This window comes from Brachyistius frenatus, unplaced genomic scaffold (genome assembly GCF_029030835.1).
Source record: "Brachyistius frenatus isolate BFR_SWC_R1_liver_20210118 unplaced genomic scaffold, ASM2903083v1 Contig_12, whole genome shotgun sequence".
NCBI lineage: Eukaryota > Metazoa > Chordata > Actinopteri > Embiotocidae > Brachyistius > Brachyistius frenatus.
The window spans coordinates 5,782,788-5,926,966 of NW_027210611.1; the positions used below are offsets into that span (position 1 = coordinate 5,782,788).

Below are 144,179 nucleotides of genomic sequence, written 5' to 3' on the forward strand. Positions count from 1 at the left end.
ATGGCAAGAAAAACATCCCAAAAACCCACTAGTTTTAGCCTCAAATGTGATTTATTTTGTTACTCCTCTATGATGATAAATTCAAAGTTTTTGAACTGACAGTTGGAAAAAAAAAGACATCTGAAGTCATCATTGTGGACTCTGGGAAACTGGGAAGGCATTTCTGACTATTTGCTGATAATCTAATGATGAAAAGATTAAGTTAAAGATTAAGAAAATAATTGTTTGTTGCAGCTCTGCTTCTGTTTTCACCTGTACAGTAGGAAGGAAGGAATATTCATAATATACAGATGTTAAATGTACCCATCTCTATAACTATCATTATTATTATTTTATTTTGTTTTAATTAAGTGCAGATTTTAATCACTTTGGACTGAAACTGAGAAATTTCAGCAACTTTATTTCACCCTTTTCTTTCGGTTTAAAAATCACCACTTGAGGGCGACATCCTCCAGATATTTGCTTAATCTCGTCCTCCCTTCACAGTTTCCCAGTAAATCCAGACTGTAAAAAACACTGCCGACACGTTTGACAGGTCATTTAGGTTTTTTGATATCTGACATCCAGAAATACAGTGAATAGTCGCTTTTTATTTCAAAACATTTCCAGAATTTCCCTAAATAAGGATTTTTAAGTGAAAGATCACTGAATATTTGTCACTTGGTTAGAAAGGATGCCATTTAAAATCATCCTCTGATTTTAAACTGGAGATTGGAGTTCGTAAATTTAGACATGCATCTGACTGCAGATCAGTTCTGTGTAAACTGATCACTCACACTGACTTCCTGTAGAAACCAGACATGCAGCCTTTTTAAAAAATCCCGCTAATTTCATCGCCCATTGATGAACTGTCTGACACCGTCTCCCCTGGTTAGTATGAATCAGAGGTCAGACTATAGCTGGCAGTGCAGATGGGGGCCGCGCCTAGAGAGCTGTTGAAGATTGTTGTTGAGGGTAAAGGCCTTCATGGTAAATGGCGTTGATCGCTGGAGTTCTCAACTTCCCCCCCGGGGAGAAACTGTGTGCCCAAGGCCAAAAGGAAAGAAAGGGAAGTGGGGCGGCTGAAATGAAGTGATAGAGGAATACGGCTCCGTGGGGAAGGAGCATTATAGCCTCCATGACACAGACACTTCGAAGGGTAGTTAATCTCTTTATTTTATAATGTTATTAGAGAGGTAATCACACCGTAAGTGATTCCACCCTCCTTTAGTATTAAACACAAATAGTATACATATTGCTATGATTATGATTACATCTTGATGGTGTCATTTTTGTACTATACATACACAGCAAATAAAGTATTGGCAGAATGTGTTATTAACAAGCAGCATCTGTCAGCCAGAACAAAAGATGAAGCACAGCAATCGGAAATTTAAGTTTTACGTTACAATATGTAATGATATTTGCTGTGGAAACATTTCAGTGTGGACTAGTATGAGGTCATTTGTTTCATGTCTTCTTTATTGTTTAAAAACTAGAGTTTTGATGGTAATTCAATTAAAGTCTTCCATAGGAGATTCTGGGCCGGTTTCATCCAGAGATCGTTTCCTCTGTGCAGTTTGCATTACCGTCAATAAACTTCCATGTGTTGATTAAAGTTGTAGACGTGCATGTGGGTGTTGGCAAGACGGTGTGAACAGAATATTATTTCTGTCTCTATAATGATATTTGCAGTATTTGTAGAATCTCACCTGTACAGCTTTTTAATTTTTTTTTTATTCATACATGTTTTGTTGATTGGGCTGGATTCCTAGTTATTTAGGTATTTGGTTTATTAAATATGAATGCTTGTATTATTAACTGGAACACAAGCCTCGCCTTAAACTTTTTCTGCCCTCAAATGGAATAAAAATGACATTGTCGTACTTAGTGGTAGAAGAAGTATTCAGATCTTTTACTGGAGTAGATGTTGCAATATTACAAGTCAGAGTATGGCATCAAAGACATTACTCAAGTATAAGTATGCAATGCATTTTAGGTATTCATAATGTAGAAAATGAACTTCATTAATTGTTCCAAAATTGTATTTAAGTTAAAGCACTTTGTTAAAGTCCATCACTGCTCGTTGCTATGTAGCTTCATTATATTGTGTATAGGTCTGCAACTAAAGATTATTTTCTCAATCAATTCATCTGTTGATTTGTTTTTGAAAATAGTCAGTGATTAGGTTTCTGTTGATGGACTAATCTATTCATTGACTAATCATTGCAGCTCTAATTGTACATGAAACAAATAAGAAGAGAAAATGATTTCTTTTTGTATCTGTTCATTTAGCTGTATTTTCAGTGTATTATAATATAATTTGTACGGTATTATCTGAAGCTATTCCTTTTACTGCTCACATCAGCGGAAACTAAAAGAAAATCTAAAGGGCTTTTGTCCGAAAAGGACAGAAGCTGCCTTTTCAGACTAATTTGATCAAATCAATAATCCAACCATTGATCCTCCATGTGCAGTTGTATCGATTTGTGTTAGAGGATGTGGTCTGCCATTTATTTTGTGTCCTTCTCCAACAGGAGCTGGTCAAACACACTCACGATGCTGCTGACAAGAGCAACTTGAAGATCGCTCTCGATGCCATGAAAGTAAGTGCAGTGCTTTACGGTAAATGGTGTGTAAATCATTGTGATTTTAGATTGTTTCCAAAAGCAGTCTGATTTAGCAGATAATTTGAAATGGTCTCTGCCACTCAACCGTGGCGTTTTTATTTGATGAAAAGAAAAAAACATACAAAGTCATATATCATTCATGCTTCAAATGAAGGTGAATTGATAAAGCTTTGCATTTAACACTACGTTAGTTAAAGCTGAGTGCCCTCCTCACTAACCCTGAAGGTATCCTGAGCAGCTAGCCTGAGCACCTCGCATCCAAAAGGCAGGAAGTACATCATTTAAGACAACTCGAAGGCTTGATTTATACTTTAGGATTTCAGTTTGTTTATTAATATCTATGTGCCGATAATGCGGCGCTCACAAAAAAAAGCACAAAAAACAGCATAAATGCACACGTATAAAATGAAAGGAATAGTGTGGGGGTATATGTAACATTGTGGGGCTCATTTGTTTTGAAGACAACAGAAAATATATACCACTCATAATTGTTTGTTAAAAATGAAACAATATTGCGCCATAAATTAGCATAGCTTTAGCATAATGAGGGGGAAACGGCTTTCTCAGTTATGTCCAAAGGTAAGAAAATCTTTATTACATCTCGATTTAACTGGTACTAAGACTGAATTTTATGGAGATATGATGTGCTCGATTATCCTGCATAAAACCAACTAGACTTCTAGTCATATTTACACTACAATAGAAATCCTCTCATCCTAAACCTCATCATGAGACCAAATACGCGTTTTGAAAAGGCGTGTTTTCCAAAACGTACAAACTATTCCTTTAAATGTACACTACTAAATATCATCCTTACAGACTGATTTTTTATTTATTTGTTTGACATATTTCACTTCCTTTAAACCAAACTAACCCAACACAAATATGTGTGTTTGTGTGTCTGTGTGGGTTCGTGTTGCCCAGGACCTGGCTCAGTACGTCAACGAGGTGAAGAGAGATAATGAGACTCTGAGGGAGATTGACCAGTACCAGAGGTCCATCGAAAACCTGGTAAACCAAAAACTTTTTCCTACAACTACCAGCTGCTGTTAGTGTGCACTTTGTGAAAGTGCAAAACATCAGGAAGACGTGTTGTTTCCTTTTCGCTGATGGTAAGCTTTTGCAGGTACTGTATTTTCATTTGGTAAAATCTGAGGAAATCAGACAGAAACAGAGGAAACAACTCAAACACCTACATGAACTCACAAGACACCAATATACTGCATACTTGTAATACAGGTATAAGTAAACATACTTCTCTCATTTTTTTTTTAAACTAATCAGTGATAGAGTTACTCTTATTATAACTTAATTGTTTCAGTCCTTTTTCTTTTTTTTTTTTAAACAAAAGTGCTAAATGTGAAGAATTGTTACTTATCTTAGTCATAATTGATGAAAAACTGTTGTCCTTTAGGTTTTAGACTTTCGGTTTGACAAAACACATTCAACTGGGATTATTAATACATTATTCTGGGACATTTTATCTTTTTAAATCAATAATTTAGAAAATAATCAGCAAATATTTCGATAATGAAAATGAAAATGACTAGTAAAACCAGTTAAAAATGTTGTTTACAGTAGCTGCAAGTCATTATTGGCTTTTATTAAGATATGAATACAATAATAACATAAAATAGGTTGATATTTATATCTGTATAGTACACAGAACACTACAAGAATGTTACATGTAATTTATAAGGCAGGAGATGTCATCACAAGTGTGCAAACAAGATGAGGTAAAGTGGTCAAGGAAAAAAAACAACATCTGAATGAAAGACCACGAGAGCTTCTCAGACTAGAAACACCTTTTTCTTGATTGAACACGATTGGTGACTTAAATGAATGTCATTGGTGATTACAGGAGTCAACTGACATCAGCTGACAATGTTTTACTGGCAGTTTGGAGGTGAGACCGAACCAGGAATATTTTCTGATGGGTCAGTCGGCGGAACTGCCGGTTTTTGGTTTGGGTTACATTTCAGGAGGCTGAAAGATCTCCAAAGAGACTATAGCCAGCATTCCCAAAAGTGCAGTGACAAATGCACCACAGCTTTCCAGACGCTAGTCCCAGAAATTATTGATAAATAAAACATCTTCTTTTATCTTAATCTTCTTTTCAACTATTTAAATGGGAGGAGTTTTGATAGATCTCAGTTCTCCATGAAAAGGTTGACATGATCAGATATGACAACAATTTTCAAGGCTTGAGACGGATGAGACATTGACATTGTAAAAGAAGTTTGCTTTAAAAAAAAAAAAACATCCTGAGTGTTCCTCATATTTTACTTGCAGAATCAGCAACTTAACACCTACGGTCGGCCAAAAGGAGACGGAGAGGTGCGCATGGTCTCCAGCATTGACAAGCGGAAACAAGACAGGTTGTACTACTTCAGTTTCATTGTCCTAAAGAGAAATTAGGATTGTCAGAATTAGTGGTGGCCAATAAATATCATGATATTTCAGTGTATTTCCACAATAACTATTCTCTTGACAATGTGACAAAATACTAAAAAAAACATTTTCTTATTAATATCAATAACATACATTTATAACAAAGTGTTATGATACATATCATATTGCCAGATTTCTTTCCAATACACACCGCTAACCATTGTGCTGTGTAACAGTATTCCATTATCACAATATGAATTTTGTTTGATCATATTAAGAATTATATTGAAATTATTCTGAACAATACAATACTCTACTCACAATAAATTTACAGTAGTGTAATAATAAAGTAATATAACACTCTGTCTTCTCATTTCACAGACACATCTTTTTATTTGATGTGGCTGTCATTGTTTGCAAGAGACGAGGAGACAACTATGAGATGAAAGACATACTTGACCTCAACTTCTTCAAGATCACCAACAACCCCATGTCTGACAGAGAGGGTAAAAAGGTCAGTCAGTTGAGAAAACACAATATACTATATTAGTATTTGGTCACTTTGTTTTCTTGCATTGCAAAGTTGATTTGTATTTACCTCCGATTTTGAGGAGGGTCTCTTAATGCATACTGTACATATATACCGGTACACGTTTTCATGTGTTTGGCTGTGATTTTATTGCTAATATAAATACCAAATACTCTTTTCTCATAATCTCTCAGTGGATTTTTCTCCTTCTTAAGGAAACCCCTGATATAAAAACCTGTATGTAGACATTTTGTGACCCCGTACGGTTTCCACAGTATTGCTGTCTTTCGCCTGATAGGAACGTATTGTTGTGGAGAGGACTTGTTGATGTATGCTCGCAGATGGCGTCTTCTCACTCTAGTGCTGATTGCTAATGTGAAACTGACAGCTTGCCAGAATTAGATGGTTCTGTGTTTTACTTTTTTTTTAACTTTTTTTTTTTTTTATCAAAGGGATTATTGTCCTCATTTGTGCACTCATGATATGAGTGCGTGTGTTTGTGTGGGATATGTGCATGACAGTAATTGGTATTTAACATGTATGGTCATTGTCTCAATGTGCTTTGTGGGATTATGCCTGCGTTTGTGTGTTTGTTGTGAATGGATTGTGTTGAGCAAATAATGAGTCAGACAGTATAATTTTACTAAACATGCTCGGAAATGTCTTTATCTTTTTTATTTTTTAGCCGTCTTCCTACATAATGCTCACTCAGTCATACATAACCTTTATTTAAAGATGCACATAAGAACACACAATAATTCATTTGTAGTAAGGCTTTTACACAGGCAGACAAATAGTCACAGACATAGAGATACAGTGTACCTACACCCACAAACACACACCGCAGACGGAGATGCTAATATCAGGTGATGAATGTGTGCAGTCCTCCAAGGCTACTTAAAGCTATATATCATTTCCTGCTAAATGAAACTTCAGAGTTTGAGCATGGTGCCGCTGAGCACCCACACAGCCATCAATGATTTAACACTCAGCGGAGCTCTAAAACACTCAGGACTCTGCAGGGCTGGCCAATCACTGACAGGTAAACCCCACCACTTTCCCCGTTATTAGATATGGCACAACAAGCCGGAGCAGTTTAGAGTGGCAAAAAGCAGAGAGCTTTGGGAATTGATTGAAAAATGACCCTTAATGTACCCATGGGCAAGGCATTTAACCTGAAAGTGCTGCGGGGGAGCTATTTGGAGGCCAGCGATTGAAAACCATTTTCTGAATAGCTGCTAACCTGTATGTGGTGCTGAAGAGAGAACTTTCTAGCAATAGTCATATTTTTATCCTGAATTTTTCAATAATAGATTTAACTCCTATAAGACATGGTCAAGATCTTTGGCAGGTTTTTGGCTTAAACGTAATGTTCCTAAATTTAGGACTTTCTAAAGCTGTCTGGTTTTTCTGCGGCAGATTAGCAGACTCTGATTCAGTGTTGTCACTGCTTAAGGTCTTCAGTCCTCTTTGTGCAGAACTTTGGTTAAACTCCCATAGCTGCTGCTGCTCTCTGTGACGCTGACAAAAATCCAGCAGCCAACACTGTTTGGTTGGTCTGTGAGGCTGGTGGCACCAAGTTTGGCCCCAGGGTACATGGACTAAAACCAGTGAGGATTGATGACAGTATTACATGCACAGCTGTAAGTCAGGAGAGGGCTGTCTGATGCATCCTTTTTGTCCTGTCATTGTTAAACCTGAAAACAGAGGGTGATAGGAATGGTTGCAGCTTCATGGTTGGCTTAATATTATGTGTATTTATACCAGAATTAAACCAGAATCAAACTTTTACAAGTAACTTTTTTTCAATCTTTTCAAAAGAAATTTCAATCAGACTAGCAACAATTAGGGCAGAATGGGGGGGGGGGGGGTTAGAGGAGATAAAAAGAATGAGGGAATTTGATTGTCTTTGTATTTAGCTATGTTTCCTTTCTATTGGATAAATGCAGTAGAGACAGACAGGAAATGATTGAAATGAAAGATTGCAGGAGAATGACGTGGAAAGGGTCCAGTGCGAGTTGAACTAGTGATGCGTTCTAATTACTCTGCAATTAGGTGGACCGAAACACGAGGGAATTTAAAATTGAAAGGAAATAAATAAAACAACGTTCACCATTCTTGCAGGTTGGCCAATGTGTGTTAAAGTAATGAGGCAATAATTTGACATTTTGGGAAATCGGCTCATTCCTTTTCTTAGATGAAGGATTGATTGCATTCGTGTGTGTATAGTATATATGAAGCGATGCAGCTGGTTGGCTAAACACACTGTGGAGAGACAGCCAGACTGGCTTTGTCTTAAAGTAACAAAACCTCCCTAGCGGCAACTTTTAAAGATAATTAACACATTTTATACTTATTTAATCTGAGTCAACGAACAGAGTGTTTATGTAGAGATCAGGTGACTGTCTCCTGGCTGTAGCTTCATATTAAGAAATGTAAGAGTGGTTACGATTTTCTCACCAAGAAAGTGAATAAACATGCCATCCCAAACTATTCATTTAATATTATGTGTCATGGGAACAGAGTAATATTCTCCATCTGACAAATTACCTTTCTGGTTTCCATATTTTGACTGAAATAACATAAACTGCAATATCAGCCTTTCAGGGTATTTACATTTACTCGTAAAACCACAGCATCTTGGGTGTCATTTATTTTCTCTCCAGTTACTTCTGTATTTTCTTTTTATATATATATATATACATATATAAATGGTTGTTTTAACAGTAACACCACAAGGCATTTCAAACTGTACATCTATTCATGTAACTCCCAATGACATCATCACACACTGCATGTTTATACTCTTTAATCTACAAATACACGACAGAAACCTGAACTGTTACTCGAGATTTATGACACAAATGAGAAGAAAAACATGCATTCGTTTAAACTCGGCTTACACTCCCTGTGAGGCAACATTTACACAAACTGAAACGTCTGGGAGATAATTATTACAGTGTAAATGTATCCATGCTCGTCTCTCCACACATAAATATGTAAATGTTCATGCACATGCATCAGAAAAAGATAAACCTGGAGTTTGATTATAGTTTTCTTCCCCAACTCCACAGTGGTGCTACGGGTTCTACGTGACACACCAGCAGGGCCACACGGGCTTTGAACTCTTCTTCAAGACCAGAGAGCTGAAGAAGAAGTGGCTGGATCAGTTCGAAATGGCCATGTAAGTACAAGGAGGCACAAAACGCCAGTCGTGACAGTGTGCGAGCCGTGCGGGAGACCGGCGATCACACTGCGCGCTTGTGTGTGTGGTGTTTATTTTCTCTTTGTTTGCATGCGTGTTATTCCAAGGCCGAGAGAGGTGTTGACTCTTTCATGTGCACTGTTTGATCAGGTCTTAGCTGTAATCAAGCACACACCGCTGACAAAAGTACGATAACACACACGCGCACAAACTGTTCCAAAGAGCTGCAAACATACAAAAAAGTCACTCTCGCCTCGATGGTTCTTCAAATCAACGCTTTATTGAGATATGTCTTTTGTATTATTTTGTAACTGTGGGAGGTTTTTGCAAGCAGATATCCTGTCTGCATCCTTTTATGTTGATTCGGGAGACTACTGTGTTGTTTTGACATTACAATGCGATTGACTGAAGAAATGCTTTTGTGTTTGAGGTACGTTTGTATGGAAACAATGTCCCTGATATGCGTTCTGACTATCTGCTGTGGCCTTGCTGAATACATTTTCTCTTCTGAATTGTTAATAATATTTTTACTGTAACAACAACAACAACAGCAACAACAACAACAAAGAGCGTGGGGCGGTTGCATTAAACAATGTGTGATTTTAGTGCTTCTCTTTCTCTAACATGGACTGAATGTTGAGGTACAGTAGTAACATACGAGTTTCTCACCTGCGCAAAGCTTAATGTGCACTTTCCCAAATTAAAAAAATAACAATAATCACTGTCATCCCATGCTTGAAACCGCTCTGCCACACATAGAGTTTGTCTGAAAACAGCTACGTGTGCATTGGTTAATGACACCAGAAGGAGCCAATTGCTGAAAGTGAAAATTGTACCTACCAAAGAGGATGTGCGCTCCTGATGAAAGACTCACTTATGGGAGCACTCAGTTTAAGTGGCTTCCGGAGAATGTTAAATACAAAAAAAAAGAAGAAGAAGTTTTTGTGTCAGTCGTGTTTGTTCACGTTCCAGGAAGTCTGCCTATTTCTGCCATGCATGTTTCCCTCTCTCATGTTCCAACATCATGCAGATCAAAAAAGGATTTGTCTGGGCTGATTCCAGTCTTCCTCATCTACTCGTACACATGCACTGGGGGTAGAATTGCTTTTTATTTCAGTCATTTGAAGGAATAAACAGCATATTATTTTTGCAATAACAAAGGCCTTCACTCCTTCATTGAGCTGATAAAAGAAATTATGAAAATTGATTTGTATTTTCAGTCAATTGAAAGAAAATTGTTCCCACTACTGAGACACTCAAATTCAGTCATCCCGTTTTTAGCCGTGCCAGCAGCCCGACTCCAGGAATGACAATTATTGATTGATCAGCCCACAACTTTTCTCCAAATATCTAACTATTGGACAGACAGATTACCACAAAATTTGGTTCAGACATTTGTGGTTCCTGTAGGATGAACCATACAGGCTTTGGTGATCCCCTGACTTCTTTTTTTGTTGTTGTTGCACCATGACGTGCTTTTAGGTGAAGATTCAACCAACAATTATTGGTTAGCTCAATTTCAGACTGAGTTTTATTTGCCATTAAATTATGAAGACGCGTTCATGTTTCCTTAGATTGTCTATACTTTGGTGATCCCCTGACTTTTTTTTTTTAAATATATATTTTCACCGTGAGGCCAAGCTATCTTTGCGCACTAAAGTGTAATACCACTCCCATCGGCCTCTGCTGTACTTTGTATTTAGCGCTAAAACATTTAGCAAATGTCAGAACACCAACATGTTAAACCAAGATGGTGGCCATGATACCCGCTAAACGTGCAGCACGGGAGCCTTGTGATTCTGCGCATATCAGCGTGCTGTTGTTAGCATTTAGCCCAAAGCACTGCTGAGCCTAAATACAGCCCTGCAGAGCTGCTGGCTGGTCTTAGCCTTGTTTTCATGTGACTCCTTCTTCCTGTCTTAGATCAAATATTCGACCAGAGAAGGCCAACCACAACTCCCACCAGTTCAAGATGCACACGTTTGAGAGGATCACTTCCTGTAGCTTCTGTCACCTCTTGCTCAGGTAAGATTCGGGCATCATGATAAAGTCCTAGGAGAGTAAAAAAAAAAAAAAAGTTATGTTTAGGACTCTGTAACTGAGTCTGTAACTGCACACATTGTTGGTATGAAAAACCATCATGTGTTATTGCACTGATAGTTTTCTTAGAAAAATACACTTTTAATTGTCCTTTTATATTGAAGGCATGAAAGAACACAATGACATTGTATTATAGTTTTCAGTCACATTTCCTCATTTTCTTTTTATTTAGCTCTTAATCTTATTGAAAATAGCTAACTGGTTACTAAGTGAAATACTATATATTATACTATAATATAAAACATATCTAAGTGTTGAGCCATTTTATGGTTTTTGAAAGCTGAAGGACATTTCCTGGTAATTTGTCTTATCTTGAGAGTGTGACAGGAGACAGAACATTCCAAATGTCAAGGTATTTCTCTTAAGGACGTCGTTGTACATGGAATATATATCCTGTGTTTTACTGTCTCCAGGGGCATCTTTAACCAGGGTTATCTCTGTCTGAAATGTGGCCTGGGGGCTCATAAGGAGTGTCTGGGTCGACTGGGAGTCTGTGGCAGGACAGGTGAGACCTCTCAAACCAGCTGTTTCACAAAAATCCTCAAATGTTTTTGGTGACCTTTCCTTCGGTCTGAATTTCACTTATACACACAAAATATCAAAATCTAAAAGGCAGATTTCCATGAAATTTACTGAGCACATTCATGCCCCTTAGAGGAGGACCTCTTTACATTTTGGTCACTCTGTGAGCTTCCCTCTAGTGCCACACACTTGTGTCAGATAGACAACCTTACACCAGCTGGTATTCTATGAAATTTGTTGTAAATACATGTGATCCTCAAATTAATATCCGTAGATGTTGTCACCCTTTGACTGCCCCATATGTTGCCACCCTCATGTTGAAATTTACTTTATTTCCCCCTGAAAAATAATCACAATTCAGTGTTGGAAAACTGGTATTATACGTGATATGTTTAGACTTTGTACATTTTGAATAGGCAAGCTGTTATATACATATGTAGTAGTTGTTGAATCGTACTCCAGCCTTTAGTCTTTAGCTCCTCTCCGGTGCTGTAGTTCAGGTACACTACTGTCTCCTAAATGCACAGACTCAAGCTTTTGACAAACCCTCCTAGCAGAAGTGCCTTGGTCTTTATGCATTCAGAGGCGTGATGAGGGCCAGCAGAGGTTGACAGTTGAGGTTGTATGTCAGGAAGCCACCACACACTCTCATATTGTATTCTCCTCACTGTCTCACTGTATCTGTTTCTCACCTGACTGCAGATCCTGTCAAGCCGAGGCCCAAGGTAAGACCCGGACCGTTTCTCTTCTCTGACTTAGACACCTAAGATAACATAATTAGTGAGGCATAACATAGCAGATGTACTTCCATACATGTGCAAACGGGGCACACATGCACTCCACCTATGGACAAGGGCATTAACAGATACTGTATTGGTATTTAAATGACTTGGTCATGGAGATGCTGGTATTGTTTTGTTTTTACAAATGTCATTGCATTTTAAACTTTCCTTTGAATGATATTCTCATCATAGAAACACTGGACTCTTGTGGAACATTTAAACTTCAGCTATCAGTGTGTGTAACCTGGAGTGTACCAGGGATAAACAGTTTTTTAATTATAATTTATTACTGAATTTATGAATAAAAGAAATCTTGATGTGATTAATTCAATTTGAGTAATATACACTACACAATATATAATGAAAGAAAATACAGTGGCGCAATGGTTAGCACTGTCGCCTCACAGTAAGAGGGTTCTGGGTCCGAATTCTGGTCTGGAGCCTTTCTGTGTGGAGTTTGCATGTTCTCCCTGTACCTGGGTGGGTTCTCTCCGGGACACTCCGGCTTCCTCCCAGCGTCCAAAAGACATGTGTGTCAGGTTAATTCTGCAAAAATTGCCCTTAGGTGTGAATGGTATTTGTTGTGATACACTGGCAATCTGTCCAAGGCCTTTGCCCAAAGTGAGCTGGGATAGGCTCCACCCCCCCCCCCCCCCCCCGTCCCGCACACACACACACCCATTACCCTGTTAAGGATACACTGGTCTAGATGATGGATGGATGGAACACTCAATAATTGAATCTGAAAACTGATTTTCAAAAGGCTTTTTAAATTGAACTTTTTCATAATGTGCCTTTTGAGCATGCCTATTGTAGTCTCTCTCAATTAATTTGTCCCCCGCTGCAACATTAAGAGTAATTTTTGTAATTGCTTTAATTTGAAGATGGCTCTCCTGATTCAAAGACTCGTACTGAATGTTCCGCCTACAAATTCAATAAAGTCCAAGCCGGAGAAGCAGCAGGAGCTCCTGTTTGGCCAGGCTCCTGTCAACACGTAACAGCTGCCCAATCATAGCTCCCGGTGTTTCTCTGTGGTTTTGGCTTTATCCAAAATTTTGGTGGCACGCTCCTTATGAGTCACAAGTTGAAGCAGAACTAGAATTAAACACAATCAGAGTCCATAATTAATTCTGCGATACACTCCAGGCTTCCTATCTGCAATCCGTTTATGCAGGAAAATCAAATGGACTTTTAAATTCTCTACTCTGAATGACCAAAACAATTCCCAGACATTTGTGTCTTTGCAATCTGTGACTCTACAACACGATTTAAACGCACGGTTGTTGTAGTCAGGAGAAGAATACAAGGATCCAGTATTTACGTTTATCATGTATTCATTCGTTTGACTCTTTTCCCCAAAAAATGTAAAAGCTCTTCCTCACATCTGGCACAAAATAGCAGCACGTGTCTTTGCTAATTTCTGACCTGATGCAGTTCACATTTTCCCATTCAGCACCCTCACTTTTTAAGTCACTTGTGCCCATTTGAGCATCTTAAAATAAGGTGTGGTCAGGCACAATGTTGGTGATTACATAACTGTCCAACAAAAACCTGGTCTGAATTCAATGGGAGGTGACACTCATTTGTGTTACACCCAAAATACACCTATGATTAATTAGCAGACCAAGTAAAACCCCTTTGAACCATGCACCTTACTTTGCACTCAAATTATTCGCTGTTCAGCCAGATCAAGTTGATTTGGACATGCTTTAAAAGCACTTGGCTCATGTGCTTTTGGCTGTGTGCTAAGATCATTAAAATATAGCCCACAGTGTTCAAAAACAAAACTTTTAAGTTTTACTCTTGATTTCTGAAAAATTATTGTATTAAGAGTATGATTCATTCTTCAGGTCAGCCCAAAGCTGCACCGGTAGTACCAACCTCAACCTCCATATTTATCCAACTATTCCTTTCTTCCTTCCCTTTTTCCTCTCTGGCTTCTTACTTTCTCTCTCCATTCACAGGACAACACAACACCACCAGACCCAGGTCAGTATGTCTTGTCCCCTTTTGTAAACCTGCTAAGGGCTTTACATGGTACCTCTTAAGCTTCTTTCATCTTGGTTCTGTAGCAAAACAGAAACATAGACAGGATGAAAAGGAGATGGTTGGTTAGAGGCCAGACTTGGATGAGATGGATGGTGGTTTAAAGCTAACCCTCAGATGTTCGCATACTTTTTGATCACATATTACTCAACTTTTTTTCGGTCTTTTTTTTCGCCACAAAAAACCCCGGCAAGACATGCATCTCTCCTGCTGACACACAGGGTTCAAAGGAGGAAATGAACCGCAACACTTTATTCTTGACAAACATATTTGAGTAAGAATAACCAATGAATAATAGGATGCAGAAGGAATACTTAACCAGAGCACAAAGAAAAAAAGCTCCTTTTCTCGCCGCATGCTGTGATGCCTAAACCCTAGACAGCATTGAGATGAATCGGAGTGCGTGGAATCATTATAAGAACCGTGGCAGGAGGAATACTGGCAGAAAAGCACTTCCAGCAGTCTATATGCCTCGGCCCCAACTGCTGAGCTGTGCCTTTGTGATAAATCAATTTCCATAAGGGGCTTTACGAGAAAGACAGCCGTGCTTATTGTTCTTATTAAAAACATGAATATGAGATATTCCATTCATCTGGGGTCACAGTCAGCTAATAGTTTCCTTGGGCTGGTTTGCAGGGGAGCCGTGGCTGGAGGGGAGATGTGTCTGAGGGGAGCTAGATGTGCGAGTTGGGCGAGAGTAAGTGGCTGTGTCTTTTAAGTTGGCAGGGGTGTTTCGTCTTAGCCTTAGCCGCATGCTCGTGGCTGTATTTGTCTGGCATGCTGCGGAAAGATTGGTGCTGTGCCGTTCAGGAATCAAAGAGATGAATTTCCGGAGATGGTAAATGGCTGCTTTTTTAGAATAGTGCCATTTTAGTTTGTGTAGACCTCAATCAAAAGGACTGTCAGCAAGTCCAAGTTTGTGTTAGAGATCAAATGTGCTGAAACCTTCAGGATAATAAGGCTCTCTGCTTTGTGCATGAGTAGTGTGAAAAATAGAAATAATGACTGAATGGCTGGCTCATTTGAGTCACCAAAAGGCATATTTCCTCTTACATCTGCTGCTATCTGGCCGAGGTGTTTTTTTTTTTCTGCACAGGTTTTGCGATAGTAGCATCTGAGATGTTGACAGTCAGAACAATACAAAGTAGGTGTGCTGGAGAATTTTGTTTGTGGTGCTCAGTTACAGTCATAAATAACATTTGAAGATGCCATACCCAAAGAATTGTAGGGAAAAAGTAACTAAAACTTTACTATCAGGGTTTGGAGGTTTGGCAAATAGAACAAGAAGATGGGGAGTGTTTGGGCCAGACACACAATGTGGTGTAAGACTTCTTAACCAAGACAGATAAAAACCAAACTAAACTAACACACAAAGAAACTGGAAAGCACGGCCTCCAGGCCTCCATGCTCAAATGAAAGAAAAGCACATATGAAAGCAAATCGTCATATCAGAGAGAGCTCCATCTCCCCAAAAAAACCTCCTTTAGTCTTTAACTAGCTACACCTGAAGCTCATTAGCACTTGCTGCACTTTGCACTACTGCGCCTTTAAAATGTGTTTTGCTTTATTTTATATTTTAACTGTATTCTTATTTTATCAACGTGTTGTCTTGTGTCTCATTGTGTGTTTTCTTATGCATTTATTTCTTTTTCAGATTTTTAAATGACATTTGAACATCTTTTTATGTTCCTTTATATCTGCCTGAATGTGAAACACTGCATGGGGTTTTCTAGCTGTAAAGCACTTTCAGCTGCATTTCTTGTATGAAAGGTGCTAGAGGGGGGGGTGTAACATGCTCTCAGCAGTGAAGAACTAAATTTAAACAGCAACTTAACGACAGCCAAACATCCTGTTTTTGCTGTCCTTCAGTGGTTTAACCTCTCACCTTGCAGCAGTGATGTAACAGTGTACTCCAGGGTGTGTCCGTACACAGTGTGACATTACTGTTTCCAGCTCCAACATTCATTTATTCACCAGCAATGAAACGCATGTCCAACTATTCAAGCAGACTAAAAAGACTTTGTCATAGTGTCCATGTCATATTTCACCCTGTGATTTAATGAAAAGTAAAAAAAAAAAAAAATCCCCCTTGGGGATTAGTAAAGTAACTATCTATCTATCTATCTATCTATCTATCTATCTATCTATCTATCTATCTATCTATCTATCTATCTATCTATCTATCTATCTATCTATCTATCTATCTATCTATCTATCTATCTATCTATCTATCTATCTATCTATCTATCTATCTATCTATCTATCTATCTATCTATCTATCTATCTATCTATCTATCTATCCATCCATCCATCCATCCATCCATCCATCCATCCATCCATCCATCCATCCATCCATCCATCCATCCATCCATCCATCCATCCATCCATCCATCCATCCATCCATCCATCCATCCATCCATCCATCCATCTCTACAACTTTAGAAAAGTACTCAAAATATTGAGCTTTTTTCCTTTTAGTCATAGTCCGATTGTACAGTAGTCTGTGATTCACCTTTACCTTATTTTCTTCATTATTTATACATCTTATCAGTAGTGTTCTCCTGTAATAACTGTCTCAGTCATGAATAGTTGCACTATATTTCTCCCAGAAGTGATGATCAGGCTACACGAGGCATAAATGTTTCTTTTTTTGAAATGAATACAATTTTTTAGTATAAATGTGTTCGTGTTCCCGGTCTCCCAGGTTTACCCCGGATGATTGTGATCAGAGACTACAGTGGCATCCCCTGTCCCCAGTGCGGGCCTCCGCTAAGCATTCATGCGGGGGATATCATTGAACTGATGTTTGCCGACCTGCACAGCTCCTGGTGGCAGGTGCGTGTCACTCGGCTCATCCTCGTTTTACCTCTGACTCTATGAAAAAATAACATGTTACGGCTCACTGGGTTGGTGCGGCGCACGCGATATCCCTTCAGTGTTATGGGTTTGAATTTGTTGCAGCGTTATACCTCACATCTATAATCCTGGCTGTCCCACGATGTGGAAAAAAAGCTTTCAAAAAGTATTAATGTGGTGACGTCAACAATTTATCAACCTTTGACCAGCATTTCTTATAAATCTCCTAATGTATTATGGTTGTTTTATCACATACTGTGTCCTGTCAGGTGAGCCACAAATATGACAGCGCGATGAGGTCAGCAACAATAAGAAATATCAGTCGAAGCTCTGTATGAACTCCACTGGACCCCTATTACATTACAGATGGGGTATCTGTCTGTTCTTTCACTCTTTAGATTGAATCAGAGGCTACATCGCATGATCTAACCAATTAGCGGCTTCAGTTGATTAATTGAGTGCCACAGTGGAACAATAAAACAGCAGACGCTTCGGCCTCTGGAGGCTGTTTTAATGGTGGTGCACAACCTCGTGTGCTGGCACATTTAGCAAGCATCTCACGAGGTCAGACAGCGGTTGAGCGTGTTTGACCTTATCTATTTTTGAAAGGATGGCGATTTATCTGGGGTCTTCCGGCAGCCTCCCTCGCTGTTTCTCACTCTGCTTTACGGCGGCATTAAAGCCTCATCCTCCTTCTGGTACTGCTCCAGTTGGACTGCAGTCTTTGCCAGCGGCACGGCTGGAAGTAGGCAGCAAGCCCGATTTCCTGTGCTCCATGTTTCTCTCTGTTGTGACATAGCACAAGGTGGAGGGTGAGGACATGAATGCCAGGAGACTTCTTGTAATCTGGTAGAACCGCAACCAGAATGTCATGCCACAGACCTGATGGCACTGCATTGTTTGCTACCATGGCAACCATGCATGCTGCAAAGGGATAATCAAAGGGATTATGTGATAACACTCAGTGTTCCTGTCCTACGCGTAATGATACAGTTTATTTTATAACCATTTTGTGACACTGCAGAGCAGTGTTTCGATGCACAAATTCCCATATTGTTTATATTATATGTTCTAACAATGCACATACTGTATGACAATGTGTATGCGCTCATGGGTTGACAAAATGCAGGTTTCTGAAGTGACTTATGAAAGCAGAGAGCAGTAGCTGCAGAAGCAGCAAAGCTGAGAAAATAATAATAATAACAGCATATTGAATCTAAAACATAAGAAAAAAAAAAACGAACAAAAATACCAACAATAATTTAGACAAACTTAAATACGTTTGTTTTAAAATGTAGCTTAAAGCACACCACATCACACACAGTAAACTCCGCTGGAGTCAAAAGCTAAGATGGCAGTGAAGCTAGATATTTTTTCGCAGGGCAAGTTAAGCTGTTCTATTTCTCTTATTACTTTACGTGGAATAACAAACTCACTACTAAGAAGTTGGTTCATCTATTGTAATATTTAACATAATAACAGCCCGTTATTGCAATGGAAAAGAAAGTTAACTTTTAGTTTTAGCAGCCAGCTAATTTAGCTACCTCTAGCAGATGGCAGTGCAGTCACATCGCAGGCGCAGAGCTATTCGACAAGTGTTAATGAAAATGTAACACCTGTACATTTACTGGAAGACACTCATTTATTTAAAGAACACCGTATCAATCACCATCCAAGCATTGTTCACATAGCCTCAAAATGTTCATGTTTATTCATGGCTTGGAGTTTGTTACTTCTTACAGTAGAGCAACAATTCTGCAGAAGGTCGGTGATGCCTATCAACATCTGGCAGCAGTAATGAACTGTAAAATGTAGAATTCTATTGTTAAAGAAAAAGACTCCAATGTGACATAAACAAAGTTTCAAAGCATGCGGTAAAAGGTTTGGTTTTCAACAAATTTGTTATCGTGGGTCTTGCGGTTGCACACAATGTGTTTTTGGTGAGAAACACTGAATCTTAAGAAAACCGTGTTTGTTTACAATGAAAACACCACAGGGTACCTTTAATCTTCAGCGTCCCCAGTGGCGCCAGAGGATGGAATTACAGAACACTGAGAATTCATATCCCCTGTTACCCAGAAGGCAATTATCCCCCATCCCACTGGCAGAACAATACAATCAATCACTGTAATTTCATTTGATCCTTTGGCTGCTGCCTGTTTATGCCGACAGAGTAATAAGTTTAATCTTTATCATACGCTTATCAAAGGCATAACAAATAGAGAAGGGCTCTCAAAAAAACCTTTGATGAAATGTTATTACACAGAATGAATCATAGAGATGGGTAAAGATTCGCTTTCCAATCTAGTTACTGCCAGGGCTTGCATGGTCCCAAAAAGCATTTCATACTCTAATAAAGAGGAGTGAGGAGGAAAGCATAAACAGAGAGCTGAATGAAGAGCTCCACATGCCCTCACCACTCCTTGTCTTCTCAGATTGACTCGATGGACTCTGAATTGACCTCGAAACTCATTATCTTGAGCTTAATGCTGATACATATGCGTATTACTGTCTACAAGATAATATACATGATAGAGAATTAAGTCTATGAAATAAACTAAGCTATGTAGGGGCAAATCTTGATAAAAATTATGTAATTTATTTTAAATATGTTTATTTAGCCGGAGGAAGAAAAAAAAGTATCTATTATTTGTTTGTTAAAGGAATTAGTGATTCTCATATTAAGCCTGTGGTTGCTTCAGGCGGGCTAGCTAAAATGTAATTGTTTGTCTTTAGTGCAAACCAGGGAGCTCATGCTGTTTGGATATTCAAAGACCAGAATAAGATCCATTATTTAGTGTTAAACGAGGTTCTTGTTTTGATGCAGTACAAATCTAACTGCCGGCAGAGTTTGAACCATAATTAACTTGGGCTAGAAATTAGATGCACTGCTTGTTGTGTGCTAATTGCTGAGGATTTATTGAAGCGAGTGTGGGAGGGGAAGAGAAAAAGGAAGAGAAGGAGAGAGAGAGAGAGAGAGAGAGAGAGAGAGAGAGAGAGAGAGAGAGAAGTGCAGTTGCTCCCAGACAAATATAATGCGATTAACAAGCGGTTGCCATTGCAGGGCAAAATCCTGGCGACAAGCAAGATTGGCTTCTTTCCAAGTGATGCTGTGAGGCCTTGCCCGTGTGTAAGTGTGCATATTTTTCGTGATCAATAAGACAAATTTAGTGTGATTACAATGCTTTCAGTGGATAATGGCTACTATTGATGTCTTGGCAAAGGAATGTAGTGCTTTCAATTGCTCTTTTTTCACTGTAGAAGACAGATTTTAGTCATTAGATGTGGCTTGAATATCACATTACCACTAATAACCTCCACCCTCTGTATCGACGATATTAAAAACACAAAATAACCCAAATTTTTTTCCATGCCAGCTTCCAAAACCTGTCGATTACTCCGCACACCTCTGGTAAGTGGTGAAAACAAACGACTGGAGATTGCTAACAATAACCACCAGTCATCCTTTCTCCATGTTATTGATTGTATTGACCGTTCTCATCCTCATGTTCAGAATGATTGATCGCAGTGTAAGTGTAGTAGTTGTTCATGGATGGTTCAGGTTTGCAGGGCCTATGGAGCGATACCAGGCCGAGGTGGAGCTCCTGGACCGAGGAAACGGCACCTATCTGGTTCGACACAGGAGTAAAGAGTACAATGAATATGCCATCAGTATAAAGTAAGTGACAATGACGGCTCAGCTTGTCATTTATTTCCAAACCATGTCTCTTACTATTTTCACTCCCAACCATTTACCAAAAGAATAGTGGAATAAACAAGACCCACGCAGGCAGCAGAAGTCTTGTGGGCAAAAAAAAAACAAAAAAACACCTTCTTGTGCGAGGCGAAAGACGAGTGTGGAGAATAATTCAAGCAAACAAAATGCCCACATGCAAATAACAGCTCAGTGCAATAATGGTTTCTGAGAACAAACAGCTCATCAATTGTTGAAGTGGATGGCCTGCAGCAGGAGATCGTGCTGTGCTGCACTCATGTCAATGAAGAACAAGAAGTTATAGGAGCTATATAAAAAAACAAACAGACCGTAACCGAAGGATGAAAAAAGTCGGCCTGGTCTGATGAGTCACAGCTGATACTGATATGCACATGGTAAGGGAGAGAATGTAGTTTAAAGGATTGATTCACAAAAACGTGATTTACAAAAACAAACAAACAAAAATGAAATTCTCTTTTTTTTTTCTAGTTTCTAAAAAAAATGACATTCTGGTGGGCAGAAAACATGTAATTATTAGTTCTGCTGACTCCTTGAAAATCTTATCAAAGAAAATGTCCACTATTTCAGAACACAAACTTCCTACAAATTCAAAATTAGATCCCTCACACAAGAACAACAACAAAGAACAGCCTTTATACCTCATCTACAAACATGAAGTCATAATATTGGGTTTATTAAACAGTGTTGTCGCTTTAGTTGGAATCCAGTGAGCAATAGTTGGACAGAGTCGGGCTACTTTTTCAGTACTCTGAGCATCAAACATTAAATACAGGTAGAACAGATAAATATGCCTTAAACTGGGCAAAGAAAACCAAAACTGTTTGTCTAAATCAGGTGAAGGTGACCTCATCTGCCCTTTGTAAAAAGTATGCTGGTTGGTTCAGTCCACACATCTCAGCTGAATGTAGCATGAGAATGGGTTGGAATTGAAAGGCCTATTTTACCATCTATAGTTTGTGCCTCAGACATATGTTCAAGGAGTGCTGGATAGCTTTGCATCGTACCATTTGATGCTCTTTGGTTATCAGTTTTAGAGATGTATTTCAAAAGAAGACTAGCAACGCACTTGAATTGTAGATAAAACATGCATCTGCTGAAGCCCAGAGAAATGACGGCTTTATCTGCAAGTTGAGAGCCTCCGTATCCTTCTTTTCAAACACAACCCTGTCCATTTAACTAGTGAATATGTCTTACGCCACATCAAAGCTCGTTCACTCTTTAAAAAAAATAAAAAAATAAAAAAATGAAAAGGGCTATTGAGTCCTACTGACCTGCCATGACAGAGCCGAGAGATTATAACGATTGAGGTTGCACTCTGAAATGGTGTTTGGATGTTAAGACGCTTTAGCCAGTGACACACCATTCCAGCCTATTTGGTTTTGGTGTACTCATACCGTTCCCCATTCAAAGCTTTGATGTACAGGGCCAGTTTCTCAACACTCCAATCCTAATTGCCTGTCTCAGTGCTTAAGATCATTATCAGGATGGCCGTTTGAGATAATGGAGGTTTATACGGAGAGCTCCTACTAATCAACTAGAACTGTCTAATGCCAAACACAACAAGTGGCCATATTGTGTGTGTGTGTGTGTGTGTGTGTGTGTGTGTGTGTGTGTGTGTGTGTGTGTGTGTGTGTGTGTGTGTGTGTGTGTGTGTGTGTGTGTGTGTGTGTGTGTGTGTGTGTGTGTGTGTGTGTTGAATGATGTTTGTGTGTGTGTATGCGTGGCCATGGGAACCTAATAGAAGAAAGACTCTGAGCTTTATCCAAACAGGGCTCATCTGCCTCCATGTGTTAGGCACCTTATAACTCAGCACTCATTAATAATGTATTGCTAACTATATATTCATAATGTATCAGTGAATTTGCAACATGACTATGTGCTACTCATGCGTTATACACTGCACTGGGAGACTACAGCACATCCTCCACACACACACACACACACACACACACACACACACACACACACACACACACACACACACACACACACACACACACACACACACACACACACACACACACACACACACACACACACACACACACACACGCGCCTACATAATGCATGCACTGAACAGTGTGTATGTTTTTTTTCAAGAATAGTCCCCATTACTTTTCACAGTACTTAGCCTGAGCTAAGATTCTCACATGACAGATGATTATTTGATCAATAACGTGACCCCAAGCACTGTACGATATGATCCACAGTTAGTTTTGGTGCTTTCTTCTACTTTTGGTTCTGTGAACACACTAAAACATTTGAATTAGATTAAAAATAAAATACAGAAACGGTAAGCAATAAGTATGTAAAACATATTCCAACTAAAAAACACGAGTTTCCCATGTTTACCACATGTTGCAGCACATGATAACATACATGGTAATCTACATGGGCTTCACACATGGAACTATTCCCAAACCACATTTATCTCGTGCCAAATTTTCTGTGATCACATGTGAAACATCTATTTTGCCCATGTGAAATTCACGTTTTTTTGGGGGGTTGGGAGGAGAGACCGCACTTATTAATGAAGTGTTTGTGTGTGTTGAAAGCTTGATTAATATAGACACACGCGCTCATAACTAGTAATTAGAAACCAGTGTGGAGCACAACGTCTGAACAAAAAACCATAGCTATCATCCAGCCTCGAGCCCGGTTATGATGGTGTTGTGTCAGCTATTACATGTAATGATTGATATTAAAAAGAGTCAGATTTAATTCTAACATCATTTTGAATACACAGTGTTTTGACACTTAAAATGAGACAAAATTCTGTTTTATCAGAATTGTCAGTGTACATAATATGTCTACTTAATTTTTGAGTGTGATGATGTGAGAGTGATGGACACTGCCCCGCACCACCCACATTTTGATGTGACAGCAGGAAAGCCACATTAATTGATAATAATATAAGCCTGTGCTCCATTTAGCTGCTGGCACGGTGTATGCCAGTGTGCTTCCAAGGTCTACGGATTGTTAACGCTAGTCCAAATGTCTGCTGTGAAGAAGACCTATTGTTCATTGTGGTGACAACTCCAGAGACTTCAGAAAACAGAAAAAGAAATGAATTCAATGTTGAAAAACATTTTGTTTCCTTTATTAAATTGAGCTGACAGAAGTGTCCCTCATCCCACATCTATAATGTTGTCTAACTATGACAACAATTTTTAAAACAATGACGTAAATGAGTGGATTTTGCCACATGAAAAATTCGCTGTATTTACAGAGTTTACATTGGTACAAACAGATCTAATATCTTTGATGAACAGTCACAAGGAAACACTTATTTTGTATTGCTCGTGCTCATAAACAGGGTGAAGATGGGGATGCCTATGGTGCTTTTTATTATTAACCATAATAAGTGAATTGAATCTGATTTCCACAGCAGGGAAAACCCAAAGTTGCTCTTGTCACCCAAAATTGCTGGGCTCAGCATGGCAACCGCCTGTCTGATCAGACGGACCTTCGTGATGCTTCACCGTAGAGACTTAATTGATGTGAGAGCATGTATAGTTGATTAGCAGGCCCATGTCTTATTCATCCTCCACAGGTTCAACGATAAAATCAAGCACATTAAGATTCTGACCAAGGACGGAGGCTTTTACATCGCTGAGACTCGCGTGTTCAAGACTGTGCTGGTAAAGACTTTAACTTTGGATGGATTTTTCTGCCTCACAAGCTGCTGTAGCTTTAATGAGTATAATCGTTTTGACATTGCGCTGCTTTTTCAGCACTCTCTTGAGATATATTCCAATTTCCTACACATAAACCTGTTACTCTCGTTTTTTACAATGATTAAAAATGCCTAACAGCGGTTTATTTTGACATTTTTGCACAAGTTGTAAGCAGCTGCCTTTGGTTTTGTATAGCATCAGCTAATATTACTTGAAATGGGCAGAAACATATATTTTTCCTCGTTTTCCTGCTTATTAACACTTCTTGTGTTGTTCTTCCTAGCTAATTTTCCCATATGTCTTTGGACTCATCTCTATACATTTGTACACCATCTAGATTCACCAATGTTAAGGGTATGTTTTGTCTTCTCGCCCTTGTTTTACACAGGGCTTGGTGGAGTACTACAAGCAGTACTCTCTGAAGGAAGGTTTCAGCAGTCTTGACACCACTCTGCAGGTCCCCTATAAGGAACTGTCCAATGGTAACATGCCCAGGGCCATTAAGGTTGGCAGTGGTGAGTCTGCTTCACAAACATCCAGGTTCCCTCCCTGACACAATCTGTCTGACAGGTGGAAATGCTACGAGTTCAGATTGGATCTCGATCCGGTTATAGTTAAAAGTCATTCTGAGCATTTGTTTTGACCTGTGTGGAGGAGCAGAGATTTGGGCTTTTGCTACAACAGACCAGGTCAGGCAAAGTAACACGAGTTCCCTGGGGAACTTAGAGCAGCTTGACAGGAATAGTCAGTGGTCTGTATTTCCCATGTCATCACAGAGAAACGACAAAACAAACTGGAGCCAAAACCAGTTTGCTGGGATCAATATCTCAAATACTGTCCAGGACTTTTTTTTTTTGTATTACGGTGTATTATGAGCCCTCACTTTGAAAAACTGTCGCAGCTACATTACAAACTCATGTTGACAGAGCATTTGCTTGGTTATTTGACACGAGTTAAAACTGGGTCTCTACCTAAGGCAGTCATATCTTAGACGTGGGAGACATGCTAGAAATATTTAGCACAACATAATGAGCTTAGATGATTCCCCACGGAAAAGCAGAAGGTGGAAGACAGCAGCCTTTTTCCTTCAGTGTTTTTGTTTTTGGTGTGTCCTTTTGTCATTTAAGTCGGTTAAACATTCACATCATGATGACATGTGACCTCGAGCTGGTTCGGACTGTGTGTGGATATGAAACGTTTGCTATTGTTTTCACTTACTAGCAAGTACAGCAGCAGTTTAGTAAAACTTAAAAAAAACTTTAAAAAAAAAAGTGATATATTGTGCCAGTTCATGAGATAATTTTTTGCTAAATGTGCACTTAAATGGACATTCTACAAAAACGACTTAACTGCACAGCACTGAACCTTTGTGGTTATTTTATGTCATCTGATGGAAGTAAGGTGTATAAATCTGCAAACCTTATTCATCTGATTAAAGCAAACATTAGATGTTATTTTGAAATTCAGTTAGACTCACATGTCAGAATCTACCACAGGGTCAGAATGACACATTGACATTGTGCTGTTGAAGTACCACCGGTATGAAGCAGCATCTTTGAACTCTACCTGATGGCATTGACAGGCATAAATAAATGCATTGTCGGGCTTAAGTTCAACAAGTCCAGTCACTGCGTCATTACTGACCCTTAGAGACGGAGGCAGATGTTCATTCAAGCGTGTGAGAAAGAAAAGGGCAAAGGGGTCTTGAGAAAGGAGGAGATTAGAGGAAGTTGGGAATGAAGAGTGTGAGAGGGAAAAATGTGGATGACATTAAATGGAAAGATCGGGGAGGGAAGCAGACGGAAAATGTGGGAAGCAGGAGGGGGAGGCGAGGCGGGAAGATGGTACCTTGTATTAACAGGTAATGTGCATCTGGATATGTTACGTGGGAAATTATAATATTCGCTGTAATATTAGAAAGTGTTGTTGTTACCTTGATTTTATCCTCATTGTGTCTGGATGTCATGATAGAAATAAGGCCAAAATCTGAGATGCAATACAAATACAAGAGCCGAAGACAAAAGAGAGAATAAGAAAGACAGTAAGAGAAATATAAAAGGAGCCTCTGCAGCGCACCGGGCTCGGCAGAGAGGTCCCAGTTAGGGCCCGGTGCCCCAGGCAAGCACCAGGAGCCCTGCTACTCCAAACGTCACACTCCGCACTCTGCTCAGTTCCGAGATGGCTTCACAATTTTCCTGACAGGACATGACATTTCACTTGGGCTGACTGCGGAAAAAGAACATGTGACAGCCGCCTGCTGACACACACCTGGGGGATACCCTGTGTCCAACCGAGGGACCGCGAGTGTTTCCACAAAACTGGGGGAAAAAGTTTGCAAATATGATCTGATCTAAAAGAGCAGGAAGCAGCTGGAGGTAAACTGTCTTAACTTAAAGAGAGGTGTACTTGTAAACAGCCGCAGCCGCTGCAGCAGCAGCAGCAGCAGCAGCAGCAGCCGAGGCAAGCAGCCGAAGCAAGCAGCCGAATGCTGGAACAAAGTTAAAGTTAGCCCTTTGTGTCTGTTCGGATGTAAAATTCTGCTACATCCTTGTCCCTTTGGCAGCGTCGGTCTCCCAGCGCATCAGGCTTCAAAGCAGCTCTGCAAGAGGTGTGTTTGTGCATCGCTGCCATTCACAGCGCTGCCTTCTCTGAGAAAGCCTTGACAGACCTGCTGTTGCCTCAGTGCATTCTGGGATAGATTATTATTGCCTTAAGTCGTCCACCCCCATACACAGACTTAGTGTGGGCACCGCGTCCTCTGTCTGGTTAACAGCCTCTGTGGAAAGACAGATGTCATGCCAAAGCAACAACAAAAAAGGTTTTGAATCTCCAAACAGACACCTCATTGCAAAGAAAATACAGTGCAAGGCTGAGCAAACAATCACAAGGTGCGCAACTACTGAAAAGCCATCAAAACTCTGGAGTAATTTGCTTGAAAAAACCCCAGCAAACTTCTTTTTTTTTTTTTTTATGAAGTGACTGAGTGCTTTTCAGCGTGTATGTGTGTAAATGCTAGAGCTGGGAAATAATGCGCAATGCAATGATCCTTCATTGTCTGTCAGGATAATCATTTTGTCATCAAGTATTGATGTCGTTGGGATGCGCAGTTCTGTTATCTTATCAACATTATTATTATTATATTATTATTATTATTATTCTTATAAGTGGGATCTCTATAAATCTCTTCAAATGGGATCTGAAGAATTGTTTTTTTTAATTGAAAACATTCTCGGATACTCGGCTTGATCCTATTAAACTACACTCACATAGATAGTACGGTCAGAGTAGTAGAAACTCCTGTCAGTATGCACGCGTGTACATCTGTCCTGCAGGTGTGTGTATAGCTGTTTAAGTGTTCTGACACTTGACACACATTGGCCTCTACCTGTAGGGGAGAGGAAGAAGGTATGGGAGCATGTTGTTGTTATTGACACGAGGTGTTTTCTCAGCGTGAGGGTCTGCTGGCTCAGATGGGATTTCATATGGGAGCAGAAGTCGTGGGCTCCTCGGTGTGGGATCCCAGACGTTTCCTTGTCAGGGCACCGTGCTGTTCTCATACGTATATGCTTACCCACATGCTGCTGCTTTGGCTCACCTGGTCTGAGGCTGACGAGGTTGTTATGGCTGATTGTTTTGCAATATGACCCAGGGAAAACTGTAGAAGCCAACAAAAAGTATACGGACATCTTAACTTTACACTTATTTGTGATGACTAAATATCTTATTCTGAAACTGAGGGCATTAATATATACATATACAACAACTTGCTCCATCTCTATGCTTAAACAAGCTTTAGTTATGGAGTATTCGACCCAGTGGTTGTGTGCATATCATCCTCCTCCTTCCACTTTTTTCATTTTTTGTTTTCTGGAAACTCTTGATGAGATCCTTCGACGTCAAAAAGCCATTTCTATCATGATGCGCTAGTGTACCAAAGCAAACTGAATAATGATTCATTTAAAATAAAGACACCTTACGCTTGTGAGCATTGTTAACTCACCCAAGTAATTAGTGGTCAAGGATTTTCCCTTTAGTTTAGGCCAGATTCTCGAGGGAATCGGAGAAACAGCGATTAAGAATAAAGCTGTTCTTAGTGGGACTATAGACCACTCTAGCCACACTGTAGTGCCACCTGTCTTATTCTGTAATGTTGGAAGTTCACAACTGCCTAAAATATCGATGCAGGGTGTAGTAATGCGATCCAGCTGACACAAAGCTGCTTAGCTCAAAGCATGAAGAAAATAAGAGCTCACAAGTACACAAAAATAACACCAGTACAGACTTTCAGTCTTCCATGTCTGCCAGTAAGTTATTAGCTACTAAATGAGCCGGCCTCTGTGTGTAAAAACGTGTGCAGGCGAAGTGACAATTTGTCTGACGGTTTCACTGTTTTGCCCTCTCTCCCTCCGCTCTCCCACCTGTATTTGCTTTTTGCTTGTTCTTTGACTTTGACAACTTTTCCTCTTTCTCTCTCCTTTACCCTCTCACACGCTCTTTCTGTCAAACTTGTATTTACTTTGCTTGTGTTCTGTCTTTGCTCCCACTACGGCCTGAACCTCCCATCACTCGCTTCGTTTCTCTGTAGTTCCTCCTGGCGGCTGCGGCTTTGTTCCTCCCTCCTCCTCGCCTTTCTGGTCAGGTACAGGTACAGCTTTTCTCTACTCTCTTTGTCTTCCCCTCACTTTATGCCCACGTTTTCAGGGTTCCAAAGAGGAAACTGTCTTTTTTCCCCCCTCCCTTGTCTCTGTTAAGTAATGTAGTCTAATGATACCGCTTTTATGTTATAATACAGAAACTGCGTGAGTTGCCATGTGAGAAAAAAGCATTCACACCAGCCTCCTGTAATTTAAAAATCTGAAAAAGTTATGAATTTCTGCCAGCTATGTTATCTCCCATTTGGTTAGATAACTGTGGAAATAACAAACCAGTAGCAGAGAGCTGCAAAGCAACAATTGCTGGCATTTACATTTGACTAAATCCATCACCAACACTATTAATTCAGATAATTACAAAGGGGGCATCCACTTTTGTTTGTATGGTTTCACTTAATGAACTGTGACAAATATATTGCACAATACAAAAACATTCTATTAATGCTCAGTGTCCATTACAATTTGTGACTGTTCGGCCAGCAATGGGTGGTTTAACACGTGAGTATAAGAGGTTTTTCCTATTTTTCATTCTGCTGGCATTGCGTGAAAGCAAGATAATATGCTATCTCGATTACTTCATTCATGTCTGTCTCAGTGCACTTTTGTGCATGCTGCATATATACATGCGTGTACATGTGGACCTGCACATCTCTCTTGGTATGGTGTGCCTCAGTGTGCATGAGAGAGTAGATGTATTCCTTTCATCCGGCGTTTCTTCACAGTTGCGTTGTCCGTATTTTCACAGATAAGGTAAACAAACTTTGCACACCTGCGTTCTCGTGTGATACCAGGCCTGACTTGCATGTGTAGGCCTAACCTTGTATAGCCTGATAAGTAAGGATGCTTTGAGTGACCTGTGTTCAACATTAACTTTTAATAAGATCAACACATGACCACGATAACCCATGACCTCCCATCTTGACTGGGCTCTCGGATATATTCCTCTTCCCTCAGCAGTCCATCTGATTTATTCTCTCATTTCTGTCTCTGTGGTTTTGCTGTTTTATACTTATAGTCACTTTACTGTGGTTTATGCCTGTGGCAAATGTATTTGGGTCCATTGTAAACCGTCCAGAAACAACAAAAACTCAGAAATATAATAATACTACACCCTTGTATAGTAAAGTTAGTTTAGTTGAGTTTAAGTCGCCCCAATCGTCTTTGTTTATTAGTATTTATTTCTTAAGACATGAAACCATGAAAGTATGTCTCAACCTTGGAAACAACAATGCATCTGTACACCACCTTTTATATTGGATTCAGATTAAATGGTTGTATTGTGATATTTCGTGCTGGACCAGTACTGGCAAAAATACCATAGTACCTCAGAGCAGTACTTCAAGGCCATTTGTTGCCCAAGAATTGTTCTGAATACTTTACTGCATCATTCCAAATCTATGAAAGAATATTTGTGAGATTTTGTAAATGGCTCCAAATAATAAGACCAAATCTTTCTGTCTGTCTCAGTCTTTTCTCCGAGGGTGGTGGGTATCGCAGTGGCACGTTACAACTTCTGTTCCAGAGACACGCGGGAGCTGTCCCTGCTGCAGGGAGACATTATCAAGATCTACACCAAGATGTCCAATGGGTGGTGGAAGGGAGAGATCGATGGCAGGGTAGGTCTTTGAAGAATTCCCATGCTGCTCTTTGCAATGGACTTTTTTTTTTTTTTTTTTTTTTAATTTTTAGTTGTTTATAAGAACTAACAACTAATTAATATTGCACTAATATTTTTAGGGTTCAAAATAATTAAGGGTTGATAATTTACTGCCTTGTTGGTACAGATGTAAAATTATTGTTGAACATAATAGGGAGTGTTTGGTGGAGGGAAGCTGGTGAGTCATCTTTACACCTCCAAGGAATGGGCTGGGATCTCTGGTTTTTACACCAGGTTTTTTTTTATAAAAGTCGTCCTCTCCATCCTCAATGTAAATGTCTGGTTGCAGGCATGTTCCTGCCTCAACTAGACCATGTTCATACCATTTACAGATTTCGTTTGTCCCTCTACTTTGACCTTACTTGACCCACTTTTATCATTCTTGCTTTGAGGTACATTTCAAACTTAGGCTGCAGGATTCATCCATGCACATCGTACTTTGCTCAGATGGTCTGCAGTTGCTATGTGAAGGCTGCATCACTGGTATGGCAAATTACCCATGTATATATTTCTAAATTTAAATATGTAGAAATTACCTCGGCTAGGCTTAAAGGTACCACCTGTTCAGACTGAAACTGGAAAAAGGAGTCTATTTTATCGGAATACTCTCGATATTCAAATGGTCTCACTCATTTCTCCAACCAGTTTTTAACAGCATTTGGTATTTATTAGTACAAAATGTTTTTGCTCCAACGTATAATTAATTTTGTCACACATTTTCGGTGTACATTAAATCTCCTCTGATATGCACAGACATAAGTTAAATCTCTGCACCACCAGTAATGTCTTGTTTTGTATTTTATTGTATGTATGTAACTGACGTGCACTTGACGAGTAACATTGCTGTCTTCTTTGCACAGTGCACCAATGACAATTATATATTTATCTTGACTGTTTTTTTTTTTTACCTGGTTAACTAAAAGTTAAATAAAATAAAGGTAAAACAGTGTGGGATCTCTTTGTTCACTATATGCCACCTTGGGGAAGCCCCTAACTACTGTTTGAAAGTAGCAAGTAAAATGGGTGTAATGGGTGTCAAGTGCAGCAGTGCAAGGATAAGTTAGCTTTGAAAATCAGGAAAAAGAGGAAAGAGGTATTGTACATCGTATACATATACATTGTGTGTACACAGCATGTCTGATATTGGTGTGTCTCAGAGCTGCTACCTACTAATACTCTGTTTTGCTGCTTTTCAGGCGGGCTGGTTTCCCTCTACCTACGTTGACGAGGAGGACTGACTTTGCTTGCTGAATAATGTCTATTCAGCGTATATTTAAAGGCGACCACCTCCAGTGAGTGCCATGCTGCTCTGCCATTCTCTGGGCTTTTATCAAAGAGATCTGACTGAGGGCACAGAGGCTCGGAAATAGGAGGAGGCAGCGGTGCCCTCAAAAAGCATCTCCTGCCCTCTGACAGACTCTCACACACAGATGTCAAATCACAGATTCCAGGAGTGTCACGCCATATCTTGCCTCTCTGCGGCCCCGTCTGCCCCCGCGGCCCACTGGGAAGTACACGTGCTTTCCCAGATAACCCTTCCCCCTCTCTTCCCACTCACCTTCTCTTATTATTGATGACTCCATTGGCTTGCGTGAGACTTGCCTTCAATGTCATCATGTTTTGATACCAGGAAGGCTCAGTCACCCAACTGGAACACAGATCCTGCTGACAGTGCGGCACACAGGTACGCCACCACATTGAAATGCAGGTGCTGAGGTGCTTTGACTGTAACTGAAACACTACAGCACCTCTTGGCTGTTCAGACATTTCCTTCATTTTATTTTCAGACATATAAAATTTCTGATGTTTGCTGAAACTTGATTTGACGCAAAAAAAAAATGTTTTCAGTATCAGGAAGTGAAGTGTCATTTGCACACGTGTATGCAGTCTATCTGAAAGTTGGACTTCTGGGCCGGGAAGTAGTTCCTTAAAGTTGTGGAATGAATACACGAGATAAGTTGTAGTCGTGGAAGGAGTTGTAATCCACAACTGATAAAACTTGTGTGTCCAAACTTTGATTCCTGCTGTTTTATCATTTCATTGAAACCATTGTTTATTTGAATAATCATCTCAACTTGAAGTATGGCCTTCATCAATCAAACCAAGAAATTTGGTTCACCTGGTGAAGCAGTAGTTTGACATTTTAGTAAGTACACTTTTTGCTCACTTGCCAAAGTTAAGGAAGGTTGACACCACTCTGATATCGTCGTGCGTTCAGGCAGCTGGGAATTGGTCAATTTCCCGTTTGAGAAAGTCCCTCTTTCTTTCTTGAGAGCTTTCACAAACAGGCAACATGGCAACCCCCAGAAAATGTGCTAAATTTTCTACCGTCAGAATACAGAAAAGTGACCGACAACCTCGTCATCATCCATATAAACCAACACAGGGATGAAATGAGCTCAAGAGGTCAATATTTTTTACACTATATTTCTACACATTTTGATGTACTGCCATTTAGCTCGGTCAATTTCTTCCTTTCACCACAAGCACTGCCGTGTCAAGTGAAGCCAATCCTACTTGTAGGAACTTTTCCACTTCCCAGTTACTCATGAACGCACCATCAGTCAGGAGCTCAGTAGCTTAGCTTAGCATAACGACTGGAAGCAGGGGGAACAGCTGCAGTTGTGTCGCTCTGCTCAAACAATCACCTTTAAGCAACTTGAAAGCCCACAAATTAACAAGTTATAATTTAATTGTTTAACTTGTACAAAAGCTGAAGTGTAAAAGAAAGAATTTGTACTTTTACAGGGGTTCTGAACTATTTTATGCAACTAGTGACTTCTTGGAGTCTGCTGGTTCATCTTCAATCTCATAGCAATGACAAAAAATGGTGAACTTTAGAGGGGCTGGAAGGTGTTTCTTTCTTATACCTTAACAGAAAGTGGGGCCAGTACAACTCCTTGTTTTCTGTCTTTACGCTAAGCTAAGCTAACCATTTCCTGGCTGTAGCTTCATATTTAGTGGGAAGACATGAGTGATATCAACCTCATCTAACTCTCACCAAGAAAGCAAATAAACTAATCTCCTGCCACAAAAAAAAAAAAAAAAAAAAACCTATTCATTTAAACCACAACCATCCACAGTTATAGCTGGCCTAACAAGACTTAAATTAATATCAAAAGGAGGAGCTCAGGATCGCTTTTTGATCATGTTTCGCGAAGCTCCTGTTTAACAGCAGTAGAGAAAATATAATGCCTGATTCTCATGTTTGCTTTTAGACATGTGGAGTCATCAAAGAGACAATATATGCACAAAAGGAATTACAAAGCCAAATACATTTTGAAAGTGCATGTGTGATTTGGATTGTGTAATCGGAGGTATAGGTCTGCATTTCGCTGTAAGCCCCTTGATCTTTTGATCATTCATTGTGGAAACGAGAGAGCGCTTTTACATTTCACAGATTTTGTGTTTACCTCAACTCTTTTTGGTTTCAGAATGAATGATTCAAGGGTGATGTAACAGCTGTTCACTGTAAAGCAAGGTAGCACAAGGGCGTTAAGTGATGCTGTTTTCCTTCAAACGTTAACACCCCGCTAACCATGTGTGTGACATCAATATTTAATAAAAGCGTACTCTTTGAATTGTACTTTTGAAATTTGATAGGCTTTCCCCCTCCCCCCCCCTCTTCAGACAAATGTTACATTGCAGGAACAAAGACTTTTGCTGTTGCATCACAAATCACAGCCGTGTCTGAGACAGTGGTGGAGGTGCAGCGGAGAACTGGCAGTGCTCAAATAATGGCTAAACAAACAGAACAGAAAAGACAAGACAACTGAAAGCAGTTTTGGTGCGAGAACCTGCGAGCACTGCCAAGCCTTTGTTTTCATTCTAAATTCGCCTTCCTAAAATAGGAAACAATGTTGGCCCCCTTTCCGAAAATTAGCACTGTACAAGCTGTGATTTGAAACAAGATATAAATTCCTCTCTCCCAACCTATTTGGGACCCACGCACAAATTTATGAGGACGCCAAATTCTATCTGTATTTTTCAGGAGACCGTGACACTACTGCATGTAAGCACTGTTTGAAAATCAGCTCAGCTCATTCTTTGATTCAAACCGCGATATTAGATATAACAGTGTCAGATATGTTATGTCTTGTTTGATTCAGATGACGGCGGAGCTAGCTTTGTACCGGGATATTCAATTTTCTTCACTGGACAATCTATATCAGGCCATTGGTGGTGCCGTTAAAACTCAAGACGTCTGAACGTATGGAGGTTTAATTAATACCCACTAACAAGCCAATGCATTTGTTTGGTTAGAAAAATGGTCTGTCCATAAAAGTGGACGTAGCTTTCATGTATGAAAAATGAGGCCAATGCTCAAGTGCCATAAAGTGCAATACCACCAAGGGCCAATAGGTGTTTGCTCCGAAAACGCTCTGCCTCTACCGACTCCCATTCAACTTCTATAATTAAATACAAAGTCCTTAAAAGTTCTTATGGTGTCATTCACTAAAGTCACTCCTTCTTATTAGTGTTCTGGTGGTCCATCGAAAAATATTCCCATCGTTAATCAGAAAATAGGCCTTAAAAAGCTGCGTTTTTGGGGGCGTGTCTATTTGATTGACATGCCTGTGGTGCACTATCGGTGGGCGGGACTTATTGTCGTCCAAATGGAGCTATCTACTGTAATAATATCATTGTGTTCTTCAAACCAATGTACAAGACAAGATGTGTGTCTGTGATCTCTGAAGGAGACATTACAGCAAACACGCTTAGCTGCTGTGTACACGCTATACTCCAAACTTCTGTGTCATGTCAGTAAGTGATTGTTACAACTTGATGTAAATTGCTGTTGAAGAGAATTTTTTTTTTGACAGTAACAACATAAGGTCTCCATAGATGCAAATCTGTAATCCAAATTTGTTTCTAGATTATATCTTTTGAGCAAACAGATTAAAAAAAATAATGCTCCAGTTGCGATGAAGATGAATTGTATGCAGCAAGTTACTATTCTTAGGTCCCTGTTTATACCGTTTTTTTATGCATATTTTCATGCAGTAATCTGTTGCTCAGAGCCTCTTCATTACAGTGTTTCTCACTCTAGGTGCTTTTTCTCCTATTTTACACACTCAGTTTATTACCGTATTATCATATTCCGCTGAAATTCACTGCCAAATGTAAGAATGCATCTATACACTGGAGCCTCACAGTGTCACTACTCTTGTAATGTAAACACTCCCTCAGGCTTACTTTTCCCTCACTGCTAGGCAGCCTCTCTAATGACCAAACTCAGCAGAGGGAGGGCTCGGCTGCGCTAACAGGAACCCTCCCGTCACAAAGAGACAGAAAGAATGGCTCCCCTGATTCTCTTCCTCTCCTTAATCTGCCTGTTCTTGCTTTAGCCAAAGAGATGAAAGGCGGCGACAGAGGAGTTGGGCAGCAGCCAGAAACGGAGAGAAATAGGTGTACATGGTCAATGGGGTAGATAAACCACAGGTTGGATGACGATGGTGTGCGTGTGTGCGTGTGTGTGTGTGTGTGTGTGTGTGTGTGTGTGTGTGTGTGTGTGTGTGTGTGTGTGTGTGTGTGTGTGTGTGTGTGTGTGTGTGTGAGGCGGGCGGGGGGTGGTGCATATGAGGAAGAGACAAAAGGCAGACAGACAGGGAGGAGGCGGCCCTGCATCATCTTCATCTGTCTGAATGATCTTCTTAACCCCAGTCTTTGCCAGTCAGCCCCTCCGGATCTCTATATGGGGGTTAAACAGGGATTTAGTAAAAGCTGAAGCTGCCCTCAAATGCGGTGAGCTCTCAGTTCTTCTCGAAAGGGCTCGACTCTCTGGAAGACTTTATCTGTAAGATTTATATTCAACTGCTGACTTGTGACCATCTAAAATCATATAAGTACAGATACGGAGTTTTTCTGTATACAGGGAAGGTACATAAAAAAAACGCTTTGCAAGACAAAAGAGCATATAAAATCTGCAGAGGTAATATATGATGGTTACAATCATGATTTCACTTAAGTGAGGGTGACTCCACCAAACAACCAATACTTGAAAAACCAATTAATTCAAATCTGAAGATCATCTGTGATTCCTCTCACCTCGCGTCTCCTCATTAGTGCTGTCAGGGATTTGTATGCTCATTTAAAAAGGTGAGAGTGGCTTCATACTGAAAAACAAGCATTGATTGTTCAAACAGCTTGAAAGGACCCATGTTTATGTCTACCCTCTCCTGAAAAATCACAATAAATTGATTGAACAGGATAAGTTCAAATACATTCGCAAAAGCGGTGCAATTTTGTTGTAAGGAGAATTATTCATTTTTACTATGGAAATCTTAACTATAACTTAACCACGACCACAGTCTTTACCTAACCAATCACGGTGATTTTCAATAGTTTGAAATATAAAACATAAGTTTCAAAGTTTCAAAGTTTTGATTACAATCCATTAAGATGATTGGGCTCATAGATGTGTGAGAGAGAACATCCCGAGGTGTCTAAATGCTGACTGCTCGAGTAAAGCCAGATGGAAGATGTAACCTTTCTTGTGAGTCACTTGGAACTGTCTGAAAATCATGTTGTGGATGAGGAAAGTGGTATCAATGCTGGATCTAAAAGAGAGTTTGAGAGGATTACACAGATGAGAAGGATGATTGGCTGGATATAAAGATGCAAAAACTTCTTAGAGAAGAGCTCTGTCATTATTGAACAGCCAACCCTTTTTCACGGCAAAATGTTTAATACACGTGGCTGTCCATAACATAACAGCCGACTGTGTCAGTATCACGTTTTACCTCATTTGGGGGGGTGAGGGGGGTGTGTACCACGTGGTTAGGCATCCCAGAGAGGCCGAGTCTCTTAGCAGTGGAGGTGGGGAGAGGTTCACCACTTTGTGAAAGACTGTGTGGACAAATAGTGCAACAATTTAAGATTAATGTTCCTCAAATTGCAAAGAATTTGGGAATTTCATAATCTGCTGTACTTAATATCATAAAAACATTCAGAGAATCTCTGTCAAAATCTCTGTATACAATGAACAAGGCCAAAAACTATTTTGGATGGCTGTGATCTTCGGGCCTTCTTCATTAAAAACAGAAAAAAAAAATGTGTTGTGGAAATCACTGAATGGGCTCAGAAACTTCCGAAAACCAATTTAATAGACAATTTCTTTACAGAAATCTGTCACTTTCTCATGGACTCGAACCCTGGTGTCCTATATATATATAGTACATATGTACAGTACTGTCCTATACGTATCTCCCTACTTGGATTTGAGCACTTTTGTACTTTGTCAGATGACCTCTGTCACATGACATCCTTGTTCAAACCCTGGTCATATGTGTGTGTACTTTTCACACTCAGGCAAAACATGACGATTTTGCCAACTTAAGTTCTGGTGCACTGACAGGGGTATTACATGCTTTGGTGTGATACTGGGAATAGCAAATTGAAAATCTTTAAGCAAGAAGAAATAGTTGAAATTCACCCAACAGAACAATACAACATACAAGAAACATTTTGAATTATTAACCACTTGCTCAAACCTTGTAAGGTGTTTAAATGTAACCAAATCTTGTCAATATAGGTGGTATATTACAAAAAGAGTTGAGTTTGGAGTAGCCATATGGATCACAATGACCTGCTTTTTTTTTTTTTTTTTTTTTTTTTTTAAGTAAATGGTCACAAATTACTGGTTGATACATGGGATTGAGTTTATGCAGAAAAACAATTGAAGAGGATAAGGTAAAAAAAAAAAAAAACACAACCACCCTCCTCGCCTGGATGGTGTTGCTAAATCTCCATGAGGACTCTATCAGCGCTACCCAGCAATTAAGATCTCACAGATCAAAGCAGTCTAAATGAGCTAATCCTCAGAGAACCGCTGCTCTCTCCGCCTCTGTCTATCTCTCTCTTTCCCGCTCTGTCTCTCACTCACCCTAGTTACTTCCTCTTGACTCACAGCTCCATGTGCTGACTGCTGCTTTGATGCTTGACAGCAGTGGGTCTTCTTAATGTAAAATGGTGAATAAATGTGCATTAATGGGTAACACTTTCATATCCTGAATGCCAATTTGCACCGGCTGGGGTGCGTGTTTTCAAAAGGTCTTAATACATAATTGGTGATCACGAATCTGTAGCCACTTTATCTGATGCCCACATGCGGTGCGGCTGAGTGCAAGAAGCCCCGACACAAACTTATGAAGACCGCGGAGAGGCATTGGATACAACGTTTGATAACAAGCAATATTAATATGTCCAGGCCCGCATTAAAAGTTATGGTGCAACAAGCCCCTTCTGAGTGCGTGGCGCTGGCGCGAAAGCGAGTGACAGCTCAGGGGTCAATAGTTGTTCAAAGGAGCGTGACGCTTCTAGCTGCTTAGCGGGTCGGTCATTATCATAGAAAAAGCAGAGCATCTGCCTGCGACTCCCGGGGACAGGTTTAACGAGGTGGTGCTGCTTGTCATGGGGGCCGCTTTGGCAGGGCCTGTCTGTCTCTCACCCCTCCCGCTCCATCGCTCTCTTTCTCCCTACATCTCCTTCTTTTTCTCCAATCCCTTCCTTCCAGGTCTGCCAGACAGGGGTGTTCATGTTTACAGCTGCCTCTTTCCATCAGGGAACCATTGTTTCATGGTAGCCTTTTGTGACAAAGGCTTCTGTTTTCCCTCCTTTCTCTCCCCCCCCCACTGTAACATGATTTCCTTTGTTTCTTTTTGGGCCCCTTGTCTTCCTCTACACCGTCTCTCCTCTAGTCCCTATCAGTCCATCTCTCCGACTATAGGTCTGTGTCTGTTTCTTCTCTAACTGTTTCTTTGTACCAGTTATTTGTTTTGGGATTTTCCGGCCACCATCTGTGTCTTTCTTTTCTCCAATACATGAGATAACTAGTTCTTTTGAACTAGTGCCACGGGTCAATGCTGCTGTGTAGCAAATATAAAAACGAAAAGATTTTGTTCGAATAACACACTTGTAAAAAAAAATTAAAAAAAATAAAATGATGTCAGAAGTTTACTAAAACATGCAGATTGGCAGCAATTCCAATTACGATTTAAAATTGTACACAGTTAAAATTGTTGAAAACTACAGCGTGGGACTTTTGTCGTCCCCTTCTGCCAGTAAGAGTAAATACAAATCAGCCCAGTGAGGGAATGTCTCACCAGACACCAGATGTAAAAACCCTGTATACTGTGAAATACAGAGCGATTTAGCTGGCAGTGAAAGGTTTAATCAGCATTCTGTGATCTCATTTAGCATAATGTAACAGATGTTCATTGATATGTAAAGGTCCTGCACTTCACAGAAGCAACAACATACATACAACATGAACTAAAGGTTTAACTGCCCAAATTACAAAAAAAAGAAGAAAGTAAAACAACAAAAGCATATTAAATATGTTCTGCTACACAAACAGAGGTATCAAGCCCAACAGAGAGTTGTGGTTTAACTTGCCAAAGGTGCTGAGATTCCTGCTGCCCTCTTATATAAACAGATGACTAGTTTTTACTAAAGAAATAGTCCCTTTGAAAACTTTTGACATTGAAGTTTCATTTCATCCAGATGAAAGGTCATTGTTGCTGGTAAGAGAGTTTCCTTTTGAACTCTTTATAGTGTAAAAGGCCAATACACACCAGTGTCATGTGTTGCACATCGAAACCCCTGCACCTATTGTTATCTGCACATGTAAGCCTGCCCACTTACGGCATCCCAGCAAGGAATGCGATGTCAGCATACATCGTCCTGTATCCGAGCTTTGATGCGTCTAAACAATTGAGAAAAGCAGCAGTTGTATCACATTTCCTCCTCCGATCAGCACTCGGTTGCAATCAAATTTCTTCTGTTTGTATGACACGTTCGCTCTGTGTTACAGGTGTCAAATGTTATGAGGTAGAAATCTCTTGGAGCTCATAAAGGACAAATCAAACCAGAACTTTCTTCATATTTACATATCACTGGATGAGTGAGAAAATGTTTGATGGTAAAATCCCACTGGAGTCAATTGCTGCACCTGATGCCAAATGTAATTCATCATTGACACTGCCATTTGCAAAAGGTGCATGCTATCTGCAGCCATACTTGCAGTTTAACAACCTCTGTATTCATTTGATCAATGCAGCAACAGCTCAGTTTAACCTTCATAGTCTGAATCTGCAATGCACTTTCGAACAGGTGGTATCTTTGACACATTCTCCAGGTATGTTATTTTTCTTTTACCAGTCAGAGGTGATGAAACCCAGGAGCCAACACAAACAAATGTCATCCCTCCCAGCACGTGAAAAATATGAGGATAAACCGTTTTCTTCCCAGCTCTGTGAACTCTGCAACAGACTGTGAATGGTATCTTTTATTTATGGTCAGTGTCGGTGTGATACATAAATAATTTCTTCAACAGGGTGTCGGGGGCTCGCGGTGCCAATCCCTGCCGGGGCTGATTTGCAATTTAGGTGTGGCATTGAAGGCCAGAAGGGCTGGATGTGGCATTGAAAAGAAAAAAAAAAAAAAAATAGGCAAGAGCTGTGATCATGTGTGACACTGAATAGGATTACCATCTGTTGCCAAAGAGTTGATTGCCGCCATGAATTGTATGGAAATGAGGGGACGTGGGATCGGTTTGTAGTTGTGACGGACGAGCAACATTTTTTTTCAAAGCTTTCTCTGCTTTTCAAATAGATATTTTTAATTCTATTTTTACACCCCCAAAATTGTAGAGTAGATTATCCGAAGCCTACGTCAATTAATCAAGTCAAAGTTTTTAGTAGAATTTAAAATAGGTAATTGAAATCGTCTTCGCATCTTTAATTGGGCTAATGGATGGGAGGAGAGTCGAAACGCTGCTTCCTCCTCAGTCACTTGCAGGAACAGAGTAGTAGGGAGAGAAAGGTATTTCAATTATGTTCCAGCAGAGGCAGCTTAACTTCCTCTTTGTTCTGTCTATTAATTCTAGTGTGCTCTGGTTCTGTGTCCAAGGCGGCGTGCCACCCACCAGCTGTCCTTGCAGTGTCAGGGATGTGAATAGGAGTTTGATAAAGCCACATATGGCATGCTGCTCCGACCTCTCCATAAGTGCCATTGCAAATGTGTTGTCACATAAAAGGAGTTGATACAGTTTATGCAGCTGGAACTGAAAAATTGATTAGGAAGGAGAGGGTGGAAAGTCCTATAGATGCTGGTGAGTCAGTGTGCCTGGCTACGTATACAGCTGCACACATGCACGAGACCCATTTTTGCACGTGTGCTTCGGGATGTTGCATACAATGTTCAGCCTCTTTTTACTGGCCCAAAGATTATGCATTTAACAAAAGGTAAATCATGACACTCAATTTTTGCACCAAAAGCAGCATTGTTGCCATTATATCTTGAATTAATTCGATTTTTTTATTTGAAAATACCCTGCATAGGACATGCACTTTTATGATATTTAAAAGGTGGATACAGTACATTATAAGAGTGAGGGAATTTCTCCCTGTGGAGCTTATTGGCAATTCTGTATGTTTTTTAATGTACGCCTGCTGTATCTCATAAGGGAAGAAATCAGAGCTGATTTGCTCATATGCAGGTAATTCAGTGTAATTCACTGTAACACGCTGTCAAATCAGCACTTATGAGGATCATTTCAACAGAATAGCAGTGATCAGTGGATTCACTCACAGGGACCAGGACCACAGCTTTTCCAGCAGTGTGTAACAGAGCTGAGGAGATTAAATTGAAGCTATTAAAGTTAATGTGTTGTGTTGCTCCGTCCACTTTTATTTAACTCTCCACTGTTGGAGAAGCTGCGGTAAAAAAAAAAAAGGATTGATTTGGCAGGTATAAGATGGGAGTTACTCATAGTCTCATATTTTAACAACTAAATTAACAAGCTAACTAATATCACCTGACATTCAATACAAGTTCAATTCAATCCAACATCTCAAAATCTATTCAGAAGAACTGTCATTTCCCAGCTCTCTTTGATATGTACTTCACAATAAATCGTCATCATTTTGTACACGCAAACATTTTGCAGGACAAACGTTTTCTTCAAATGGTGTCTAGCATTTGCAAAGAAACTTTCTGAACAAATTGATCAACAAATACATGAGTAGAATGACTGTAATTACCTGGCAGCAGGTAGCTTTCACTCTGAAGGGTGCTGCGGCTCAGAGAAAGAGCAGGTCTTTATAGAAACTGCAGCGCTCCATATGGAGCCAGCATATAGAATCATCTCTTTTGTTACAGTGACAATTGAACCAGCAGCTGAAGCTCGCTGAGTGACAGGATCAAGGACAGTTTCTTGTTGCAAACACAGAGATAGAGCTTCGGGAAATATTTAGATCTGCAACCTCTAACTCAGATTTACATCTGTAAATGTACATAAACATCTCTGAAATGTATGATTTAAATACAGTTTGTACTATCTTCTTAATCTTTGATTGAAAATAGCAAGTGGAAGAAACATAAACCAGGATTTGTGTCCCCATTTGTTTAGCTTTACTACAATTAATATTAAAATATTTGGGTAAAAAAAAGTAAAGTTGATGATTCTGCATTGTAACACTCATTATATATGCAGTGTGTTAGTACTATTTATAATGTTAATTGGCTGAAAAGTTCAGCTTTCTGTCTCTGAACAGCACCAATTTGTGTTTTGAGTTCTACTGCTGAGCATTTCACAGGTGCTAAAGATGGATACTGGTTCGCTTAATAAGCTGAGTGCTCCAGTCATGTTGCTGAGCCTCCTCTTTCCTTGACACTGAATACCCCTTGTCTTATGTTATGTAACTTTCTGTTGGTGCCACCAGTGCTGACAGCGGCAGAACACAAGGACTGCTCGTGTCTAAAAATGTCCTCCCAATACCCCCTCCTGGGTCTCAGATGTGAAAGAAGGAAGGACAAGACGTTGCTGTGACACGGAACAGTGGGGAACATAACTAGCGAGCAAAATCCTCAGGTCTTTCCTTTATGCTCTGAATTCTGACCTGGGAAAAAAAACAAAAAACAACCTCATGCTGCACTCACAAAATCACACCGCAAAATGTTCCACTGCTGCCTCTCATATAGGTTTAAAATATCAATATTCTTCATGCCAGTATTAAAAGCATTTTAAATATGTTAAATAAATATGAGCATGTAGTTGCCCATTATTTCCTTCACCTAAACCAAGAGTCAGAAAAGAGAACATTTTATTAAATATTTGAATTACTACTCCGACAGTAAGCAGGCCATGTGGAAGAATTATGGCACTCATTTTCCCTGGAATGTCAATGTTGCACCTGCTCTCGAGGCAAAGCAACGGCCTCCATTCAGGTGTTCATCAACCTTTTGGGCCATAATCTGCATTTAAATGCAAGAGACTTGGATTTAACCTTAAAACTTTTTGGTGGTAATAGCTAAATCCAGCCCAAAGCCAGCCGCAAGGGTCATAAAACACCACCTTTATTGCACTAACATGTCATAAAGGTAATTGTCTTTCACACACACACACACACACACACACACACACACACACACACACACACACACACACACACACACACACACACACACACACACACACACACACACACACACACACACACACACACACACACACACACACACACACACACAAAGCACACAATGGATCTTGAACACTGCTCTAAAACTTCTTTTCCTCCAGCTGTCACCACAAATGGTCTCAAGTGTGCCACTTCACATTTGCAGAGCCGGTTCAGAGAGAGGAACCTTGAAGAAAACTATTAAATCACACAAAGTGATACAAGGGTGTACAGAAAGGATGTTTTTAGCTGCTGTATTTAGGGTAAGAGCATATAGTCGTTTGCCAGTTTTAGTCTCATGAGTAAGCTTGAAAGAGTAATTGACCCTTTGCTTCTCTAATTTCCCCTTGGTATTAATAAAGTGCTATCTTATCTTAAAGCCGAGGTATGCAGTTTTGTGGAAAAGAAAAAAAAAACAAAAAAACTTCCAGAATTTGAAAATACAGCCCTCTTCCTGACGTTTTCTATCCTGCCTTCTCTTTCCTAAGCCTCACCCACCACACCAGCATGAGCATATGCACGCGCTTCTTACAACACAATGATTGCCTGCCCGCCGGGTGAGCAGCTGCGACTTACAGCTGTGCACCACAGACTTCCCGTAGTGGAGGATGAGGCTGCTGGGGACCAATAGCTGCCTTTTTTGGGGGTCAAAAACAACCCCCCTCCTCCTTAGTCTGGCAGTGGACTAGACTGAACAACTCTTATGTCCCCCACCACCTCCACATAAACGATGCACTCTTGGTGGTCTGTTTGGAGGGCTGACAGACTCGACGTTGAGGTGCAGGTGGATGCCGGTGCAGCGACAACCCATCCCGGCATGCTACTCGGAGCCTTTACCTCCATGCTGTGCGGTGACTTTGTGTGCAGCTTTATATGACAATTGGGGGCAGATTCACCACCGGATATATTCATTATTTTTGAATGAATATCCTTGATTTTCTATAATGGCTGAGACTAAAGCAGGTGTCATTTCTAGCCAATAGTAATAACAGCTGTTGCAAACACATCGGACGAGCTGTAGCAAGCTGATTGTTAAAATGTTGTCTTTCTGTTTTATGCTGGCCCGTTATAAAAAGAGGACCTTGTAAAAAATGCCTTCGATATGAAGTTGATGGATACACGTTGTGCTAAAAACATGATGCTAAAAGCGTCATATTCCAGCAGTGAGTTAGTCCGACATGCAAGAAAGTCCAGCCGAACCCTGTTTAGCCGCCGAGCGTAGGCTCCGTGTTTACATACTTTGACAAGCAAGACAGAAGGTAGACATTTTATTGTTTGTATTTCCATCAGTATGCTTCACTTTAACATTAAAACAGAAAAAAAAAACAAAAAAACTTTTTTTTTGAGTGAATCCCGTGTTGTTGAATCAGGTGCTCGTTTGGATAGCCTCTTGGCGGTAGTTGGTGTAGTGTGGACCAACACAGAGCTGCTAGTTTGACTCCAACCTCTGACCGCATCCGCTGGTGTCCACAAAAGAGGAAAAAGGATGTGCTACTCTGAGCGGAGATATTATTTTTTGAATCATTTTGAATTTTTGAATCCCACGAAGTATGAAATGCTCCTTGGCTTTGAAAGTAGCGCACTTTTTTTGATGGTGAACCAATTAGCTTAACATTTGCAGTTTAAGTGAATAAACCCATTGAAGTATATTTGGTTGTTGAAAGGTTGTATAAAAGACCCCATCGTCCTCCAAACTCTCCGTTATCCCTCTTAATGCAGCCCGTTGCACACTGACACTGATTTCTTTTCTAAATGAACTTAACTGACCGTCAGATTTATGCTGACCATGAACTTCTGTTTTTGTCTTCTAAAAATGTCTTATTTTCATCCGTCCCCTTTCTAGTGATTTTACACAGAAGATGAGACCATTTCAAATATTTAATTTCCAAAAGTTGCTTCTCCGTCAAAAAAAAAAAAAAAAGACCTTCACTACTCTTTTCTTGGACAGTGTCATTTAATGAGAGGCACTTACATAAGACTCGAGCACAATTAGGTGTTTCATGACAACCCTGGGACTAAAATTAATCTCTCAAAACGAAATTGGTCTCAGGACTCAATATGTCACCCACTGGGACGCGACATTTCTATTCATTGACCCTCCGTGAATTAAAGCTCATTTCCTGAAAGTGTAGCTTTGCGGAGGCTCCCGCTGCAGGGATGCAGGCTTTCAACCGTACCAGCTCAGAAAACCTTCCCCTCTTCCCATTTGATTCAAGGATTAGATCTGATTACAGATTTGAGCTGGACTACCTCTGCGACAGCCGTGCAATCTCCTTTTCTCTGAGTCTTCTTGTTAAATTTACATAAAGTTGATGGGATTTTTGGATCAAGATTCCCCTCATTCTCCCGTCTTTCACGAGCACGAGGATGTGTTACAGCACAGTTAAAAAGAAAAACAACTGCAGTCATACAACCGGGAAGTTATTTGTTGATTGATATATTATCATCAACAACCGCTGCTTCAGTGAAATGGTCAATGATTGGCATTGTTAGCTTTTCAAAATCCTTTAAAATGACATTCAGCTATTGTCATTGGCTTGTACCTATCTACAAACAATACACTGGTTCACTCAACACATCTTGTCTCAAATGTCATGTTAATACTGAATAAAAATTACTACTGTTCAACAACAAGACGAAGACATGTTTTTTCTTTTTCGCTTTGGTGGAAGTGTATTGTGTAAGTGTGTATGTAAACATAGTTTTGACAGCAGCTCTCAAATGAAGAGAACCATGTGCCACACAAGCAAAGAAATAATACAACCGAACTCCTTACGCACCCAGAGTCCACATCTACTGAAGGACAGGTCGGCAGCGATAGAAAACAAGTAATACATAGTTTTGTTTTACGTAGTCATGAAAATATCTGTTTTTATACAAAATTAAATACAGTTACAGTATGTTACAACTTTTTTTTTTTTTTTTCTTGCCCATACAGGTGAGCTCAAGCATGACTACAAAGCCTCTGGAGAAAGAAAAAGTACTAGATTTCGGTACTCGTAAGGGGGCTTATACATGTGCAGCATTTGGCAAAAACAACAGACACCCTTCAGCAAAGTAAAAATCACCAGGGTCACCAAAAAGCACAGGAGGGAGTACGTGAGGTAAAAAGGGACGAGTGACGGAGAGGAGAGAGAAGAATGTCACAAGTAAGGAAGGAGGCAGTGAGGCAAGATGTTTTTAAGATGTCCCCGTCCACACTATTATTTTTTTTAATCACTTCAGATGATACTTGGAAAGATCATGTGTCTAGTTTTGTACAGGTTGCGCTCAGAATGTGGGTAGCTCTAATCTGAGTGGAGTCTCCAGTCTGCCTTTTATTAGGGGTATGACGTAATCACGAAGCACGGGCTCCGACTGTTTCCTCTGTGAAGTTATAAGACAGCAGTGACTTCACCACATCTCTCATAAATCCTTCTATCATTCAGTATAACACAACGAGTGCACCACCTGTTGCACGAGTAACACCGTGACCCACCACTGTGGCCACGGATATACAAAAGAGTCGCTTATATTGTACGCCGAGCACATTGTCCACACATTCTTTATTCTTCATGTCCTTAAGTTTGAGAGTTCGGTCTCAGCATTTTTGTGGTCTCAGGGTTTTGGTTGAGGATTTTGGTTCAGGTCTCTCAGCAAAGGGAAACAATCAATAGCGGGAGCACTGCAAGGGTAAGAGCGAGCCCGCGAGCCGCGGGGGCATGATGGAGCGAGGCCCGTCCAGACAATTGGTCATCACACTCCCCGGGACCCTGGCAGCGAGCTCTCTCGCACAGGACGCCCGTGAAGCCGGGGGAGCAGTGGCACCGCTGATGGTGGTGGCACGTGCCGCCGTTCTGACAGCGCAGCATCGCGTTGTCACACACCCGAGCTGAGGAGACGAAAGCAGAAAGGGCAGAGGGGGGTTGAGGAGAGGGGGAGGGCGGGGGAGGGGAAGGGGGGGTCGAGACAGGAAGGCGTGATTAATAGATCACTCAATGATAGGTCGGCACAGAACATCAACAGGCAGGTTCACAGGGCACAAGCTGCCTCTTCCTGTCCTGTCTGCATCGCTCTGTGTCCTTAGAGCACAGCTGACACGTTAGAGAGGGCGAAGCCAAGGACTTCAGAAAGTGTGCAAAAAGGAAGAGCAGACAGCAGGGCACATATTAAATGAACAGTGGAGCACAGCCAGCCGCCTGTGAAGACACTAATACTGAATGACTGTTTATGACAAAAGAACACGGACATTTTATGGATATTTTTAGGCGCACCAAAGGGACTTTGTGGGGAAAATAATCCTGGCAAAACAAAAGAGCAAACAAACCATGGCACTGATGAGGTGAAATTAATGATTAGCGAATCAAAGGTTTGTTGCCACAGTATTGTGAAGCAGCTCCCTGTGTGATGAGAACAGGAGAACAGAGTGAAGAAATGGGATGGATACCTGGCTCCGTCACACCGCCACAACCTTTGATATGCAAATAAGCATTTCCAAGGAATTCACCAATTGCTGTTATTTTCTTCTCTGCGGTTAACCTTACAAACAATACAACACTGCTGTTAGAAAAAAAAGAAGAAAAAAAAAAAAAAGTAATTTCCATGACTGCATTGTTTTAGTGGCCATCAAACATTCCTTCCTTTTTTGAGTAAGATTACGACTACATACGCAGATATTCACGTTTCCAGACAAAAACTCACGACTCAATTATCCCAGGAAGCTTCACTGCTGGCAGAGGTGAAATCCTGGAAGAGGTAATATTTGCCAAGAGATTTCAATGTAATTGGATCTCTCTTCCCGCATAAATAGTAATCACATTTTGGGGTTTTCAGTAATGTGGCTCATGCATCAGAATAAACTCAACAAATAATCATTGCTCATGCCAAAACTGATTAAGAAGGCGTTGGTATTGCATTTAACTTCACGATATTCCCACCCACTTCACAGACACCTCTGCCATTATGTGCTTTAAAATGGAAATTCCACTTGTGGACGCAGGGTTTTATTCTCAGCATGGGATTGTTCAGCAACTTTTTAATGAAGTGCTGTAAATTATGTGCTTTCTTTGTCTACTTTCGGTAATCCTGAGAGATTTGCTGTGATACCCTTGGTGTGTTCAACTATTTTTTTTATATGTATATAGAAATTTCAACAATGATAGCATCATACGAGCAAATACAGCAGCTATTCCAGTCAGTCAAACTCCTTACTTAAAATACAGGTGGTCTTTTAGCTGTGTTGCATGATATATTTCTGCCGGCATGTGGAAATAGTGAATCCGTAGCAAAAACTGTTCAAAATCAGAGACTGACATCAAACCCGGACATTTACCACTCATGGTTCAGATAGATACAAAAAAAAAAAAATTCTGCAACATAAATTCTGAGTCATTACCAGAAATATATAATGATCCTCATAATTAGATAAAAAACAAAACAAAAAAATACAGCCAGATATGCAAATAATGAAGAAGCTGTTAATTAATTTTCATCTTTCTTTAAAAAGACCAAATCAATACTGAACAAAACAAAGAATTATGGTGCCGACAGAAGATGTATTGATATTGAGAATTTTGGACATTTTTGTAATGAGTGGGGCTTTGAAAGAGGCTAGATTAGTATATTATTATTATTATTAGGTGTATTAAGCATCAGACTTTAAAATTCTCTTATTCCCCTTGAAAAAAGCCATGACCAGGATGTACCTGCCCATTATCGTCGCTGATTTATGCAGGATTTTACAAGAAGGCATAATTAGCAACTACTGAAATTAATATATACCTCATATAAAAATCACCGGGGAAAGACACAGAGGTTTGTCAGTCTCTGAACACTCTGCCCCCCCACAGAGGACGGTCTCACTCCTCAGAGGACCGTCTCACTCCGCAAACCGAGCTCCACTGGATGTTCTCCAATTGGTGATGACATTTTTCAAAGAGAACTGATTGGTCAGTAGTCGGTAATTTCGTATGTTTTAATCTGATATCTCCAACATAACCTGCTCCGAACCAGGTAAAATTTGCAGCATAAATTACCATGGTGATCTAGCTATATTAAAAGAGAGCCACCTTCGTGACACTGACAACCCTGGCTTTAGTCTCAACAAACCTCTCTAAGCCACTAATCTCGCTTCGTAGGACACCCCTCTGGTCTAGAAGTATCTGTACTTTAATTTTGCATGCATGAAAATGGACTCCTGAATTATGGAGAGATGCTGCCCTATCCTCAGTGGGTTCAAACATTAATGGCCTTCTGGTGACGCCCGAATCAGCGATGTCTAATCACGTTTTGGTTTTTTTACATTTTAATTTTTCCAGCTAATGAAAACACCTGCTCTGTTTGTTTTGGAAAAGACTTCCATGGGATCAGCTGAGTCTCAAATTGTCAAGTCTAAACATTAACACTGTAGCCTGTGGCCGAAGGATAATCTGTGTCCTCCAGCAGGCCCTCAGGACCATTGTCTTTCTAAAAGCATCTGTAGCCCAATTAGTTTGCTTATGCAGAGGCTTAAGCCTGCGGTGCCTTTGTGGAGCCACATGGTGGGCTATCTGAACAAAATGCAGTGGAAAATAAATCAATTATTTTGTATCACTTAGACACTGGGTATGTGTGAAATAATAAGAGGTCTGTCAGTTGACATGTTGGGTTATCATCTATTATAAATTAAATGAAAATGCCACTTTCTGAATCTGTGTCCTGACGTCACTTCATAAAACAGTTCATATTTGTTCTTCCCCACGAGTACTTTGCTTTGCATTCTTGTGTATGATTCTTCTTTCTTTCTTTCTTTTTTTTGGCACTTTGCGTCCCCATTTGTTTGTTTTCAATAATGACGTCTTTTTTTTTTTTGTCATTTAAACATTCCACCCAGTGTGTCATACATTGATGTCCTTCTAGTTAAACTGTGACACTTCAAACTGGCTATCCACTAGTGTCCGACTGTGAGTATATACACAAGACAAAAAAAGAATTGAAGGGCACAATAAAGGCAAAGAAAAGAAAAAGAAAAGTCAAAGTAAAGTAAAAACAAAAGAACAGAAAACTGAGGTCAGGATATTGTGCTGTCTTTTGAACTTTATACTGTATGGTGGGCAACACAGTGATTTTCTACATGCTGAGTAATTATCAATATAAGACATTTAAACCAATTTTTTAAAATTTAATTTCAATCTAGATTATTATCCTGTATTAAAAAGATAAAAGTGTGCACGACAAGGTGTAAAATCCAACCACAGTGAGGAAGCAGAGCCTAGAGATGTCTGGCCATAGTGACATGTTGTGCGCTGAAACTCAAAGCTGTAAAGAACAGAATCGCTCCTCTAATGTGAACAGAGCGCAACGCCATGCCAGTAATGACCACTGCAGACAATTAAAAACAAGATTTCAGGCATTGTATTTGCTCCGACTTCAATTTTTTTTTTATTTTCTCGCATTGCCATAACTGTTCGTATCGCTTCATCTGGCTCCGCCATCGCTGCTATTGTTAGAACTACATGTAGAAACAAACGGTTGACTTTGCACCTAGCCACTCCCACCAGTCGCTAATTGGTTCGCCGGTCAGAGTGGCTGAGCAGACCTTAATGCAAACAGGGTTTCCAGACTTTACTTACAGTGACGACTGAAGCTATGAGCAATAGGTGGGTGGAGCCAGGCTAGGTGGGAAAAAAAACTAAAACCGGCTTCAGTCTACAAATTTGTCTTTGCTTGTGACATCACTCAGTGTTGGTACTGGCAACACGTGAGGATACAGCAATTCCAGTTGTGGCTAAAGCACCCAAACACTCTCCCTTAGACATATGTGCACATCACACCTCTGTCAGATGTGCGACACTTTAGCAGTATAACTGTTATGAAAGATCCATACCTGCGCCTTGGTGTTGCACGAAGCAACGTGGAGATTCTCCACAGCAACAGCGCAACGGTGACAGGAAGGACAAACAGCTGAATTATATGTCATTCTGGTGTTTGTGTGACTGGAGGCATGATGCAATTGAAAAGTATATATTTGAAATGATATTTTTTCTCCTGCACTGTAACACATTCAGTAACCCACCACTACATTTTTGTGCCAATTGGGACATATTCAATCTGCTATGATACTGAAATTTTGGCTGTAGTCGTCCTTCTTTTGTGTTTTTTTTTTTTCAGAGGATCTGGTAGTCTGTTTATGTACTAAACGTACTCAGGCAGCTCTCTAATCCTCTCATCTCTGTCAACTGTCGATGTCCTCAGATACTCCGTGACCGAAGTCTTTGAGATACAGAAAAATTGCAGCGTGATAACAAGTTGAAAGTCATAAATCAATGTCTTGGATCATAGCTCCTGTCACTCTTTTTTTGTGGAAGATCTAGATCTTACATGGTGGAAGTGAGCTCTATTGAATGGTCAACCTTTTTAAATACAACACTTCATATCATCAGATCTGACATTAATGAATCGAATTTTGTTCATGAAGCCTGGAAGGCAGTATTAACGATCCATTATTTTAAGAAAGAACCTGCAGAGATATCATTTAACATTGCATTTAAAAAAAATATATATAATCAAATCATATTTGTAGTGATACATTTAATATTTTAAAAAAAGGCCCGTATAACTATAGATTCACCAACGCAATTAACTATAACTGGAGACAGTTTTCAGATACAGGATCTGCTAATTATATGCTCTGAGACAGAATACTGTTGCTCCAATTACACTCAATCAATATATTTTACCATGATGTCAGTGTAAGCTGAAACTTGTGTTCAGCCATGCCTCCTGTTATCATATTAACACGAAGGCTGCATCGTTAGTCAATGATTCATGGCTCTGAAGTTCAATATAAACTGTCAGCTGTGGAGTAGCACTTGACAGTGGTGGGGATATAATACCACATCTGAAGAAAGTGTCTGAGTTTCTTTTTAATCAATTATTGCATTTGTTAATGTTCATCAAGTCAGAACTGGAAGATTTTAAAGTTGGCTTTAAAGAACTGCTTTAAATTTTAAAGTTGAAATGAGAAGACTGACACCACCCTCATGTGCCAACAGGATGTTAGCGTAGTGTAGTAAAAGACTGAAGCAGGGGAAAGAAGCTAACCTGGCTTTGTTTTAAGCTAAACATCTACTACTTAATAAGCTTACAGGTTAACATGAGTAATCTTGTTTGTTTAATTGGTTGTGGTTTTACATGGTATAACTATTTGTTGGCAAACAATGGCACACAATAGAATTTCCCGAGAGTTTCCCCTGGGTTCTTCGCTATTTCACAACTTTTATTTGTCAAGTTAGAGCTTGTAATGACCCACAATGTGCTAATTTCTGATTACTAAAATTAAGCAAGGCAGCGAATAAACATTTTACAAAAATGCCTGAACTAAACTCACTAAAAAAAAACCCTGCTTTTTATAGTCCTTTAAAAAGACGTATTCATTATTTAAAACCTCACTAGTTTACTGGAAATGTTCTTCTACACTTCCCGGCAATCTTGATCCTCGTCCAGGTTGAGATTTTAGTAAGGTATAACAATAAAAGCTGAAACATATGGAATGATTGTGTTTAAGCAACAGAAATGAACTAGCTACTGTTCAAGTAAAAACATTTTTGCCTCTCAGTTCCACAACTATGAGGATTTGCCACTTTTTCTCCGGCTTATTTAATTGTAGTCTGTTGGTCAGCTGAACTTAAAGATGTCCCCCAGTTTTTGAGGGGGGCTTTATTATTGTTATGAAATTGTTAATGTCAAACTATCAATTGATTACTATAAAAATATATTATTTACATGAATTGATAATAGGATTAATTCAGTTGCAGCCCCGCATGGTGCATCAGTGCATGCTAAATAAGTTCCTCATAATAATTTCAGAGACACTGCTGTTGCAAAAATAAAATGTCAGCTCTGCACTAAAGGATTTTATTATAAAAACATCTGCTCACGTTGGGTGTTTGGAACAAGTGACGCAGGAGGAGAAAATGCAGTAAACCTGCATGAAAAGCTTTTATGAAATTAGTACCGTATATTACATTAGATTGACTGTGTGATTTGACACTGATGGAGATTACACCAGGGAAGCAGAATTAGTAGTGATTCACTATAGTGCAGTAACCGGCATCTCTTCACTTCCGATCGCAGAAAACATTGAAGCATTTTCGTCGGTGCATCTCACTTGCAGCTTTGTGACTCCAGAAAAGAAAGGGAAACACTCTCCCTTGATTGTGGAAATCCTCAAAGTCGTCTTTTAATTTTTTCTCTCCTGTCTGTGAGAGCAGTGGTGCAGATGTGACTTAACACTCACTACACAGGATATCTGGGCCTGAGGATTAGCTGGAGATAGCTGGAGATCAATCTACATAAACCCCCCTGGAGCCTCTTCTCTCCTTCACTCTCCTTCTCCTCTTTCCTTTTTTTTTTCTTCTTTCCTTCCTTGTGAAAATGGCAGAAAGGGTGCACCCCCAGAGAGCATTCTGGGTAATTAAAAAGAGGGCATGATCAAAGAGGTTAGGAGGCTATGGACTCAGTGGACATGAGGCATGTGGTCCATTCCCTACAGTGTTCTCACAACAAAAGGTCTGCCTTGTAAGGACCAGCGTGTGTGTGTTTGTGTGCATGCAGGATAAAAGCAGCTGGGCTTTGGGAAACCAACCTACTGCAATTTACATAATCTACATTACACTTTTTTTTTTTTCTTCTTTCGCCAAATGGCCGATCAATAAGCAGTCAATTCTTTCTATGTATTAGGAATGTCATGCTGAAGTTACAAAGCCTATAATCCTACCTTGGTTACGATTTGCAACACCAAGAGATGAAGCATTTGCTCGATCTGTGTAAAAATGGGAAAGGTTATATATTACACTGGGTTGTCATATAATTCATGCTGTGATGTAGTTAAAGGACGGGGACAGCATGCATAGATTCTAGTTTTTTACAGTAATGACTTGACCTGGCTCGATTTATCTCAGAATTATTGAAAACGTCCTCTCATATATTTGGAGTAATGTAGAAGAGTGTGCATGCAGCTTAGATGAATTTTCCACAAGACAAAAGGCAGAGACGTGTATGTATGGTGGCTGCTGTTGTTATTTAGTGTGCGGAGTCACCTTCAGGCATCAACATGCATAAGGATGCGTGGCTGGCAACCACGCCTTCACAAAAAAAAAAAAAAAAAAAAAAAAGGTTTTATTTTCTTTGGCTTGGGGCAAATATCTGTCTGTGTGCTTAGAGCAAATATTCTAGTGTGGAAAGGAGAAATCATTCTCTGTCGTGCTGTTACACTGGCCACACATGCAGGCCTCCTGCAGTAGTTGATGAACTATTAAGTCACAACAAATGAATATACAAATAAATGTTTTAGAACAGTTACAAAATATAGACTTAATATTTCTGAACCATTTTGCAAACTATGTTGCAGAGTTTTAACAGTTTCTTCCTACAATAAATATTAGAAATGGCCTGCCTTAAAATCAATTTCCATTCATTTCTATACAAGATGAAAGCCAAAAATGTCTTTCAAACTAGTTTATAATAAAATTCAACACACAATTTTTCAAGCTTTGTTGTAATGAAGAACTGCTCATTGATTTAGTGCCATTTGGAAATAAATAAAGATTGTTTTCCGTTTGTTTTCCAGAATGGCAAGAAGCTATAAAACAGGACAGCATGGCATGCAAAACAATTAGCAAGAGTGAGAAATATAAATGATTTGTAGTAACTTGGCTAAACAATAAAATTTGGATGTAGTCTCCGAAATTTTGTTTGTGAGATACAAAAAATAGACCGGTTTGAAATGCAGTTTATTTTATTTCTTGAATTTCTTAAGAACAATTGTCACGATTAGAAATGCACTGGAGAAAAGTAAGGTTTCCTGTCACCATGCATTGCTTGACTGCAATATGATTGAATGTCTTGTTAGGATGGATTTCCTTTTTCATTGTGAAAAACATGCTGATCAATGGTAATGGAAATGTACAGCACAATTTGTCACACCAACATCATCAGTCAAACAAGAGTTAGTCATGACTGAGGGAGGAAACCATTAGTCGGCATGCCAATTAAAAAGCTTGATCAACTTACGCACTGGTCCGTGATTACTGGGAATACCTGCGGAAAGAGCAGAGAAATCACGTTTTATCAAAGCACTGACTCATTCCTGAAACTGACGTCATGACTTTGTGTGGGGAAAATTTATTTGACTGTGTTGATTGCCCAGCAACACTTATCCAATTGGTCTCCACTGTTTCCGCTGATTAGCAGCAGTAATGGCTCGGCAGAGAACCAGACCACTGCACTGGTCCAACACCCTCCTTCTTCTGATGATAATACCAGGTCTGCCAAAATGTCAACACAATCAAAACTCTAAATATGGAAAAAAAAAAAATACTATCATCTGTGTTTTCATTCGTGCCTGGAATAAACAGGTTGTATTCCTTGTCTGTTCACTACTGGTCGTTTTTCTGTACCGTCTTTGAGTCTTAAAGTCAAAGAGGCAACTGTAACTGCAAAAAAAAGTGTTGTGATGGACTTGGATATTCGTGTGTTTGGGATCTCAAGTAGAAAACTGATATGAAGCCAACCAAAGAAATTGAAGAGTAGCAAAAGTATATATTCATGTCAAAAATTGTAACACAATTGGACTACAAGAAATCTCACATATCTGTAAATTAAAGACAATAGACTGAAAGGAAAAGTAAAACATAGATTTCCAAGCATTGATTCAGCCAGCAGCCTCTGTCTGCATGTGTTGTCGGTGTCTGGCTGCGGATCCACTGTCTTTGTGTGATGTTAATGTCATCAGCAGGCGAATCCTACCCTGCAATTAGTGCAATTTCTGATCCCTTTCACAAGCTTTATCACTTTGTCTCCAGTGATTACATTCCGCTGTTTTTTTTTTATAAAATATTGTTTGCACCCATTCATCACTTCATTACCCGTCGGGGGCCGTTGCACAACAACTGTTGGCAAGCGCACGAAACACGCAGCAGCAGGAAAAGTGCAGATTTAAACTCCAATTGGCCAGAGAGCGAGCAGGCCGCAATTTCTAACCAACAGTTGTTCTATGTGAGAAATGGAGGGCAAACAATGTTGCCCTTTGAAGCCCAAATACATTCTACAGTCTGATCAAACCCTCAGCCACAACGCCTCTTAACCTGTGAACCTGCTTTGGAACACAAGATGAGTTGACGCTCCCTGCGAAGTGGACTGTCAACATAATTTTTGAAGTGATTCCTCTTCGGCTCGGCAGGCAACCTCCTGATATTTCTCCTCCCTTTTTGGGGGAAAAATCTGGGATTTGAATCACTCTCAGTTACTCTCTGCAGCTGACAGCTTTGAGCCCATAGCAACACCGGGCTCCATTTTGGGCTCTAATTTATGAGATGAAGGGTCACGTATGTCCATATATCTGCATGTACTGGGATTTGAATATGTAATAGACCCTGTCCTGTTCCTACCTGCGAGATAAATGACTTCCATGATTAAAGAGGAAGACTTGATGACAGATGAAAGCTATTAAACCATAATTACATTTTGCACTTTCAGCATATTTGTCTTAATATGAGGCCAGTATGTTTAATATCCTCATAGGAAATATGAGCTTCACATAATAGATAAAGGCATGTTATGGGACCCAAGCTTTACTTATGAGAGAAATAAGAATAATTCAAGACAAAAGTGTGCTCGTTCAACACCTGGGGGACCAATAACGTTACGTCACTTCCATGTGCAACATTATTACATTTTATGCCACTGCCAAACAACTGCTAATATTGCCTTTGATATGGCTAGACCTTGGTTTCATCAGTTCAGTGCAGATGCGGCCAACTGTTGGATTTTTTAATAATGGCCTGTCAATCTGACAGCGAGCACCACATTGCAGGGAGACTCATAACGCAGCAGAGGTACGGGGGTAAATCCAGCAATATCGCCTTAGAGTTCACAAACGCTTCCACAAACAGACTCCCACACAAAATCAAACGTGTTGCATGTGCATCCACGTGCACACACACCCACGCAGCCTTTGCGCACATACATGCGTTTATAACATATACAACACATATATTCACACAAAATGACAGGTTAATACTCCAATTCTTCAGCAACAGATAGCCCTAAGACGAGCAAGAAAAGCTGCGTTACCTCACACATTTTCCAACACAAAAACAGTGGATCAATAGCAATATCATATCTCTGTAAAAATCTAATCTAAGCACCATATCTGAGAATTCTAGTCAGGCAATCAAACCGAGCATCTGAAAAACCTGTCGTCAATCCCAGCAGACTGCCACCATGAGAGTATCTGACTGCAAAGCTGAATCAGTGTGAATGGGAAGGGGGGTGGGACCAGAGGGCTAGATCTTCCACCATCTGGCCTCGCCTGGCCGTCTACCACCACATCCCTGAGTGGCTGTATTAGATTTATTGAGGCAATGAGCCCCCTGCCTCAGGCATGGGATTTGATAAATGTGACTCAACTCCCGTCCAAGATTATAATGGGGATAATGCAAAAGAGCACCTTCTGCCTCAGAGATACCATATTCACTTGTCACGGAGTTGAGATAGCAATACCAAATTCAATGTTAAAGCAGGAGCGCTGGTTTACGTTCATTTAGTACTGTGTGAATAAAACATCAGACAGTTGACCAGTGAATTTCCGAAATTTCCAAAAACAAGCAGGCAGGAGCACACATGTGCAACAAGTCCTTATGTCTACATAACAATAAAAGGTCATTTGTCCGTGATTCATAACTGTTAAAATTCCTTGTTGGGGTTTTACAAAACTGCCTCGGTTTACCACTTTTTTTTAAAGCCTTTGATAGAAACTTGCAACTTCATTACAGCTGCATTTTCACTGCTGAAGATTGTCCGATATGATGTGACCTACAAGCCCTCTTATACAAGGGTGGATCAATAAGTTCCAAGACTGCTACTGTTGTGCGCGCATGCTGAACAGGACCGCGACATGCACAGAGCAGGAGGAAGATGTAACCCTAATGAGTAAGTGGTACAAATTTCGTCATTTGATCAAAATCGGCACCAGAGTTACGCATGTTTTAGTGAACGCTCTCTGTCTCTGTGGACATGAGCGGAGGGCGCAAATTTGAGTCAAACTCAGGAAATCGTCAACGGAGACCCTAAAAATGCTTCAGGAAGCCTGTGGCAATGAGGCAATGAGCCTGGAGAGGGGTTTTGAGGGACATTTGCGTTTCCGAGAGGCGAAACGTCACTGTCCAAAACGTGCATCAGGTCAGGCGCTAATACCTGGCAGGTTTTCTGTGACATTCGTGGGGTTGTGAACCGTGAATTTGCTACCCGGGGTCAGACTGTCAACAACGAGTTCTACTGTGACGTTCTGAGGCATCGGAAGAAAAACATTCAGTGCAAATGACCTGAACAATTGCACTTGGGTTCTCCAACATGACAATGTGCCGGCTCACAAGTGTCTCGGTCACAACAGAACGGTCGTTGCTCCCACTTCTACACGCCGGATTTGGCTCCCTGCGACTGCTTTCTGTTTTCAACAACTTGTCACAAACTTTGATGTGTGCTCTTTGCTAAAGTTTAAGGTGCGTAAAACACCGCAGACGCACGCGGACCACTGCGCACAACAGCATATGTAACTCGTTGGCTGATTCTGATAAAGAGACAAAATTTGTACCACTTACTAATCAGAGTTACACCTTCTACCTGCACCGTGCAACAGCAGCAGTCTTGGATCTTATTGATCCACCCTGGTACAGTAGGTATTTTGCTAAGTCTACCATCCATAAAATCAAAACAGGATCTGGAAGAGAGGCATCCTGGAGGCAAAGGGATGAATTGAAAAAAAGGTAGAAAAATCAAGGTTAAAGAGGGAGAAAAAAAAGGTATGATGTTTCATTATTGCAGGCGTCATCAGATATCAGTGAAACCAGTAACAAGACTGGAAATGATTTTTTTTTCAGAAGCCATCGATAACACTTTGTAAATCATCTGCATGGCAAGTCCTTATCAACAGAGCATTAAAAACACTCGTGTACTTACATATATTTGCAGTTCCTTTGGGTATAGGGAGGTAGGAGCCCACACTCCAGGCTCTTCCGTGGTAGTGCCTCTTACAGCGGCTGCAGTCTGGCCCTGTGGTGTTGTGTTCACACTCACAGCCCAACTTCCCCTTGTCAAACACACAGCTGTTGGCATGCAGGTTGCACTTGCACCTGAGACAGAAGGATAACAACAAAAGACAGAGAAATAGGCATCATTCTGCAACCCATTGAGTCAACAGCTCCTGGAGGAAACACACAAAGTCCGCCCTTGTAGCAAAGTTTTTTTGTGCCTTTCAAATTATTTTAACAGGGGTAAATTGAAATCCTGGTGAGTTATCTGACTCGGATCGTTCCTCCACAAAGCTTCATTATGCTCTCCTTTTAAAAAAAAACAAGGGCTCATTTGTTGCTGCCCCTGCTGAGAGAACAACGATGCAAGTAAGGTCACTTTTGCCACTCCGAGAGCTAAATGAAAGGCACTCTGTAAGATTCATTAATTGAGCACAAAACAGGGATCTGATGGAGATGATAGAGTAAAAAGAAGCTGCGTAGCTTCAGAATTCTCTTTTTTATTTCTCTTCAAAGTTACTCTGTTATTTGGCATTGGTTCCTTCAGGCAGGAAACCGTACCAGTTGGCGGCGCTGGTTTATTCAACCGAACTGCGGCGGAGCTGACAGATGCTCCTGAAGGGAAAAGAGAGAAGGCTTGATGGCTTTCAACACTCAACTAAAGCCCTTTTGACCACATGGAACAAGCGCTCTTCCAAGCTCACGAGAAAAAAGAACAAATTGGTTGCAGTTTGAGTCTCTAACGTGAATGAGCGGAGAATGAATTGCATGTACTCAGAATATAACCTTTTTCATTCCAGCGACAGTTGTGTTTACTCCCAGTGAAGAGATCTACCACTGGTAGAACAGGCTGTTTGTTGTCATATGAGATATTATGGTTTCATATTCCATTTGTATTCCAAATATAAATCACTGTATTTGATTTTACTCCCAAGAGGGTAAAAGGTTACAACGAGTGACCTCAGCTTCTTGCAAGGTGCTGTGTGTGTGTGTGTGTGTGTGTGTGTGGGGGGGGGGGTTGATGCAGAAACAGTTGAGAAGGAGACCATCGAGTGGATCTGACACACTAGACCTCCCCAGAGGTTCGGGCGGCTCATGGTTTCACATCGTGCCTATGTTTGTTTTTACAAAGTGCTTCCGAGGGAAGATTTCTCCCATTTGAGACCGAGGAGCCGGGTATCTGTTGTCCACAATCGCTGGTGAACATGAGACAGAGAAATGACAGCGCCAGTCAGCAATACATCCATTCTAATTGACTTCCTGGCCTTACTTTGACATCTCACATTAATGACAGATAACTGCGGCAAACAAGGAGAAACTAGAGCCTGTTCTGTACTGCTGATAAGCAGCTCTAGAAAGTCAGAGAATAAAGTCTAAAGAAGATTTCTCCTACTTTGAGTACAAATACACTGGGGGCTCTTTTTTAATGATCTAATGTACACGACCTAAAGAACATGGCACAAGAGCATTAAGGGTGTGTCCCAATCCTCTTTTGCTAATTTAACGCCATATAATCTGAGCTCAAAGTAAGGCACATCATTTAAACGGGTGCTACTTTGTGCCCATAATTAAGGTGTGTTTTTGGCATAACATTAAATTAACCAATCAGAGTGTCACTTCTCATTCCCTTCAAGCGCCAGGTGTGTTTGCACGCAGCAGCAACCAACAGTGACGTCACCCGTTGGTTTGTGAACTGCCATTATGTAGCTTTGCCTTCGAAGTTTGCCGAGTTGCCATTTTGCTAGAATGGAATGATTTGGAGCAAGAAGTGACCATATTTGGACGAGCTATGAGTGGCCCACCGATATCGGAAAGCTGACTAAACCAAAGGCCTGTCAATCGAACAGACACGCCCCCCTCTCCCCCCAAAACACAGTTTTCTGTGGCGTAATTTGTAATTAATGACAGACTACCAGAAAACTAATTAGGAGTGACTTAAGCAAATGACACCAAAATGACTGTTGGAAAAACATTTTTGACTTTGTATTTCATGAGAGAAGTTGCATTTGAGTCTATTAAACTGGAGACTTTTGGAGCCAACATAGCAGCACCCGGTGGTATTGCAGTTTGAGGCACTTCCGCCTTGGCCTCATTTTTCCTACCTAAAAGCTACACCTTTTATATACAGTCTATGTTCTGCACAGCAGACTGCTACTCTGATGGCGGATTTTCCAAGTAGGAGGAAAGAACGCTTCGTTGAGGGTACGATAGAGCCCTTTATTTTAATTGCACTATTTAGTGTTTATACACCTATAAAATGATTGAACTGTTGACGAAGACAATTTTTCATAAATCTTTCAAATAGATTGTGTGATATACAGTTTAATTATACCAAACGTATGCACTTGCAAATCCGTTGTAAATTGAAATTAGGGTTTAAAATAGTTAATGATTTCACAAGGAAACATTGTGGCTCGTTTGAATAGAGTAGAGCCCAAGGTATCTCTCTGAAAGCTGGCCCTTCACCTGCAAGCTTTGAGGCTGGAACCAATCAGCTCCCAGGAACACATTCACAAAAGACCCATTCAATCTGAGTTGTGGCATAAAGGAAGTAAAAAGGATTTCTGAAGGAGCATTGAAATCAATATGACAGTCGTGAAACTTTTACACACCGATTCTGATCCTAACTTTAAAAAAAAAAAAAAAAAAAAAAAATTATAGCACCTCTCACGAGAAGATTTAGACACGTTTGAATGAACACAATGGCCATAAAACTGATTCAAACCTCCTGTGCTCATGCAGAAATTGCACTACATTGCTGCCAGAAAAGATGAATTGTCATTTTCAATGAGATGAATTTACACAGCAACAAAAGTTGATAAGGACGACATTAAAGTTGATAAAGCTAAAGTTGAAAATAACTCCTAAATGCTATCTATAACCACTCCCTTCCTATATCCCATCCCATCCTCAGGTTAAGTGCTGTCTCACAATATTAGCAGCCATAATGGATGAGACCGAAAACTGGCCCACATTCACAGCAACTAAATACTAGTGCCTCTTACCACGCATTCCCCATAGTCCTTAACTTTTTAATCAATTAAAGTCCCTGCTCCTTAAAATTAATGACTGGGTGTAGCTCTTCTGCCGTGCAGACAGCAGCAGCTCCCCGAACTCAAGAGCAATGAGATTTGACCTTCCACTTAATTAAAAAACAGCAAAATCTGGATCATCAGGCCTTATCGGTGCGGCGAGCAGGCTGATAGAGTGGAGGATGTGGACTCAGGGGAGCTCTGGGATGTGATGCTTTTGCCGTTGGCACTGTCATATTGAAATCAGAGAGGTTTTCTGTAACCGGTTCCTGTCACAAGAGGGAAGAGATTCCTGGTATGTGCAGACTTTTGAACCAACACCATTACAAAGACACATTTCATGAAGTTTTAATGACTTTTTTCCCCCCATGTACAGCCCAACAGCAATTGGTATTATTCATTATCCAAACAAGTGACCCACCCTTCAGGAGACACTAGGGATCATCCAGCCCCACTGTCCTTCCCATAAACTGCATTTATTCAGCCAGGGGAAAAAAATGTGCTCTTAGACACAATGAAATGAATGCTGTTTTTGCTGTATGAGAAAAGACTGTTTATGAAAAAAAATGGATGTAGCCTCGGTGATGTCACCCATAAGTGCCCTGAAAAGCAGTTTCTAAACTTAGCTGTGGGTGGCTCTGGCCGTCCCCATCTTGGCATTGCCTGACTCAGCATTCCTCCCTGCTAATCCAAAAATGGGCAAAGACTAGGCGCGTGGAAAGAGCTGAGGCAGAACCAATTAAGACGGCACCCACCTGTCACTCAAAGCAGCCACGTCCTTAATTATGCGGGACTTTAAGCCTTAATACAATGTAAATAGATGAATTTTATTTAAAAAAAAAAAGTCCCCCCCCGCCACAGTTGTACAGTTGTCACAAACAGGAAAGTTAGTCATAGAGGCCAAAACCTTTTGTTGCACTGAGCTGTCAACATTTTATGTTGTTTTGTGTTTGGCATTGTTTCTGCCGAACAACTGAGCATTCTAACACGGGGGTCTCTTGTCCTTTAGTTCTCTGTGTGGAAAGTCTAACTACATACACTGCAACTTATCAACTAACTACCAACTGCTTTAAATGGTTCTCTTTTTTTTAAAAATATATATATATGAATAAGCCTCCAGTCCAGTCTGCTGCAGATGGTGCCCACTGAAAGACTGAGTTTCCATAACTTGCATGACGTGCCAGTAAGAGTTCAGCAGCAGTGAAAACCTTTCTAAAGGAAGCTGATATTGTGTCTTTCAGACTCTTTCATTCTTTCTCGCCTGCTTGAAGTTTCCTTGCCATTACAGAAAATCAATCAATCATTCAATCAACTTCAATCTTAAAAATTTTCAAAAGTAAACATACATAGAATTTTAGTGATCTGTACTTTTTGTCAGATGTTGGGCGCTGACTCAGTTAGTACCCGGAGACAGATCTCTGATTTATTCTGTTGAGCCATTTTTCTCACCTGAGATGATAAAAAAATTATGATTTTATACAGCTGGTGTCTTTTATTATTCCTCAAATTCATTTTCCACTCTGATTTCTGTGTACAAATCTGGGCGGCACTTAGGTGCAGACGTTAGCACTGTTCTGCCTCACAGCAAGAAGGTTCTAGGTAAATTCATCTGGGGCTTTTCTGTGTGGAGTTCGCATGAGCTGCCAGTGTCCGTGGGGGTTTTCTCCGGGTGCTCCGGTCCCCCCCATGCCCAAAACCTATAGAATACATACTTTTTTTTTACCACGACTGATGTGTGTGCCAAGTTTCAGGAGTTGTTTTAGGCCTCAAAAATTCCCTTTTTTTGTAATAATAATAATTCCTTGCATTATAATAGGACCTTTCCACCACTTGATGTTGGGGACTTTAAAATTGAAATGTATCATTTTTATCAATCAATTATTATTCATCAATTTGAAAAATCCAACCCTTGGTGCCCAGTCTAATTATCATGAACATTTAGTTATAAATCACCTTCTTTAATCCTCACACTGAAAAAATACATCATGATGTTCTGTATCCGACTCATGCTGCATCTGGCGAACAATGGAGATACTGGTCTATATTATGACCAAATTGCAGCCTGTGGATGCTACAAATGTAAAAATAAACTAATCTGTACAGTGAAGTAAAGTGAGATTTGGGTCTAGTTTGTGTTGATATTCTGGATCAGACAGCAGCAGTGCCCTTTGTCTTCTCCTCTGGCTGCTGCTTAACCTTGGCTTCTCCTAGCTGCTTGGCACTGTGTTGACGGGCTCGCTATGTCTAACACAGCTTTTCTTCCTTGTGACAGCTCCGAGCATCACTGATTCAAGACAAGAGAGGAGCACAGAACTCATTAAATAAAAAGCCTAAGCCTTTTTTTTTGCAACTATCGAGTTGAAATTTTCTGTGTTCTTAAAGAAAAATAATCTCATGCCATTTATTATTTAAGTTTTTCTTGACATAAAATATTGCAATTGGATGTGGTAAGACAAGAAACTCCCAAAAAATATATTTTTAAATTTAAAAAGAAACCCAAAACAAAAAAAGAAGCTTGGCTGAGGTGGAAAAGTTGATCATTTAGAACAAACAGACAATGAATACAGTACAATGAAAATAGACTTCATCTTTACAATCATACATGAAGCATGTGGCTTAAACACCAAAGATGAGACTGTAAAGTATCTCTGCTTAATACATAAAATAAACATACAATATTTCAATCTTGTTTTCCACCTGGTTTCAAGGTTTGACTGGCACTCATTATTATGTAATCTTTTTACGTTTGTCTGAAATTGTTTAACGGCACTCGACTGGAAAATTAGAGCAGCAGAATGCTTGCAAGTGTGATGGAGAATTTTCTATTGCCAGTTTCAGTTCAAATTTGTGTAACAATAACTTGGAAAGCTGTCGAGCTATGGCTTACTGCTACTACTACTGCTACTAAATCTCTGCTCTGAAAAAGTTCTCCAGGTGCATTGAATTTGGTGACCTTTTACAAATCCCAACATAGCTATGCTAATTTAGGTCCAGTCAATCAACTGAAAACAGCTGTGTGGGTGTGCAGCAACTGATGTTCATAATTATGGGCTTTAAAGAAGAATACAATTATTGAATGATCTTGTTCTGATTTTAAGTTTAAATAAAAATGTTTTCACATCTTTGTTATATAAAAGCATTGTTCTAACAGTGTGTAACAATTGCTGACTAACATGCTGACTATACGGTATGTGCCTTGTGTGTCATGTGGTTCGACAGGGGTTCTTTTGCTGCGTTCGAATTGGATCGTATTTAACGTGCACATGAGAAGATTCAATGTGGTGGACGTTTATGGAAATGACGAAGGCAATGAAGACTCAGTTTTAGTTGGAAGCTAGTAAATTCTCATTTTAGTCATGCAGAGTTTCTTTTCATAACTTGGATAATAGCCAACATCTGAGGAAAACTTTGATCTTCCCAACGGCCTCATCTTTTCCCTCTGTGACTTTGCATTTCCTTCATTGCGTTACCCGCCTGTTAGCTTGCTAAATTGTTAGCCCCATGGGGCTTCTAGACGCCGTCCATGTTGCCGGTTTTTTTTATGACTTGGCCACTTGAACGCCAAGCATACGGTGCACACTCCCATGTTGTAGCCACAAACTAACGAAGTTCCATTTGAACGCAGCAATTGTCTTTGGGGGAAAACGATGTAATTGCACCTGTAGGGTATAAATGCTGAAGCTTCCACAGAGCAAGGCCATACACGAAGGTTGGGCTGGTAGTAAGATGTTTGCCTGTCTGTTTGTCTCCACTGCTATGAAGATAATATGAATTACATATTATCTACCTTTGGGAAAAAACACAAAATGTTTTCTAAAATGAAAATGCATCCGTTGTCAAAAACCTGCAAATGTTAATGTCGACACTACTTTCTGAAAAATGTCTAAAATGTCTCCACAGTATCTCCGAATGGAAAGCCTTTTCATTCTTTTTTCATTAGAGATTTAACCCATGGCCGCCGCTCGGACTGATAAGACTGAGCAAACCAGTCTCCCTCAGCTTTATATCTCACCTGTTCCCTCACTCAAGTCACTCATGGTCAGAAGCTGTAATGTGCCTCCATGCTGTATAAATACATACTGAGGCTTCCTGAAAGTTTCCTCGACAAGACACATGGAGAGCCTCACATATTCTAACCAGTGATAGCTATGACAGATATGGAGAGATCAAGGCTGATAAGGGAAACTTTGGCCTTGCTGGAAGTTTCTAGAATGTCAATTTTGTTTCCTGGACAACCCCGAATAACCTGCCAAGACCTTACAGGGAGACAGAGGCTGTTTGATGTCTTTTGTATGAAAGGAAATAACATTGTGATACATGTGAGCTACAGGAATACCAAAATGGAAGAATTTAATTTAAAACTAGGACTGTCAGCTGCCATTGCATTCACTAGAAGTGGGATTCTGTCCCTTACCGCGCTGTCATTCAGTAAAACAAGCTTCAAGGCAGTTCCAATCTACTATAGGAAAAAAATGGTTTGTTTCTGCCTGAGAACAATACTGCTAAGGTATGGACAAGTCCTCCAACCCACACGACCATGTAGGCAGTTGTTCCTACCCTAACAAAAAGCAAAGGGAGCTAAACTAATCCCCTTTGTTTGTGTTTTTGTGTGTGTGTCCGCACAGAGGGAACTTAGCACCTTCTAAGTTCCTTTTATTTAGTTTTGTGCGTTTTTTGCTCCTACCCCAGAGGAGCTACTTTCCCAGTTACAACAGGAACTGTGGTGATGTAAGTGTACGGTGATTGGTCGAACATGTGAGCCAATGGAGCACAGGCAACTGCCATTTTTTAAAACTCAATGACAACTACAGCTACAATCGAAGCCCTATACACAACAGCTAAGGAAAGACATAACAATTGCAGCCCATGTGACATAGAATTGGACTGACGATGACGGTCTTATTGATCCTGTACGCGTTGGAGGAGATACAGCAGGATTTCTGAATCATCGAAAATAATTATTAAAATCTTCGCAAGCATTTCTGCCCAACTTGTTGCGTTAGGAGGACACCACACCACGAAGCAGTGCCGTGAATTTTCAATGTTATTTTGAGGGTTCCAGTGTGTTTACACTTTTGGAATAAACAAAATTATGAATGTAAAATCAAATATCATGTGATTGCATGATCATAATGATGGTATACGTGTAAACATTTCCCTAATTTGATGTGTTTGGGGTTCATAACATCGAATTGAATACTGTACCTAAACTTAAAGTGAGTGCATCCAGGCTATTTTAGAAAACTCTATCACACACAGCTGCTTGGATAGGGGAAAGAAAAGTCTCCTAGGTCAACAACAAGAATCTGAGCAGGAACAAAGCAAATCCAGCTCACATAATGAGCTTGACAGCACTTCTTTACATTGACTCCTTTCACATTTCAGGTAGCATTGACGTTTTTTCCTGAGGAGAGGAGAGAAACACAGTCACCTCATTACAGCAGCCTGTGTCACCGTGAAATTGAAGAGTCCGATTAGGCTTGTTTTCATCGCTCTGCGCTGTGGCCAATTTTGTCATTCTTCGTGGTGTAATGTAATACATATCAAGCAAATTGTTTGTATCCCCCATCGGAAATATAAGGTACCCCCGCCAGGGCTCCCCAAATTGTTGGAGAAATATTAGGAATGGATCACAAGTTAATTCCCCCTGCTCCAATTTTCTGCCGAGGTGAAATGAAATGTGAATTTGCATGGCTTGGGCCACTGCCCCTGAAAGCCTGTGATTTGTTTCAATGACAGGGCCTATTATTGAGGTTGTGCATTGATGTAGGCATACAGTATGGTAATGTCTACCCCCCTAATCCCACCTCAGTCCTCATGGTGGAGGGTTGTATCATTCATGATGTGATGTAAGCGGCTGAGACAAGGAGGAAGCCTTGAAGAAATCGGCAAGGGGAAGATTTATTAATATGGAAATCAGAGGATGTCTGCATGCTCTACAGTGTATGTGTGTGTGTGTGAGCATGGGAGCATGCATGTGTTGCTTTCTGCTTGCAGTCACCTACAGTATCAAGAGTGGAAGTACAAATAAGACAGAAATATTTTCAGAAAAGTAGTTCGAACACTTGGAAGGGGGGGGAAACAAACTTTGCATCTGCAACTGTAGAAAAAAACCCTCACATAAACCCCCACACACATGTATACAACACTCAGACTCAGGGAGCCACAACAACCTTGTCTGTTCCATTACTGGAAAAGCTTGATCATACACTGAATGTAGCAAAAGGACATGCTGATGATTTTACTATTCATGCCTACTGCCCCTCCAGAGACAGCTTATGTTGATGTACTTTCTCTGGCACCCATATATTATTTACAAAGAAAGGCTAGGCCTTAATGAGTACTAATTAAACACTGGAGACTGGGAGATGACTGGCAGAAAACATCGCAGCATGTGACAGACATCTGGTGGAAGATAAGTGAGCAGGCGTCGGCAGAGTGGGAGCGAACCTTACGGTGGAAGCGGAGTAATGCTGGGGTTGTGTGAACCTGCACTTGAACCTGACTTTCAAACTCTGTCAATCAAGCTGGCTACAGCTGTCATGGTTCACAGGGCACAGGCTTAGAGGATTGGAAGTGTATGTGTGTATATGTGTTTGTGTGTGTGTGCCTGTGTGTGTACTTAGCGTATGTGAGAAACTGGAAAAGAGGCAGTCAGTTTGTGTGTATACAATTTGCGTTAGCTTGTGTAGTTATGTGAAGGGCAAGTTTGCAATATAGCCGTTTACAGTGGCAACGAGACAGATTGGCTTTGTGTTTACTTTGACTTTCTGCCATTTCAATCTCTTCCCAACTCGTAAATTTTTCTCAACTGCTAATTGATGGACAGTGTAAGTCAACCATTTAGTCGGATCTTCATCCAACAGAACCACCAGGACGTTTTATACTGGCCAACAAAAATTCCACTTATATTCAGTCATGTGTAGAAAGTGGCCACTGCAATTATTGTGATCATTTAAAAAAAACAAAAAAAATGACAGAGATTCAGTTTTTTAAAAATTCACCTTTCATATTTTACAGAATGAAGTTTTTTGATTCCCACATTCCCATAAAATCGACTTTGTCCAAAATGATGCTAGTTAACTATTTACATGTCTCAGCAATTTTATATTTTACCTAAGGCTCAATGTAGCTCAAGATGTCCGGTTACAATGTCCTTTTTTCAATTTTTTTTAAAAATAATCTGTAGAGGTAAAAGATTGCTCAAAGCTCTTTACTGTACTGCACTTCTTAACCATGTACTGTATACATGGTTAAGTGTCTGGGTGTGGTTTAAATACAATTACTAGCACACCTGTTTATTTAAGTCTTTGCCAGTGGCTGTATGAGGGAGCTGCAGGCATCCCCTCACTAAAAAGGTGCACAGCTCATACGCACACAACATACACACTCTCAGATATCAATTATTTAGTCCAGTTATTCTTTAGTGATTCTTGTTAATGTCCTAATCTGTTAAAGATGGATCCTTTTTAGCTGATGCATTAGTTGGATTGTTTTCAGTTCATGGTTTGTTTGCCATGCGTTCTAGTTCGTTTCTGATCACTCTCTCTGAGGTGACTCCCTGTGATCAGAATCACCATGGAGGTTTCCTCATTAGTGTTATTAACAAGGACCTAGTGTGTCCAATCAGCCTCGTTACAGGCAAACCAAATGAACTGAGGAGAGGGGGGAGGTTTGAAAGGAGTTGGGTTATGTTTGGTTTATTTTTTTTGCTTGTTTCGGGTGTAATAAATTAGTCTGAGTAAAATATAAATATTGATATGATCTTTTGGTAGAATTTGTAAAAGTAAAAATCAGCTATAAATTAATTGCAGCACTCGTCGTAGATACCAACCCTTTGGGTTTTTTCGTAATAGTAGATGTTTGTGCCTTTATAAACTGGATGGTTATCAGTTGTTGTTTTTTGGGCCTGGTTGTGGGTAGAGGGGAATCTATGTTGAGCAATGCTGCAAGTGTATCTAGTAAGAATTCAGTAAAGACACAGTGCTCTCCCAAACTCTGGATGCTGTGCTTCTTCTTGCTGGTTGTACATCTAAGTAGCTGCTGCCATCCTCAGCTAAGTGAGGGCCATTTTACAATCGAAACCTTACAGGTTGATTGAAGTAAACAGCAGGCTCTTACAAAGAAAAAGCTTCCATTGGAGGCACACATCCCAAAAAGAAGGGAAAGAGAAATTATGAGAGGATGAGGACGCATGCAAAAATTCTTTAGGCAAAAGTATTTAAGTTTTATACACAGTAGTTGGAAAATAAATCAGAAGTATCCCACCCCCATTTAAGGTGACAAACTATTACACAACCTACAGATTTACCATAATATCAGCACAAATTACTGCTTTGGGCTCCAACTGAATTCGCTCTTGGCAGAGCAAATGTGTCGAGCACTTCCAAATCAGACACACTGGGATGTTATGGGTGTGCACAACCTACTACAGTATTTGTCAGCAACACAGGCATAAAATGCAGCGATTGCAAGACGGACTGAACTAAGAGCCAACAAATATTTTTCCATCAAGCTACTCAACAACATTCTTTACAAACACTAAAGAATATCGATCGACTTCCTTCTCCTTAATTCTGTCCTGCATTATAAACTTGCAAGCTTGAGTGGGAGAAGAGACCTGCAAAGACAGTGAGAAGGCGATCTCTTCAGGATGGGAGCAAATGTCAGTGGTTAAAAACAAGCGAGGAAAATGTCCTGGCACACAGGAGACGATGTGGCAAAATGCCATCACACTGCTTTTTCTTGAATTTCTGTGCACGGCCCTTGGAGAGCACAAACTGTAGATATCCTCGGGGTTTAGATCTTCTGTGCGCGGTTCAGTGAGGTGCAATGGCCCTCATGTGAACGCACTGCGGAGGAGCCACAAATTTAGACTCCTTTTTAAGTGGGAGATACAGTTGAAGTGTGCGATACGGTACTTTTTATGAGCTCTTGATTCCCACCGGGGGAAGGAGATACAAAGTTTGTCTGTGGCTCCAGGGGAACTACGGGGAGCATAAAATAACAGGGAAATGTTTCAAACCTTATCTAAAACTATTATTCTTTTGGTATCCAAATTGGCTTTTGAATATTTCCTGTGTATGCCTAAGAGGGAAGGTTCAGAACAAAATGTTTTGTTGTTGATCTTTGAAATTTTGCTTTTGTTTAACATTTGTCGGCTTAGAAAGTCAGTGGGGACTAAAACATCTTTTTAATTTCTACAAGCCTACAGTTATTACATTACATTTCATTTAGCTGACGCTTTTATCCAAACCGACTTACAATGAGTGCATTTCAACCATGAGGGTGCAAAACCCAGAACAACAACAATCAAGAAAATACAATTTCTTCAAGAAAGCCAAACTACAAAGTGCTATTAGCAAGTGCCATTTTAAGTGCTACTGAAGTTCAACTATTCAATTTATGCGAACATTAGATACTCTTACAACCCAATGTGTTACAAAGCAGCATTTTTGTACTGGATTGCACAAGACAAACTCTGCATATTTTCTACGGATGCTTCGAGAAAGACTGTAGAGATGTTAGATTATACAACTCCAGACCCCAATCCTGGAGATGAATCACTGTCTTTGCAAATGGTAATTCTGAAATAAGCTGCACCCACTGTTCAAACTATTGCCTCTGGTTGGAAATGTTCAGTATTCACTAACTGGATATTGATGCATCATTGGTTAAAATATTTTAATAATATTGGAATAAAAATCAAATAGTTCCAAGTGAATTTCAAATAGTAGTTTTGCTTAAAAAGCCCATTCCTACTTTTTCTATCTTGGTGTGGACTTAACATTTAATGCACATTTAATACCCATGGCATGTGTCACTGTGAGGACCAAAATTGAGGTCCACACAACACAACTTTATAAAGGCTTAAACATTTAGGGCAAGGGTTAAGGTTAGGCAATCAGTTCTGATAGTTGTTGGGGTGGGGGGAGGGCTAAGGAATGCATTACCTCAATGGAAAATCCCAATGTGCGTAGTGAAACAATTCTCTGTGTGTGTGTGTGTGTGTGTGTGTGTGTGTGTGTACTCTATAGCAATATACCACATTTACAAATAATTGACTCTTAACCCGAACCCAAACTAATTCCAATGCTTTAATAAAACATAAAAAAGCAGTTACATTAGAGATTGTGATGTAGCTGTTTTTTTTTGTTGTTGTTTTTTTACACTCAATGCGTTTGTATGGTGCTACAGAGATTTCCTGTCAACTTACAAATGACTAAACTCTGAACCATGTTGGTTTTCCTTCCACAGTCAGTCATCAGCCTGTGCCCAGTCTTCATACCACACCCACCTCACCTGCTCCCAATTATTCAATCAGCCCACCTGTTTCGACTCATCATCATCATTATCATGTAACACACCAGCTCTTCACATCCACTCTTTTTCCATATTGTTTTCACATCTTCAGCCAATTTTTCAAGTCTTGTTCTGACTGGATTTGTTCACTTTGAACTGCCAAACTTGCCATACTGCCTAAAGCTCCTGTGTGTGTGTGTGTGTGTTAGAGAGAGTGCGTGCGTGTGCGTGCCACTGCAAACTATTCCACCTGCTTTCCTAGTTTCAGTCTGCATTTGGATTCCTCCTCCCTACTTTCCCGACACCTCACTGTGACAGGAACACGACTTTGAAAAACACCAGTTTGAAACAAACTGGGATTGGTGGTGAATTTACAAATAGCTATAACCCATTTTTGAATCCCGTTCAGGAATAAGAATTTACTCAATGAGTAAGAACATGACGCCTATGCATCACTACAGTTGCTCACAAAAATTATATAATGGGACGCAATATCAGATTTTCTGAGCTGCTAAAATTAAGTTAGCATTTACAGAGAAGATACTCAAATTAATTCATACGGCAGCTAAAGTGGTGACGCTTTCTTTGGCATGAAAAACATGCTTGCATTTACAGGACAATTGGAGAGGGGAAATCCTTTCAATTTTGCTTTAAAAGGTAAACTCACTCTATTTATGCATTGCTTTTGTACCGCAGCAATTTACAATGTGCCTATGCTTACACACTTATAGCAGTGGAGGTGCAGTAAGCCATTATGGGCAATAGGGGTTTAGTGTGTTGCTCAAAGACCCTTGACAGAAGGACGTGAACATTTCTAGATCACCTTTTAAAGAAATTGACATGTATTTCATATTTTCTATTCATTTGAAATTTGAAATCAGTTCTGCTGCACTTTTTGTGGTTCTGTTTCATTAAAAAGGAAGTTTTAATCAGCAAACAGTGATCTTGAATTGCAGTCCACGCCATGAAGGACCTGTGGACATGGTGGCTCTTTCACGTTACTTAGACACAATGCTTTTGTATACTGGTCAAAAAGGAAATTGAAAGAGAAACGGTGACCTAAAAAAAACAAAAAACAAGAGAAAAGGTTAGGAGAAAAATAGGGAATGACACGGGGAATGAGAGAAAAAGCACATTAGCACTTATGGATTAGCTGCCTCTCATTCCCAGGCCCCACTGCAGCCCTGCAGATGTGCAGTGCTGACCGCGCAACCAGCCGGTAGCGGTCATGTCTTAATTAACAAGCAGACATCTGATCAATAAGTGAGGAGCGATGGAAAGGGAGACGTGAAAGGTGGGACAGCCTGCACGGTTCAAGGTTTTTATTTTCTGTTGATGGGAATAACATTAGAAATCAATAGCACAGCTAGCTCCGCCACATGCTCTGACTTTTTACTCAGGAGAGGTGAAAAAGATATTCCCCTTTCAATCCTTTTGTTATTTCTTCTTTTTACCCATCACTTTTCTGTCACATAAATCATTGCACAGGAAGGTGTGTGTGTGTGTCTGAGTCGGAGCCCTGTGAAGTGATTCTTCTAAACTTGTGTATTGTAATAATTCAGATTGTTGAAGGAAATCTAGGCAGGTCTTTTTATGCTGTCCTCGATGCCAAGTTTGATTCATTACAGCTCCGTATGCACAACTTGTTAAAAATCACAAATTAACCACCCTGTAGATGCTTTTTCTTTAACATATTTACAGTTTTGTTTGCATTCATTAGATTACTTGCAATAGTCGTGGTATCCACTGAAGCTGTAGCAGTACGGTTTTATGAAAATTAATGTACATTCAATTAAAGCCAGGAGTATACCAAGATTTATACATGGGCATGAAAAAAAAAAATCAGATGTAAAAAGGAGAAAAAGGGATTCGATGCTTACTTTAAATGTAATGTCACAATGTTGCAGCATTGTATGAATTGAGTTTGACAGGCTTTGGTCTTGGGAGTATCTTTACTAGAGCATAACTGCTTTTGGTTTTATAGACATACTGAGCAGGTGCATGGGTGTTTGAGCATCTGAGATGTGAATGGAGTATTTAGAGAAGTCTGAAGCCTGAGCTTTTACATTACTTTTACATATGTTTACCTCATTTTTTTAAACTTTATCCACTTTAATATGAGCATCAAACATTGTAAAAGCATTGAAAAGCATAATAGGTCCTCACTCAGTTACACCATGTTTGGTGCGTGTGCACTCTTCTGGCCTAAAAACGGCACAGCACCTGTTACTGAGACAACAAGCTGCTGTTTTAAATGGTTATTCTCGAAAAATGTGAAACATTAATTAGCATGTTGCAAATTTTTTTTACAAACAATGCAAAGTAAATCATCCATCTCACATTATTTTACCCAGATCATTTGTTTTCTTTTACTTTTGTAAAGCACGTCTTGAAACAAATCTGGTTAAAAACTGTGATTTTCTTTTGTTGTAATTATTAAACTATGACTTTTGAATGAGGAAAAAAAAAATCATGCACTCGTCATTGTGGAAGGATTATTTAACAATTCTCCAGCATCCATCCAATCAGAGCACTGACATCACATTCATATCTGCAGTTAACCTGACAGTGGAAATAGTAAGTTGTGTGTGAGGGGAAGTTTATCAGTATTTCTGGAGTATTCTGGGAATTCTCAGACAGGATGGCCATTCTGTGATAAGGCTTTCACATTTGGTTGTAGCCAGAAGGCTGCCGAGGCTGGTGGGAACTCTAATCAGTCTCTCCCCACCTGCCTCCATCACCGTCTTTCAAGTGAGTTACTGATCCACCTCTGGACAGAAATCGTATGTTTATTTTCTTTTCTTTCTTACTGCAAACTTTTGGTCTAAAATTGAATTTGATGCCGAGGGGCAGGACGGAAAATTGGGCAAAATAGCTTATTTTCCCCACATCCAACCTTTTGCTACTCTTTCTAATGAATGGCAAAATAAGATATTTATGGGAGATGCTATTCTGTGCTGGGTAGCAGGCCTTGCAATTTAGAACTCATCAATTCATGTTTACAGCACAAGCGTGAATATTGGGAGATGGTGTCTGACAGCAGCACGTGTATATCTCACATATAGGGCAGAATTGGGAATATCTCACTCTACCATTGTGAAAAAAATAGCTATGACATGTGATCAAAGACAGCAAGCATCATGAAGCCTTGTTAAATTTTTTGCAGAGGGTGCCAGCTCATCCTCAGCGAGTAATTTGTTCAGATTTTCCAACCAGCAACCAAAATACCGGAGATCTTTGAAAGTGTGTGTTATTTAAAGCAAAAAGTGAAGCTTGCTCAAAAAGTAAACTTGAGAGATTAAACCATAAATCTACTCTTTATTAAAAAGGGCAAGGCTAAATTTGGAACCGCAGCCTAGCAATTCTGAATGTCTTCACGTTTCACTGATGTGTCCCTGATGATTACCATTTAATCAGCTGCAAATGCTCTTAATTACAAGATTAGTCTCCTACCAATTAGCCAACGTGCTAATGGTTCTAATCTGCCACTGAAATTGACTGAATTCCAATTAGGAACTAACTGTTTCAATTCACCTAAGGCCCATCTGATGGGTCATTACCAACCTAGTTACCCTCATATAAACCAACTGCAGCAAGCAACACAGGTCCCATTTGGAGAGCAGCTGTGGAGGCTTTACGACCATCATGTGAGCAATTTCCATGCGTCATGAAATGACAATGTTTCCATTCCTTGAAAATCACAGAGGCATTCTGATGACTCACTGATGAAACACTGCAACACTGCAAGCTGTGTTAATTCACAGGCACCGGAAGTGCCTATTTGTGCCTATGTTGTAAAAAAAAAAAAGTAGGTTTTAAAATTTGAAGTTCAATAAAATGTGAGCTTTTACTTCAAATGGGGATGGAAGATTATTGAGATTGAAACACATTAAATGTAATTTTGTTCTGGAAAAATGCATCTGGCCAGTGAGAAGTGGCAGAGACAATGTTGTTGACTAGTTAGTGAAGCATTTAGCAGTTAAACACATCATTTAAACTGAATGCTAATGTATCTAAGCATCTGTTTGGGAAATGTTTTCTGATGACTCAGCCAAAAGGACCTTATAAGCTGATGGTACACTGTGAGTAGCATTTGCAGCTTTGTCCTCTATCCCTAAGCAACAAAAAAACAACAATAAAAAAAACAACTAAAAAACGAACACTTGATGCATTTTTAATGGAATGAAAGTCACATACTAATTCTATATGACTTCGGGCTGCCGTATATTTTGGAGCTTTGGCACAAAATTATAAAATGTCAAATACAATTTTATTTAAAAGTTGTATAGCTAGAAGCTGAGTTTGTCAGTTTGGAAATTTGGCTGATGGACAGACAAGAAGCAGACTGCTAGATACTTCTGCTTGAGATCTGGAAGACTAATATAGGAGATTTTAGATTGTGTTTTTAAATTGTGGATCCTTGTCTGAAACTGAACGGGAAACTGTATTTATAAATTAAAAGATGAATACATTTAATATTGATTAAAATTTACAGAAATATTTATAATCATGAACATTTTTGGTAATTAAAAGTAAAGATATTTGGTTGCTTGTAAAGCAATGCTGAAAGGGAAGTCAAAACAAAGTCAATTCAATCCTTGGTTTACTCCCTGATTGTGATATTATACAGTATAATGGGATTATGAGACATCTGTGGAATCTTGATGCGTCTGCAATAAAAAATGTAGAGGAACACGCATTAAAACTGTTCCCTTCACTAGAAGCAATCTCAGCCCCCTGTCCTTGTCAAGTTAGCCTTTATAATAAATAATTTAGAAGACTAGAGTTCAGTATCACCTCAGGCTGCTCATTTTTCACCCAATTCGGACTAATTTTGAAAACATTTTGGACTGGATTGAACTTTTTTTTTGTCATCCAAACATTTTGTGCAAAGAAACACAGCCAAGTTGTGAACGGTAAAATGCAGAGGTATGAGGTCTCTGTTTTAAAAATTCAACCGAGAGCTCATCGTTGTACAAACTCCCTTTAATTAGGAAGCCTCCCTATCAAAATGCATCCAGACTTCTGTTGATTCATTTCACTCATATATGGGCAGTAAAAGCAAGAGTTTTTTGTTTGTCTCATGCATGTATGCAAGGATGCATGTCCTCGCAGGCACTGGCGATGCCAATGGCTTCACAGTCAGGTGGCGGTATTGTAAAAAAAAAAAAAAAAAGGCAGAGAAGACATACACTGCAAGCTAGTAAACATGCATTTGTTATATTTGTTAGATGTGAGGTTGCACTCATTTTTTTGGTTGTTGAGTGGATTGAACATTAACAATAGGTTTGTTTTCGAAAAAACATCGCAGGGCACATTTTAAAAAGAAAAAATTCTACTGTTTAGTTGATGATTCTTTGTGAAATAATACATCTGTATTATTTTTGATTGATGATGACTGGTAGAAGACAATAATAAGGGCCATCTTGTGGAAAACAGAAAGCAATTATGGTTGATTTTGTAAAACTTTGCACCAAAATGGAATGGTCAAAAAACCTCCACGATCATAATCTTATTTAGTTGTTGGTTGGTTGGATTATAGATGCAGCTAACCAGGTGCCAAGTAGAGTCAATAGTCAGCATCTTTACAACCCTACTGATCACCTCAGCAGCTGATTCCACTTTGATCCACCTCTCTACTTCATGTTCTAATGCACTCTTTAGTATATGGCACCCCCACTTAATACTGATATTCTTTTATAATTTTAACACAATTCTATTAGTTCATCATCAATACTGATCTGATTTCACACAAATGGAAGGTATGTGGTGGAATCTGTTGTGTATTGACACCTAATCACAGAACTCTCCTTTTGAACAAAGACTAGTTTAGCTTACAGGAAGTTGGCGTTTCTTTTTGTGACAGAACTCCATTGTGGTTTTAAGGAGTACATAGATTCAAAAAAATGTGTCTCCTGCCAGGTTTTATGCTATTCCACAGAATGACAGTTGAATATATTGAAAAAATGAGCCAACAACTTTGAAATATATATTAAAAAAATCTGCTGTGTAAATGTTTTATATGGGAGGGAATTGGAAGCCAAAATCGAGATCTCAAGGATACACACGATGCATTTTGGGAGAAACAAAATAACTTTTGTTTGTTTACCAAGAAACTCAGCAGGCCGGCTTTAAATAGGTTGTGAACAGAATGCTTCTTTTTACTTAATAATTTAAGTCTTAATCTACAAACTGAAGATACTTAAACTGAGCTCAACATACAGTTGCTTTATAAAGTATTCAGACCCCTTTAATTTTATACATTTTATAGTCTTGTAGATTTAAATTTACATCGGGTAAAAGTGACATATTTTCCCATCAATCAAACTCAATAGCCCATTCACACTGCATGTCAGGATGGAAAAATAAACTACAAAATCCCAGAAATTCTCTGTAGACCTTCATTATAGAATTATGATGAAGTATAGATCAGGGCAAAGGGATAAAACCATTTCTAAAGCTTCAGTGCAGGAACATAGTGGCATTAACAACTGTGAAATTTGGAACCAGCAGAACTCTTTGTAGAGTTTGCCATCCGACCAAACTCGGTAAACGAGTAAAAGATGACCTAATGCAACAGAAGTTGAACCCTTTGGGCAGAACTCCAAGCACTGTGTCTGTCTCATCATCTGGCTAATACCATCCCTACAGTGTTAACATGGTGGTGGCAGCATCATGCAGAGGGAGTGCTGCTCAGTGGCAGAGACAGGGATGAAGGTCAGACTTGAGGGGCAAATGAATACAGAGAAGTCCTTGAAGGAACCCAGAGACTGGGGGGGACCGTTCACCTTTCAGCATGACGGTGAACCAAAGCAAACAGCTGGAACAACTGTGGAGAGGCTTCAGGACAAACTTTGAGTGGCCCAGCCAAAGCTCAGACTTTCAGAGACTCACCTAAAGCTGTAATGGCTGCCAATTTGTAAAAATGTCCAAAAAAAAAACATGTTTTTTTTTACTGTCATTATGGGTTATTAAGTGTGGAATTGTGTGTGTGTGTGTGTGTGGGGGGGGGGGGGGATGACCGTTTTATCTATTTAAACTGAAATCTTCAACAAAAAAGTGCAAAAAATGAAGTCCTTGATTTAGTTCAAGCAAAAAACAATGACAAATGTAAATTGATCTTACCTGCCCTGCACTTTGATGTCAGAGATTGCGTAGAAGTATCTGGACAGGTTGTTCTCATCCACCATGGTGGCTCCAGTGGCTGGCTTCAGCAGCCTAATCCTCAGATCAGTGATTGTGAAGAAGTCCCTCAGGTTCTTGGTGGTATCCAGCTGTCCATATAGCGAGGCCATGTTGTGTAGTCGAGGCCCGGCAAACAGAGCAAAGCGGTCCTTTATCTCAAAACGTACCGTCTTGTCGTTCTTCCACACGTAGCCTCGGGAGTAGTCCTCGGTGCAAATGATGTCCAGCAGGGTGCGCTGGGTGAGGTCGCTCACTGTCTTGGGTTCCATAGTGAAAGCATCTAGGCAGTCAGTGGCGTAAAACTGGTAAGGGGTCCAGGTCCGGCCGTAGTCGAGAGACTTTTCCAGGACCATCTGCTCCGGGCGGCCTGACTCGAAGGTGAGCACGATGTCGTCAGTTAACTCGATTGTTTTGTTCCATGACAGTGTGATGTTGACCTGCAGAGGCTTTGGGTATTTCTTCCATGACGTCGATTGCCAAAACGTTGTGGGGTTGCGACCCTCAAAGTCAAACATCAACTCAGGGGGATGAGCCAGCTCCTCTGTGGCAGCGTCACATTCATTGTTGCACATATAAGGATTCTCCTACAGGAAAACACAATTAGATACCAGTAAGACACACTGTAACCATAATATTACACTATATTGTTAATTAGAAATGTAATAGTTGATTTCATCTTGGGTTAGATTTTAGCATTTATAACATCAAAATAAATATGCATCCAGTGAGGCAGTACATAATGCATTTTTTTTTATATAACATAAACAGTAGTGCGCACCACAAAAAATGATAACGGCATCTGCAACAATTTAAGAAATGTACAAAGGGAAGTAGAAACGAGAAAAAAAATTAGATTAATGAAATGCAAAACCAATAATAAAGTTACGCCTACAGGAATCAAACCTGAAAACTGGCTCATTAAATTAAGCTTTTTCAGTTTGCTGATAACTGTGTTAATGCGTGTTCAAATTGCTTTTTGTGTTAGACTGCTTGAGATTTTTCTTTTGGATCGTATGGAAAAGCTGCTTCCCGTACTAATTGAGGAGTAAGTAAACCTATAGCAAACTAACTGACAAAAGTTTGATCAGCATTAATCAGAGTGGTAGTAAAAAAAAAAAAAAGAAAAAAAGAAATCAAGTCAAAGGTTGAAAATATCTGACATTTTATTTAGTCAGTTTATCTTTGTCCAGAATTTCTTGTACAATCATCCTGATAGAGTTAAGATGTTTACTCTGGTTTTAAGAAGGAAAGCTTAGCAAGTAAAATCTCAAAAAAGGGAATCAAATATTTATTTTTGTATGAAATATTCAGTGGCAAAGTGGAATCCTTGAAGACTTGTTAGATACAAAGTAACTTGCAGCTACCATAAAAACACTGATGCCTCTGGCAGGTGGGGCTGTTGGTCCACTTTATATGGGTTTCTCTGCTTATTCTTCTTAAAGCTGTCTGCCTGTGTATTATCTGCAGCCATCTTCGTTCAAACCTGGACCAAAAAAAGCTTTAAAAAAAAAAAAAAAAGGCTCATTTTACGCCGATACTATTGTGCCTCTATTGGTTTATGCACGATGTTCATCACGTTTATTGAGCCGAAACCAGCGCAAACAATTCGGTTTGGAATGACGCTTTCCCGACTTCTGCCAAGACAAGGTAAGCGACGAATTCATGTTATTTTTTTGAGACAAACAAATGTGTGTTCGTTATGAACGCTAGGCTAGTTTAAGTAAATGGGGCTGGATGTCGAACCGTCGTAGCTTACTTTTTTTGAGCACTGGTGTTTCTGTTTAATTATAGAAGTGACTTCTGAGTTAGCCGGTGGATGACGGCCAAATGGTTGCTTGTAGTGACGGCGGTTGTTGAAAACACAAACGGGACTCTAAGGAATAAAGCCCAAAATCAAACGCCAACGAGGCAAATAAGTATTTAAATATCATAGTAAATTTACGGAACTTCATTAGTGCAATGTTTTTTCTCCCGCACCCATTTCTGGACCCTCAAAGTCTCGCGGTTTTTCCAAACACTAAAACAAACTCGCAGCACCTCGTCGTTGACAAAATAAATGACCAACAAGTTACAACCTAGCCTGTACAAAACAAAACATCAGTATATGCGAAACATTACACAAAGTGTCCTACAATCCTTAACATTTAACTTAAATCACTTTTACATACGTACTCATCTGTGTTAAATATATACACTAACCATTGAAGGAAGTTCCTTGTCACTGACGTCTGAATTACTTAACTTCGCATTTAAATTCTGGAATTAAAATGAAGAAAATAAGCGTTCTTTAATAAAAGGCTACAGACAGAGGAGGAAAGAAAGAGGTGACGTATTATTTATAGGTTATTCTTTAGACAAGGACAGTAACTTGGCAACTGAGTTGGAGTTGATTCCCGTGCGAAAATAAACACTTTTATTTGTCACCACCTTTTATTCGTTTCATCTTCTCCATCCTGCCAGATACTTGAGCTGTCAAATTGCGATATATATTATTTATTTTACTTTTACCTGCTCGTTTTCCAGGCTTTGCCACCTTTGTTGGGAAAACCCTGCTTTTCCATCGCCTCGTGGGCTTGTTATCCCATCATGATTCCAACACTGTCCTCGAGAGCCTTTCTCTTAACATTCAGGCCAATGTGTATTTTATAATCTGCGCAAGCAATGTTGTTTCTCGAGCTGCAGGGGAGACAGTGACCCTCTCATTTGAGATTACACTGTGGAGCCCATATTCTCGTTCAGCGCCATTCCTGCACACACTGCCACCGGAATTGCACGTGTAATTGATATTCCTGTGTGGTATTTCAGCAGAGATGAGAGTGGAATCCCGATGAGCGTTTCTTATGAAACACGCAAAGGGACATGCATTTTTCATGGGCCTGTGTCTGCTCTGTACCACAGACATGCAGTGAGTCAGAATGTTTGCGCGAGCATGTTTGTGGGGAGGTAGAGAGGAGCTCTTGATGTGTTTGTGTTTGTTTGTGAGAGGGATAGAGAGCTCTGAATGTGTTTGCTTGTGTGTGTGCACATGAAGTGTGTGTGTGTGTGTGTGTGTGGATGGCAAAGAGTGACAGAGACCGACACAGACAGAGACACAGACAGAGACACAGACAGAGACAGAGACAGAGAGAGAGCTGAATCGGGGCCAGAGAGCACAAGCCACACTCCAATTGACATTCCTCTCACCTCTGCTCCAGGAACAATGAGGTTAAGTGCTGATGAGATTCAGATCAACTGTAAAGCGGTTCGATAATCAGCAATCATCTGACACTCTACACGGAAAATTGTCTAAAGGTGAGATCAGTTCTATCTGCAACATTAGTCACTTATCGGGTGCATTCAACCCAGACTGCCACTTTGTTGAGTGAAGATCACTCACAAGGAATACTGATAAGCGGACGCCATTGTATTTCATTTGAAAAGACCAATGGCTGCTTTTTTGTCTTTGAGTAAGTACCCTAAATCCATCTTGCCCAAAGGAATAAAATGTATTTGATGCTTTATCTTCTTCACTGGAAGATGTATGGGTGACTTCCCTGTTTTTCGATACAGATCTCCAGAGGCCATTTTATCTACTGTGGGACCGCCATATACTATCATTGACTTGCTCCTCAGCTAAAAGCGATAGCCATTCGATGAGGTAGAACAAGACTGAGGGATTGTGGGTCACTGGGCCTGCTCAGCTGGCTCAAAGGAGCGTTGCATGATCCAATTAAGAGGGTAATAAGGGTTATGGTGCTGAGACAAGAGTGTGAGAATAAGAGCGAGTGGGAGGGAGAGAGAGAGAATGTAAGCTTTTTCGCTGTGTTTTTAAGGGAAGCTCTCAGTTGCTAAAAGTATCTTCCTCTCACGCCCATGCACACCCACACTCATGCAAAGCTAACACGAAGCTTGAAAGGCCACACTGTAGCCTCAAACCAGAAGCGCAGAAAAAGAGATTTGAAAGCGAGAGTTAAGGGGTAATAGGGAGGAATGGTGGCTGCCTGAGTTCTGCCACAGGGACACTAAATTGTGCTTGAGTCAACTGTTTACCAGCGATGTGTGCTGAGGCTCGTTAGATTCCCTACTTGTGCTTGAACAGCCTTGGAGGTCTGCTTCGAGCTCAGACCTTGATGGTACACGCAGACAGATGGAAGGAGAGCCACTTGTTGTAAGAGAGTGATTTCCCCGTTGACATTCAAAAGCGTGAATTTTCACTTATATTTGTTTCATTTGTTCTCACGCTTTGGTTCGGGGAGCAGCGGGGTGGCTGCCTTCGCATCTTCCGAAATGGGAGCCTTGCTCACAGATGATATGACGAACTTTGACCGTAAAATCCGTGGCTAATGAGAAAAAACTATTTCCTGACAGAACAGTGAGAAGCAGAGTAAATAGATGCTTTAAAGACAGAACGAATTGCCTCATCACGCCAGCAGAAGAGTTCAGAGACTAGTGGAAAGCAGCCATCGATTCAATCCATGATCATTTTCTTGGTGCCTGCCTCGGACTTCAGGCCTTCAGGGAAGTGATCATTCTGATCAAGGAGCCCGTTCGCATATGGAAGCTGGCTGGGGACAAACCTTTCATAAAAGCGCCGTCTATCATTAATGACACTCATTTTTACAATTGAATATTAAGTTACATGTACGGTATTTATTTTCTCCCAGTCAACCCCACCACATTGGAAGAGAATAGAGAAAGGTCAGGACCTTTTAATCGGATTTCCGGTGGTGTTTATTTAACAGCAAAAACAGGGCCTTATGAATATCAATACCTTCTCTGGCCATTTAAGACCAAGGATTTCAGTACTATGCCAGGGGGCAACTATTGAAAACCAAAAAACCCTCTCAACTTTATCCTTTTAACTGTGATCGTTGGCTGCGGAAGAGGGAAATAATCTGCAGAGGATTTGAAAGAAACACGACTTTTGCATCAAAATGAGATATCGACCAACGGAAAAATGGGACCTCGCCTAGCAAATGAATTGCTGCAATTAAAATATGATTTAGCATAAATTATTATTGAAGGCATATCTCCACCACCTCAGTTTTTGTTGATGGCATTTTGCCAATATGTGTATGCTTACACGTACAATTTATTTTTGGCATTGTTGTTAACATATAACATATTGTTACCTCACGTATTATTTGAGCCTCGCTCCGTCTGCAGACCTTATTTTGTGCTGCTTCATGAAATACTGAATCTCTCAAGAAACTACCTTACACAGTTTGAACATGACATTTCTAGTAACCCTTTTTCCACAACATTCCTGTTTTCACGTCACATATTCTTATTATCACTATATTCTCTTTTAAATTTCACTTTTTATTTGTATGTTCAATGGTCCACATCAGTTCATGCCATAGATGGTGAGCTGTCGGGATTTCACACCTATCGACATACACTGCAAGATCTTCTAATGGCCTGTCTCTTATTGGTATTGCTGTCATCTCTGTTGCTGCCATAGCTGCTGTGTAACAGAGACTAGCTGGTTTCCATCAATGCCATATGATCTGTCCGGGGGCAGTGAGTTAGTGCAGGAGGCCACAGCAGCAAGGCTGGTCACAGCTAATGATGTCCTGAACTCTGCAGCCTATACGGTCAATCCAATACCATGGAGTCACACAGTGGGAGAGGAAGAGAACAGGGAAGACAGAGAGTTGAGCGGGGAATGTGCGTCCCAATGGCATTTGCTGGAATATAAAGATAACAGGACACCGAGCTCTTCTGATTTTCATAAAGGTTTAGTGGATATTTAGATGTCATTTCATCGTTGTATTCAACTGTTTCAATTATAGGAATCAGTAAACTGTAACAGAGTAAGCAACACAGGACTGAATATCTTTTACACATTAACTATATCCATAAAATCTTTGACACTTAAATCTGCACAAAGCATGGGAACATCTATGTTTTTTGAGTTTTTTTTTTTTTCCCTCGGGGCTACATGACAAGCGTAAACATCGGAAATTGTGGGAAAATATATTATACAAAAATCCATGCAAATACTTAACACACTAACTTGCGTGCACACACAAACATATGGCCACATGATGTGGCGTGAGCGAGGCAGATGTTTAAATGCTTGACACATGGCCTGTGAGATTGACAAACCGCAACCTCCTGTTGATGTGCTTTTTGACAGAAGATGCGGCTCGGCAGATAAATTCTCTGGCCAATGACAGCTGCTGTTGAATGATGGGCGCAGGCAGGCCAACCAATCAGTTTGGCTGACAGATTCCTGGACCCGGAGCTCAGATCACAGATTGACCTGACTACGGTTATCTACTCCAGCCGTCTTCTTTAAGGCAAGCTTGTTTTTTTTCAGATTTGTGACATTTGAGCTTTAAATGTGAGATGCGCTTGCTGCTTTGTTTCTCCAGAAATTGCTTTGAGACCAACAACTTTGTTTTGTAAATGCGTACAAAATTAATCTACCTTGACTTTTATTTGAGTGACACACCCTTTTCAGGAAAAAGGAAGAAATATTGTGCTATCGGTTGCCAAACAGTCCTGGGGGAAATCTATTTTGTTTATTTCTGGTGTGAAAAGAAGCCCATGGCATAAAGAGATCATTCAGTGCATAAATTGTACAGCAGTCTATTTGCAGCCACATGAACGTGAAGATGATATTTATACAATTTAGTTTTTTGGTTAGTTGAAGCAATCTTCGGAAATAAAACTGTAGGTCAATCATTGCTTATTCAGTTTTGAATGGTGAGTTTCCCCCGCCCTCTATGCTTAAATACACAATATTACATATAACATAGCTACATGCACACAAGGTAAATGGAAAATATTTGTATCTTGAGCCTTTGGCTTTTTTTGAGGGAAATTTCTCCCTGGGGAAAAAAACACACCGATTTAATCAAGCTGTACCACTGTAAGAGCAAAAATAATCAACCTTAGTCATTGGGAGAATTTAGTTTCTCCCTGTCTGTATTTCCAAAGAGAAATAAAACAAAAACTCCAGAGAAAATTGAAGGTTTTTACCTCAAAAATTTAGTAACATCTGTATAACAATGAATTAGATTCCCTGAACTTTGACCTGTTATTCGGCCAAATTTAATGCAACAGAAATGAAGCACAATGTTGCAAGAACCAGATGAACAAAAGAGCCAACAGTGTATTCAGATTATCTAGTAAGGCTGAAAGGAAGTCGGTTGTGACAGAGGTTTAACATGGACACCGCCCGTGTCCATTTTCTCCTCCAAATATGTTTGGCTTACCCGTGAGCTTGTTCTTGAAATATATGATCAGGTCACTTCTTGGTGCTTTGGATTTTGTTGAAGCATAGTTCCCACATTCCAAATTTTCAGTTCTTAAACTAGTGAGCACAATGCTGTGATTCGCAAGAGGCTTCAGCCAATTTCATATACATACCATTTGAAGTAAAGCTACTCTGTGAAGCCTGCAGTAAAATCACTGACCTGTGCGCCAGTTTGTGCTGAACACTCAGAAACTTCCTTGACTCAGAGCCTCTGTGGCTGTGAGAGAAGTCTCTCCCACTGGACCTGAGGTGTTGCTGGATTAATCAGCCCATCATCCTGCTCGCCCTTACACCTCCTAACCGGCAGCATGACACCTGCAGACCTGTCGCTGGCCCAAACCCCCTCTATCACACCTCCGGATGTCCATTCCCATTCATGGGGTGCAGAGGAGGAGCAATTTTGACAGATGACAGTTTGGTGATATCACTCGGCGGTGATTCACCGTTCGGGGAGTTGATCCCAAGAAAACCAAAAAAATGATGACTTGAGTTGAAGCACCACTTGATGAAATCTAAAGATGCCCAGCAAAGACCTCAATAAATATTTAACTTTCAGGCAAACTCTTTGTCCTGCACTCACGCAGTACCGCAATGTAACTGAAGATGGATGATACATTCGTGGGGATGCACAGAGGACAGGCCAAAAGTAGGAAATCCGCTTAGATCTGGGTCAACTTTTTAGAAGATGGAATGCTCAAGTGTATAGTGAGGACCGAGACCGGGTGTTGATCCTTTCAGGGCTTGGTATAAGCTGGACCGAACAGACCGCTGAGATGAGCCATGGTGAGATATTGGTAGTCAGAGCGTTGGCAGAAACTCAATAGAGCTTTAATGACCTGCAGTCAGGGCCAGCAGTGGCTTACAAACAGAGCCAGGCTTTTCATTCTTCTGACCTTCAGAGGAATGAAGGGCAGGCGGATTGCACATCTGACCTGTGAGTGCTCCATCATATCATATCCCAGGTTGGAAGGTTATGAACATCAGAGACCTGACAACACACAATGGCATTCAATATCATGCATGTCCAAAAAACACAATTCTTTACATGATAGTTATCTTCGTTTCCTTTTTATCTAGGATATCAAGCTGACTTCTATCATGCTTTTCTTCAAATTATACTTGAATTACATACAAGTTAAATTGCAGCTTAACATTTTGCACAACATGCTGCTGTGTTTAAGAAATACACATAGCTTTTATATTATGTTACCTTTTTCTAAATGAAATCCACTGCACATGCATTTTTGTCAATCATTTTGATATGTTAATTCAAATAAGGACTGTTTAAAGCGTTCCGTATGCCATTTTCCTAGTATTTGACTCGTAAAGTTTGGGGACTTGCAATACGCCTTTTAGTTCTAAGAATGTGTCTTTTATGATCTTGCTCTCTATGATCTTGTTTTTGCGTGGCGTGGGGCAGGTATCGGTTGTTCGTCGGATTTCCTCTGGGTCAGGCGGGACCTCGTTCCTTCGCCCAGCTCAGTCCCCCTTTAGACGGCGGCCGCTGTTTTGGGCCTCGCGAGATCAGACCACTCTAGTCCTGCCTGGGACGTCAGTGAAGAGCAGTCGGCTTTGCCCTGCTCACTTTTTGTGTGCCTCTGACACCCGGCTCTTTTTTCCTCCTCTGTAGGGGAGCAGGCAGAAATCGGGGGGGGGATTAGACCTATTGTCTGCAGTTGTCCATTATTATGTACGAGACAAAAGTAATGAGTAACGAGCTCATCTGAACATTAGTAATTGCGTTGGTCATTTTTAATTTGTTACATTACCAGTTACCCCCAAATAGTAGAATTACAGTAACACCGGCTGTGAGAACACGAAACATCGTGTATTTACATTTGCTGTCAGGTGTCTGTTGTCGAACTATTAAGAAGAACTGGCAGCTTATCTCATTTGTTTTTAATTTGTCTGTGATGAATGAGGCCATTTTATTGAATATACTTGAAAAGTTTAGGCGCCACTGACATGGGAGGGTTTCGTCATCCTGTCAACAGTAGCTTATAAAACGCGTGCATTATTATTGTTTGTGGCAACTAGGCAAAGACGGCACGCGTCTCTGATATCCTGTCTGAGGCTGCACACGGCGGACAAAATGAAACGATGCGCATCACGTGGTTACCTAAACAGCACATCAGAGGGTGCAGAGGTGCTGGCTATTACTTGCCATTGGCACAGTCGTCTGATCAAAACGCAAACACGAACTTCTCCCGGCGCTCGTGTTTCAATTTGCCACATGCCAAACACCCCGCCCTTTGGAACACAGCCCTCGCCAAAGCAGTCCCTTTGAGGGCTGCAGCACAGCCAGTTTGGCCTTTTGAAGTACACTGCTTGGCAAATCAACCGCGCCGCGATCCAGGGCTGCAGCCTTGATTGGGATTCACAGGGCGTCGGCAGACGAGGGGAAACGCACTCCACATTAATTAACACCTGGCCTCATTATCTGTCCCATGTGGCAAAGCTCCACTGGGGTAAATTTAACACCGCCTTATGATCATGGGGGAGGGTGGTGGTGAGCTTTCATGTGTGCACTCTTGATTGTGTATACGAAAATGTCTATGTTTATGTATGGAGCGCCGAATCAAAGTGATTTGTACACGTGCATTTGCTGTTTTTGTGGGTATGTCTAGCGGTGTGTGCACACACCTGTATATTTATCTGGGTATTGGTGTGTGTGTGTGTGTGTGTGTGTGTGTGTGTGTGTGTGTGTGTGTGTGTGTGTGTGTGTGTGTGTGTGTGTAGCAGGTTCCTGCTTCTGTCAGCTGGGTTGTGTGTGGGATTAGATTCCCTCTGATGTCAGGATTCAATAAAAAGCTTTAACATTGCTATAATGAGAGGATGTTTAATTCTCTTTGGTAGCTCTCTCTCTCTCTCTCTCTCTTTGCTGCGCTCTGTATTCCAAAGCAGCCGCTGGATAAAACAGTGCCCGCTCTGCTTGTGTGGTAAAACTTTGTATCCCTCCTCAAGAGACTTTGGACAGAATACTTAACACATGCTGATCTTTGTGTGTGAAACAAACATATGGATTTTACAGGCTTTGTTTTGTTTTGTTCTGCAGAGAGCATGGCAAGGTGGTTGGAGGTCCGAGTCTCACTGGCTTCAGCTATGCAAAAAGTATTTATACTTATTCAGTGAAGAACTTTGGTCTGACCCATATGAAAAAAAACTAGACTATAAACTGAAGTTATGATTTAATACTACTGCATAGTCTAAGTATTTTGTAATTCCATTTTTCAAACAACATTGTATTTATGCAGCACATGTGCTTTGTTCCTCTCAGTTTGGTCCGTTTATGTTCTCCATGTCTTGTGTTTATGTCTTATTTTTAATATGACGGTGGTTACCTGCTTCTTTATCAGCCCGTTAAGTAGCTGTTATCAGTTCTCATCTGGACCATAGATATGGCTGTTATCAATGAGAGAGTACCAGCGACAGGCATATCGGACCTTTGTTGTCATGGTAATAATACATATTTAGATGACGTTGTGATACAGTCACAGTTGGCTCGGTTTACGAAAACATTATGGTTTGGGTTAAAATAGGTAAATGTTGACTTTTGTTTTCACTTGGGACGAGGACGGCGGTCTCCTGAGGAAAAGTGTTGTGTTCGATCCATCCAAACACCCCTAAACCTCCCTTTTTTTTGAGTTTCTCACTATCTGTTCTTATCACCCCCAAAATTATGCATCAGACTGGGCAGTTGGATCTGTTGTAATTTGGTTTGAGTTAAAACATGAACTTTGTTAAGATTAGAGGATCTTTGTCGTCATGGTTATAATAATACACACTGTATAATACAATGAGGTTATGGAGCCTTCATCGTTAAAAAAAACCCCAATGCTTACTATCAGTTCTCATAAACCCGTCCAATGTTTTGTCGACCCATTAACCCACCCTGATCTCCCTTGATGACCTTTGTTGCTCTAACAACATCACATGACTCCCTCCTTCGCTCCAATCAAAATTGCTACGGCATCTAGAGGGATTTGTAACTTTGAACGTAACATTTTGAGGTTGTATCTTAAATGACTGAAATGATTTACTCTCGTACAATTTCTAGAGGTCGCTTTACATTAAATGTAACTGTACCCAGAGTTTTACTGTCACTGTGAGGTTGCCAGGCAGCCAGCAGAGACATAATGAAATGAAAACATTTTAGCCTGAACTTTATTATAAACATCACTACTGAGCTGTTATTTAGGATAAACCCATCTCCGCGAAGTAAACAGGCTCATGTGGTTCAAACCTTGATTTGCTTTATTTGTTACTTAAAGCTTATAAATTGGTAACTAAGCCATTCACACAAACCCAAATAGTTGTAATTGATCAACTCATTATCACTCCTATTGGGCTCTATATTTTGTAAAACATTTAAAATAAGTGAAAGTGTGATCCGGTTGTTACTGCATAATGCGTCCAATCTAATTATGCACTAATGAGCTGCCCTAAAATGGATGCTGTATTGATTATGACTCTAGTTTCATATATGCAGCATTAAATCACATGGGAATGTGTCAGATATTCTACTTACACCGTCATTGAGACTAAAACGCTGACTCAGCTCAAAGCCATTTACAATGAGATGCAAGGGTCATCACAGAGGAATTGATAGAAACTGGGACAAAATTGAACGACTGAAAGAAAGAGCGAGCGAGCTTGAGACTGAAATTGCTGCATTGTTCATCAGTGCGTTAGCTCATAGCGTGTCAACTCATCCTCCATCTTTTCAATCTGCATAGTTATTAGAGGCTTTTATTAATTTGAAATGCCAAAGTGAGGAATAAAGCATTACTGAAATGTCACCCTTTCACTGAGCATGATAAAATCACACCAGCCACTTTTGGAAATGCACATTCTTCCCTGCTATACTTCCATCCCTACCTCTCTCACTTCCTCTCTCTCTGCAGCACAGTCTCTTTCACTCTTTCTCTGAGATCGATATGGCCTGACAACATGATGACTGGGCTTCCTAAGGGGAGGTGGGTCGCAACAGTTGCCTGTCATCTCGCCACTATTTCTCTCTTTCATGTGTTGCTCCTTTGACTCGGTGCATGATTTCTTTCAAAAAGAAAATACTGCCTCTTTAAAGTTTGACCTTTTCAAATTTTATTTGTATTTAGACTTGTGTGGGATATTAGAGGTAACACACAATGTTGATGCGATGAACATATTAATAGCTTAAAGGAGTAGGGGGGGAATAGTCGATCTTGTTTGTGCTCTTAGTGTGGAGTTGGACTTGGTTTGTGTTTTGCCCACTGAATGGAGGAAACAGTTAGTCCAGCCATGTCCAATAAACCCCCACTAACATCTCTAAAGCTCATAAATTAATACATTGTTTTCTTGTTTTGGTTAAAGTCGTAGGTTGACTTAGTTCTTCTTCTGATATCGTACCATTCAAATATTTGGTAGAGCCAGAAAGTAATTGACTTGGCCAAGCAAAATGGAAACGGGGCAAAAACCTTACCTGGCTCTGACGACGGGTTGAAAAAAAAATCTACTACTAAAATACTTGACTCTCCCTAAAATCACAGATTGTCATTTTTACTTGTATTTGTTCCCACAAGAGTTAAAAACAAGATAAATTGTATAAATTTGACCAAAGACCGACAGATTTTGGTCAGACAATTTTATTGATGAAATATTGGCCTATCATGGATATATGGGTGTTGCTGTATAAGTTGGTCAATATTCACCTATATAAAAACTCCTTTATGATAAACTGTAAAATATCTAGCCTCCTTTATATCTCTTTGTCTCGCATGTCAGAAGTATTTGTTAAGAGATTGAGGGATCATCTGCAACTGCCCCAAACATTGGTAAAGTTCAGGCTCTAAATTAAAAAGCTTTGGAGGGTTTCATAGGCAGAATGTTTTAATTTCAGACAGAGGTTAGCAAGTTGTTTCCTTCCAATTTAAATTCTTAGCTAAACAATTCAAACTCAGAACTGAGGTTGATTATTATTCCCGATTGTCGGAATAGTTTGTACGATTGGTTCCATGAAAAGGTAAAGATCATTTTGAAAATAAAAAAATTAAGAATAATTTTCAAAATAAAACTTCCCATTTTAAAGTGGCGTTTTTTTGTAACCAGCCGAAGGCAAACTTGCGCAATAATCGGGCTGTTTAATTAGCATATTGATGTGCCAAACCTGTCAGGTGGACAGATTTTCTTAGCAAAGGTGAAGTGCTCACGAACAAGGATTTTAAAAAATTTGGGAACAAAATTTGTGAGAAATAAAACGTATTATTTTTTTTTTTTGCATTAACAAAGTCTTAGATCTTTTACTCATGAAAAATGGGAGAAAAAAACAAAAGAGTTCTGTTTATATTTTTGTTGTGTTTATAAATAATGTTTGTTTTTTTCACTGGACAGATATACACATTTTAGGTAGTTGTAGTGATTCTTATTAAACTTTATTCAAGAGAAACTACAGGTTTATTTTAACCAGCAATATTCTTATTGTGGCTGCCACGCAGCATTCAGGAAGAGATTATCTGGAGAGGTTTCACGTTAGGTGAATGTGACTTTTTAAAATAGCTGCAGGTGTAACGCAGCTACTGTATATGCCGATTAACAGAGACTTTGAGGTTGAAGCTTTTCAAAGCATTCCTCTCCCATGAGAGCACTGCTTGATTGCTTGACACTCTTCAGTCTGGATGAAATTATAGACGGTGTCTTTAGGGAGGTGAAGTCCTTCACACACACATGCGCTTCCATTCCGAGAGGAAAAAACAAAACCTTTGGCAGATGGGTGATCCAAGTTGAGTTTTTTTGGGCACCAACAGAGAGCCAAAGAGAGCCCGCCAACTTGCTTTTGAGTAATTCAATTGCTGTATCTTTTACAAGAATCCCATTCAGCTTGTCAAGAAGAAAATGATGTTGAATGGGGATAAAAGCACTGAAGGCTGTGAGAGTGAAAATAATGAAATTTAATGCTTAAGGAATTGCTTCTATTTTTAAAATTACAGTGTGCAATATTCAGGTACCCTCTTTATTGAAAAGGTAGCGGAGCTGAGATGGATGCGGCAAAACAACAATAACAGGAAGCTCTGAGGCAGGATTCTATGAAGGTATTTTTTTGTGTCTTTATTATGCAAGCTAAAAAAAAAATTAAAAAAATTTGGAAGCAAAATTCTCGCACTGCAATTAAAAATCAAGTTTGTAAGTAAAAATATATAAACTGCCGATTACATTATTTTAGTTGCAAACAAATTTGCTCTTCCAGTTTTGGTCACAGAATTAAGAATTTTGCTCATGAAAGTAGACTTTTTGGCTGCAAATTGAAAACCTTTGGTCACAAGTCAAAAACTTTTGCTCTCAAGTCAGAAACCTTTGCTTTCTACAAGTTGAGTTGGATGTAGTGGGCGGGGCATACGCTGGAGACAGGAGTTTTTATTGGTGGATTTACTCAGGCCCACACATTATAACTGTTTTTTTTTTTTTTTTTGCTTGCATAATAAAAGCACAAAAATACCATCATAGATTGAAACTACAATTAGCGGCGATCACTCGGTCGCCACAACAACATCATCTCTGGGAAAGCACTTCATTAAGAGCTCTGAATTACAGATGCTTTCTAAGAACAACTGTGTTGTTGATAGTGCTCGGCACTCCATACTGAAATATTGTTTCCTGACTACTGACTCACCATTGAAACATTCATACTGCAGCAAATTAATTAAATGTGAATGAACTATGGGCAGAAAAGAACTGAGTCATTTCATGAGCGAAGAGGATTTCCTTTGAATCATTCCAAAATACCATCTTATCTCTTACAATTTAGGTCCTCAGGCATAGCCTCTTAAATGCTAACGAGATTCATCTGTGTCATCCTGCTTTAAAATTCAAACCTAAAGGGAACAATAAATTGTAATATGTAAATATATGTGTTAAATCTTTAGACATTGAGTTTGAAAAGATCAGAAAGATGAGCTAAGAAGTTGGAATGCAGTCAATTCACTTTTAATTTCCTTATTTAAAATGGTGCAAGGGAGCTCTTTTTTTATTCGAAGATTTAAATGTTAATTACAAAATGTGTCAACTTAAAATGATCTACTACCCAAATTAGAAATACTCGAATAACAAGGACTCACAAATACAATTATTTTACCTCACCAAAAGTAATTGGACTATTACAGAATGAGAGCACACAGTGTTCGTACCTGAGAACTGATAAAGAATTGTTGAGATCTTGTAGTTTAGACCAAAGTGGTGGACTGATCTAGCATGTCTAAAAAGACAATATGACATTTTCATAAACCTTTGCAATACAATTTTTCTTATCCTGACATACTTAGTAAGAATGGAAGCTTTAGGATTTTCACAACACTTGGAATAAGAGTCTTCGAAATTGTTTGACTGTATAATAATGATAAAATATGTTTGTGTATTTCTTCTGAATCTACTCCCTGCATTGCTTGAAATACGTGTGCACTGACCCCGACTGTGTGAAGTGGAAACGTATGTCACATTTTCACTTTCGTTTCAAACACAGTGGATAAACATGATATCAAGAAACATCAACATGACAGTCTTCCACGCCAAGCAGCTTGGTTCCATCACGTCAGTGAAAGTAGCCGAGTGTGAAATGCAATAAAAGAACTGAACAATCTGTTTCGCAGACTGAGAATTGTTTCTAAAGCTATCAATTTTCAATATAGATAACCTAGATAAATGGACAGTGTATGTGGATAGCAAACAGTCGGAATTTGAGCTCGGAGGAAACGGAAGGAAACCTGCAATGATTATCATTTGTGCTGATGAAGCAATACAGCAAGGTAAAAATATCCAAAACTGTCTTTTGTCGAATGAAATCGAATGTAATTATATATGCTCCACTTCAGACAGAAAACATGCATTCAAATGTTAAGCTGTTCAGAAAAATTCTCTATTGGGACCACAAAGCCCATGACTTTCTTTTATATCTCCATGCATAATTCATCTGTCTTCGTATTTACAACCATCTAAGAATTAACCTGTCACAGATCCCGGGGAATAATGCCGTCATATCTCGATCTGTCAAGTGCTCACCTCATATGGAGCATCCAACCTCAACATGTTCAAACAAGACGTGGATATTATGCATCATCAGCCGACAGAAAACAAGGGACAGGGAAATTAAAAAAACAGGAGACAAAAGAGGTGGCAGGCGAGCGAAAGAATAAATGATGACTCTCCCCCTCTCCTGGAGTCAGGGGACATGTTGCATGTCATCTCGGTGTCTTGGTACGCAGTGGTGCGGTGATGATGTGCTGGGCAGGGCCAGTTCAGAACAGAGTCAAGGGCACCGGGGTGACGGCAAGTTAAACGCTCCAACTGTTCCCTGTCTCCAAACAAATATATGGATGAGTGAATTTCCCACTGAGAGGGAGGGGTGCAGAGATCAAAGAGGGACAATGACAGTTTCAAGTTTGACCTCTGAACTGCTTGCTTATTTCAGCAACAAGAGAGGAACACACAGTTCATGATATCGATGCTCAAACTGGGTTGCCGCACACACATTTGCCATTGGCAGTTTTACCATTAGTTTATTTAAGAAAACAACAGCGGTAAGGAAATCCAGCTCATCAGTAGTGATGCGAAATAATGAAATGAATAAGAAACCTCAATTTGCTACGGAGTAAACTAATGTCTTTACTTAAGGGACTATCGAATGTGTGAACAAAGGACGGATTTCAGTTAGCCAGTTAATTGATTTTCACTTTTAACACTCAACCCTGTCTAAGCAAAACTATGTTTTTATGCTACAAGTTTGCAATTGTGATGTTATTGTAATTTGGGCTACCCAGTGTAAAGTCCTTTACACGTTGATTTATAAACGACAAAGATCTATTCACAGAGTATTTTGCATCAGATTTTCCATACTGGATTGATGTGAATTTTGCAATGGTTGCAACACTCAAAAAAAAAAAAAAAAAAAAAAAAAAAAGGTTAAAATAGATTCACAATAGCTTATTTTTCAGAAAAAAATAAACTATTCAGTGTCATCCAGTGATAATGATCTTATCATGGTTGAATAATGAAAATTCAATTCTGACTTGGCACACAAATTATAAAGCTTTTTATTTTTATTTTTAGCGTTTTGCCCAAGCCACAACCTTTCCCCAACCTCTGCAAAGTATTTTCAAACCTAGGAACACGCAAAACTGTCGCAGTTTACCCTCCTAGAACTTTACTGCATTGGGGGGAAAAAAAAAATCCTTCCAGTGAGCTTCATTTAGTTGGTAATTAATTTTCCTCAAACATTGTGACTGGCAAAGCATATAAAAACTGATTTGAGATGGGGTCATCTACAGATTCATTATTTCTGTCAATGATGTCGTAGCACACGTATGTAGCAAAGGTTGCCTCCCTTTGTCTCGTCTGTAATCCATAACTCTTTCCAAAGTCTGTTACGTCAGTTTTTGTGGGCATGTAAGACACCGATTGAAAGTTCACAATGACTCCCGTCATTGCCAGCAAAGATAAGTCTGCTGCATTGACTGTCAATAATGTGGCAGTCTCAGAGCAGCTTAGTGGGAGCTCTCGACTTGTCTTTCCTTCCTAAGCCTCAGAGAGGACCGTGTGGCGAACTGGCAGCCGCTACTCCTTTCATCCATTTTGAGTGAACTGAATAAAGTTCAGGGGAATTACAACAATCTACCCAGTTAGACCCGGAGTAGCTGGCATAAGTATGGTTACTGAATCAGTCTCAGAAATGTTTACACAATTGCCAACGTGATGTGGTTGAATCAGCAGGACTGGGGATAGTGCGGCGCATGTGGGCAGATGACACCTCATTCAAAGCTCACACTCGTTGATTTAGATCAAGTGCCATATCCCTAGATGTTGTGGGAGGACAGAGTGCTCTATTCCTTTTCCTCGAAGATCTTCCCTGCCATGTTTCAAATCACCAAACCACTGGGTTCTCTAAACAGTAGGGTTTAATCCTAAAACTGCTCCGCCATGGCAGTTGCAGTGAGAAATGCTCAACAGGGTGGTCTGTTTAACAAAACAGAATGTATTTATTCAGCATGTCCAGATTGAGAAGATTTTGTGGCAGCCATCTGCCCAATGCTTGTTTATGTTTTGTGGAATAAACATGTCCATGCTTATTACTTAGCAACTACGATTAATTTAGTTAAACTCTGAAATGCATGAAAATGAAACCTCTTCTTCTTGGTGAAGTTGATGTAATGGTCTGCCACTTTAGTGGATTGCTATTAAATCCACCTAAAGCCTACCTGATTTGGACATAAGAGACTGAGAGAAGTGCTGTAATTAAAAACACTCTCTGTGTCTGTTCACCATATCAAAAACGATTAAGAGAAGTTTTAGATGCAGACAGCTTTCAGCAGGCGTTCTGCTGCATTTAACAGCTATTCTTCTTTAGAGCCTGTGTGGTGCAAGAGTGCAGTAATTGTCCTGCCCTCTACCATTCAAAGGGTCTAATTGGATAACTTATATTAATACGGAATCTTAAAAAAAAAAATCTTTTTTTCCTTTCATTACATCAGGAAGCAAGTCTAAGAAAGGTTATATAAATTCCAGAAAAGTAATAACAAGACACAATGTATCAATGTATACTTAATCTAACCATGTTACTGCCCTCTGATTGTGCAGTTTTACAGAATAAAAGTAGTCTTAGTTGGCACACTTCCTGTTCTAGAGTAAAAAGGACCTTAAAGTGATGTTGAGTGATACTGAGTGACAGCGCCACAGTGCACCGCAGGAGAACAGGCTTAATACCAACACATTTTGAAGAACCCCTGAAGGTCTGCAGCTAAAAATAAAAACAAGGCTAGCTCCTTGATGCAGAACACCTGTCCTAGACGCTGTTCATTCTGGACTCTCTACGTTGCTTATCCTAAACATTCAAGAAAAAGCTGGCCGGAAATTGAAAGAGGGTTTTCTTCAGTCATTTAAGTTGCAAAAGAAAACCATTCTTTCATGATGAATGCCCTTTTCTTGAGCACAAACAGTCCTAACTTTGTTTTGCAGAGGTTAGTTTGGACAAAAGGGAATCATAAGCACGGGGCGAATGGGAGGGAGGCGGAGGGGGACGACGAGCCACCCAGGATTCTTCGACCATCCGCTATGAGGCAAACCAACTCCTGGGGAAACTGATTAGACCGGGGCTCACAACCGCAGGCAACTTAGTGATTCGCTGAAAGAGCTCATTTGCATGCTCCTCTTATCGCCAACAAACTCTCAGGAAGCACCAGTGGATAAGGTCACTGGTGTCAGACTGCCTGTGTGCCAGCTGAGAATGTAAACAGATCAAACACACAGCAACCAGCTAAGCGAGTCCAGGAGGAGGCTGTGTTCTTGATGATCGGGAAAATGATGACCTCAAATTCATGTCGGATGATAGAACATCCTGGCAGTCAAATCCAGAGACATCTCAAAAATCACACGACGGCCTTTTTAGTCAATTCACTGTACAGCTTGAATGTAATCAGAAACAGAAAAACATCATTAATCCTTGAAGGAAAATTGATTCATATCAGTTGCTCAAGACTGTGGAAGTTGGAAAATTATGCTGCTTCAGGGGAAAGAATTTGAATTGTATACTTAGAAGGCCTCAGTAAGGAACGACCTCCTGTGATGGTCAGTAGAGCATGTAATCATTCTGTGTCTCTGGCTGAACATGCTCCTCTGACTAACCAAAGCACTAGAGGGTGGAAGACATTGTCCATGATGGAGAGAGGTTTTGACACCATCCTCCTCTTAGCAGCTGCATGCAGATTGTCCTGTTGCACCCCAGGACTTAGCCGGCCTTTTGAATAAGCAGGTTGAGTCTTTTGGTGTCGGCCACCTTTAGGCTTTTGCCCTAAGCAGACCACAGCATAGGAAATGCCACTGGCCACCCTTCATAAAACATATGCACCATGGTGCCATATACATCAAAGGGACAGAGTCTCCAAAGGAAAAAGGGCTGTGTATGGCCCGTCTTGTAGAGAGCTGCAGAATTTCTGGTCTGGTCTAGTTAGCTTTTCAAGTCGACTCCCAACCTCCACCATCTCTGCTGTAATATGTAATAAAGAGGAGTGAAAGGTATTCTCGATGTCCTGAAGTTCCCCATCAGCTCTTTTTATTTTGCGGACGATGCATACATTTGGAGGCACTGCGGGATCGTAAACGCTATATTCTATCGATGAGGTAGACGGGTCTCACAACCAAGTGACAACCCACCGTCACGTCACCAACCCATTTTGTGAAGTGCCGTTTTAAAGCTTCGGGTCTGGCATAGCGAGGAGCGGATCTGACTGACAGCTCTAAGACACTATGCCGGTCTGGAAACGTGACTGCACCCCAGACTTGTCATTCAAACAAGGCACACCCCTAAACAAACCTCTGTGATTTGCTATCCCTAGAAACAAAGAAAAAAGGAAATCATTACGATAAATAACGTACAAAATTGTGACGAGGCATCTTTAACTCTGAGCAATTACTGGTGAAATGAAAGGAGGGGAAAAAAAAAATCTATCCAACCGGTTTGTCTCTATTTTGCTCTTTATGCCCCGTGTGTTATGTTAATGTTTCACATTCAGGATAATCTACTGGGCCGATAAAGGTTTCATAGCTTGTTTTGATATAAAGCTTCATAGAGCTTCACACGCGGCTGGAGACGAGGTCCTTTTTCATCCTACAGTGGCATTAAATGTCTCGACGCCATCTGGAGTTGCGAGAATAAAAACTTGCCTTTTTAAAGACGCCCATTTTAATTGGTAAATATTTACTTGCAGGAGCTCTCAGCGGGCACGCACACGACTTCTAATGAAGCACTTTAAAGCCTGTGGGCTCTTGCTGCTTGCTTTGAGCGTGATCCTAAACAAACGCAACCTGGGGTTGAACTTCTGATAATGGTTGATAAAGGACAATGGAACACAACACTGAACAGTGCAGTGAGCATGCAGTGCTCGTACAATCACCCTATCACTGTGTGTGTGTGTGTGTGTGTGTGTGTGTGTGTGTGTGTGTGTGTGTGTGTGTGTGTGTGTGTGTGTGTGTGTGTGTGTGTGTGTGTGTCTACAGTCATCAGACTGATACTGAATGACTCCCAATGAGCCCTGAAAGAGACATAAAGCAAATGTTCTTGAGATGGCAGAAAAGCAGGATCAAAAACCCTTTTGCAAGAATACAAAATCTTTGGTGAGTGAGCATGATAAAATGCAAAAAGTGGGTCTTTTTTTTCCTCCATTAAAAAATGGTGTTCGTCATGTCCTTTTTGAGGCTCTGCAGCTTTTCATGCACGAGGACAACTATCAGTATTGCGAAGTTCACAATTTTCATTTCAAGTAGAACAGCCGTATATTGTGTCATTTATAGTTCAACTTCTAGCACATGTTATGTGCGTGTACCGTATACGTGCATCTTCGTGTATGTTTGTGCTCGAGTATTTGTACAAGTGTGTACTTACACGTGATTGTTTGTCTACGTGATTGTTTATGCATGTAGATGAATGAGTCCATATGTGTGCATTAAAGTGCATCTGTATGTCTTGACATCTGCTGGTGCCGGCCTGTCCAAATTCATCTCCAAGATTTGCATATGCTGATGTGTGTGTGTGTGTGTGTGTGTGTGTGTGTGTGTGTGTGTGTGTGTGTGTGTGTGTGTGTGTGTGTGTGTGTGTGTGTGTGTGTGTGTGTGTGTGTGTGTGTGTGTTGCCACTGCAGTTACAACTTGTATCCTAATGCACACTGGGTGTATCTGTACATTAATCTCTGCTGCAGCGGCAGCACATTGCCTTGTATGCTCTGCTCTCTATCCCTGACCCAGTACGCTGTGTGATCCTTCCTACAGCCTCGTTTGTCTCCATCAGGGGACAGGCGAGGCTACGACTCACCAAAGCGCAGTACGTTTCTGGTGGATCTCCGCACGTGATATTTGGGGGGTCGAGGGCCACTCGCAGGTACTTTGTCATGTCGGTGGCTTCCGGCTGACAGGCCATGTAGTCCCACGCCAGGCCCTCCTCTGTATAGATCTGGGACTTGCACACGTCATAGTGTCCCCAGGCCGCCGGGTAATGTTGCATAGCATGTGCCACACTGGTGCACACGGCCTCCAAAGTGAGCAATACTGGCCAAAGCATCGCTGATCTTTTTCGTTACGGTTTCTGTGGAATTCCGCTTTTTTCTTTTTCTTTTTTTGTCGCTGCCGCTGCCGCCGCTGCTGCTTCGTCACAGAAATGACAGTATCACTGAGAATGTTCTAAATTATTTGCAGCTTTGAAGCATTGGAGCATTTGGGAATTGTGGCCACATTTTGCTACTTTTGTGTGAGCAGCTTCAGGCAACGATTAGCCCCCATTCAGTTCTTTTGTCCGTGATTGCCACCACTTCTGCCCGGCTGATGAGGTGTGTCAACAAGTGAGCTTCTTCACTAGTGTTGATGGTGGATGAAGGGGTCAACAAACGGTCAAATGTGATGTGTAAGAGGAGTGACACTCCTCATAAGTCAGAAGCTCGATGTTCTGTCGGTTGTGTTCTTTGCTCCTGGTAGCATCCTAAAAGACAGAACATAGAGACGGTTTGATGAATTAAATGAATCCCAAAAACATTTTAGAATAATAACAGGCTTTAACATAGCTTGAAGGCACATGTGAATAAGTGTTGCATCTCAATACCTACTTCCACACACACACACACACACACACACGCACAGACACATTCTATTATAAGTACACAAACACAAAACAAGCTCCCACTGTTTTTATGTATCCCTCAATAATAACTTTGCCAAAATCACTGGATACAATTCAAATTGTGCTTTCTCTGCAAAACCTAATCTCCATTGGATGTTCATACAAAAAAGGCTTATTTCCATGTGTCAAGTCACTGCATTTACGTTATTGCTTTTTTTTTTTTTTTTTTTTTTTTTGATTCGTGCTACTTTACAGCGGAATTTGGAGTATCGTTTGTCTGAACGCATTTATTTTGGGAAATATTAAACTAAAGTTGGGAGACAAAAAAAAGGTCTGTTTGAGGGAAAGTACGTTTCTCATAGGCCATCTGACTGATGGCTTGTGATGGCTAAGTTATCACCTAATGGTACCTGGCAGCAGTCAGTGGAGACCTACACGGTCTCAGTGTCTCGGGTAGAAAGTGTGTGCAGTACTGAGGGGAAAAATAGAGCAGGTAAATACATCTGCCTCCAACAGAGTAACACTTTAAACAGGAGTGAAGTTACTGTTGACTGTGCTCAGATGGCCGGAGGTACAGGAAAATACATTTTAATCAAACCCTTTCCTATATAGGGCGGAATTAGACCAAACATGCAGTCAGCATCAGTTAAAGCGCCTTACAAGTTTCCATATTGTGCCACATCAAATTGATTTTGAAGCTGATTTGGAAAGGGGGAAAAAAATAAACGAAATTAAAGGATAAGCCATCGTAGTCACAGAATATTTCCACTCAAGCAGCTGAGGGTTAAATTCCTCACGCGAGGGCAATTTAGCGTTACTTGTTGAGGTAAAAATGTTACTTATTGAATTTCTCTGCCCAGATTCCCCCAGCTGATACATGAAGTTGAACCAGTAACTTTACGGTCAGCTGCTTCACTCTCTACCCTTCAGGCTACAGCCCCCCCCCCCCCCGCTTTGTGACAGACAGTCACGGCTGAAAAAAAAAAGATGTTTAGGGAACCAGGGCTTTAAAGAATGTGGAAAGTTTTTCATGTTAAAATGGGGTAAGATACTGAAGGGGTTTTTTTTGGTCCAAAAATTAACTTTTACCAAAAGGTTATCAATTCAAATGAATAAATTCAGTAATTTAATAATAATAACTTTTAGATTTGGTAAAGAGAAACTCATCCTAATAAGAAATGTCTCTGTACAATGCCTGTGTGTTTGAACTCGTGCGCCAACGTATGGAGGCATAACCGTTTAATATTTTCATTTTGTCTTGCACTGAAAGTCACATCAATTTTAATGGGTTTTGACCACATTTAAGGCAATTATGGCGTTCCTCCTCCCAACCTAATGCCCCCTTTTACAAAAAAGTGACTACAGGCTTGAATACATTCCAGCAGTAATGAAAGATGTTCGCCCGAGCCAGAGAAATTATCTGCGGTGCTATTGAGACTCGGCAGACCTTTTAAAGTGAGCCATATCGGGAGGTGTGGATGGCAGGCTTCATTTGACAGACCTCTGGTGGGAGAAAGGAAGAAACTAGTAGAAATAAAGGCGAGGAGGCATCATTTTGGCTCTTTAAATGTGCTCATGTCAATCAGCGAGACTCCTAAGATGAGGCCAATTTCAAATTTCATAACGTGGCTGGAGCTCTGAGTGATGAATAACCCATTCCTTTCACGGGGAAGCGTGTATCAAATTTTATAAATATGTGTCAGTCCCTGATCAGAGATGCGTCATGGGATGCACCGCTCTCATTTCGAATGCTCACACACACACACACACACACACACACACACACACACACACACACACACACACACACACACACACACACACACACACACACACACACACACCTTAATACCCCATCACACTCCCTCACCCCCCTTTCATAATGCTGAGGTTGACTTTCATAATATGGAGAGTCAAATTAGGTACCAGCGGCAGGGTGGTGGAGGTCACTTATCTTATTTTTATTTAATAGGGTACATTCAAAGCTAATAAGAGACAGCAAATGGAGCTAACCATGGGAATATTGGATTTAATTCATAGACACCTGGTGTAATGAAATCTATATAGATGAAAGGAAGGTATCAGGATGCTCAATGAACCTCCGCAGACAGATATCATTCAACATCAGGGGGCTACTGAGGTGTCGGTAAAGGCAAAAAAGGCTTCAAACACGAAGCGTTTCAAATCCTTGTCATGCTAAAGATAATTTTTCTGCACACAATACGTGTCCTCGCACCATTTAAAAAGCCAATTTCATCTGCTTGTATTTTTGAACATTGCTGAAAGAGGTAGCTTTAGTGTGTGAATCACTGCGATTCGTAACATTTCTCTGTGCTCTCCTGGTTCTCGGTTCTCGGCGGGCTTATGTCCCTCATAACATCAAAATCAGCACACAGGAAAGACAAAAGACACGGAAAACCTAAAAATGCAATATACAACCAAAATGTAAATCTTTTGCTCTTGTCTCCCCCGTCCTCACGTCTCTACCTCATACTCAGTGGTACTAAAAATGCAAAGAGAAACTTGGGAATATCATAATTTTACTCCGAAAAATATGAGGTCAGATTCTATATTAAAAGTCATCAATATTTGAGCAGCTCTCCGTATGCAGGGAGAGAGAGTGCTTAAAGCCTAGGGTGACCACCTCACCCCTCTCTCTCTCTATGCCCCCCTCCTCCACCCCCCCACGCTTCCTTCCTCTCCCTCCATCTCTTTTCCTTCACTTGTTTTTGAAGCCTCTGAAACACCCCCTTGTGTCCGCTTGCATTCCATCCCCTGGGCAGCTCAAGCATAGCTGAGTGTTTTAAAAGTCAGCAGGCAGTCTTGCCCCGTGGCTTATATTGGTTACAAACTCCCAGCCAGACTCTTAAAAAAAAACCATGGCGGATGTATTCCATTCATTTTCTAGTAATCCCCACTTAAGTGTGGCTTTGGTCTGTGTCTCCGAGTGTGGCTTTCTGAATCGCCTCTTGGCTCCCATGATGGGGTTAGCGTGATAGAGAGCTGTCCGTGGTGCTGAACATCACAGCTGCTCGTGTGCTCCACACGGATTGTATGGACTGACACCACTGATTGAAAGATAACTCTTTTATTGATTGTTAAAAGAAAAACAAAAGAAAAAGACACTGACAGGGCCGGCTGATGCTCGCTCTGTGGTTTATCTCGCAACAATTGCCTATTTTTCTTTTCTGTACTAGATGCGTACACGTACAATACCTACTCCTTGTGTTTATTGATTTTTGTTGACTTCCAACCAATAACTTCTGATCTGTCGCCAGTTTGGGCAGACTGATGCTTTGTTTCTGGCTGATGAGCACAACAATAAATGGGTTAATGCTTCCAACGTTCTCCCAGCCAAGAACCAACCCCTGAATATGAGTCACAGTGGGATCGGCTGGCAAACAGAAGCATGTCTGTACTGGAACACATTTCTCTTCTGATTGTCACTCCTCTCTATCTGGAGCCCTCATTCAGTCTCTCTCTTTCCTTTTTCAGACCTTCTCCATGTCTTTGTGTCTCTCTATCGCTGTGTCTCTCAATCGCAGCCTTGTTGATCCATATGCACATCCAACATAAAATGACTGGCCCCAAAGCCGCACCTTTAACCTCTGCAACTGGAGCCACATTAGCGAACTTGTTATTTACAGGAAGGACTCTCCGGGGTTTTCTGCAAAGGATGTGGTTTACAGTGTGCTGGTCCCAGCCACAGCCAGCCAGCCAGGCAGGCAGGCAGCCTGCACCACTGTCACACATGAAATCCGCTGCCATCCATTATTCAAAGTTCTCCTCCTGAACGGCTAACACGTAAAAAATGCACTGCATGTTTCAAACATTTATAAAAAAAAAATGCAGGATGCGTACGATTCATGCCATCAGAAACATAGGGCAGAGAACAAAGCAAAAGTCTGGACGAAAAAAAATAACATATTTAAAATGCAAAAAGAAAACGTTTGACAGAACTTGTGGAAATCTTGACATTTAATAGAAGCAGTGTTAATTATGTTCTTGGTCAGATTTTGCGCAGAGGCGAGGCACACCTAGATTTGACTTTCCTGACCTGCTGCGCAACAGGTTGGAGTGACATTATTCCGTAATTTAAAGGAATGAGGATGGTTGAGGTTCTTGTAAATTAACAACAGCTTCAGATAAAGGGCAGATTATGCAAATCTAGATTTACAAGATCGTATATCTCGCAAAATAAAGAAAGCCTTCTCAACACAGTCAAACTCTTTGAAGAGGATAGACCATAAAACGCAGGACACAAACGGCGATTTTTTTTTAAATTTTTATCGTGATTCATAAAGCGCTCAGTCCTTAATTATTTACCCACTTCTAACGTGATTACTGTTTACTTTCCGCTCAATCAGACAGCCCAAATAATCGTATTATTGCCTAGTTTGTAGCGATTATCTTCATTATGCAAGCGACAGCGTGCAAAAGGGAAAATGCACCATCTGACTGCTCAAAGCACAATACTCACATTTAAATGCGCTCCTGGGACAAGCTGCTCATTCAACAAGTTATTTACCGCCACGAGTACTTGCAGAAAGACTCATACGCCTTTGACTCGTTCTTCTGTTTCTTATTTCTTCTGATTTCGCACCAGATGGATCAATAAAAGTGATGTGGGCGCAGAAAGCGCGCATTCACACGGAGAACACTACGTTTGTTTTTCTTAGTCCCAACTTTCTGTAAACTTTTGCGTCTCACTAAAGCAGCTTTTCCTTCCGAATACCGTTCCGGGATGTGATGTCCAGATGTTGTTGTTTTTTGGGTTGTTTTTTTTCCCGCTCTTACAAACGCCGAGTATCGACCGGTGTCCACACAGGCTGCTTGACTTTACGCAGCGCTGCTTGGCGCAGCGTTCATCGGAATGGCGCACGACAAATACTTCAAGTAACCGTTAAAAGGAGAATTCACAGTGGTTCCAAATTCATTTAAAGTCCATCAACGCGTGTTAAAACATATCCCGATGAGGAGCAACTCTTGGGGTCGTTTCGGTAGGTTATATTAATGTCTCAGCCCAGTCGAGTTGTGGACGGAGCAGGAGAGAGAGAGAGAGAGAGAGAGAGAGAGATAAGCAATCTTCCTGAAATGGAGTCACTATGTCCAGTTACATATGAGCGCTCCGCCGGGTCCTAAAGATAATACTGACTGGCTGGTATACCCCAACTTCAACCGTTGTTTTACGCAGCTGGTTCTGATAATTAATGTTTCTGCGCAAAATACATGCAACTCGTTCCATGAATGAAACGAAACAGGCGACTTTATTTTGCAGTGGTGTTTTTTTTTGAAAAATCCTGAAATTCTATAAAACTGCATCAACACGAAAGGAAGAATTCTAAACTCTTAGCACGACACGACTTCATTCATTAAAGCAGAATCTGCATTGGCACTAAAGTGGAGTCATTTATTTCGAAGTTGATCAATAATAAGGTTATAAACAATTACAAAACCAAACAGCTGCATTCCCAAACGCATTCATGTCATTTGGAAAACATAACTGTCCAAAATGTTTGACTACAGCAAACAGGAAAAGTGACGATATTTACGGTATCACTGTTTTAAATGTTACCTGCTATTATCGTGCTAATCTGACCAATAAGTAAACTCCCTGAGTTTTTATTGTCGCCCGTAGCCATACGCGGATTGGAATGCGTGTGGAATATATCAACCCACCAAAACTTAACAGACGCGAGACCTCGAGGTATAAATTCAAAGTAGAATACAACCAGAATGCAACGTAAATATCAAGAATAGGATCGGAAAAGAAAGTGAAGAAGATCTATCTCTGAAAATACAGTATAATTTAATTGTTCGCCCTCGCGCTGATTATTACCTCTACAACACCGCCTCAGGACTCGATGCTGTCGGAAAACAACGAACAACAACAACAACAACAACAAAAGATCTTACCTCGCGTCTAAGAATGTGAGAGATTGGAACTGCGCCTCCAAAAAGGACCGAAGCGGTGGTGGGGGAAAAAAAAACAACAACAAAAAAAAACACTCTCCTGGCCGGAGTTCGCGGTGTAATTATTCGGTGAATGTTGTGCGGCAGAGCTGAAAGAATAACTACAGTTAGGTGCGTCTAGCAGGGCTCCCTTGGCGAGAAGTCACAGATGTCACCCTCTCCGCTACAGGGTGCCAAGCAGCACGGCAAACAAGCGCGGTGACAGGTCGCTTTGAATACGCATTTTAATTGTGGTGTAATGCCAACTGGTAAGAGATTGCGCGATAAGCGCAACCGCGCCCAGTTGAAGGTCACCACAGTAATTGAGTAGTCCGTACCCCATGTCGGTGCAATAAAGCTCTCAAAATACTGAGTTGTAGAATCAGAAACTCTAGCCCTTTATTCTTCATTCATGTTTCTATGGGCGTGCAGAACGATTGTGTTCTTTCAAAGACGGAGGAACCCCCCCCCCCCTCTCCTCCCCACCTCTGTTGCTGTTGTTTGTACATCGTTAAATAAGTAGAGCAAAGGCGAAAGCTGTCCTGGGAAGTAATTTAATTTTCTCACATTTTAGACGTTTTTTTTTTAAATTATTTTATTTTTTATGTCGTGTGAAATCTGATAGCACGAGTTTTTAGCACCTTGGGCAGTTCTGCGCCCTGTAGGCAAATTCACCAGCTGTTTGGGTAGATTTTGAATGAAAGTAGAATATTATTCAATGAAATGGCGGTTTTAAAGCACATTGTAACAGTTGTTTGGTAAAATTGCTTGTAATTATTATATTTATGAAAGCACATAGTAATCAGTTTGCTCCAGTACTGGCGGTCTCCCTTCCTCTCATCCTTCTATCCATCCATCCAGTTGTCCTTCCTTCATCCCTGACATTAATCATCTATTCATCCGTCTAATTTCAAAATTTCAGAGTAACCGCATTTGTATGAGCCATCTTATTTTCAAGGGATCTACTTGACCTTCATTCCTTCTTTGTTCCAGTCATTCCACCTCTTTTTCACAAATCAGAGTACAAAAAGTCTAATTCCCACCATTCTTTTCCCTGTTCTTCATTACTCCTTTTGTAAAATGTAAGCTAAGCAGTTAAGTGTTTAAAATGGTCCCAAATAGCACCACAGCCCGTATTGATTTCTTGCAAATTAATATGCAATGAGAGACCTGTAATCCCATTAAAAAAGTGACAATGCCATTTCTGTTCTGATAAAGGCAGATTTTGGTCGGGGCCGGCGCTGAATGACAACAAGTCTCTCAGCGCCACTGAGCTAAGTGTCTCGCATTGCATCAGAAGGTTCAGCCTTTGCTTGGAGCTACTGCTGCACTTGACATTTCCATTAAATCATTCCTCCTGGAAATACTACTATACCACCTTGACAGTAACATGACTGTCTCTGGCTAGATGGATAGATGGATAGATAGATTGTGTTTGTAGTTAATTTAGCAGGTATTTGGTTTTAAACCAAAGCACTAGACGATGGTGCTACTGTGTTGTTTCCATTAATTCTCAAGTGTCTGGATAAAATTTCTTTCCTCTGGGCACCATAAATGTTTTATACACGTTCATGGCAATCAATTTATAAGTTGTTGAGTTACGTCAGTCTGGACTTAAATGTTGGACTGGCCAACCAACATTGCCATCATCCAACATGCCGCTGGGATGCTTCTTTGTCTGCGAAAAGTGACTTTATTGGTTTCCATCTTTGCTTTCTCATTTTTTTATTTGAACAGTAACAGAGCCACAACTATTAGATGTAGTTCATTGAATATCAATGTCGGCAATATACAATATATCAGGTCGGTGAGAAAAAACAATGCAGTAACCCCCTCCTGGTCAAAGGCTGCAGGGTCAGCTCAGTGAATCCACACAGCCTGCTTGAAATCACATCAGAGAGTCAGGGATTCCGCCATAGCTGCGCCACAGTTTTTTTTTTTTTTTTTTTTTTTTTTAGCCGAGTGCTCTGGTGTATGACGAGGATACAGGGAGTCTGCCCTCTCACCCTCCGCATGTCCTTTCCCTCGGTGCCACCGAGAGCCCCGGCTGACAGAGATGGAGGGTTTGCTGTTTGATTCAGCTCCCGGGGGTCTATTGGTAGTTTCAAAGTGGAGTCCACCTGCCACTGCTTTAATCATCCGTGACCCCAGCTGCATGTTGGAAGACCACAGAGAGGGGGGGATCAGCAGCCTCGCGCTTGTGCGTCTGTGGGTGTTTGTGTGTGAGCACTCAAGAGAAAGAGAAAAAGAAGGAAAGACAGACGTAAGGAAATGACAAAGAAGCATTAAGACCTGCAGAGATAATATGGGTAGAAATAATGAGTCGGTTGCGAGAAAATGTTGAAGTGGCTCAGAGTTACACTGTTTCCAGCTTTGGGTTGCTTTTCCTCATGAAGTGTTTATATCTGGTTTAGATGCATTATTAGTGTATTTAATCTGATTTTTCTCCAGAGGTGGAGCAAAGTGAATCAGCATGCAGGCACAACTTATGGCTGCCAAATTAATTCAATTTATTCCAAAGCCTTTCTTAAGGCCAAAGTTGTAATTATGGCATGCAATTAGAGGGGATATAAATATTAGATAACTTCCCCAAGTCCCTGTGAAAGTTAACCCAAAAGTTGTTTTTTTCAGGTATTGGTGATTTACATAAAGATCTCCGAGTGCTTCTGGCTACAATTAAAGTAAAATTCTCATGCAGCTGACAAACATCACTCATCTATTGTAGAGTTCGAGTGAGAAAGTTGTTAAGACGGATTGCGTCAACAGAAGCCGGCTGATAATTTAAGTGAAACTTCACCTTTTGAGGTGACGGGTTGAGCAACTGCGTGATGGCATGTGACACTGCAGCATTTCGCCAAGTGTGGCGTAGTTGTGCATTTGAGTGGGTTGTTACCACACATGAAAATTTCTGTGTACAAGGAATATGTGACACTTTTCTGGAGAGTATGCCAAAGCCACTGCGGTGCAGCTTGGAACAGGAAGTGATCAGGGTAGGGAAGGAGATGGGTGTGTGTGTGTGTGTGTGTGTGTGTGTGTGTGTGTGTGTGTGTGTGTGTGTGTGTGTGTGTGTGTGTGTGTGTGTGCGTGCGTGCGTGCGTGTCTGGATGTGTGTATTGCGGAGAGAAATGCTCATTTGAGACACTTCAGTTTGTAAACATCCGTGTTTACTTATCTGGTGAAATGGAGTAGATAAAACTTTGTGGACTTTCGCGGCTATCCTGAAATTCGTATTAGTATCAGTGACCAGTGAACAAAGTTAACGGTGTCACCACAACAGAATTACCAAAACAAAATCCATCTGTTCCTGTCTGGCAAAGTCTGCACTGCCTACACCTTTAATTTGTTCAGTGATTCAATTAGATCTGTTGTTGCACTCATTGGTCGCAGTTTGTAGAAACCGTTCACCAATCACAGCAGAGCTTTATACACATCATTAAAAAATAGTTCCTACAATGCTGGCTGTCTAACTAGCTTCCATGAAATATACCAACACAAATGTGGCCGCAAAGTTGGCATCAAGTATGGATCAGATTGACACAAATGGTTGGAAATAACAACCTTAAAATGACGGCTCTTATTAAATGCTACTGCAGCATCTAATGTCAGTGCAAATGGATACTTTACTTGACGAAGGATTCCTGAGGACAAAATAAAGCAACAAGCCTTTCCTTAAACTTCTCTCTCTCCAGTAAAACCTTCGTCCTCATAACTTCCGTGTGACATCAGAGACAAAATCCCATTGTGGTAGTCAGTTTGTTTTCTGTGAAAATTCAGGTTTTTTTTTTAATTTGGCAGCAAACCTTGGTTGGAAATGTGAGTAGTTCGTGCCGGAGTGGTTCACGCAACTGGAAGTGCTGTCACATGTTGGTGCAATGTTGCTCCTGCGTTTTTGGTGTGAAAACAAAGAGTCCTGGAGGGCATTTTCAAACCTTGAAAGTCCGGACCAAGATCCAAACCAAGGCTAATGTTTTTGTATACATTGTAGTTTTAGTTTCATGCAGCAATTTTGTAGATGCACTGAGGAGCTTTGCAGGACGTACCTACGTGGGCTGTGTCTCCTCCAGTACCTCACACCAGTTTTAAATGGACAAATGAGCATTCTTGTTGCGCAGAAGTTACATTGTTGCTGACATGTAGAGGTGGAGACTCACAGCAATCCTGCGAGCCTTGGCAACTCTGCTGAGGTGTCCCGTTATACAAACTTAATAGACAAGGCTGAGGCAAAGAACTTAGTAATGCAAAGGGGACTGACTTTTGATTTTGTCTGGCTAAAGTGAAATACTTTTTCTTCTCACGTACTACCACGACTAATTTGTATTTATTTTCCTTGTTTAAACAAGTGACAATATCCGAACTCAACTTAGTTCAACAAGTTCAAAGCATCCAAAATTTTTATGCACACTGCAAATGAACCAAACCATGATTCAGCTGGATCCGGACCCAGACCACTTATTTTGGTTGGACCAAATTTTGGTCCAGGCTGTGGCCTCGGGCACTTTTCATACCTCCTTTTTGGTTCGGACCAAACTGCAAAGTCTGAGGGCTCGGATCAAACAAAAAAGGTGTGAAAGCACTCTAAGACGGTCTCGGGCTGAACAAAAAGAGTAAAAAGAAATAGAAAATCACTTTGATTGTCAGGCTACCACATCGTCAAAACACCTGGTAGTTTCCCGTGGCAAAGAGCATGTCTGCACTTCATGTTCCCCTGTCATTGCTGGTAGTTCTCTGGATCTTTTCATGGCCGGTTGATCCATAATGCACCACTTGACCCTTTGAAAACCTTGGAGTATCTCCTGTTGCACCAGTTAAATTCCTCACTTCCAACAAATCGTACCAACAGCACAGTGCTGTAACATGCAATGCCAGAGAAGCTGCCAATATCAATAAATCTAACTTGGATTACATATCAGCCGAAGAACATTACACTATGTATTATTTATGTTTGAATAAGTTACTGATTTAAAAATGATTCATGCAACAGCTTTACCAAATGGGTCCATCTATACCGTGAACAAACAACCCAGTAGCGGGAAAAACACTCCAGTCTATATATATATATATATATATCAATCCCCATTTGACTGCAACAGCGCGTTGACGGAACCACAACCAATGTGAAACAGAGGGTACCCTTTCGGACGACTGAAAACATATAGGGGCGGCTTGATTTACGAGTGTACGCAATCATTATTTACTTTCTGAATATAGACCCAAGACACTCAAAGATCTTTACTGAGTGGGTGGCGAATCTGCATTCTTTGCCAGGTAAGATCTGCTCCAAAACCAGGGCATACATGCAGCTGGAAACCAGAACCTCTAACCTTGGGAGCAGCGGGCAACATGCCAAACTCTCTGGGAGCTGTGCTACATTTCACAACATGATGGATGGCGCAAGTCATTTTTAACCGTAACAACAAATCAGTTCATCAACAGCCCTCCTTAATATCTGAAGAGGAGATAAAAGCTTTCTTTTAGGACCAAAGCTAAAATTTAAACTCTAATGAGGTGATAACTGTGAGCTATTCCCATCTGGACGATAGGCCAATTGACACATTCAGATTATTTCCTGCCCCTTCTTCTTCGGTAGACAGATGAGCTGATGCTACCGAGTGTTTGATTGTGGCTGCATGCACTGCGGATGGCTCATACTTGCCACAGGCTTATTCAAATTTTCATGAAAAGATAACCTTGAATAAAAATTACGTTCATATAGAACCAAAGTGCTTGAGGTGTCACAAAACAAGCCTGAAAGTAAGAAAATAAATAAATAAATAACGCAATCTTTGAGGTGAAAATAACATCCTACTATAGATTGAACAAGCTTTTGCATGGTTGTTCATTTTGCTCTTTTTTGAAGCAGTAAAGAATTAATTCCGTTAGCTTGAAGTTTTGATTCGCATGTCTACAACAACATAAGAGCGCCTTGACATTTATTCGGTATGGCATGCCAAAAAGTCCAGAATTCCCTGAGGTTCTTTTGTTGTGTCTTGACAAGGTTTTGGCTTTTTATGTGGTGCAGAGGGGAGCTGACATTTCCTTGCAAGATTCCTGGCGGATTGACATGCTGATGAAGCCGCCTGTATTCTACAGTACAGTACGGTCTATTTATCTTTCATTTTACAAATGTGTAACTACTGACCATAACATGGTGGCGCCGTGGCTCGATCTTTGCGAGGATGACATTTGGTGTGGTTAATGCCTGATTCCCGGGAAAGCGTCGGGCCAGTTGTGTAAAGTTTATTAAATCACAGCTTTGTCGGGGCGAAGATAGTGTTTCTTGGCTCGACATTCACGTCTAGGAGCTTTTTCAGTAGTCGTGTGACCACTTGCATGCTTCCCAGAAGGCGGATTTAGATGGAATATATCCCAGAATCAATTATCTATAGATTACAAAGAAAGGTAGTGCTAAATATGTCTTGTGTAGGTTCTCGGGAGACAGTCAACAGAGTGTAACCAACCAGTGCTCGGCGCGTGTTAACACAGTCTAGGACAGATTAATGTTGCTGGGGTCATTAATTAAAATTCAGTGCAGTCATTCATTATTCTTTGTTCATGACTACATGCGTCTCTGTTTTACAGGCAGTGCGGTGAGGGTGTTATCCTGCAAACACTATTAATTGATTGGAGTTTTCTTGCGTTCTGCCTTATTTATCACCCGACTATCAATTAAGCCTCCACAGTCAGTTACTCTCATATATCATGCTATTTGTGACTGTCATGTTCTGAGCGGTTCATTATTTCCAACATGGACCATTGGCAGCCAACAAGGTAGTCATTGACCTCTACCTAATCTGCTTTTGATTGAGGGTAACGTCATTTGATGTGGAGACTGCTTGCTAATATTTTAGGTGCACTTTGAGAATATTGATTCAGTAGGGTTGCGTACAATGTAAAATATAGTCCACTATCTTGATTTCTGCACGTAAATGCTTGACTAAACATTCGCTCGCCCATGTCTAATCTGTTTTTCAATGAGGTTAACGCGTTGGGATGTTAAAAACCACAGGGACTCATGCTGCTCGTGAACTGAACTCGGTTGCTTCAGCATCTTTATTGTCAGGAGAGAAGAGATCACATCTTCAAAAACTCCAACCGGCTCGAGGAATAACACTGCTCCCACTAGCTCACCCAAACTGCACACAGTTCACTTTGAAATTAAAACAGTGGAGAAAATGGCTTACTACTGTTTCAAAGATTATCCTGCTTGTCTCGAGCCACAATACAAGTCAAGATATTATTATGACGAAATGAATGTGACCCAGGAAACATTACCTACTGCACATTATATAATAGTCACGAATTACCCAGCATGGCTCCCGTAGCTTCAGGGATTTGGATTCCAGACAACCTTAGTTGTCAAGTTGCTTCTCAGAATAAATCCAGTTGAGTTGGAGGTGACACCAGGTCCACTACAATTTAAATTATGTCAAGACACACGATGAATACTGACTCCATACAGTAAAATCCCCACCTGCGGAGTATCTTTATCGTAAACATGGTTTGACGGTTCTTGTATTTTTCACCTAATTAGTGCGTGGGAACTGAATAATAAATCAAATAACTTTGGATGTCAAACACATCTAAATGTTTAAAGAGAAAAATGTTTGTATTTAAGAGAAAAAGGTAAAACAAACTGCAGTATTTATGTGTTGCAGTCAATGGCTGGAATATTATTGAAATATTTTTTGTCACAAATTTAAAAATGAATAGACAGCACCAGTTATCAGTTCAAAAGAAGCCAAGATATAAATAGATGTTGAATAACCTATATTGGGGTTGGGCAATGTGACAATTTAGTGTACTTTGAGATGATGGAAAAAGAGATTTTGCCATGTCTGTACGTGAATGAGTTTATTCATTCAGCAGGTCTGAATGAATGAGCAGATCTGTTTAAAAAAAAAAAAAAAAAATACTATTTAAAATTTAATTGTCATGTCATTTTGGCATCAGTATGAGGTAGAAGTAAAAACATCATACTCAATCATACAGGGGAAAAAAAGAGGGTAGAGCCAGAACGTCAGTTTTTGTCCCTTGCGCTGTAACGCCTATTGATTTTATATCTGAAAACTGTTTTTGTACTTTGCCAAAAATGGGGAGTAATATCTTTAATTTGTCAAGTAGTTGAAGGAGCAATGCGTAGGATTTGCTGGCATGTAGTGAGGTTGCACACTGCAACCAACTTAACGCCCCTCGCTTCACCTTCCCCTTTCAAGCACATAGGGAAATCTGTGTTTGGCTACAAAACTATTCAAAAAATATGAGAGACCCTCTCTAAAGCCACCGACGTTAATTTATCTTCAACTGCTTTTTAGTTGATTTCACATAACATGTCTTAAATCAAAATAAATATCAACATACCAATATAAATTGCATACGTGACAAAAGATTTTGTTATGCCCAACTTCCACTATCTGCACGTGTTCATGTGCATGTATAGCTCATAAAGGCGTGATAAATTGTTACTAATGTAGCTTAATAAATGTTAATGTATCATGTAATTGCTAATGGTCAGTTACAAACCATTAATGAGACCCAACGTTTAGGTTGCCAGGTTGTTCATATCCCCGAACCATTTATTTTAGATTTGATCAACATTCACATTTAAAGATCTGACTGTAAGAACCGTTTATTAATTACGTGATAATTCCAAACTGCAGATGACGGTTCCCATAAAATTATGGCTAAAAAAAAAAGAAGCCATAATTTAGATAATTTGCGTCCCTTTAGTGACTTTATTAACATTTATAACTGCTGAAGGATGGTTTTATTCCATTCTTATCCCAATTACCTTTTTAATTATTTTTCAACAGCATCCATAATGGCATCTGCTTATGCATTCACCGATTCACTGCTAGACTGGAGTCGTAGAACAGTTGGATTGTCTTAACTCCCAGTATTAACAGGCATTGACACGCCCCCAGCTGAGGTATTTCATCAGAAACTCGGGTGATTAAAGGAGAGGGGAGGCAGATTTTCGATTGTTGGAACGTCTCAGCCACAAGTTTTTTGGAGCATTGCGTGAGCATACTTTTATGTGGAAGATAACTGTCATCGCATATTTCTTTCTGCCAATCTCGTCTCCCCAAAAAGACGATATTTTGGGAGATAGAGGTACTGTATTTTACAGGCATACGCCCATAGATTTCTCTCTTCTCTCTCTATACTTCCCCGCTTATATGTATGGTACCTTTTATTTATTCCACCCACACAAGCAGATACATATGCAGACAAGCACGCTGACACCAACACGCACGCACATCATTCCAACAGGAGTACACATATTTGTAAACAGCACACTCAAACAGAGGCACCCTCGTCAAACGTTTCCTGTTGTTTTCTCATTCGGGTTTGCCGTGCTCCTTGAAGTAACCTTTCTCATTCTGAGAATCTGCAATGCAGGCTGTCTTCATTTAGGTGTTTGTTGGGTGGGCAGGGTGGAGACTGCATTATTTATGATGAGGCAAACCGGCAGCAAGTGATAGGCACCAAACAGACACGAGAACAGCCAATTGTACCAGAGTGAAGCAATCAAACACGGCTCCGGTGCATTTAGTGATGCCTCATGACACCTCTTTTCATTTTAAACATAAAACATTGCATACCTCCCCGCTGAGAGCCTCGGAGAGGACAAAAAAACAAAAAACAAAAACATGAGGCTTCACAATTGGGAGTCCTAAGGGAGCTGCCGTGATATCTACCCCAAATGTTGGTGTAAAAGTGTTGCAGCTGATTTGTTGGAAAAGAAAAGAGTGCGGGGGAATCATGATAAACATTTCCCCAGATGAACAAGGACACCTCTATCTCCACCCCTCATCTGCAGGAAGCATCATTTTCCACCGAAACAACGCATCGCATCGCTGCTGAAATAGGCAGCCATCTCCTGGATATAGACAGATCGAATAAATTCATATTACAATGCAAATAGCACCTATCCATTATCATCCACTCCTGAATCCTCTTAGTTTGTCGGGATTCACATTAATCTCAGAATCCAAAGAGTAGCTGACAGACAGAGACTTACTTGTGATGTTCATGTTGTGGAAAATGAATAAGGCATGAAGGCGAAGTGTTTGGGTGCCGACCAGGCTTGGTGGAGTAGACAGGGATGGGCTGAAGAGATGTGGAGGGTGGAAGGAAGAGCGGGTCGGGGGTTGTTGTGGGAAGGAAGGCGGCGTGGAGGCCACAGGGTCCACAGGCCAGGTCTGCCGAGAAATCCTCTATTTTTCTTCAGTATGCAAGGCAGCTGCCGGAATCCAGCAAAACCTTAAATATTAAATGCCAACCACCTGCAGTTTTTCTCTCGCTTTCTGTTCAATAATGGACGACAGCCATCAAAGCTGTGATATTTCAATATGTGAGAGAGTAATGAGTGCATAACAACACAAATACGTAAACAGCAAACCGTGTCTATGTATTTATGAGTATATAGACTCTTATTGATGAATAATAATGCAATTTGCATCTCTAGTGAATCACCAGGTTTCCATAATATCACAAATGGACCTCAAGGAAATAGCCAAGAGTTTTTTTTAATTTTATTTTTTATATATATATCTTTTGATGATAGAAATACAGAAAAAATAAAGAAAAAGAAAAAAAAAATCCCCATCAGAGATGTGGCCATGAAAGAGCAATAACCCCGTTTGTGTACATTTCACTTAATTACATAACGTGGATTTTGCATTTGACAAATAGATAGTTTGTTAATCTTTCAATTCCCTGAATTGACTTCAATCCCCAAAATGGATTTGGGTATTTTTCTTCAGGCCCAGCGCTGGCCTAATTTCCTGATCAAAAGAGTTCTCTGTTCCTGTCCAGGACAGATCTGGGATTAAATGGCTATCTTTGATGGCTCACTTAGCAAAATTACAACCCTGTCTCCAAAGATTACCCTCCCCGCTGCTTTCTTTTTTTCCCCAGTTGAAAGACTTAATTTTGAGATGTCAGAGCATTTCGGTGGACTCAGGATATCATCTCAACCATTATGTATTTCAATTAGATAGTGACATCGAGGAAAACATGCTGAAAATGTGTGCATTACATTCAGAAACATATTCAGAAATATGTTGGGTATAACCAGTTTGGAAAATAAATTAAACATGCCCAGCAAAATTTAAACATGCCCAGCAAAATTTCCCCTTGATGGTAGCCTCAAGTAAAAGCCAGAGTTAATATTTTAAATATTTAACACTTCAATACTTACAGGTCCAAAGGAAAGAGTAAGTTCTGAGTCCAGATTCCAACTTTCTCTGGAGAATAACCGCACTTACTGCCGCCATTTAAAAACAAAACAAAACAAAACAAAAAAAAACAGTTCTGGATTTGATTTGCCATGCCTGTGATCAAAACTAAACTCAAATTTATAGGAATAATTTAACATTTTGTGTAACCGGCGAGCCCACTTTTTTGCTAAGACTGGAGGCAGGGGTAAACATTAATTAATAAATAATAGAAATACAAGAATTAACATTTTGTATCTTAAAATTCATGCACAAACTAAAGCTGTTTTTTTTGGGGGGAGGGGGGTTGGGGGAGGGCATTTCATTATTTTTCTGTAGCAACACTGAAAAGAAATAGAAGTCAGGCAGGATTTGGACCACAAACCTTGTGGTGCATGGTTCACATCCCCAGTGCTGTAATTATTTTTTGGCAAACAACAGATGGGCCAAGTGACTTCCTGGAGTTTTCTTTTCACTGTAAGGTTTCCCGGAAAGTAAACTGCAGTAACAGCAGATTAATCTCGATACAGTGAAATATTTACTCGCGCTAGACTTCAGATGTGTGGGCAGCATGGGTTTTTTTGGTGTTTTTTTTTAAAACTGGGCTAGTGCTCTCTCTTTGTTTTGTAATTATTATGTTAAGCTAAGCTAAATGGCTTCTGGCTTTACACATGAGCAGCCACGCATCGTGGCAGAGCATGTAATACATTCATCAGTCCACGAGAGGAGACCATTTCAGTGTGACATTTTGCCTCGGGTCAAAAAAAAAGAGATCATGTGACAGCGGTCATTAGACAACGTACAGCAGTGGTACAGTCTGGGTGGTGATGCAAGGTCGGGGTGGTTGGATGGATTTTCATTGAAAAGATCAGGATTCATGTCTGTTAGAAAGTGATTTCTTTCAATAAATCTGTCCCTAAATCTAGCCAAGTATTGTTTTTTTTCATAAACTTAACCATGATTTTTTTTTTTGTAGCTACAGGTGATAGTGACAAGGTATCCTGTAGTAGATTGATGAAGGTGTTACATACTTTAACATCTTTGCAGCCATACATTAGCATTACATTTGCAGACTTGCATTTCATTTCTTTTTCTTCACATTTGTTATTTAAGCCGTTCCTTGTTGGATACTCCTCTTTGTCTTTCTTCTTCGCTAATGGGAGAGCAGGAAACTACGACCCCGGGGGGAGGTTTGACAACTGAAATGGAGAATGTCATTTAAAGAATGTCAGAGATGGAATGAAGTCTGTCCATACCCCTGGTGAAGCTGTAGACAATGAATGTATAGAGTGCAGTCTTCATTCTCAGTCAGCGCAGCGACGAGAGGCCAACCTATGGAAACGAGTCTCCTTAAGGCTTTATTTCATTCTAATATTGAGAGTCGTCTTGAAGGTTTGGCAACCGGTGGGAGTATCATGGTGCACAAAAAATTAATACAAATGCAGCCTTCGTTTAACAATTTCTTTTCCGTCAAGCACTGAACTGTGTCTCCTGACCCCCTGAGTCTTGGCTAGATATGTGCATGTTGTAGAATGCATTCTTTATTTCGTTGCGCCTATGTGTCCCAGCAAGTTAAGTAAGGCATTGTTCAGCCTCACTGTAGATAGGGACGTTCAAATAGCTATTGAACTTTGTATTGACATCATATGTTGGAATCACAGTTTTAAGATATTATAAGCTGCGCTTAGTGATCAAATATGATCAAATTTGATCTGGACTGAAGCACTAGGCGCACCAATACTACCGTCTTCCTCGAAAAGAAATCACTCTATTTCTGTGTAGTGACACGGCTATGTTTTAAGTTAAGTTCAATGATCTTTTGCAGTCATATAAATATCGGCAATCTGGTGTCCCGGAGAAGTGACGCAGTTCAGACGATGTCGATATCGTGTGTCTTTTTTTCTTGTCAGGAGGATGTACATTGAGTGGGTAGTTCGATGTTTGCTTACAGGTTCCATTCAAGAGCCAGGATAGTTATTTGTAATACCGCGTTGCAATGGTGAACGACAGTTGCTAAACTTTAAGTAAGTAGAAACTGTAACGCACAACATAGTTAAAGTCATCATTTTAACACAAACAGTTATCTTTTCACTCACCCTAACCAAGTTGTTTTTGTGCATAAACCTAACCTGGGGCGTTAATTTAGGAAACACTCCTGTGGGTCGTATTTGGTCGAATAGGCTGGAAGACTTGTTGATTGCTAACTTTTAGCTAGCTGCAAACCACCATGAACATGCTTGCGAGTTGTTGTCCTCAGAGGATGAAGCCTACAGACTTTAGGGTTTCCCCCGACATTCATTTTTGTCATCAACAAGTTGAGATGTTTTTTGTTTTTTTTTTTTAGTCAACTGTCTCTACAACCATTGGTGTATTGCCATTAAGTTTGGTTCCAATATTCATGGGGCCGAGAGGATTCATCTTAAGGACTTTGGTTTTCACTCTAGTGCCACAATACAGTTCTATACAAATGGTCTCAACAATTATGTGTTGGATTGTTGTGGGTGTCATTAGAGACAATCATTGTGCCGTAAGGATGAATCATTTTCATTCATCCTCACTGGCGCCAGACTTTTAGTTTGTCGGATACTTGGGACATCAGCCTCAGTTGTGGCTTCTGGTCAGAGCAACATTAATCATCAAATGTTTACATGCCAATATACTAAATACTATTATTTACATGCCAATAGACTAAATACAAAGCACATCTTGTCTTGGGTACAGCCTTACAGAACATAAATAAAATAAGAGTTATTCTAGAAAAGTGGATTTTTTTTTTCTTTGTGAACATCTCCATCAAGAAATAACCTTTAAACAACTCCAGATGTTGCCCAAACATTGTGATGAAAATCTACTTTTAGATCTATTCTTACATGTTCAATTCTTAAAAAAGAAATCCTTGGGAATCAATTCTTTTATTTATAACATTCCCATCCAGCCTATTTTTATGGCTTTGAATATAAAACTTGTGTGCACAATTTTGTAGCTATAGTTACAAGATGTAGTCATAAGCATCCCATAAAATGTTATGAAATTCTTGTCCGTGCCAGAGAACATTTTTCTGTGTTGGTTGCATCTAAAAAGTTAGTCAGTCTTTTGGGATATGTGGTTACCTGCAGTGTGTGCACAGTACAACAGTGTGGGTGTATAGTAAGAAGCAGAAACAGACGGGAAGTAGCACAAAAATAAGGAGATATTTTCAGTGGGGAGGGACACTCATACATTGATTAACTGTCAACAGCAATTCCACATGGAAAAACTGAAAGCAAATGCTTCATTATTGAGATGTCTGGAAGATTAAACCAGGAGAAAAAAGATGAGTTCATTTTTTTTTTCTTTATTTTCCACCATGTTTTAAGTGCCATGTTTTCTTTTCTACCGAATCTTTGTTTTGTGCATCATCCATATTTTTCCAGGTTTGTTATATTATAACTAAATCAAACCAAATTTAAACGAGGCAAATCCACAAATTCTTTCATACTGTCAAGTGTGGTTACCACAGAAGGTTCTTAGATACAGAACAAACAACAAACAATCTCAACATGTTAGATAGATAGATAGATATATACTTTATTAATCCCTGAGAGAGAATTTTTTTATGTTACAGCAGCATAAAAAAAAATGCACATTCTATACAATAAAATTATATTAAATAAACTAACCCAAAACAAAACCTCAACCTAAACCTAAACAACAGTGCGGTGAATTAGAATAAAACAACATACAAAACAGCAGTGCAAGGGAGTTATTGTTGTGTGATGGATTTTGCCCGAGGTGAGTTATTGTACAGTCTTATTGCGGTCGGCAGGAATGATCTCCTGTATCTGTCCTTGTGACAGCGGAGCTGGAGGAGTCTATTGGAGGAAGTGCTCCGCTTTCCAAGCCAATGATGGAGCCGGCCTTCTTAACCAGTTTGTTAAGTCTGTTGGTGTCTCCGGCTCCGATGCTGCTCCCCCAGCAGACCACGGCGAAGTACAATGCACTGGCCACAACAGACTGGTAGAACATCTCCAACATCTCGCTGCACACATTGAAGGAGCGAAGTTTTCTCAAGAAAAAGAGTCGACTCATCCCCTTCTTATAGACAGCGTTGATGTTGGTCGTCTTCTTCGGTACAGGAACCAGGCACGGCGTCTTCTACAACACCGGGACTTCCTCCTGCTTCAGGCCCAGGTTGAAGAGGTGTTGTAGGACCTCAGCCAGCTGGACGGCGCAGGTCTTCAGGACCCCGGGGATGATGCCGTCAGGTCCTGCAGCCTTGCGCTGGTGGAGTCTCTCCAGCTGTCTCCTAACCTGGCCAGTCGTCACAGAGAGGGGGACGAGGGGGGGTCACGGCGTCAGTGATGGAAGAGCCCTTTGATGTTAAGGGCTCTGTGTCCATGCAGCTCACCAGGGGGGACAGAGGGAGGAGGGGGGGGCAGTGGATGTGTTTGGGAGGTGTGGTGTGTAGAGGAGACAGATGAGGGCGGTGAACTAAACCTGTTGAAGAAACAGTTTAGCTCCTTGGCCCTCTCTAGGGAGCCCCCTGGTTGTCTCTCTCTCCCCTTGAAGCCAGTAATCTCCTTCATCCCGGTCCACACCTCCCTCACATTGTTCTGCTGGAGTTTGGCCTCCAGCTTCCTCCTGTAGGAGTCCTTGCACTCCCTGAGCTTCTCCTTCAGGTTGCGCTGCACTCTCCTGAGCTCCTCCCTGTCCCCAGACCTGAAGGCTGCTTTCTTCTTATTAAGAAGCGCCTTCAGGTCACTGGTGATCCATGGTTTGTTGTTGGGGAAGCAGTGTACAGTCTGGGATGGTACGGTGGTGTGTTCACAGAATTTGATGTATTCTGTGATACAGTCCGTCATGCTGTTGATGTCCTCCCCATGTGGTCCACACAGCACGTCCCAGTCCGTTGACTCAAAGCAGGGCGTCTTTAACCTCCTGTGTCCACCTCCTCACAGTCCTGGTGGTTACAGGCTGCCTCTGCACCAGAGGAACATACTTTGGTGTCAGCAAGGACCAGGTAGTGATCTGACCTACCAAGGGGTGGGGGGAAGGGCAGTAGCACTGTATGCATCCATGGTATTAGCATACAGTAGGTACAGGGTTTTATTGTTCCAGGTGGGGCAGTTAACATACTGGTGCAAAGTTGGCAGAGCTTTATCCAGACCGGTGTGGTTAAAGTCTCCAGTAACTGCCAAAAATGCACCGGGACGCTGTGTCTGCAGTTTGGACACAGTGGAGTGGATGGTGTCCACTGCTGCCTCTGCGTCAGCTGATGGAGGAACGTAAACAGCGATAACAATGGCGGACGAGAACTCCCTCAGCAAATAATACAATGTTGACAAAAGCTTGGAATCGCACCTATGGTGGCTCGGAAAAAAAATACTTTCCTCTTAGTACATTATATCTCAATAAAAGAAAAGTCAACAATAACTCTTTTAATGGAGTAGTCCATCAATTCTGCCTCAAACTGTGTCTCCCTCAGATGTGTACTTAAAACTTAATCCCATTTCGAGGGCCAATTGTGAATGTGGCACACTACTGATGGGCTATAAAGCTTTTTCTTAGGTCAGGGTGATAGTGGTAACAAGGCCCAACAGGGTACTATTAGAGTGCATTTCAAATGTCACCATTATGTCATTCTGTTGCCTGACAGCTGTGAATGGCAGAGACAGAGAGGTCATGACGGGGAATTTCATCCGCTCTCTGACGAGGGGGGAGCCGAGACATGTGCACCTCTGTCAAGGCAATCCAGAGCTCGTCTGACAGATAACTGATACCTGGGCTTTAAAAGAAATGAGTATGAGAGCAAGTCTAGGGCATCATAATCCCTTTGGAAAGGTTTTCCATCTGTCACAAACGGTGGTGACCGGGCTTGGGTAATTTCCCCACAGGATTTACAGAGAACATTAAAAAAAGGAGCCGTGTAATATTCGCCTTACCTCAGAGAGGCTGGCAGGTAGAGAGCAGCAGCCGAGCCTGGAATATGGTGGGATATGACGATCCACACTGTTCATATCCCACCAAAAGGCAGGGTCTCGTTTTTAATGGCTCGTTAGGCTTTCATCTGTGGTTAGCTATTGTTTGCAAAGATCAAAAATATATATTACTTGCGTCTCGGCATGTCGTTATGATTCCGCAATACTCTGCTGATTTCAAGAAACTGTAGAAATGCCAACATAAAACTCTCGTGAAGCGTCGGTACACCTGTGGCTGCAACTGTCTAATGGATCATAATCTGTATATGTTGTTGATCATGGCCTCTTGAACCTACCAGTAGATTTTGTAGCCCCATACTAGTCCATATATTTAGGACAGATAATAACCTCCTATTTAATAGGCTACAGTTAGAAAGGCTTTAATGGTTGTTTACACATCGAGAAAACAGGAAAATGATCAAATGCAGAGAAAATATACATTTCTGTTAAATACCTTCATCAGGCGTAAAATTCCCAATATTAAACGTCACTCATACTAAAGCCACGGGCTGCAATAACCAATCAAAAGAGAAGGCAAATCACAAAAACCTGAGACAATTAAAGATGCAACAGTTGATTAAGATTTTCTTTAAACGAGAGCAAAATAAGAATGTCAAGAATAAAGAATACAAGTGAAGGCAGGGAAAAGAAAAAAGAAACAAAAACAAAAGACTGAGGCAGAATGCATAACAATCTAGTTTGAAACTGGAAACATCTTAACTACCTTAAAGAAAAAAACAAACCACCCATATTTTAATAGTCTACTGATAAAGTTATGGACATAAAACTCCTGACAATGATCCATTGAAACATTGCAGCTCCAATAAACTAATTTCTGACAACTTTTTCTTTTGCATAACCAGTAAGAGAAAATTAGTTGAATGGCAGAATGTGACGGGAGCTGTGATCAGCTGCAAGATGCTGGAAATTAAGATGTAGGTCCTATCAAATTGCCTGTGGGGTCAAGGGTCACTGGAGCTCATTGCCCCTGACAAGCTTCTGGCTTCTGTAATTGGATGCTGCATCATAAATGGTGTTGTTCCTCAGAAGGAAGGCAGCACTGCTCTGACAAGAGACTTGGCTGCGGGTTATGTTAATAGACCATTGCTTTCTTGTGTCCAAAGAGTTTTCTATGAACAGTTTATAAGCTGTCTTCAAGAAAATTAAAGGAACTGTTTGCCTTGGTCTGCAAGTTTTCTATGACATTATATGGTTTTGACTTTTCAATTAGTTCTTTGTTAATGAACCCAGGCCAGAAATTGCATGCACGTTACGTTACAGCACCCTTGTTTTATGTTATACTGATTTTTCATGTACATAAATAGAAGTGACACTGAAGGTCTCACATGGTGTCCATGCTAAGAACCAGGAGACCTTCGTGTCTGTGAGAATATGCCATGTGTTTCGAGGTGTTGTTGTACTGTATACACCTGCCAATTTTGCTTACCACCACCAACTGTTTGGCATCTGGGAAAGCCGGTGGTTGGCATTTGCTGCCTTGGAGAGGGTGATGTGGAAGAGACCCGTGGGCCAAGAAAGAGACCTGTGGGTGTGAGACACAGATGCCTGGGCCTACAGAGCTGTGCACCGAGTCAAACCTCGTGTGATACGCTGTATGTTCCCACCGCCTTCGCCGAGAGGCAAAACTACGTGGGAAGTGTCACATTTCCCTGATGGTTGGTATGTGTCAGGTACAGTACTCTGTGCTACGGGGAGAGAGATGAAAGATGGGGGACTTTCGTATATAATGTGATGCACTGACAGCAGCCCCGTGTCACCTGGGCTGCTGACCACTTGTGACATGGCAGAAAGAAACGGTTGAGTGTAACGACTATTTTCGAGCAGCCCTCCTGTAAAAGTGACACTTTTCGAGTTAAGTGCTTTAAGCAAAACACCGCTGCCCTCTTGCCCTTTGCTGAGCAACTCTTTGAGTGAGATCGTGGCTGTAAGAGGGGGAGCCAAAGGCTGTGTTGTAAATCGCAGCATGCTGGGCATCAAGTGTTCATAGTTGTTCCAGAGAGAATGGGGTTAGTGTGACATTGCAATATTTTCAACCCAGTAAAAGTGTGTAATGCACTAGCCAGTCCACCAGAGAACGGTGTGTCAGTGTGACAGTTGGCGTCACCCGCAGCCTGTATATAAAAGTGGACGTAGCTTCCAGGTCTGAAAAATGAGGCCGATGCGGAAGTACCTTAAGCTGCAATACCACCGAGGGCCGCTAGAGGTCGACTCCAAAAAGCCTCCTTCTCCATAGACTCCCATTCAACTTTTCTCATGAAATTCATGGTCATTCAATTTCTTCCACAAGTTATTTCAGTTTTTCTAGCTAAAGTCACTCCTTATTATTAGTTTTATGGCGGTCCATCTGAAAATAATTCTGTTATTAATGAGAAAATTTGCCTAAAAAAGCCTTGTTTTGGGGGGCATGTCTGTTTGATTGACAGGCCTTTTTTTGCAGCCAGGCTGGGGAGTTGGACGTTGTTTTGTCGGATTTCCAATTAGAGTCAGACCCACCGCTCACTCCTCCCCTGCTCATCCAAGTATGGTCACTTCTGGCTTCAAACTGGTCTGAACTAGCAACATGGAGACGGCCAACACTTGAACTCGAGGCTTCATAGTGACCATTCACAAACCAGTGGGTGATGTCACTTTTGGTTGCCGCTTGGTGTCAACTTGCCGTGAAAAGTAGACTCTCGTGTCATGAGACAGGTCATATGACAGCGGTCATGTAATGGAGGTTATTTGATGTAGTACAAAATCACTTAAGTCTATGAAGGAGACTGGTTGGGGTGGTTAGATTGGTTAAACAGTGGATGTCGTTTTCTAACTCTAATTTGAAGGAATATGCAATTCTCTGGCACCCCTTTATGATGTCATCATTTTAAGAGGGTAGTGATGCCTTGAGCTTCACAGGAATATCCCCCAATAGAGTCCAGACACTGGTGGTGGTGGTAGAGCAGGGCTGAAGGATGATGCTGAGGATCTGGTTGGATGTAATATGGAGCAGGATTACTGATGATGAGCTCAGTGGAAGGACCCATGGACGCTGGTCCTGATGAAAACTGGAGGTGAACGAGGTGGAGGACGGTCGTATCCATCTGACACTAAAATGTCAGCTGACAGCAGCAGAGAGAAGAACGGTTTTTAAATTACAACAGCAAGATGTTCGGCAGAGACAGATGTTGTGGCAAGATCTGATTGGTTCAACAGGGAGAAACACATAGATAGACACTGCAAGAATTAATCTATGTTCTCAAGCAGTGGTTCTCAACCTCTGGCTTCACTGTAGAGCGAAGGTGTTGCAAGATATTTCGCACAATAAGAATCCAAAAAGGAGCGTGTCGTTTGTTGTAAATTCTGTAAGAAACAACAATTATTTTTGGTGGATTTCTGGCAAATTTTACCTTGCTGTTCCTCTAAACTGAATTAAAGTAAAACTGGGAACAACTAAATGTTTTTTTGAACAGTAGCCAATCCATTACAATATGCTGATAAGAGGGTGAAAAGAAATCTTTATTTTAAAGGGGGGGGATACCCGAGCCTAAAAGGTTGGGAATCAATAGTCTAGACTGACATCCTTATGTGGCCACTTTATGTGGGTCTCAGTCACTGTGTCAGTATTACAGCATGAGGCACAATTGCTGTGTAGTATGTGTAAAAACTGAATCTGGGTTACACTGCACAGTAATTATTCAGAACCGACTGGAAGCCCTCAACTTCCCTGCCATCCCACTAGTCCATAGCTTAAGAGAAATGAGAAGCGCTTCCCTTATACTTTACTGATAGCTCCCGTATTTGAGCTCATCCGCACTGGCTGAACAAGTACATGCAGCTTTTTATAAGTCGTAGAAGCAAGTAGTTGAATAGACGGCGCAACGTTACATGGCTTCACCTGAATTCAATGAACCAGGTTTATAAAATGTAGCCGTCAATCTTTTTAAGTGTACTCCTTGTATTTGCATGTGTTTTCACTGCATCTATTAGCATCTCTCCACTTTCTGAAGGTATACGTGTTCAGCCAAGTGGAGACTCGTATGTTTAAACGTGCGTTTTCGCCTTGTGATGAATTGGCAACCTGTCAAGTGTGTGTCTATGTTCCCAGCCTGCTGCTGGCATGTGCTCAGGCCTCTCGCACCTGAAAAAGTTGCATAGTTGGTTGGAAAAAGATGTTCTCCCTGAATTATTTATCTCGCAGCCAGAACGTACCGACCATAATTTAGAGTCTCTAATACAAAATATAAAGTCCCCGTTGTTGAATTGATCAAACATTTCTTTCTTACCTGTTCACTCTTTCTTCCTTCAGCTAAACAAATGTAGCTCGGAATAGCAATGAGAGCAACAGTGCATGGCCTTGAAATTATGCCCGTCTGACGCTCACCCTCGAGACACAGTTGAACAGTTCAGAGCTGAACCAGAGCGGAGCAGCGCGAATGAATATGCACTTTGACTGGGTGAGTAGAAACCATAACCCCCTCAGCCGGGCTCGCTGACAGCCCCCTGCTGTTCAGCAGTTGACTTGTGGCAGCTTACAAAGTTTTTGTTTTTATTATGGATGGTACATTTTGGTGGATCATGAGCTGAGCCACTCTTAAATGAGATGAGCTAAACTTTATTCAGTGATGCTGTTGAGGCAGATCAGCACCATTTACTGCTTCGTTATTTGGACCACAAACAGGGAAGCTATTCGTGCATAGTCTGCAAAGTTTACTTAAATAGCTGTTAAGCATCGTTACCACACTTTGTTCAACCTCTTAACTCTAAATTTGTGCCGTTAGGAATCGGAGCTTTGCTTTATTTTAATCCTGTATCTAGTGATTTGCACCTTTTGCAGGCGAATGCAATTACTGAGCTGGTAAAAAAAAAAATAATCAGCGGGTGCCTGCAGACCGACAACCAATGTGAAGAACAGTCATATGTAAAACGCAGGTGCTAATGAAGACGACACAGAAAGTAATTTAATATATAAATAAAGAAATCTCTTTCTAAATAATATTAATAGTCGCTCTACATCTAATATATGACCGTGGTTGAACTTTAACACGGTAGATCATGGATATAACAGCACAAACTTAGCCTTTTAATTGAGCTTCTGTAATGTGACAAAATAGTTTCTGAGTGAAAGTGTACTGTTGATGCAGGGAAAGTAGAATATGGAGATTGAAAGATTTGATTTGATCGTTCTAAAGTGTGTGTTACTTAGTAAGCACAAGGCCTCCGGTGATGAACAACATTCTGTTTGTTCTCGACTGAGAGGTGGACAGTGAGGCAGAAACTGATATATTTAAACTCAAACACATTCTCCCAACCATGTCACTGCTAGTTACTAGAATCCAAGAGCTAGCAGTATGAAAGTGCAGACAGGATTTTGGCAAAATTGATCAGTTTAGCGTAAAAAAAAAACAAGAAAAAAAACTGTGTGGGTAAGCTTGTTAGCATAAACTGTGGGAGCCGGCATGACTAGCAGGGTTAACAGCAGAACGCTGTAGAAGACACAACTTCTTCTGCTGTTCATGCTCTCACCAGCGGCCGACCAGAATCCCTCCTTGTCGGTTGTTTGTACTGTTTTGCTGTGTGTTTTTATTATATAGTCACTATTTATTGAGTAAAAGTTCAATCCCAAACCTTAAATAAATTTTTTTTGACAAGAGTATTAGAGAGTTTCGTGATTTTGCACGTCAAAATTAGGTCAAACTCCACAAAGTGAAAGTGGGGGGACAAATCTCGCGTCACCCCATTCAGGAAACTTTTCTACAGCAGATGAAATGGGCGTGATCTTGAGTCCAATTTTTCAAAACTTTTTTCAATTTCACCGTGTCTGTAATATGGTGCTTCCACAGCATTGCGTTGACACTTGTTTACATTCCGCCTGCGAGATAAAATATATATTTATTGTGAAGCGGTGCTTTGGTCCGTAGCAGCATTTTTATTCCTCTCTTAAACATAGAGCGCCTTTACAGTAAAATGCAATTTGACTCACTGTAATGCACTGCACTGTACAGTCTGTCACTATGACCAGCAGCTCAGTGGAGCGAGAGGAGAGAGGACCACAGGGGACTTGGAGGGGAGGACTGGGTCTAAGTGTTATGCGGAGACAGGCAGTGACCTCGTGGGAAAGGTACACACCATCTCAGTTCATGAATTGGCTCCAGATGGGAACTGGCAAGTGGGAGAAGCGGAAGAGAATTGTATCGACAGGCTATGCCTGGGCAGGCTCTGAGCAAGGCCATTAGCCATGTTGCCGAGTCACCAGGGAAAGCGCCGTCAGTTTGAGATTTCACTTCACCTCAGTGTTGATGGGAGCTCTCTCGGCCCATCCTGCACGGTGGCCAAACACTGCGGCAACACCCAAATCAAGATGCTGATGGAAAAAAAAAAAAAAAAAAAGCACCACAAAACTCAAATAATAAATAGCTCTAATGTGGGGAACAGGTTGGGATAATGGTCTTGTCCTTCTGCTAATCTCCCTTTCTTTTAATGAGATAATTCCAAAGTCCTATTAACTAAATGACTTATTCTGTCCTTCCTTAACTTTTTCAAATTCACACCATCTATTGTTAGTACCTGAAAGTTGGGAGGCCATTAACACCACAGGGCTCAGCAGGAATGCGGCCTGTACTTTGTGAGTTACCGTCTGGCTGTCTTTAGAGACAGGAGACGTAAATAACTACAGAAGTGTTTGCTATGACTGATGGGAAATTTAAAAAGTTTAACTAAATCAAATGTAAAGAAAAAAGGGAACAAAGAAAAGACAAAACAAGAGGCCTGGATATTTAATCACAACAGCCCACCTCCATGTTAATCTCATGTTGATACCTGTTTTTATAAATAGATAACAATGTATTGATGTTCATCTGTATGGTAAAAAGTTATAAAACACACAAGCTGGCTCACGCACTGAGGCTCAACTCTGTTGATAAATCTGTATGATGCTTTGAAACTTGTTCAATTTTACAAACTTGCCAGTGCTTGATTCAAGTAACATCCGCTTTTCTCAAAATCTGCCATAAAACATGAAGCAAGGATTAAGGATTGGTAGCCATGGGAACCATGGCATTGATATAATCTTAAAATCAATCTTAAAGCAAAAACGGCGATCAGTCATCCTGTAAACGGGGTATTCTGATCTGTTTTCTTGTTTGTTTTTGCGACAAGTCAAGTTGTAGGTCCATTGAGGAAGTTCAAACTTCCCTCTGATTAGTTGAAGAAAAAAAGATTCAGTGAATGTGTTGCAATAGTTTCACATGTAACGTCGTCGTGATGAGGGGATACCGTTAGCAGTGGAAAAAGGAATCTTGAAAAGTACCTGGTTCCAAAAGTGAGTAGAGTAGAGTAGAGTAGAGTAGAGTAGAGTAGAGTAGAGTAGAGTAGAGTAGAGTAGAGTAGAGTAGAAACTTATCACCTTTCAGCGGGGATGTTGGCGTGTCCTCCAGTGTGTGTCGGTGCAGCATGTCATCACAGTTGTGTGCAGTTACAGGTGCAACACGGCACTTCTAACCAAAAGTGAGAGTCAGACCAGCCTCGAAACTTTCCCTCAGTCAGAGAGACCAATGAAATTCCACTTTTGTGCCCAGTGTTGAGTCACTCTTTAATTTGATCTTGGTTATTAAAAAAAACCTCCTCTGCAAAAAAAAAAAAAAAAAAAATCCTCTGCAAAGCTCGAATTTCGGTCCCAAGAAATAACCGAACTTTTTTTTTTTTTACTGAGCAATAATCTGGCTTTGAGAAAGCATTGGTTGAATAACTAAACCTTAATACCTGCAGCTGTAGCGATCATAACTCTTTACTCCGTAGAGAAGTTACTTCCAGTATCTTATGCAGAAGAGTCTGTAGGAGGTATTTATGCCTCAGTTTTACTGCTGATGGAAAGATTTGTGCAGGATACTTTACCTCACACTAAGATCAACATTTCAATTCAAATACTATTCACTGTATTTGCTGTTTCCAATCAACTTAAACATATAGTTTGTCCTCACCAATACTTAAGGCACGGCCTTAACACATTCGAGAGTTTAACAAGATGTTACAGGCCATTGCCATGCTGCAAAGTGAGCATCTAACTGCAGTCCCCACTTTTTGACAGCAGTGACAGACTGTGATGCGACGCGTGCCTAGCTGTGCTGAGAGAGGCGTCTATTCTGATCAGCTCCACTCGGAGCAGGATATTTGGAGTGAACACTGTCAAAACCCTCTGCAGTCCCCCTCTCAGCCGAGGACAGCCCGTGCCACAGCACATCAGTCAAAGACGGGCCTCAATACCTCCGTTGCCACGAGAGGAAATTTGGTGTGAGTGCGTGAATGCATTAAAAGAAAAAGTTTGCAGATTACATTTTTCTTTAACACGTAGCAAATACATCTGGGTAGACAAGCCTCAACCAATTTAGACCCCTCCCTACTAAGAGTTGTGAATTGAATATCAGCAAGTTGAGTTTAGCATATTTTTCATGAGACCTTTGTTGAATATTTGTAGCATTTTAAATGGTACAGAGATTTTGTTATTAATCACACAATCCCCAAAACTGCTTCTCTGTCACGGTGACAAACAGTGAAACCAGAAGTGCATTTACAGCACATTTGTTTGTGGCTTCCTATCCATCCTTCTGCCAGCTTCTCTCAGTGTGTGTGTGTGTGCGTGCGTGCGTGCGTGCGTGCGTGCGTGCGTGCGTGCGCGTGCGTGTGTGTGCGTGCACCAGAATGTATTATTCCTCCTCTTAGTTGTCTATCACCACCTACAGTATGTGTTGGCGTGTGCCCATGTGTATGCATGTGTTCGCTGTCTGACTCCATAAGCCAGTGCAGTCGAGGGAGTTGTCAGAAGGTGGTTGCCCTGGTTTCCTTCGCAAGAAAGATGAGCATCTCCTGCATAACCCCAGAACAAAAAGGCAACCTCCCTGACTACAGCAACGAAAAAGTAACTTCCTAAACCAGTAAAATTCCCCACCGAAGCCAAATAAAATAGATGGGATCTGATCCTACGGAGACCAATCAACACCTGCTATTCTTTTTTCTGTTATGTACCTTCAAAATAAATCATTCCTCATCTGACTGGAAGCAGCCATTGTGACCGAGGATTAAAACTCTTCCACAGACTTGTCTGAGCTTCTTGGGGGCAGTTTGTTTGCCGCACTCCCGTCTGAACTCTCTCTGCCAGCTGATGGATTTTGCAGATCCAGCGCACAGCCTCCTTGGGCTTCACTAAATGAATTAGGGAGGGCTGAGTAGCCACATTTTTAGCTTGGTGCACTAGATGCACATTATCCTGAGCTGTTGAAAGCCTAAATACCTGCTGGGCCTCGCTATGGCCGTTCGACTGACATCAAGTGCCCGCAGAGAGGTCGGAGAGGGAGAGAGACTGCACAGGATAGAGAGAGCGCGCAGGAGAGAGTGGCTGATGACAGCGAAATCGATTAATTGAAAGAGTGGACAACTCTTGCGCGGATTGAGTTTCACTGCTGTGATAAAACAAAGTGCACATTATGTTATAAAATGAGTAAAAGAACGAGTTAAGCACCTCGAGGCCCAGCGATGAGAGCGACTGCATTCGCCGCCTCACATCTTTTATAGCTGCAGAGGCTCCCTGCGCTTTGCTGCAGCTCAGACAGACGCTGAGGCACCAGAAGACGTCTTTGCTTTCCTTCCCAGGAGATTCACGTCCTCCATCAATATTTAAGTTTGTTTATCTTTAGCTGTTTCACTTTATTGACCACGCTCAGGATACTCTTTATTTATCTTTGTTTTCATAGCGCAGGCACCAAGATTGTGTGCAGAACTCTTCTGTTAATTCAGTTTTTTTTCCCGGAGACAACAAGAGCACAAACCATTGTTTCACTTGCTATAGCCTTCACTCTTGTATTTAATTATATTACGAAAGCTATGCATTATATAACACAATCCATATTATGCCGCTAAAGTATAAACTCACAGTGTTCTCTTCGTCTCTCTTCTCTTCATGAACACCAGCACCGCTTTTTTACCTTGAATATCTGCCGCTTCCCAAACAGCGGAACATTCACTGCACGCTTAGCACGGCTGAGGCCATTATCAGCAGCATCATTAAACTCTGCCGTGCAACGTCATCCCCTAATAATATCATGTTTAATGCTCAATTATTTGAACACTAATGATCTATGACAGCCCTGGACCTCTTACAAGAACCTCATTGGTTCGCTGCCAGCTTTTATCCACCATCGAAGTAGTGCAAGATATCCAGCTCACAGGTGCACTACATCAGTCTCTGCTAGTGTCAATGGGATTACCTGTCCTCTCTAGCCCGAGCCGTACACTGGGAGGGATAGAGAAAAGAAGCTGGGGAAATAGGTCAAGCACACTGATAAGGGCAGGTGTTCTTTTGAAGATGTCTCTAAAGTCTCCGGGGGACCAAGTACAGCGAAACATTGCTCCTTCAATAAAAAAAAAAATTTTAAAAAAAAAAGAGAGAGCTTCTGTTAAAATCAGTGCAGCCACAGAAGGGCCACTGCTCAATAGATCTGTTCAGATCATATCTGAGCGCTGTAGTTAATGGAATTTACAGCACATTCCTGTAATGATCCACCGAGCACCACCTTCTTCCTCTCTTCCCTTCTCTTTTTCAAACACGGACACCAAGGAGCATGAATTGTTTGTGTTAAAGATGCCCTACCTTACAACTCTTAAAAAAAACCAACACAGATCCTAAAGGCTGTATAAAGATACAGACAAGAAGAACTAAAGAGTTTGGATAAATATCTGCTAAAAATGCTCCTCAAATAATGTCTTGCTAACGTGATTCCAGTGTGAAGAGATGGAAGTCAAAACTTACAGTCCTTGTACTTTGCAAAGAGGCACCATAGTGACCAGTAATGCTGTCACTGTACAGTACATATTGGCTTATGAGTATTCTTATAAGAGACTTGGAAATACATAAACATATTCTTTAAAGTTATTATTTCAGATCTAATCAACATGCCTTCTGTTACGTTATGGATTCTGTCCAAACATGTTTTGGTCTTATTTTAGTGTGTTTTTGTGCACTGATGATTATTAATAACATTTGACCTCTACCTCCTAAATAAAGAAGTTTAGATAATCTAGCTTATTAAGATCCTCTATGATTATCTGTCTACTCATCTTTCCTGCCTTGATAGTGGTTCTTTATCTGGTCCAAAACAAACGCAGTATTGTAGAATAAAGCTCATTTGGATTTAAAATCAAATTAAAGTCCATTTAGGCAGAAAGAAACCGACATCCTGTCTACAGTTCATCCTCAGTGCCAAAGTCTGAGACCCCCTGATGTTATTGCAAACCTTTCTGTTGAAGCAGGCTTTTGATTAAACCCTTCCCAACAACAGGAATGATATATAGGATTTTTTTTTTCTTAATATGCAGCATTCCACTTTAACTAGACAAGTTCTCAGGTGTAGCCAGAGGGATGATGTCATTGTGATGAAAGGCAAAGTGGTCATGTCTTTTCATGTCGGAAATCCCTCCATTAAATAACAGATGAAAGAGCAGCTAAAGAGAAAAGAGAGCTGGTCACGCCGGATCGAGAAGACAAAGCTAATGCTTAGAACAGGATTTCAAGGACAGGTGGCATTGTATCTCCGCACTGACAATGAATCTGTCGACACCTCTGTCATCTTGGGAAGTAGCTTTGACCTCGGTGACGGATTTTGCATTTGGCATCCTTTTGACTTTCCTCCCAATGCCAACATGAAATAGAATCAAGATACTTTGAAGTTAGGTGTCAAAACACAAGTCCTCACTTGCTAGTGAATAAGTTATGACAGTACCTCTTGTGGTCAAAGTTTTATTCTTCGAGGTTTGCTTGGAAGAAGTTAAAAACACATTTGCTTGTCAGTTGGCACCCACTTAGGAAATTATATAATAACATACAATTTAAACATTACGATTATGGTAATTTACTTACACTGTTGCCGAAGATGAGAAACTATCACAGTTACAACTTTGAAGTTCTTCTTTAGTATATGCTGTACTAGTAGCTTATGCGCTATGTCATGCTTCTACACCACCTCATTTCAGGCATCATTCGCAGCTATAGTTATTATGCTATGAATGTTTTTGGAAAAAATATGTGATAAACTGTATGTCATAAAAAAAAATATATATATTTTAAATGAATAGACAAACCTTAAGCTGGGAACTACTGGGTTAAAACTATGCCTAACAACTTTTCTATACAATAATATTATATCAGCCACCGAGGGACTTTCTCTGCAGAACAATGGTCACAGAAACAAGCTGCAGTTTCCGTTCAGCGGCCTGACAGAGAAATTTAAAGTCACCGGAGCCAGTCAGGTGCTGCTTTATAGAGACCTTAACCGGTAGGAAGTGGCGCGCACGGGAGGCAGTCAAACAGGCAGAAGAGACACGGCATCCTGCTGTTGGCTCTGTGGCAGCCGGGCGAGCAGGTCGTTGGAGCTACCGTATACGTAAGACCTCGCTACGACAAAGCCCCGGGGGAGAGAGAGATGTCAGCTGATCCCGGGGAGAGATCCGTGCGGAGTTGGAGGAGTAATGCCGCAGTAGGACAGTGGCCATGCGCAAACAGGGAGCTTGGACTAATTGAGACCATACAATTGCACATGATCACCTGGGAAGTCAGGAGCAGCTAGACTCAAGCTTTTGATCCAGTCAGAGTAGGATGTCCTCCCAAGCCCATCCAACCTGTATTGCTGTGGGTCGAGCCAGCACCTCAGCATGCCCACTGTGCTTGAGAAGAGGTAGAGGTTTTTTGGAGCACTTCTTGAGCTGCTGCCCAAAAGCCTCGGTGGATGGAAAGGTACAAGTGGAGCAACGACCAGGTGAAGTAGGCAATGGCATCTCTACTGGAACCCAACAAAGCAAATATCGGCATCCATCAAGGCGCAATATCACTTTTCGTCAGGGTGGGATGAGAAGTTCAGGCAGAGCTCAGGGCCTCAACTGGGCTGCCAGCCGTAGCACGTGACTGGCAGCTGAAGGTTGACTGCAGCTGAAGCAAGGATGACATAAATTTGGTTTTCATATCTGACTGTGCTACATCAGTGGTTCTGTAGGAAGTCAATGTATCCTGGGAACGCTGAGGTGAGTAGGCCACAAGCATAAGAAGACCAGATACCTCAACAGAAAACCAAAACCAAAAAGTGTTTAGGTGCCTGTGGAGCAAGCGAGAAGATGAATAGTGTAGCACCACTTAGTCACAAGGCGGGGACTGATCATTGTCAGCTAGCTTGACTCTGGGTGCATCACATCAAGTTGCACCACCTGGTGTTTTGAGAAACTATAAATACGTGATATAAAAAAAAAATCTGCACTTTTATTCAAATAGGAATTTGAGTGCACCTAATCGAGAATTCTGATCCACTGGTTGTCAGATATAAAGGATCTGAGCACTTCTTCCATTATAGATGGGCTTTTTCCGCCAGTGTTTTTCCAAATACAGTATGTATAGCAGCTCTGCGAGGGTCATAAATGGGTAAATCAATCATCATGAATGAGGAACAGCTGCTACGTAGATGAATTATTCCACCCACACACCTACTGTTTAGGTTTCTGGAGGCATCATGTACTGACTTCAACAAGATGTCACTGACAGGAAGATAGCCACTTGACAACAGCAAGAGGGATACAGGGTGCTCTCGCTCCCCGTTTTGCTTTTTAAAAAAAAATCGTAACTTTTCTATGCAGGCACTCATTCATAAACAGCACAAGGGAGGGTGTTTAGCCCATCTGTTTCTACACAGAAAAAAAAAAAAAGAAAGCCTTACAACTCTACATGGATTCATTATATGAATTTCAAACAAGCTATCATGATAGCGTATAGCGGTTTAGCTTGCCAAGATCTAATTGTCTGTTTCCCCAATGTCACTGGATGCTGGCGTTTGCTACAACACCCCATCTCCTCATCTCAACATTCCCAGCCCGCCCCCTCATTAAGTGAATCATTTCTTGAGATGCTCTAATGGCTTCTAAATTGTTTATGGGGCAATTTAATTTGTGTGTAAGGTATCCTAATAAACACTCTTGGCACACAGACAAGTAATTATACGTTTGGCTAAATAGATAATTGAATGGGCTTGAGGATAGATTAGTGCGTCTGAGGAATGTTAGGAAATAGAGTAACTTTTGAAGAAATGCAAGCCACTGAATTTACAGTAATTGTGTTGCATAGCATGAGAATAACCTGAGTCTGATTTGCAGGGAAATAAAATTGCTTTTCTTTTAGCAAATTGAACACGTTATTTTTCTTAGGTTTTGTAAAATATTGTTTGTCTTTGTCGTGTTATCTCAGCAAAGAGCGGCTATTGAACCACTTTGAGTTGGTATTTACAAAAATATCAATCAAGGCTGCAGTACTGTTGTATATCCTCATCCAATAACATGAACACTCCCTGGAAATCTCATTGTTTTGGTCCACACAGGGATATTAACCTCTGACAAAGAGAGTAAGCTTTTGCTATCGAGGTCAAGCACAATATCGGGAGCAATATAGCCTCAACGAGGCTATAATGTGTTAGAAATTGAATTAGGTGCTTATTATTACTTTAGGGCATTGAATCACAATATGTATTCAAACATTTTATCGACCAGACTAGTAATGTCCTCAAGTAAGATGCCTGAATGATTAAATTTGTAAAATTGTAGTCAAACCTGCAGCAACATACATGTATGCACCGGCATCTCCCAGAGGGCTTATGATGATGAAAGTTTGAAGCTTGAACAACAACACTGACCATTTCCAGTGGTGACTTGAGCCTTCAATGGGCTTTTCCTGGAAGTTTTTATCATTGGAGCATCAAACAGCCCGAGACTGTGTCAAACTGAAATCTCTACGCAGCAGAGCCTGAATGATTTATGCATTTGTCATTTCTCATTTGTTGAAACAAGGTGCCAACGTTTTTGTTCCATTGCGCCAGTCAGGCCTTCGGAGATGAAGAGGTAAGGATGGAGCAAATGTCCTTGAAGAGAACAGCAAAGTCAACCAGGCAATTTGTTTAGGTACACCTATTTTTTCAAGTATTTCCCTGTGAAGGTGTAACGGTTGCAGACAATCACCTGGTGACTCAGTTGTAAATCTGTCCTTCGACGATGTGATATCACTCCTACGCTGTAAAACAGAGCGAGGATAGTGAATGTGATTGCATCTTAAGAGGAAATATCTCATTTTCTTTTAAATGTGCCCACCCACGGCAGACCCAGTCAATGCTTTGATCCACTCTCTGCTTTGATCAATAATTACCATATTGGCCTGAATTTAGGACAACCCTGATTATAAGACACCAGCCCCACCCCTTTTTTTTTTTTTCAAACATCAGTTTTTTTAGGAAAATACTTTTTGAAGATTGGAAAATACTTTGATACTTTTCATATTGGAATAGAGAGTCCTCATCAGTGAAGCCCTTTCTGTTCTGAAAGTGAGCCATGACATGCGGTCATACGTGAAGCCCACATTTGTAAATCTATCAGTCAGATATGCACATTTTCCCATCAGGCTCTTGACACTGTCAGAATCATTTTGTCTAACAGCCTTTTTTAGCCTTTTTTTTTTTAGCTCATCATCTGTGACAGTCATAATTCTTGGCTGCAGATGATCATCATCTGCATAATTCTTTCTTTGACTGCAACCAAGTGATAACCCGCCCTGGCGTCGACCACTGGTTTCTGGGGACACTACGCATGTCCACCGATACCAGTTAACTGATGGCACCAATACTTATGAAATAATTATCAGAGGGACTTCCAGAACCCTGATCAGAGGGAGTGAATTTAGTTATTGACATCATAATGACCTATTTACAAAAAGTGTACAATTTTATTTTTTACAAACAAAGGATTTACGCTATTTGAATGGGAGTCTCCAGCACCCCTAGTGGCCCTCCATGGTATTGCACTCTAAGGCACTTGGTCATCGGCTTAATCTTTCAGACCTGCAGACTTGATCAATTTTTATATAAAGTATGATTACGAGATTCGAATGAAACGGATAATTCAATACTGCTGCTTGTAAATCTGTGCATGTTATTCTTATGTAAACCTGTTTTGCACAACTTAGCCGTGACACTCATTCAATTCTGCTGCTTGCAAAATAATGTATATCCTATAAAACTGCAACGTTGTCCTTTAACTCATAGCACATTACAGTTAAAAAAAAAAAAAGCAAGGTTAGAATTTGTAATAGTGAAAACTTGTCAAACAGCAAACGTAAAAGAAAATCACAATGCAAAATACAGCTCAAACTGAGGATTGAACTGCTTGTTTTGCTTCAGTCCTGGTGCCATCATGTATTTTCCTCATACAATGAATCACACCCCTTGTGGACTAACAGATGGACCCTAAACAGTTTAGTAATTCAGGCATTCATGAAATTTGTTATGGGAAGGATATTGAAAATGCAAAAGTCCAAAGGAAAAAAATTTAGCTGGGGGGGAAAAAATTTCAGGCTGGTGTAAAATGACAGAAACGTGCTGAACTCAAACAGAGAGTGATGACTTCTCTTAAAGTCAATACAAACCATGTAAAATTAAATATGGCGCAGGATTGCCTCTGGTGGCAAGAAGTTATATAAATGAAACTACCATTTTAATCAGGAGTATTGCTGTAATATAATATGTGGCACCAGTGGTAAAAAGATCATGTATTTTTAACATAATGAATGTCATAACTACCTGAATGACTGATATATTCAGGTTATATTTAGGTCACTCATCACCTTCAGAAGAAACAGCATTTCAAGTTTAAAGTGATTAAATCACTTCATGCATTTGTTGCGTCGGAAATGTTAATATCTTGCCGTGTAATTTTAATTGTATGTGCACGGCTTTTCCTTTGTGCCTAGCTTTGTCAATAATTCCAGTTTTATGACATATGCAAGGGATTTGTTTTTTCCGCAGCTTAACTGCTTTTTACATGTTGTTTTGTGTGCTTAAGCGCAGCTATTGTGCTTGGATTTGGTGTCAGATCAGCGATTCTCAATGGCCGGCTGGACAACTCATCCTGACAGGCCATTCACTTCAGCAGCCTCTCTCCCATCTCATCAACAAACTCCCATAGCAAACTTTCCATGCAATTTCAAAAGAATTCAGAAATTATTTTGTCATGAAAATCAAAATGGTTCCAAATTTCTCTGTGTAGTAAGTTTTTTTTATTTTTAATTTTTTTAATTTTTCTTGAGGCATCGATAACGCAAAGTCTCTTTTTCTCGGCCTCTATCGCTCTCCATTTCTTCTAAAGTAGTCTTTGTTCAAGTTTTCTATGAAAGATGTATTCACCTCCAAAACTAGAAGTCTGATCTGATCATGCTCTATTTCAGCTGTGGTCTTTTCAGCTATAATGCATTTTTTTTTTGTCGTGTGAAAGCCCCTTTATTCATAGACAGACCAAAGTGATATCAGACTCCCATCAAATTACCAATAAGTCAGCTA

The 144,179-nt window shown here is 40.5% G+C and overlaps 2 protein-coding genes across 4 annotated transcripts in view; one reads left to right on the forward strand and one right to left on the reverse strand.

Annotated features, from left to right (window-relative positions):
* The window catches only part of LOC138617420 (guanine nucleotide exchange factor VAV3-like), a 47,653-nt gene extending 14,879 nt beyond the window's left edge, over positions 1-32,774 (forward strand). The window contains exons 11-28 of the mRNA XM_069692444.1: positions 2,517-2,585; positions 3,534-3,620; positions 4,902-4,987; positions 5,382-5,514; positions 8,604-8,713; positions 10,658-10,759; positions 11,248-11,339; positions 12,059-12,081; positions 14,103-14,127; positions 16,889-17,019; positions 20,105-20,170; positions 20,418-20,452; positions 20,603-20,719; positions 24,330-24,417; positions 24,842-24,968; positions 29,039-29,098; positions 30,573-30,721; positions 31,959-32,774. Coding sequence (XP_069548545.1) covers positions 2,517-2,585; positions 3,534-3,620; positions 4,902-4,987; positions 5,382-5,514; positions 8,604-8,713; positions 10,658-10,759; positions 11,248-11,339; positions 12,059-12,081; positions 14,103-14,127; positions 16,889-17,019; positions 20,105-20,170; positions 20,418-20,452; positions 20,603-20,719; positions 24,330-24,417; positions 24,842-24,968; positions 29,039-29,098; positions 30,573-30,721; positions 31,959-32,000 — 1,542 coding nt within the window. The 3' untranslated portion in view covers positions 32,001-32,774. The remainder of the gene's footprint in view (positions 1-2,516; positions 2,586-3,533; positions 3,621-4,901; positions 4,988-5,381; positions 5,515-8,603; positions 8,714-10,657; positions 10,760-11,247; positions 11,340-12,058; positions 12,082-14,102; positions 14,128-16,888; positions 17,020-20,104; positions 20,171-20,417; positions 20,453-20,602; positions 20,720-24,329; positions 24,418-24,841; positions 24,969-29,038; positions 29,099-30,572; positions 30,722-31,958) is intronic.
* Positions 32,775-45,477: 12,703 nt separating this feature from the next.
* LOC138617426 (netrin-G1-like) lies at positions 45,478-109,781 on the reverse strand. Of its 3 annotated transcripts, none has more exons than XM_069692458.1 (7): positions 109,572-109,781; positions 102,858-103,517; positions 80,728-81,371; positions 60,198-60,370; positions 56,253-56,279; positions 54,958-55,002; positions 45,478-48,093 (listed from the first exon to the last, which is right to left on the reverse strand). In XM_069692458.1, exons 2-7 carry the CDS (start codon positions 103,101-103,103, stop codon positions 47,855-47,857), a joined length of 1,374 nt encoding a protein of 457 aa, XP_069548559.1. In that variant the 5' UTR covers positions 103,104-103,517; positions 109,572-109,781; the 3' UTR covers positions 45,478-47,854. The 3 variants fall into 3 exon arrangements, with proteins under 3 accessions (XP_069548559.1, XP_069548558.1, XP_069548560.1); XM_069692457.1 differs by lacking the exon at positions 109,572-109,781 and adding an exon at positions 108,136-108,721; XM_069692459.1 differs by lacking the exons at positions 54,958-55,002; positions 109,572-109,781 and adding an exon at positions 108,136-108,721.
* Between the last annotated feature and the right edge of the window lie 34,398 nt (positions 109,782-144,179).

Excerpts from the sequence above, each read along its gene's own strand:
- LOC138617426 (XM_069692458.1), bottom strand. The coding sequence starts at position 103,103 with ATGCTTTGGCCAGTATTGCTCACTTTGGAGGCCGTGTGCACCAGTGTG. Across the intron at positions 60,371-80,727 it reads GACATCAAAGTGCAGGGCAG|GTGCAAGTGCAACCTGCATG; the intron begins GTAAGATCAATT and ends CTTCTGTCTCAG. Across the intron at positions 55,003-56,252 it reads CAGTAATCACGGACCAGTGC|ATCGAGCAAATGCTTCATCT; the intron begins GTAAGTTGATCA and ends ATTTTTACACAG.